Below are 144179 nucleotides of genomic sequence, written 5' to 3'. Positions count from 1 at the left end.
AGATCTGCCAAGCAAATGGAAAGCAAAAAAAAAAAAAGCAGGGGTTGCAATCCTAGTCTCTGATAAAACAGACTTTAAACCAACAAAGATCAAAAGAGACAAAGAAGGCCATTACATAATGGTAAAGGGATCAATTCAACAAGAAGAGCTAACTGTCCTAAATATATATGCACCCAATACAGGAGCATCCAGATTCATAAAGCAAGTCCTTAGAGACCTAGAAAGAGACTTAGACTCCCACACAATAATAATGGGAGACTTTAACAACCCCCTGTCAATTTTAGACAGATCAACGAGACAGAAGGTTAACAAGGATATCCAGGACTTGAACTCAGCTCTGCACCAAGCAGACCTAATAGACATCTACAGAACTCTCCACCCCAAATCAACAGAATCTACATTCTTCTCAGCACCACATCGCACTTATTCCAAAATTGACCACTTAGTTGGAAGTAAAGCACTCCTCAGCAAATGTAAAAGAACAGAAATTACAACAAACTGTCTCACAGACCACAGCGCAATCAAATTAGAACTCATGACTGAGAAACTCACTGAAAACCGCACAACTACATGGAAACCGAACAACCTGCTCCTGAATGACTACTGGGTAAATAACGAAATTAAGGCTGAAACAAAGATGTTCTTTGAAACCAACGAGAACAAAGACACAATGTACCAGAATCTCTGGGACACTTTTTTTTTTTTTTTGAGACGGAGTCTTGCTATTTCGCCCAGGCTGGAGTGCAGTGGCCCGATCTCAGCTCACTGCAAGCTCCGCCTCCCGGGTTCACGCCATTCTCCTGCCTCAGCCTCCTGAGTAGCTGGGACTACAGGCGCCCGCCACCACGCCCGGCTAATTTTTTGTATTTTTAGTAGAGGCGGGGTTTCACTGTGTTAGCCAGGATGGTCTCGATCTCCTGACCTCATGATCCGCCCGCCTCTGCCTCCCAAAGTGCTGGGATTACAGGCGTGAGCCACCGCGCCCGGCCTCTGGGACACTTTTAAAGCAGCATGTGAGGGAAATTTATAGCACTAAATGCCCACAAGAGAAAGCAGGGAAGTTCTAAAATCGACAGCCTAACATCACAATGAAAAGAACTAGAGAAGCAAGAGCAAACACATTCAAAAGCTAGCAGAAGACAAGAAATAACTAAGATCAGAGCCGAACTGAAGAAGATAGAGACAGAAAAAAAACCTTGAAAAAATCATTGAATCCAGGAGCTGGTTTTTTGAAAAGATTAACAAAATTGATAGACCGCTAGCAAGACTAATAAAGAAGAAAAGAGAGAAGAATCAAATAGATGCAATAAAAAATGATAAAGAGGATATCACCACCGATCCCACAGAAATACAAACTGCCATCAGAGAATACTATCAACACTTCTACACAAATAAACTAGAAAATCTAGAAGAAATGGATAAATTCCTGGATGCATACAACCTCCTAAGACTAAACCAGGAAGAAGTCGAATCCCTGAGTAGACCAATAACAGGCTCAGAAATTGAGGCAGTAATTAATAGCTTACCAACCGAAAAAAGTCCAGGACCAGACGGATTCACATCTGAATTCCACCAGAGGTACAAAGAGGAGCTGGTACCATTCCTTCTGAAACGATTCCAATCAATAGAAAAAGAGGCAATCCTCCATAACTCATTTTATGAGGCCAGCATCATCCTGATACCAAAGCCTGGCAGAGACACAACAAAAAAAGACCAATATCTCTGATGAACATCGGTGCGAAAATCTTCAATAAAATACTGGCAAACTGAATCCAGCAGCACATCAAAAAGCTTATCCACCAAGATCAAGTTGGCTTCACCCCTGGGATGCAAGGCTGGCTCAACATACACAAATGAATAAATGTAATCTATCACGTAAACAGAACCAAAGACAAAAAACACATGATTATCTCAATAGATGCAGAAAAGGCCTTTGACAAAATTCAACATCCCTTCATGCTAAAATCTCTCAATAAACTAGGTATTGATGAAATGTATCTCAAAATAATAAGAGCTATTTATGACAAACCCACAGCCAATATCATACTGAATGGGCAAAAACTGGAAGCATTCCCTTTGAAAACTGGCACAAGACAGGGATGTCCTCTCTCGCCACTCCTATTCAACATAGTGTTGGAAGTTCTTACCAGGGCAATCAGGCAAGAGAAAGAAATAAGGGGTATTCAATTAGGAAAAGAGGAAGTCAAATTGTCCCTGTTTGCAGATGACATGATTGTATATTTAGAAAACCCTATCATCTCAGCCCAAAATCTCTTTAAGCTGATAAGCAACTTCAGCAAAGTCTCAGGAGACAAAATCAATGTGCAAAAATCACAAGCATTTCTATACACCAATAACAGACAGAGAGCCAAATCATGAGTGAACTCCCATTCACAATTGGTACAAAGAGAAAAAAAGACCTAGGAATCCAACTTACAAGGGATGTGAAGGACCTCTTCAAGGAGAACAACAAACCACTGCTCAATGAAATAAAAGAGGACACAAACAAATGGAAGAACATTCCATGCTCATGGACAGGAAGAATCAATACTGTGAAAATGGCCGTACTGCCCAAGGTAATTTATAGATTCAATGCCATCCCCATCAAGCTACCAATGACTTTCTTCACAGAATTAGAAAAAAACTACTTTAAAGTTCATATGGAACCAAAAAAGAGCCCTCATTGCCAAGACAATCCCAAGCAAAAAGAACAAAGCTGGAGGCATCACGCTACCTGACTTCAAACTATACTACAAGGCTACAGTAACCAGAACAGCATGGTACTGGTACCAAAACAGAGATATAGACCAATGGAACAGAACAGAGGCCTCAGAAATAACACCACACATCTACAACCATCTGATCTTTGACAAACCTGAGAAAAACAAGAAATGGGGAAAGGATTCCCTATTTAATAAATGGTGCTGGGAAAACTGGCTAGCCATATGTAGAAAGCTGAAACTGGATCCCTTCCTTGTACCTTATACAAAAATTAATTCAAGGTGGATTAAAGGCTTAAATGTTAGATCTAAAACCATAAAAACCCTAGAAGAAAACCTAGGCAATACCATTCAGGACATAGACATGGGCAAGGACTTCATGACTAAAACACCAAAAGCAATGGCAACAAAAGCCGAAAGAGACAAATGGGATCTAATTAAACTAAAGAGCTTCTGCACAACAAAAGAAAATGCCATCAGAGTGAAAAGGCAACCTACAGAATGGGAGAAAATTTTTGCTATCTGCCCATCTGACAAAGGGCTAATGTCCAGAATCTACAAATAACTTAAACAAATTTACAAGAAAAAATCAAACAACCCCATCAAAAGGTGGGCAAAGGATATGAACAGACACTTCTCAAAAGAAGACATTTATGCAACCAACAGACACATGAAAAAATGCTCATCATCACTGGTCGTCAAAAAAATGCAAATCCAAACCACAGTGAGATTCCATCTCACACCAGTTAGAATGGCAATCATTAAAAAGTCAGGAAACAACAGGTGCTGGAGAGGATGTGGAGAATAGGAATGCTTTTACACTGTTGGTGGGAGTGTAAATTAGTTCTACTATTGTGGAAGACAGTGTGGTGATTCCTCAAGGATCTAGAACTAGAAATACCATTTGACCCAGCAATCCCATTACTGGGTATATACCCAAAGGATTATAAATCATGCTACTATAAGGACACATGCACACATATGTTTATTGTGGCACTATTCACAATAGCAAAGACTTGGAACCAACCCAAATGTCCATCAGTGATAGACTGGATTAAGAAAATGTGGCACAAATACACAATGGAATACTATGCAGCCATAAAAAAGGATGAGTTCATGTCCTTTGTAGGGACATGGATGAAGCTGGAAACCATCATTCTGAGCAAACTATCGCAAGGACAGAGCACCAAACACCGTATGTTCTCACTCATAGGTGGGAGTTGAACAATGAGAACACTTGGACACAAGACGGAGAACATCACACACTGGGGCCTGTCATGGGTTGGGGGGATGGGGGAGGGATAGCATTAGGAGAAATACCTAATGTAAATGACGAGTTAATGAGTGCAGCAAAACAACATGGCACATGTATACATGTGTAACCTGCACGTTGTGCACATGTGCCCTAGAACTTAAAATATAATAATAATAATAATAATAATAATAATAATAATTAAAGATTAATCCTGAGTTCTACCTCCCAGAGGTTCTGATGCAGTTGGGGTCTGCATGTGACCTGGACTTCAGTAGGATCTTTAAAAGCTGTTAAGATGATTGTCATATGCTGTGGGGATTGAGAATCACCACTCCCACAGTTGCCAATGCCTCCCATAGTTGGGATGCTGTTTTGAGGTTTGCAGCCACATTTAAGCTGCATCTGGGGAAACATCTGCTATTTGGTCTTTGCTATTTTCATGGTAGATATGGACAATGGTTCGCACGTAAACTTGAAAAGTATGTGCAGTTGTGGAATGGGGTGTCTAACATAATCCACATTCTTGGATTGGGTAAAAACAGCTTGTTTTATGGGAAAATAGAAATGGCCTTAGTTCAAATAAACATGCTTATTACAGTGAAGTCTGTCTTCTAAGAGTACCGCTTCCCACACGGAACGCAGGACACTTAGAAGTTGCGCACAAATGGGAGGGAGGAGGAGAAGGAAGACAATTAGAACGAAAGCATAAAGGAGATGCGATATTAAAAGAAGATAGATGTCAGAAATGTAATACCAGTTAAGAATGGGAAAGCTTTGAAACGTTAGTGTAAGGGTGAAGTGGCTATTATGATAGAATCAGCAGATTTTAAAACAGCAAGGATGAGTTCAAATGGCAGTTGGTGGGGGTGATGAGGTGCTGGTCATTCAATGTCTGGGGTCTGGGATCTGTCTCATGGAGATGACCCCTAGGGCCTGACTGGCTGAGCATTGCTGGTGAGTGTTTTTTTCCTTTCTCTACCTGGAGGGCATATGAAGGATGCATCTCAAATCCGTGAGTGTTGAACTGCTTATGTTTGTGGACAAATGGCCTCACTGGGACTGTAAGGATGTTTGTAGCATCACTGGGGACAACAGTGGCCTTAAAAGATCTTTGCCATAAATATTTTTTTAAAAGCCTCAATGTCGGAACTCTTCAAGTATGATCTTTTTGAGGCTTAATGGAATTTTCTTAAAGTTGGTGTGTGTTCATTAAAAAAAAAAATCAACTCTTGCTGATGCGAGGCATTTTCTACCTAAAATATATTTCTAAGCATGTCCTGGGAACTGTATTCTTCCTCAGTGTTAAAGATTTTCAATGAAAAAAATAACTGATATTAATGGTTTTCCTACTAGAATGTTTTTTAAATACGTAAAAGAAAAATATTTGGCTGGGCATTGTGGGTCACGCCTGTAATCTCAGCACTTTGGGAGGCCGAGGTAGGCGGATCACTTGAGGTTAGGAGTTTGAGACCAGCCTGGCCAACATGGTGAAACACTGTCTCTACTAAAATTAGAAAAACTAGACTGGCATGGTGGCGCGTGCCTGTAATCCCAGCTACTCAGGAGGCTGAGGCAGGAGAATCGCTTGAAACCGGGAGGCGGAGGTTGCAGTGAGCCGAGATTGTGCCACTGCACTCCAGCCTGTGTGACAAAGTGAAACTCCATCTCGAAAAGGAAAAGAAAAAGAAAAATGTGTGATAAGTGTTAAACACATTTACATGGTGCTTCTTAGATTTTAATAAACTGCCTGTAAGAATTGCCATACCAACCCTGAGCATACCTGTTACTCAAAAAGCGATCGGCTCTTACGGCAGTTAATTCATCTATGAGATTATTGTTCTACATCAACTTTTTTAATCCAAGTATTTGTCTTTCATTTTGGGCATTTTAACAGCTTTTTTAGATTATAATAGACATACACTAAACTACATTTATTTGAAGTATGCAGCTTGATGAGTTTTGGTGTATGAATGCCCTTGTGATAGTAATGCCATGATAAGAATAATGAACATATCAGTCACCCCTATATGTTTTCTTATGCCTATTTGTAATCTCTCTCTCTCTCAGTTCTCTTTGTTCCACTCTTTTTTTTTTTTTTTTTTTTTTTGAGACAGAATCTCTCTCTGTCGCCCAGGCTAGAGTGCAATGGCACAATCTCGGCTCGCTGCAACCTCCACCTCCCGGGTTCAAGCTATTCTCCTGCCTCAGCCTCTCAAGTAGCTGGGATTACAGGTGCCTGGCACCATGCCCGGCTAGTTTTTGTATTTTTAATAGAGACGGGGTTTCGTCTTGTTGGCCAGGCTAGTTTCAAACTCCTGACCTCAAGTGATCCGCCCACCTCAGCCTCCCAAAGTGCTGGGATTATAGGCATGAGCCACCATGCCCAGCCTGTTCCCATCTTCCTCCCCCTGCCAACACACGACCACTGATGCGGGTTCTGTCACTGTAGGTTAGTTTTCATTTTCCAGAATTTTATGCAGATGGAATCATACAGTGAGTACTCTTTTGGTGGGGTGGTTGGCTTCTTTCACTCGGCACAGTTATTTTGAGATTCATCCATTTTGTTGCATCTATTAGTTACTCATTCCTTTTTATTGCTGAGTAGTATTCCATTGTAGAGATACAGTACACTTTGTTTATCCACTCACCTGTCTGTGGACATTTTGGTTTCTAGTTTTGGGCTGTTAAGCTGGGATGAACGATGAACGTATGTGTATATGTGCAGCTTTGGGATGAGGTGTCTAACATGAGCCACATACTTGGGTTGGATGTACTAGTCTTTGTGTGGACATATGCTGTCTTTCCTTTTGGAAAACACTTCAAAGTAGCATGGCTGGGTCATACTTTTTAACGTTTTAAGAAACTACCAAACTGTCTTCCAAAGTAAATGTGCCATTTTCTATTCCAACCAGCAATGTATGAGAGTTCCAGTTGCTCCACATCTTTGGCAAAACTTGCAAATATAAAAGGAATTTTGTGTTTCGTGTTTATATGTATATAAATATATAATGTAGTATAAATATACATAGTATATAATTTTGTGTTACAGATTTGTTTGTATGTATATGTATATATACGGTAATGCGTCACTTAACAACAGGGATATATTCTGAGAAATGGATCACTAGGGGATTTCATCATTGTGCAAATATCATACAATGTACTTACACAAACTTAAATGGCATAACTTACTAGACACCTAGGCTGTAGCCTATTTTTCTAGGCTACAAACCTGTAGAGCATATTACTGTACTGAATATGGCAGGTAACTGTAACACAATGGTGTATTCGTGTATCTCAACATAGAAAAGGTACAGCAAAAATATGGCATAAAAGGTAAAAGATGAATAGGGCACTTCCCATGAATGGAGCTTGCAGGACTGGCAGTTGTCCTGGGTAAGTCAGTGAGTGAGTGGTGAGTAAATGTGAAGGTCTAGGACATCACTGCACACTACTGTAGACTTTAGAAACACTGTACAGTTGACTACATTTATAAAAAATATTTTTCTTTCTTCAATAACAAATTAACCTTAGCTTACTATAAATTTTCTACTCTATAAACGTTTTGATTCTTTTGCAATAGCAGCTTAAAACACATTGCATAGCTATACTAAATATTTTCTTTCTTTATATCCTTATCCTATAAGCTTTTTTCTATTTTTAAACTTAAAAAATGTTATGTTAACTTTGTAAACTCTTTATTAAAAACTAAGACACAAACGTATGCATTGGCCTAGGCCTACACAGGGTCAGGACCCTCAATATCACTGTCTTCCACTTCTGCATCTCGTCCCACTGGAAGGTCTTCAGGGGCCATAACACTCATGGAGCTGTCACCTCCTGGAATAACAATGCCTTCTTCTGGAATCCTCCTGAAAGACTTGCCTGAGGCTGTTTTACAGTTAACTTTTTTTTTTAATAAGTAGGAATGCAATCTAAAATAACCATAAAAAGTATAGTGTAGTAAATACATAAACCAGTAACATAATCATTTATTATCATTATCAAATATTATGTACCATACATAATTGTATGTGCTAGAATTTTATACGACTGGCCGTGGAGGTTTGTTGACACCAGCATCACCACAATTGTGTATTTTGTTGTGCTATGACCTCACTAGGTGGTAGGAATTTTTCAGCTCATTATAATCTTATGGGAACCCTGTTATATATGTGGTTCATTGTTGACCAAAATGTTATGGGGCACATGACCATATATATATTTGTATATACATGTGTACCTAACCATATATTAATATATGTGTGTATGAATATACCATTTAGGTACAAATACATGCTCTAGTCAATGCTTATTTACATTTCCTCTGAGAGCCTATATTTGAATTCAAGAAAGTGGAGTGTGTCTGGACCTGGTCCCACTGCAGGATTCTCGGTGCTCAAGGAGACATTGGAGGTGTGGAGACAACACTGTTTAGATGTTGGCTACCTCTGGGAGAGTGGGTCTGGGGAGAGGCGAAGGGGAACTTCCTTTTATACTCAGTGCATACTTAACAAAGGAAAAAGAAAAGTATCCTCTCCTCCTCTGACTTGGTCTCCCTTACTCTGTCTCAATGGGGAACAGGACCTTCTCCTGGCAGCTGCCTATGTTTTGGATGCCCAGTACAACAGAAATGTTCCATTTGAAACTCACGTCAGGCCATCAGGTAAGTAACATGTTAAACCATCATGTAGAACCACCTGTCCTTCAGCACTTGGTACTCTTGAATTTGAACCCAAACTGAAGGCATTGTTTACACAGATATTTTAAGAAGTATATAGGGTACAGCACATAGATTTGGATGTAATCCAATACTTTTTTTTTTTTGAGACAGGGTCTTGCTTTGTTGCCTGGGCTGGAGTTCAGTGGTGTGATCATGGCTCACTGCAGCCTTGAACTCCTGGGCTCAAGTGATCCTCCCACCAAGGCCTGGGATTAGATATGTGAGCCACCATGCCTGGCTGAATTTTTTTTTTTTTTTTTTTTTTTTTTGAGTTATAAGAGCATGGGCCTCACACGCAGGGAAGCATTCAATAAATAGATTAAGATCAGACAAATGAGTAAAGTGAGCAATACCCAGCATAGAAGCTAGGGCATTCAAGGGAAGAACTTGCCATTGTCTTTTCCTTTTATGTCATCCTCTTAGAGTTACCTCAAGTGAAAAGGCTTTTTTGTCCTGTCCATTGTTTTGTGATGCAATCCATATGTTTGCTGTTCTCATGGGAATTCAGCTTTTTCTCTATCACCCCCTACAGGTGCTCAGCCTGTTTATCACTAGGGCTCAGCATCAGGGCCTCCCAAGGCAGCCAATACCTCATCCCTGGATGTTGCTGAGCATGTTTGGGGTACTGTCCCCACCTGGGGAGAGACTGGCATGACCTTTTGCCAGATCTCTTCTGAGTCTATCATGTTAAGATGGGATGATGTACATTTTAAAATTGGGTTAGGCCACCATGCCACATCATGATAGGCCACTTTAACTGAGGGTTTAATCTGTGTCCGTCACTGTTCAAAGTCCTCTGCAAGTATTCTCTTATTACTATCACAACAACCCCATGGGAAGGTATAATCTTAGCTTGAGACTGTTAAGAAAATGTGCTTTGAGATATGATCATATGCTTGATTTTTTTGTGTTAGTGTTTGTAGTATATGATCATTAAATACTGCCTCCTGCTCCCTAGAATTTAAAGGAAACATGACTAAGCCTTAACTTTATTTTACCCAGCATTAGTTCTTTAAAGAGATGTTTGGGTGCTGTGTAGCTCCTGTTCGTTGTTTATAATCACTTTTGTCTTTTTCTTCTCCAGACGTTACTATTTTTATAACCACTAGACAACGCAGGTTGCCGCATACTTCTTTATTTGTGTAGACCTCGCTCTTGCCCTGTTTGAAGAGCGTGAGTTGCTTCCCCTGCCTTTCTTGGTAAGCATGCCATAGCAGATGGCTAGCCAGATTTGGTCATAGATGATTGGGCCTTGTGCCTCTTCTTTTTTTCCCCTCAAATTTCAACAAATATGAATTAGATGTTATTTATTTTTTTGCTGGGGGATTAGAGAAGTTCTGTCTACTCACCAAACACATGCTTCCTTCATAACGCATTTTAAGTGCAATGGGAGATTTTGGTCTTCTGTGCACACACCCACAAAATCAGAGATGGTTCAATGATGTTTTCAAAGCCAATTTACTTACTGCCAAGTAGATGATGTTCTCATATAGTGTAATATGCAACTTGTACATGCCACATTTTCAGCTTTTCTTCATAGTCATAAATTATTAGAGTATTTATTGGTGCTTAGGGGCTGATCACATTTGATTTTGAGTAATGTATCAAATTCACCAGCCAATCCAGAGAGGTCTAAATAGTAGACCAGTGCCCTGCCCATGTTGATTTCTGATTCGTCATTACTCTTACCTCTGCCTTAATAGCTATCATTTGCTCCCTGCTTGCTATCTGCTGGGTGATCTCAATGCTTTCTCTGTATTCTCCTTAAGCCTTACAGGGACTCAGTGAGATGTGCCTGCTGTTATTATACCCATTTTAACAGATAAGGAAGCTGAGCCTAGAAAGATTATATAACTTGTCCAAGGTTACTAGGCAACAAAGGCAGAACTAGGCTTCAAGCCTAAGCCTGATTTCAAAGCTTTTGCTTTTTAACAACCACACACACCCTTTTTTATTCTTCCTTATTTCATTTATCAATTGCACAAACATATTTACAAACCATCCTAAAACTCAAACACTTAAAACAAGGGTTGGGAAACCATGGCCTGTGGGACAAATTCAGCTGCTGCTTATTTTTGTACAGCCTATGAGCTAAGAATCGTGCTACAAATGGAATGTTTGTGTGTTCCCAAAATTCATATTTCGAAACCTAGCCCCAATGTGGAGGTATTTGGAGGTGATCAGATCATGAGGGCAGAGCCCATCTCATGAATGGGATTAGTCCCCTCATAAAAGACGCTTCAAGGAGCTCCCTTGCCCCTTCTGTCAAGTGAGAATGCCACAAAAAAATGGCTGTCTGTGAACCAGAAAGTGGGCCCTCATCAGACACCAAATTTGACAGTGCTTTGACCTTGGACTTCCCAGCCTCCAGAGCTGTGAGAAATAAATTTCTGTTGTTTATGAGCCACCCAGTCTATGGTATTCTGTTATAGCAGCCTGATCAGACTAAGACAAATAGTTTTTACATTTTAAAATGACTAGGAAAAAGGACACTGAAGATTAATATTTTGTGACACATGGAAGTGATATGAAATACAAATTTTGCTGTCTGCAAATAATGTTTTATGGGAACATAGCCACACTTATTCATTTATGTGTTGTCTTTGGCTGCTTTGGAGCTACATCAGCAGTTTAGTGGTTGTGACAGAGACTGTAAGACTTGCAAAGCTTCACATGTTTACTTTAACAGAAAGAGTTCACTAAACCCTAGCTTTAGAGAACAACAGCCTTTTATTATCTCCCATGACTCTGTGGGACATTGGCTCAGGTGGTGTGGCTGGGGTGGTAGATGTCTGGAAGCTCTTAGATCTCTGGAGGCTGGAACATCCAAGGTGGCTCTCTCACGTGGCTGGCAGGAGCTGCTGGCTGTAGCTGTGGCCCCGGCCCTCTTCTATGTAGCTGCTCCACGTGGCTTAGGCTTTTCCCAGTGGGTGGCTGGGTCCAGGAAGGAGCATCCCAGTGTGCTGCACCATCAAACCTCTGCTTGCATCACACTTGCTGATGTCCTGTTGTCCAATGCCAATCACATGCCAAAACCTGAGTCAACTTGGGAGGCCACTGCAAAGGGGGTGAAAACTGTAAGTATGGCTCACTGGGGCTGCCCAAGTGACATCCACCAACTGTCTTACAATAAAGATCCTGCAATTAATGAATTCTCTGGATAGAAGACTTTTATCCCAATAACAGTCAACAAAAACACAAAATCTGAAGAAACAGAGCTGTGCATTCACAAACCTGGACAGAGTGTTGTCTATCCCTCCTTAGCACTGGTCCACTCTGGCCAAGGTAGGAATCCCACAGAGTGGTCTTCTTAGCCATTTGCCTCTTTTCCTGAGTCCTCATCCCCTGTCTGTTGTTGGTCATGTATAACTTTGGGTTGGCTGCCTGAGTTTCAGAGTGTTCCTTCAGCCAGCCCTTGTACTGTAAATCTCCAAAGTCCAGTGTGTTCTGAGGGCTTTGGCCCCCATCCAGCATTACCACGCAAGTCTTGTTTTAAGCAAGGATGTCCTAAAATTGCCTAAGGCCCTTTTGCAAAGCTGGACTTGACATTGGGTCTCTATAGCTCTTCAAGAGTCAACAGATTGAGAGCTAGAACATTTGCAAGGGGCTGCAGCCCAGTCTGTGCACAGACCCATGAGGGCTGGAACTAGGGGGCAATGATACTGTCCCCTGCTGCTTTCAGGCCCACAGCCAGCCCCTTCCTCCTGTCTCTAGCTCTCAACTCAAGACTTTTCCCTCTTTTTAGCCTGTCCAGTTGTCCCTTTCTCCATCTCTTCCTATCTTCCACTGTCTCTCCCTATTGATGGAGGAACGTGCCCTTGTTAGGAAGTTGTTACTGCATCCCAACAGCCTCAGGCAAACCTTGGGCTGCAGTCATGGGCTTCAAGTCTAGCAGGTACAGGAGTCTGGAGTTGGCACCCGTAATCTACAGAGGGAGGCCCATCAGGACTTCGGTCTTGATCTCAGTGGGCTCCATCCTCGTCTCTAACCAGCCTCATATAGGCAGCAGGGCTGCAGTGGCAGTGATGTTTATGGAAGGACCCATTATTCCCAAACACATCTTTGGGGAATTACCTTACCGTTAGAGAAATGGGACTTCTAGGTGTCTGGAATTTGAACATGGGGAATTTGAGAGCATAGACGATCTCTGCCTCTGACCTCCCCCTTTTCTGGGGAAATGTGTTCTTGGTCCTCAGCCTGCTGGTGCAGCCCCTCCCAGGAATCCCTGCCAGTGTGGGTCATGCAGATTGTGACTGAGTGGCAGATTTCCCTTTCAGAGGAAGAAGCCATTCTAACCGGCAGAAAATGTTGCTGCAATTTTCAGTAAAATTAAGTGACATGGCAAATTCTCAGAGGGTGCCAGGCAGGAAAGGTAGGGTAGTGGCAGGGGACAGGGGGTGGTACTGGATAACTAAAGCTGAGCCTCCGCATGGCAAGCCCTCGTGCTCAGCCTCTGTTTTCTCCTTGCAGGCCACCTCAATAGCAGAAGTACTCTGCCTGACTGCATACTTTGGCAGACTGGTACATTTTGCAAAAGTCACTCCTCAAATGGTTTTCTGGAAGGATACAAAAGACATCTGCACCATGGTAACCATAGTGGTGAGTGTTCATTGTAGTACCTGTAAGAGTTTATGACCGAAGGCAGGAGCCATGAAGAAAAAAGACTCAATATATTTGCTTTTGATGAAACAACAACACTTCCATATGGTGAACGCCATAAGCACAACTGCAAGCAAACCACAAACTGAAGAACAAATAGGGCAAAATGTGGCAGTGCAGACATTTCAGCATATCAAGAGCACTTCCAAATTTCAGGAAAAAAAAGATATCTCAATAGATAATTTTGCTGAAGATAAGTGAAGGCAACTCATAAGGAAAAAATATGTAAAATGGCCAATAGGAAAGATGTTTAACGTCACTAATTAAAAATTATAGAATAAAACAACAATAAAATACCATGTGTTTGCCTATAAAACAATCTTAGCAAGATTGAAAACAAACTTTTTGTAATTTCAATTTTTAGTTTAGATTCAGGTGGTACATGTGCAGGTTTGTTACATGGCTATATTTCGTGATGGTGAGGTTTGGGGTACAACTGATCCCATCACTCAGGTAGTGAGCCTAGAATCCAGCAGGTAGTTTTTCAACCCTTCCCCTCCTCTGTCCCTTCCCCTCAGGAGTCCCCAGTGTCTACTGTTGCCATCTTTGTGTCCATGAGTACCCAGTGTTTAGCTCCTACTTATAAGGGACAACATGCAGTATTTGGTTTTCTGTTCTCTGTTAATTCACTTAGGATGATGGCCTCTGGCTGCATCCATATTACTGCAAAGGACATAATTTCATTCTTTTTAAATGACTGCATAGTATTCCATGGTGTATATGTACCACATTTTCTTTGCCTAACCCACCATTGATGAGCACCTAAGTTGCTTCCATGTCTTTGCCATAAAACAAATGTTCTTACACCCTACAGGAGAGAGGAATAAAACTGTCTTTCTGGAAGGCTCTTTGGCAGCTCCTTTCAAAAGCCTTGAAGGTGAATATATTTTAACCCTGGACTTCCATTCCTGGGAATTTATCTGTAGGAAAGAAGGATGCATTCAGAGATTTAGCCACAAAATTGGTGGTGGCTGACTGTTTATAATATTGAAAAATTGGAAACAACCTGATTTCCAGACAAAAATTATAAGACATATGTCTTAAGTAGAATGTGATATATTCATGCAGCCTCCTGTGCTGTCGTCTCACTCCTTTGCTCCATCTGTTATTTGAAAGGCCCTGGGAATGAGACCTGCCTTTTTAGCCTGGCCTGCAAAGCCACCTTCCATAGGTCCTTATCACTTTCTGCTGCTTCCCTTTGTCCCCACTCCCAGGACCCTCTGCTTCCCAACATGCCAGCCCAGTACTTCCTCAAGAGTCCTTTTATTCTGTCTTCTTGTCTAGCTCTTGACCTTCCTGAGTTTTTTTTAAAGCTCTGCTGTGCTGTAGGTTGCATCAGAGAGTGCCTCCTCCATGAAGCCCCTCAAATATCTGAACCCTTGGTGATCCACCTGTCCTCGCTGCCCTGGGACAGCCACACTGGTTTCCTCCAGTGCGGCAGTTGTGAACCAGCCTCATTTCTTAGCTGTTTCCCCCGCCTGTGGGCGGCAAGCCACTCCGGTGCCAAGGCAAGAGACTGAAGGCAAAAACTGTTCCAGTATAATAAAGAAAATATACGGAATAAGAATAGTTATACTAGAAATAGATTATAGATATGATTATATATGAATATCATTAATCATTAGTTTGTTAACATTACTCTTTATTCCAATATTATAATAATCTTTGTTCTACAATTATAACTTAGGAAAAACCAGGCCATACAGAGATAGGAGCTGAAGGGACACAGTGAGAAGTGACCGGAAGACAAGAGCGTGAGCCGTCTGTTACGCCTGGAAAAGGCCACTAGAGGGCTCCCTAGTCTAGCGGTAACGCCAGCACCTGGGAAGACGCCCCTTACGTAGCGGACCTCGGTCTAGCGGTAGCGTCAGTGCAAGTGGAAGGCACTGTGGAGTCTCCCTTTCCTTGGGGGAGTTAGAGAAGACTGCTGTACCACCTCTTGTGGAAGGCCTGACATCAGTCAGCCCCGCCCACAGCCATCTGGAGCCCGGAACGTCTCCCTGTGATGCTGTGCTTCAGCGGTCACGCTCCTGGTCCACTTTCATGTTCCACCCTGTACACCTGGCTCTGCCCTCTAGATAGCAGTAGCAGAATTAGTGACAGTACTAAAACTCTTTGAAATGCGTAGAAGAAATAATGGCATAAGCTGTCCTCTCTCTCCGCCTCGCTGCCAAACAGGGAGGGCCCCTTGTCCGGTGGACACGTGACTCACGTGACCTTATCAATCATTGGAGATGACTCACACTCCTTACCCTGCCCCTTTTGCCTTGTGTCCAGTAAATACCAGCACAGCCAGGTATTTGGGGCCGCTATAGGTCTCCGCATCTAGGTGGTAGTGGTCTCCGGGGCCCAGCTGTCTTTTCTTCTCTTTGTCTTGTGTCTTTATTTCTACGATCTCTCATCTCTGCACACGAGGAGAAAAATCCACAGACCGTGTAGGGCTGGACCCTACACCCCTCCCGTGCGGCGTGCCCTTTGAGGGGAAGGAGCTCACTAGATCCTCTGTGCCTTACCAACAAAGGGGCTAAATTCAAGTTTTTTTGATGATAATACATTGTTCTTTTCTACTTATATTTTTCTAAAATACACTAGGTTCTTCTTTTGGCCATCTTCACCTTAATCTCTTGCCCATAAACCTGACATTAATAAAGATTAATAGGGGTTGTCTGTATTCTAGCTATTCTCATCTCTGTTACTAGGCTACACCTCCTTTCTTTTACATGTCAAATTGAAGAGAAGGTCAATAGGGTGTAGTGTGGAAGGATGTCCCAGTGTGATTAATAGCAAGGGCTCAGCCCTCAGACTGTCTGGGTTCCAGTCCCAGCTCTGCCCTGGATAGCTGTGTGATCAGGGGCTACATGCTTACCCTCTCTGTGCCTCAAGCTCCTCCTCCAGGAATAGTGCCCACCTAATTGGTGTGATGAGTCTAAAATAATCTACAAGAGGTGCTTGTTATAGTACATGGAACACAGTAAAACGTCAAACATTAGTTATTGTTAATGTCATATTACAAAAGTGGTACTATGCTGTCTATGAAACGTGCTTTTTCACATAACATTGTACCTCTCCTGGGTTGGTGAACACCCATCCACTGTCCTTGGACAGTGTAATACTGACATCTCTGGCCTGTGTCTCTCACAGCTGACCTTGATCGATCTGATTATCTGTGGGTCCCTGGAAGCTATTAACATCCGCAGCATCAGATGGTCAAGGGCCTTAAGGCCGGTCTTCCTAATTAACTTCCCTGAAAGTCGTCAGGTAAGCATATGATTTAGGATACGTGATGGTTTGTTTTTGCAGAAAGTTAGCTGGTTTCTTGTAAATAAAATAACATTTTGTCTCCATAGATCTGAAGGGCTTTCCAAAGCCTCCAGAACACCCTGCCCAATATCCTCTACGTCTTCTATTGTTCATGTTCAGTGTGCTGATGTTCTGCCTGATGGCCTTGAAGCTTTTTGGGAATCGATGAGCACACTTCTCTGGAAGTTTCTGCCTGGGAATTCTTCCATATTTAGGTTGAGCCTGTTGGTGGCACAATCTGTCACCAAACACAATCTTCCGTGTTCGAACACTGCAGGAGTGCTCTTGAAAGGGGAAAAGTTTATCAGTGTATTAATTTATGTGTGTGGTTTTCACTTTATGTTTTTGGTTCCTCTTTAGTGGTCTGAAAACAGCAGAGGGATCGCCTTAGTTTGAAAACATTCTGGAGATAGCATTTGAGCTCTACGTGCTGGTCACTACAGCGAACAGCCCTGACATCATGTCCGCGCATCCTTGATCCGTGTTCATGAACATCTTTTACCATAACAGAATTCACGCTATTCAAAGCGGCTGTCTCCTGACTCTAGTAGGGCTGCGAGAGGACAAAGAGTGATTTTCTGTTTAGTCCTATTCACTGTAAAAGTTTTGAAGAATATAAAATTTTACACCACTAGTAGCCTATCCTCTCTACTTAACACTAAATTTAAATGAATTCTTTCAAAATGGAAAGGAACAGGAGACATCTCTTGAGATACAATTCTTAATATTTGAGCCCACTTTCTATTCTGGAATCTTCTTTGAGTCTTGAATTTAAAGACATAAGCCATCTTTGTAAAGGAATCATGTCTGGTTCTCCTAAGCATTGATGCAGTTTTTTGGCTACATCAAACAGGAAATAAATGTAAACATCACTAATTGTTGGGGTGATCAGACCCAACACCAGGTTGTGGGGGTGACAAAGTCCGGCGGAGTCAAAGGATTGAGAAAAGACAGTTTGAGAGACAGAAGTGGGACCAAGGGGCCATCACAATCATGGAGGCTGCAAAGGCCCCAAGCTCTGGGAGCCCAGTGCTGTTTATTGGTAATCCAACAAAGAAACAGGTGGTGAGAATGTGGAGGTCAAAAGGGCACGTTGCATTAAGCACATGATTTACACCTGTGATGGTTTAGCATTTGCTCTGCTACTTGAGATAATGGAGAGCATGTTCTTTTAACTCAAGATACAATTGATCCTGGGAAAGCAAGGAGAAAGGAGCCAGCAAGTCTAGACACATTCCAGAGCCATGAGTCCTGGATTCTATCCAAGCCACGAGGGGTTTTCTGCCCTGGGCTTAGATTATGGTGCATCAGGGTAGCCTTCCACCCTTTAGCACAGAGCTTGGTGTTCCAAAGGCCACAAGGGGTTTTAGACCCTGGACCCCAGACATGTTCCAAGACTCTTTTACCTTATGTCAGACTTGCAAGCCCTGCCTCAGCTTCTCCCAACACTCAGCTTTTTCCCAACAGTAATTGCCACCTTGCTTGCAAAATGCCAATTCTCCACACGTGTGGAAATTACTTAGGAGAAAAACCTCATGGTTTTTTCTAATGACTTCTTGTTACGGATTTACCTCATGCATAAGGGTAAAGTTATTAAGTGGTACTGCACAGAGTAGCTAGCTCTCCAGCTCTAGAGAGTGGGCAGAGCCTCACTGCAAATGTCAGTCCACATCTGCTCCAATAGTGACCTCAGAGAGGCAGGTTTTCTGTCGTCTTGTGATGTGTAGGTTCATCAGATCAACTTGTTCTTGGTTGTTGCTCACTCTTGGGCCTGGCCTTGGCCCTGACCCTGCTTATGTTCTCTTGGGTCTTTCCTCAGACCCCTGGCTGACAGCCTAGCCAGCACCCCTTGACGTCCCCTCCTGTAGGAAATTAAGTTTCCATTAAAGGTAGAGTGAGCACCTGTCACAACTTGCACTTCCATAGTTATCACTGGGTACCTTTCATGCATCATCCCTGGGTGGTTAGAATATGATCTGGCCCCAGCCAAGGCAGTTGGGTGTTCCACACAGCCCTGACTTTGCAGTGCACAGCCCTCTTCCCAGCCATGCTTCTTATTCTCTTTGTAATTCCTAGCAAGTCACTCTCCTTTCTAGGCCTCAATTTTCTCATTGTGAAGGGAGAAAACTGAATTGGGAGATCACTAAGGTCCTGCCACTGTGAAAATTGGTGCCTACTCTGTAAGGTACTAAGAATTTCAGAAGGGGAGGTGTGAAGCAAGCTGTTCGGCATTAGGGATGGTGATGGCTCTGAGGCCCCATCACACCCTATGGGGGAGAGCGAATGTTACAGGAGGCTTTCTGTGGTGCCTCGTGCACATGGACTGTGCATGTGGGATGTTGCCTAAGGTCAGCCTTATATGCATTGTGGAACTAGGGTATGGAAAACCATGAAACATGATTATTTTCTTCTAGCATGCCTGTCTATGACTTCAACTGGTGGTATTCTTTGTACTTTATAATCTACATTATCATTAATACCTACATCTTCAAGTCTGTCTTTCTGGCCATGGTGTACAGCAATTATAGGAAGCATTTTCACATATTGTGTGTGTGTGTGTGTTTTGTAGTGATGAATAGAACTTGTTATTTACCCAATTCTATTAATCTATCTCTATTATAATAGTAAATTAGCTACTATAATAGACAAAAGTATGGCTCTCAGTTAAATAAAAGAGATTTTTTAAAAATCTTGTTACGAAAGAAAAAAAATTTAAAAAAACCATATTGTGTTTATACCCTTAGATAACTTCCCTCCTCCCCGAGTCAATTTAAATCTTTATCCCACCTCAAAAACAGCCCAGATTGACCCCTGGGAACATCCAGGAAAGCAATGAAGAGAGGGGTGAAATGCTCTAGGCCAAGAACTCCCAGCCTGCATGCCTCAAAACCCTTGGAGGCTGCAGTTTTGGTCACATCCGTGAGTCTTTTTGAGAGCACGCTGCTCCTGATACTTGGACCGCTGCACTCCAGATGACCCCAGCCAACCCCATGCTTTATGACAATGGCAGTGGAGGAGGAGAACAGACCACTTGATTCTCCTGATGGAGATTTTCTCTTTTCTCCCCATCAAGTCTGGATTTTCATCTCCAGGGTAACAAGGTACAGGAAGAGCAATCAATTGCTGCTGCAGCCAGTAATAACCAACCCAAGCCAGTTTATGGAAGCCCACAGGAAGCTTCTTTGAGCAGTATAGGTAAATCAATGTAGACCCACAACAGTGTTTTCCCCACTGGACACCTGGTGATGCCACTTGGAGGGAAAACAGGTGGGCCCAGCCCGAACTCAAACACTGTCTGCCCTGAACCCTCAGCAATCCACACCTAAGTGGCTGAAGTCAGGGTACTTCATGCTGCTAATGTCAGGGGACTTCATGCTGCTCAGATCAGTGGCTCTCAAGTCGACCTCCACTCTGAACATGGCATTGGGAAGGGGTCTCTCTGCCAAATCGGCTCCTGCTGTATATTTGGGAGTCACACAGACACATCTACTACCTCTAGCGTCCCTCAAGAGTTTGCTGCTGCACAAATACAAAATCAAGTCGTCCTGGTTTCTCAGTGTCTTTCCTGATGCTGTTTTAGATGAGTAACGCCTGCTTGCTTTGCCTAGGTTCAGGGAACTGTGCTCCTAGGACTAGTGGCCACAACCTTGTCCTGCTGAAGGCCCGCAGGAAGCCCTTGGGACATGAGCACTTCCACTGTCTGGTGCTCTTGAACTGGTTATTTTAGGGAGATAGGGTGTGTCCAGCTATGGGCTGGTCTCTGTGGGGCTGTGACAATTCAAAGTGACAGTAAAGGGACTCAGTGTTAAAAGATTCTCTGTGCCAGGGGTGCCTGGTGGCAGAGGCTGAGATGGATGGGTCCCAACACATCAGCCCTGCCTTACCTGTGCTCTCTAGCTACGCCCTCATCCATCTGAAGCATGTGGGTTGAAGGGGGAGGCAAGTAAGGCTATCCATGCACAAGGCTGCCCCACCCTGTGGTCTGGCAGTAGTGCATGTCTCTTTATTTTTATTTCTTTTTAAGCTCTGGGATACATGTGCAGAATGTGCAGGTTTGTTACATAGGTATATATGTGCCATGGTGGTTTACTGCACCCATCAACCCGTCATCTAGGTTTTAAGCCCCGAATGCATAAGGTATTTCTCCTAATGCTATCCCTCCCCTTACCCCCACTCCCCGACAGGCCCCATTGTGGATGTTCCCCTCCCTACGTCCGTGTGTTCTCATTGTTCAACTCCCACTTATGAGTGAGAGCATGCAGTGATTGGTTTTCTGTTCCAGTGTTAGTTTGCTGAGAATGATGGTTTCCAGCTTCATCCATGTCCCTACAAAGGACATGAACTCATCCTTTTTTATGGCTGCATAGTATTCCATGGTGTATTTGTGCCACATTTTCTTAATCCAGTCTATCACTGATGGACATTTGGGTTGGTTCCAAGTCTTTGCTATTGTTAATAGTGCCGCAATAAACATACGTGTGCATGTGTCCTTATGGTAGCATGATTTATAATCCTTTGGGTATATACCCAGGAATGGGATTGCTGGGTCAAATGGTATTTCTAGTTCTAGATCCTTGAGGAATCGCCACACTGTCTTCCACAATGGTTGAACTAATTTACACTCCCGCCAACGTGTAAAAGCATTCCTATTTCTCCACATCCTCTCCAGCATCTGTTTCCTGCTGTAGACACTCGAGGGAATCTCCTGGTGTGTGGGTTGCAAAAACTGTGAGAAAAGCGTAGTATCTGGGCTGGATAGTACCGTCCGTCATGGCACAGTCCCTCGTGGCTTCCCTTGGCTAGGGGAGGGAGTTCCCCAGCCCCTTGCGCTTCCCTGGTGAGGTAGCGCCCCACCCTGCTTCTAATCACCCTCCGTGGGCTGCACCCACTGTCTAACCAGTCCCAGTGAGATGAACCGAGTACCTCAGTTGGAAATACAGAAATCACTCACCTTCTGCATTGGACTTGCTGGGAGCTGCAGACTGGAGCTGTTCCTATTCAGCCATCTTGCCAGATCCCCTTTATTTCTATTTCTATTTCTTTTTTTCTTGCCCACTCTCTTGTCTCCTTTATCTGGCACTCCACTTGCCACAAAAGAACCATGCCTTCTCCACACGATCCTAGTAGAAATATCTCTCAGTGTCTCACCTGCCCTTAACACATCGTCTTTTCAATATAAACATAGGAAAGAGAATCTCTTTCTCTTTCTGGGCTCCTGTACTCAAAGGCCCATGAATTCCACCATCTCCTTGAAACTAAGCAGAGCTGGGGCTAGGAGGAGACACAGTGCTGCAGTGCTAGTGGCATTGTTTAAAGCCCTGAGGTCCAGCTGAGTTGCAAGCCAGCTGATCCCTTGGGAAGTCTAGCTGTATGAATCAACAAATGTTCCATTTTTACTCTAAAGAAAAAAGTTGACAGAGGGAGAATGAAAGGAAACAGGCCCTTTATAACAATACAACCATCACTATGTAGAGACTACAATCCTCTAAAGAAGTCCTGCCTTAGGGGGCCCAGTCTAGGGACCTTTTGCCACTCATCAATCCAGAGGGAGCTCACTGAGTGACAGCTCTCCAGTGGGAGCAGGGTTGGGGGTGCTGACTGGGACCACAGTGGGGGCCTGGCAGCATGATGAAGCAAGAAAGCAAAGCTGGGCTCTAGTACCAAATCCACGTCCTAGGAAGGAAGTCCACTTCTGGGACTAATGGCAAAAGCTCAGACTAAGACGTAATACGTGTCTGTCCAGAGTTGACAGCAGACTCCAAACAAGTTATCAGAAATGTGGAAGTAGGAAAGTATAGTTGAAGATGATGAAGGATTAGGATGCTCCCCTACCCATAAATGCATCAAGACCCTGAAAGCAGCATCCAGGGAAGGGTACTTGGAAAGAATGGCAGCCACAATCTCTGCTTCCAGGGACCACAGCTCTGGGTTAGGAATTAGAACAGGATTCTGGGTCCATAAAGGTAAGCATCTAAGAGCAAGAAAGGGTTCCATGCTTTGGAGAAAGACCTGGGAATGAGAAAGGATGCAATATAGAAACAGCAAGTGGAGACCAAAGCAGGAGTCCAGTTCTGAATCTGGCACCATTGGGAGAAGAGTGACTTGACTCTGCAAGTGGGGTCCAGTTCAGATAAAGAATGAGGGTGGTTTACTCCAAGAGCAGAGACACTTTGGAAATCGCATGCCAGGACCACTCAGGTCGGGTTTAAAATATGAGTTTGTCCGGGTCAGCCTTGCTCCTTTTAGCTGGCTTAACATACCCCCTCTCTGGCCAGCACACCACTGAGCTGCCAGCCCGACTCTGTCAATGACATCACTCAGCAGAGCCTTCTTGACTTGCTCCCCAAATGCTCCTATGTCAGTTTAGTTCCCACCCCATTGCTGCTTCCTGGTTCCATCCCCTATCCTGAACAATTCAAGATTTGCTCTTTCCTCCATAAAGCCCTGGCCCCTTGGCTGCTTCCTTGACTTGGATCTTCTCTTCCATTTCTCTCTGCACCAAGTGTTTCCTGTGGTGACTAAACACACAGATGTGGGAGGTGTAATAATTAAAGAAAGAGGAAAGAAACACGAAGGGTGGCTTGATGGTTAACAAGGACAGGTTTATTTTAGAAAACAAACCTAGGAGGGGGTTTTGGCCAAGTTAGGTTAGAGCCCCGCTTTCTTACAGGCTAAGAGTTTTTAAGGATTCAGGGTGGGAGAGTTTACTAGAGGCTTGGACTGTTTTTGTGTCTCTTTGTTGTGCTTGTTTGGGAGGGAGAGTTGTGTGTTTTCATACACCTTTCTGCAACTGCAGGCAGACCCCCGAGTCTGCTTTTAGCTTCCCTATCTTAGTGGACCTGAAGGGAAAGGAATGTGCTTATTAAGGCCTACTGTTTTACTGGGGCCCATTGTATGACAGTGAAGTTTGGCAGTTACCCAAGAGAATTTCCCCCCACCTCCCTCTGTGCCCGAGCTGTTTTATCTGTGTTTTACCGTCTGCTCTTTCTGGCTGCTTGTAGTTAGAAGAGAAGTGATTCCCTTGAGATGCAGGAGGCTAGAAAGGGAGCTAGAACTTAAAGCGGTGGTGTTTGTCCAAGATGACAGTGTTCCTGCTCTGTCAGGGGGATCAATGGGCCCAGACTTAGCGAGGGGTGTTGGAAGGCAGAGAATGGGATGTAGCAGGGTCTGAAGAGTTCCTTCCACTATGCGGCCATTCTCCTGGCTTAGGGATTCCCGGGTACCGTTGGGAAGGGGAAACATTGAAGGAAGTAAGGTTTCTAAACTTGTCATCGGGATAGAACTAGGGAAATACTCTCTCCCGACTGATCTTTCTTGGTTATATAGGCTGCCCTACAAATATGTATACAGTTAAACACAAAGGATGCACAGGGAGTGGGTTCTGATAGCATATCTCTGATTTTTCCTAAGGAAGTGGTGCTCTTAGTAGTGAGTCTGAAGGAATAGTTTAGGTAGGATTATTTTCTGTGTTCCCTGCTGCCAAGGTGCTACCTGGAGGTTTTCTCTTTTGCTTGGAGACGTTTATTGCTGAGTTCTTCTCCACCCCACTCCCAGTTTTCCTCTTCCTCTTGCTTCTAATTCTGCATTTGCTCAAAAAGTTTAATAACTATTAAAATGTTTACTCCGCCCTGTTTTTCATACTTCCTCCTTTACCCACCTCTGCCTTCTCCCAAGCAAACCAACCAGTGTTAAAATAATAATAATAATCTTTCTTATCTTTCTCCTAATCACATGGAAATGTGAATTTTTGACCTTTGTTTTTACAGTGTTGGGATTATTTTTTCACTTCCGCCTCTCGCTTTTCACATGTAATTGAACAGAGGAGAAGTGCTTCCAAGTCATTGCTGTAAACCAGACTCAATTTTTTAATGTGTAAAATATTTTGGGGTAAGGGTGTTTCAGAACTTCACTGCTGCCTGCTTGTTTGAGCACACACTTTGTTTCCCGCATGGAGTCACTGCCCGGGGGTGGCAGAACACCTTTTGCACACCCCTCGCCTGCCATTGAGCTTCATTCCTTGGATTCTGTCCCTGGGAGAGGGCTGGCTGAGTTTGTTTTTGTTTGGTTTTGTAGATAGATATTGACATTACTTTCCAAAACAGCTGTAGCAATTGTCAATCCCAGCGGCAACATTTGGGAGTACAATTTTTTCCCAGATGGGACCATGAGCCTAGTTTTGCAGCACTTGGGTTGATGGGGCCTGATAAAAATGGGTTACACAAAAATGGCTCGTTCATTAGGATTTCACAGAAAACCCTAAAGGGCATCCAGAATGCCGTTTAAACCAACACATACCAGCATTACCTTGGGAATAAGGCATTAAGCACATTCTTGACCTGTTCGTAGCTGGGAGGATCACATTCATTCCACTCTCGTAAGCAGCTAAATAAACTCACTATACAGTTAAACTTTACCCTTAAACAACTCTTATCATAACTTATAGCAATTTTTTTTTTTTTTTTTTTAGAGACAAGGTCTCACTCTGACACCCAGGCTGGAGTGCAGTGGTGTGATCATAGCTCACTATAACCTCGACAGTGAGATCCTGAGCTCAAGTGATCGTCTCCCCTCAGCCTCCCAAAGTGATGGAATTATAGGCGTGAGCTACTGTACCCGGCCACTGTTGCTGTTTTGAAAGGGAGCCCTCCTCTCCCCTACCACATTCTATATTAAGAAATTCCAAATTAAATGAAGAGATAAAAAATTCAAGGTTAATAAGTTAGCAACTGTTCATGTAATGATAATAAAAATAAGAGTCAATGTTGTAAGAGGTGTATTAAACCGTATAAATTGTCCTGGCTGAAGTGTGGGGGGCGAGGGTACCCCATTGACTGATGTATATATAAAATAAAGTCAAAACTCTTGTTAATGTCTCAAAGACAACTACGAACAGAGTTAGGGTTCATCGGCTCACTGCCTCAAGGGAGCCAGCATGCTATGGGAAACACGTCTCCCTGAGAAAGCACTAGAAGGACTGATTGTAGGATTCGGGTTTGTGTTAGGTCATTATATGGGCCAGGGTGTGGGGGTTCCAAGAAGCAGGCATTTGTTGTGGATTGGGTCCTGTCAGGAAGCAGGTATAAATTTGTGAGTGGCCTTGTTTCATGAGAACATTCTGTGAAGTTGTTTATGTTCAACAAGACATGACTGCAGCCTAGTGACAGGCCAACTCTTGACTGTGAGGAGTTGCATTTCTCTTTCTCCCACTGAAGAAATTGAGTTCATAGAGGACAGATGATTTGACCAGCAGACCTGCGTCCCCCTCAACAGCTGGGTAACTCCCATTAGGTGTCCTGCCCTGTCAGACCCTCTTCACCCACCTTGAATGGTTGGTGTCAAGAAAACAACTGGCACTTAGAAATTAGTCCCTAGAGGTAAGGGAAATATGGCCAAACTGAAGAGTTATTTGGCACCTGTATTCATTTGCTAGGGCCACCATAAGAAATTACCCCAAACTGAGGGGCTTAAACAACAGAAATTTCTTTTTTCACAGCTCTGGAGGCTGAAGTCTGAGCTCAAGGTGTTGACAGGGTGGCCTCCTTCTGAGGGCCATAAAGTAAGAGTGTGTTCCAGGCCTCTCTCCTTGGCTTGCAGGTGGCCGTCTTCTCCTTGCCTCTCCACATTGTCTTCCCTCATACGTGCCTGTGTCCAAGTTTCCTTTTCCTGTAAGGACACTAGTCGTATTGAATTAGGGCCCACCCTAATCACCTCATTTTAACTTAATTACTTCTTTAAAGACTCCATCTCCAAAATAAGGTTACATCCTGAGGTACTGGGGTTAGGACTTCAATATATATGAATTTGAGGGGAGGGACAAAATTTAGCCCATCAGAGGATCTACCTCTGTGAAGATGGAGGCTTCCCTCCCACCAGGAGCGAAACTGCAAGAAAAGCTCATAGAAATACAACAGGTCATTATTGTCAAGCGCGTCCGTGTGAAGAGACCACCAAAACAGGCTTTGTGTGACCAAGAAGGCTGTTGGGTACTAGTGGGCTGAATCTGAAAAGAGAGTCAGAGAAGGGAGATAGGAGAGGGGCAGCTTTACGGGACTGGGGTAGGCAGTGGAAAGTTACCAGTTAGAGGTGGTTATCTATTGTTAGCAGGGGAGAGGGTTACAAGGTGCATGGTGGAGAGATCGTAAGACTCATCGTCCAGAAGAACAATGTCATAAGGTCGATTGATCAGTTGGGGCAGGGCAGGAACAAGTCATAATGGTAGAATGTCATAAGGTGGGTTAATTAGTTAAGGCGGGAACTGACTATTTCACTTCTTTGTGGTTTTTCGGCTGCTCCAGACTTCTTGGCTCCTGCGGGCCATCTGGACATATATGTGCAGGCCACAGGGGTTACAATGGCTGAGCTTTGGCTCAGAGGCCTGACAGTTATGCGTTCTGCAACTAATTCTTTTCTTTTTTGTTTTCGAATGCCATGAAAGTGCAGTGACCACACGAGAAACAAGATGGCACCCACGACTGGTGCATCTGGTAGTCATTCCAGCCTCGTCTCTGTTGGGCTTACAGGTAGGCCTGTTCTTTTTGTCATCCTTCTAAAAATGAGTCACAAGGAGGTTGTTCTTGGAAAGAACTAAAGAGGAATCACCAGTTAGTGACTGAAGCAGTTGAGGGTCAGTAGTTTGCAGTCCGCTAGAGTCACCCATTTATTTTCAGTGGTTTTTAAGTTTTCTTTTCAAAGTGACAGAGGACTATGCTAAGAACTTACTGCACGGTTACCTTGTTGGTTGCCTCCCCAGGACATACTCCCCATTTTACTTCCCAAAGCCCCTGATTTCCTTAGGTCATATGCCCATGTGATTCCGAGAAGCCTTTAGAGGAAGGCAAGAAACTTAACCAGTTTAGAGTGACACAGTGCATTTGAGACTGTGGAGAAAACAGATGAGACCAAGAACTGCTGTAACCGTTTTGCTACCATGAAGAAAATCGGCATAAGGGCAAAGTGAATAGAGATAGCAGAGTTGAGGGAACTGCAGACAAGGGGAGCTAGAGTCTCAATCAAACTGTACCTGAAACCCACCTACCTCTGGACTTTTCAGTTAAATGAACCATTAAATTCACTTTATTGTTTAAACTAGCTTGAGTTGAGTTTTTTGTTGACTGCAACTCAGAATATCTGGATAGATTTATTAGCCTCCCTGAAATGTTACCAGTGTTCTTCCAAGTATGTACCAATGACTATATCATGACATATTAATTAATGTCCAGGATGAGAGATACTGATGAAGATGTACCTTGAATTTTAGAAAAATGAAGGAGACTATCATGTGGGAATAAAGGAAGGAAAATAGATTTCTGTGGGATTTGAATTGATTTCAAATTTTCAATGTCATCAAAATCCTTACCAAGCCAACTGGGTCTAGGCAGGCATAGCATACGTTCAATAAACATAGTATATATTCAATGATATGGAAGCAACTAAAGAATGAGAAAATGCTGACAATGGCAGAAGCAGCTAGAATGCAAGTCTGCTTTGAAGCTTTTAAGTGACTACTATAGAAAATATTTAATGTGAATATAGAAAACAATCTCCACTGTTTCTTGGAGAGTTGATCTTCCTACCTCTTATTTCATTTGACCCCCAAATATGTGAACCAAATAACAAGTCCCTCCCACAATGCTGGTTGCAAAGTCCAAGTGGACACTGAGGTCCAAAGGTCAGACATGATCAGAAAGATAAACTGGTCAAGGGAAGTTAATGGTTCAAATTGATTATCCATCAAGAAGTCAAAATGGGCAATAGGTCCAAAAACAGAAGCCCAAGAAGTCAGAAAACCAGAAGCCCAAAGGCCTATCCAAAAGAGAAGCAGAAATAGAGAAACACTGCCCAGTGAACCAAGTATCCCAGGGAAACAGCCCTGTGCAGACTAATGCAGCACATGAATTGCAAAGAGCAACAAATGCAAAGACAATCTCATATTCAAAAGCGTCATGTCATGCACTAATATGCAAAAGGAAGGGGACTGCAAAGATTAACGAATGAAAGATGAAAATTTCAGAATACTAGCAGCAGCAGTAATTGCAACAGCAGCAGGCAAGGCAGAAAGTCCTGTCTAATAGAAAGGCAACTTACGTAAATGCTGACTGAGGCTGAGCAACCATTTTAAAGTAATGTACGTCATGTACGTCTGCTAACATTACTTCTGGATAAGACAACTCTCCGGCAGGGAAATTATAGACAGGAAGACACAAAAGACTGGGATTGAAATGAACCAAGGCTATTACAACGTTGCCTCTAGTTACCTGTGGCTAGAAGCTTTTGTCATTTCCTGGAGGAAGAGAAATCAGCAGTTAAACATGAAGCACATCTGTGTAGTAGATATGATAATTAACCATATGAATGCCCAAACTAAGCATCTGATAAACTAGTCTACAGGTAACTTACAGTCTCACTTCAGTTTTCCTCATTATAACTTTGCTTCCAAAAAGACAAGCTAAAGAATGTTATTTAGACTTTGATACACACACAAGAGGTATATTAAGTGCCCAGCTGTATAAACATCTGTGAGGGGCCGGGTGTGGTGGCTCATGCCTATAATTCCAGCACTTTGAGAAGCCAAGGTGAGAGGATTGCTCAAGCCCAGGAGTTCAAGACCAGCCTGGCCAACATAGGGAGACCCCATCTCTACAGATAATTTAAAAATTAGTGGGGTATGGTGGTACATGCTTGTGGTCCAAGCTACTTGGGAAGCTGAGGTAGGAGGATCACTTGAGCCTCAGAGGTCGAGGCTGCAATGAGCCATGATCAAGCTACTGCACTCCAGCCTGGGCCACAGAGCAAGAGTTCGTCTCAAAAAATAATAATAAAATAAACTTCCATCAGGACTATCCCTGAGATTGGATGTTTTTAAGTAACCAGGTCTGAGACTTGCTCACCTCTCTTTTCTCCAGATTAGTAAGTGTCCAGCTCTTTGAAGGGCCAGAAGCCAATACAAGCTGAGCAAGAATGATGATTACTTTCCAACTTGGTAAGAGGACAAGGTTGCTGTCCTGAGAATATGATTTTATAAAAGTAGAGATGCTGTTAAAGCTCATGAAATTGTAAGCTTATGTTCAAACATGCAGATCACCTCTGTGGTATAATAAAAAAAAATCTGCTGGTCATTTTCCTGGGTTCCTGGTTCAGAGCTTCAAAAACCCTTGGAATTTCCTGAGTGATAGGAGTGCCTTTGTTATGCTAATGAGGTGACCCCATCTGATGACTGGAGAAACACCATGATCCTTTGTCTCCCGCTGATTAGATAAACGACATGGATACAAGTGGGGTGGTTTTAAGGAGCGGGAAGTTTAATAGGCAAGAAAGAAGGAAAACACTCCCCCATAGAGAGACAGAGGGAGAGGGGCTCCTAACAGAGAGAAAAACCCCTGTGCGGCAGAAAGGTCATCAGTTATATTGGGAGGCTGGAGGAGGTGGTGTCTTATTTGCATAGGGCCCAGGGGATTGGTTTGACCAGGTGTATCATTTATGTAGCCCACGAAAAACCTGGTCCTCCTACCCTAGGCTTTTAACATGCAAATGCAGGTCGCCATGATGTCCTGCACAGGTGGTGTTATCTGTAGGTGGCCATGACACTGTTGTACCCACTAGCGAGTTAAGAAAACGCCACACTTTGAGACGAATTAAGAGTCCTTTATTAAGCCGGCGGCCAAAGAGACAGCTAATGCTCAAAATTCTCTCGGCCACGAGGAAGGGGCTCGATTAACTTTTATACCTAGGTTTAGGAAGGGGAGGGGGACTCAAATGTAATAATTTTACAGAAGTAAAAACATGCAAGAATCAAAAGAAGCAAAATGGTTACAGAGTGATAAACAACTTAAAAGACAAATGGTTACAAGAAGAGCAAGGGTACCAGGTGCAAGGTTCTAAATCTTTCATTATAATTAGATATAGGGTCTATGCCGGACACGAACTCAAGGTTTTATGTTGTTATCTCTCGGAGAAAAATCCTGGGAACTTCATACATTGTTGGTGTTAGTACCTTATCAGTTAACTGGGCTCCTTTGAAATGCTGAGGATCTGTTTACCCAGGCCAACTCCTTACGAAACGGGGTTGGGTGAGGAGCCCTTAGTGTCTTGTAAATTAAGGGGTCAGTTGGAGTTTGTCCGGCCTTCCTAGCTAGAGAGAGTCTTTATTTACATGAGAAGCAAGGCTAGGTGATTAAAGAGACAAGCAAGACAAAATTCAAAGTAACGAGTTAAAGTAAAAACAAGGTTAGGCATTTCAACACCTGGCACACATGGTGACAAAGAGAAGAGGGGAGGAATTGCCAATTGGATGGACCTAGTTTCTAATCGCTTCCATTTGCATATCAATGCTTGCCGGCCTGGCTTTCCAAGCTGCTTTTCTATTAGGAAAGAAACATTTTGGGAGTTGCTTTTATTAAAAGAAATTTCCACTGAGAACCCTCACCCTTTCTGCCTACCTAAAAATTATTTCTTAGTAAATCCTGTATTACCATGGTGGGGCCCCTAGACAGCTTCAGGATGGAAGCTGCTCAGCAGAAAGACCAAGCACCTGATAATAGTGTTGATTGAGGCTTTGAGCCCTGTGAGATCAGCTTGTTCTCCAGACCTCCAATATGCTGAAGATTGATTTCGATCAAGTAGCTAAGTATTTATTCAATCATGTTTATGTAATGAGACCTCAATAAAACCTCTGAACACCAAAGCTCAGTGGAGCTTTGTGGTTGGCGAACACATTGATGTGACAGCAGAGTGACATACCAAATTTCCCAGGGAGGGGGGCATGAAAGTTCCATGTCTAGGGCCCTCCCAGACCTCATCTTAGATGTATTCTTTATAATAAAATTATAATAATAAGCTTAGGGCTTTCCTGAGCTCTGTGAGCCATTCTAGTGAATTAGTGAACCTGAGGGGGTCATGGAAACTCCTAATTTAGTGGCCAGTTGGTCAGAAGCGCAGGTGGCCTGAGAACCCCTGAACTTGCAGCTGGCATCTGAAGTAAGAGTAGTCTTACTGGGGACTATGCTCTTAAACCTGCAGAGTCTGATGCTAACTATGGGCAGTTAGTGTCAGAATTGAATTGCAGTACATCCAGGTGGAGTGGAAACAGAACACATTGTATCAGAATCAAGAAAGGGATTGGCCAGTCACCTCTCAAGAGCGATGTGGTCAGCTGTCACTGCCTACATGCCCAAACCACCACCTTTAAGATAAATCTGGCCAGGGCCTAGTGGCAGGTGGCTCTCTTTCCTCAGAGCTCAACACTTCCCTGACATATGATTTGATTTTTTTTTGAGATGGAGTCTCAATCTGTCACCCAGGCTGGAGTGCAGTGGCGCGATCTCAGCTAACTGCAACTTCTGCCTCCCGGATTGAAGCGATTCTCCTGCCTCAGCTTCCTGAGTAGCTGGGATTACAGGCGCCCAACACCACACCCAGCTAATTTTTGTATTTTTAGTAGAGACGGGGTTTCACTGTGTTGGCCAGGCTGATCTCAAACTCCTGACCTTGTGACCCGTCCGCCTTGGCCTCCCAAAGTGCTGGGATTACAAGCATGAGCCACCGTGCCTGGCCACCTGACATATGATTTGAATGGTGATTCTTCCAGAGAAGCCAGAACTCCTCCCTTCTTTCCCAATAAAGGTGATTTGTTATGCTTAGAACTAAATGTGATTTAACTGTTGTAAGCATGTGTAAAATAAATTCCCAAATAAGAAAAAAATATATTTGTGGTCTAAGGGTGTTTTGGTTCTGAGGCCAGTTATGCAATCTAACAGTTGTCCATCCTGACAGGCCATCTCTCTACTGAAAGTGAGCACAGAGCAATTCTTTTATGGAGGAAACAAATGATAAAGTAAGATTCATCATCAGTTAGCAGAAGAGATAGAAAAGACTTCGGAAAACATATAAAGGAAAAAGCACAAAATATAGATTAACCGACATCTCCTGAACTCTACAAAACATTTTAAATATATCCGTTTTGGCAAACTTTCAAGATAAAAGCCTCTGTTTTTCAGGAATCCAAAGGAAAAATGGGGGGATCTGAAGAGACTATTCTCATCCATCCTATTTTGTGAGTAAGTCATAAGAGATCGAAAAGGTGACAGCAGCTGTGAAGAAGAAAGGAAAACCACCTTTGTCTTCAATGCCTGAAGGCAGAGGAAGGCTTGGGAAAGCTGTTGGTCTCTGGCATTGCCCACAGAGATCATCCCACTAAACTAGGATTTAGGAGCCTAATTGGAGGGGATTGAGACTACAGATTTAGAATAATGCCCTTAAAGAAGAAAGTGACATGTTGCGTGTGTGCTTTCAGTTCCAAGACTAAAGTTTGCTCCATCCAGTTTCCTAAGTATTAGGACAGTCTGCCCCAGAATCCAAGTCAGCACAACTTACACAGCAATGAAAAAATCCAAAGTTCAAGAACAGAAGCTAAGGAACTCTGTAGCTGACAAGAGGGAGGAAGTCTGAAGAAGTGCACAAAGTTAAGGTGGGCCAGTTTGGAGGAAATACAGGCAGCCATATATCAGTGCTCAGGATTCAAGGCTTAGCTTCTGAACAATCAAATTGCCTCCAATAGGAAAGGGAAAGAAATATGGCCTCTGGTCTCTATTACTGATATGGTTTGCATCTGTGTTCCCACCCAGATCTCATGTCAAATTGTAATCCCCAGTGTTGGAGGTGGGACCTGGTGGGAGGTGATTGGATCGTGGGGATGGATCCTTTGTGAATGGTTTAGCACCATCCCCTTGGTGCTGTTCTCATGATACAGTTCTTATGAGATCTGGTTGTTTGAAAGTGTGTAGCACCACCCCTCTCTCATTCTCTTCCTCCTGCTCCAGCCATGTAAGACATGCCTGCTGTCTCTTCAATTTCCACCGTGATTGTAAGTTTCCTGAGGGCCCCCCCCAGAAGCAGAAGCCACTCTGCTTCCTATACAGCCTGCAGAACCATGAGCCAATTAAACCTTTTCTTTATAAATTACCCAGTCTCACGTATTTCTTTATAGCAGTACGAGAATGGACTAATACAATTACCACACCTAGAATGGAATTAACATTTAGGGATCACTTGAGCCCTTCATATAAATACCAGGATGATGTGCTGAACTGCACAATCTATCAAAGATCACTGGGGAGGTTTCTTGAGGGAGTTGGGTTCCCATTCCCCTATCTCCCCTCCATCTTTCCTCCCAGTCTGCAGTGATACAGGGCAGACTCAGGGCTTTGGTTCCATAGGTACCCTCCAAAATTGCAACACACGCACACATGAAAAATGTCTAAGATGGAGCTATACATCTCCTTTTCTGCATGTCGACTTTATTCTTAATATTCTATAGTCTCCTAAATCACTCCTTTGTTTCCTGAAACTATTCTAATTATAAATCTCCAACCTTATATAATGTTTCAGGGCACTATGTGCTAGCCACACATCTAGTACTACTACTTTGAATGTCTCTAAATTTCCCAGGGAAAAGAAGAGATACAAGTATCTGTGATTATTTGCTTAGATCAAATCTGCAGAACCTAGAGAAAATCATTTTCCTTTGTGAAACACAGCGCTAACTTTGATATTATGTGGCAATCCAAGATATGTTAGGAATTAAGTGGAAAATCTTAGGAGGTTACTGGATAGTGGAAGACAAAGGACCATTAAGAAGACAAAGGGACAGGTTTCTTCATTCATTTCACAGATCAGGAAGCTGATACCCAGATTGAGAGTTTAGGTCATTTGCCCCACTTACTGCTTCTTAGGAAAATCAAGGTTGGATCTTAGATACACTGATGTGGCCTGATTTTCCTTCTCCATTAAGTTTGGAATTATGATGTTGGAATCACAAGACCTTGAAAGCCCATATACAAATGCAGATATTTTATCTATTGGCCTTCATAATAGAGAAATTTATCAGAGTCATTTTTAGATAGATGGACATTTAGTATTAAAATTATAAGTGGAATTGGAGTTGGAAAGGAAGACAGACTTAACAGCTGCACATTTCTGCATCAGATGCAAGAAAGGCATATATTTAGACATAGCTGGATCTGCTGCTCTGAGCCAGACCAAAGCACGCCTCTCCTCTCACACTCTGCGGTAGGTTTGAGGAGACAAGGCGACAGAAACACTAAAGCAAAAGTAAGAGGGAGGGACAAATTAGTGAAGCAAGAATTATCATTTAATAGACTTCCAGATATTCTATGACAACTGCTGCACTCTCAACTCAGGCCTGAGACAAAATGGCAGAGGAAGAAGATTAAAGAAGACAAGGGTGAGAACAGAGAAATCAGAGTGCTATCAGTGGCACGAGCTTCCAGTTGGTGAATTTTTTACAAATGAGCAACACATTTGCCAGCCCTTTGGTATTTTCTGCTTATATTGACATATATAAATTGCCAGTGTGTATTTCTTTGAGGTTTACAGATTTTCTTTATCAAAGTATCAAAATATTCAGAGGTTCTTCATTTATCCCTGGCATGTAGAGATAATGTGAAGCTCTTAGGAAAAAAAAAAATCGTTCTAGGCTTAGGAAGTGGAACCTGAAACTTCTTTCAATAAGCTTCTGAATCCTGTGAACCGTAGTTGTCTGTTCTTTTACGGGGCCTATTGTGTAGAAAAAAAAGGCCTGGTAACCCTCCCAACTCAACATACTAAAACCAAAGTAGCAGCCTTCCCAGCACCAATGGCCTGTTTCTATTAATTCTCCTAGGCTCTCAAATTATCTTGGATTCTTTTCTTTTTCCTATATATTAAGGACATCATTGTGTTCTGAGAATTGGCCTTCCATGTGATCTGATTCCCTCCTTCATCTTCCATTCTCTCTGCCTGCAACACCAGTTCGAAGTTTGCAAATTACTTTTCTCTGCCTTTTCTGCCCATCTCTCTCCCTGTCTCCAGTAAATCCTGAACACTACCAGGTTCAGGACTGAGACTCTTTAGATTTTTATGTTAATTAGCCTAATAGGGATATTAACATGAACGCATTGTGTAGGCAGATCACTTTAATTCTTCCTCTAAGAATAATGGCAGAGGGGGACTGCCATAAGTGAGAATAAAGGAAAGCCATTGAGTAAGCCAGGACATTATTCCTAGGAAAATGTCAGTTTCTAATCACTGCTGACAATGCTAGTATTTTATTTCTATTACTCCTGGATATACCTGCGGTGATTGGCATTGGAGTTTGACAAGGGGTTAGTGTGCCTTTTTTAAGGGCAGTGTAGAAGAGTATCTATAATACCTCACCCATAAACAAGTGTGGTGGGAGAGGAACCCCTAATAACAGAAATGAAGGAGGGTAGGCAGTCTCTATGGCTTTTAGAAAACAGGGTAGAGCTAAGTGTAACTATCATGAGGTCCTTATGATCACATGCTTATTTGCTTCCAAAAGACCATTACGAAAGTGATGAAGTACAAACTTCTCAGTCGCATTCAAGATTTAACATCAAAATAGCAAACCAGTCTTTCGAAAAAGAACCTCTAATGCTCATGAATCCTCAAGAGTGATTTCCTTCTAAAATCTTGATTTACACGTGGAATGACCTCCCCAAGGCTCTGCCAGACCCATATCCATCCCCCCTCCCTTCAAGGCCCAATTCAAGCCCCACCTTCCCTATGAAGCCTTGTCTGACCAACAGGTCTGCATGACCTCTTCCTCCTCTGAATACCCCTAGCACAGGGGTCCCCAATCCCAGGCCATGGGCTAGGACCTGTTCATGGCCTGTTAGGAAGTGGGCCGCACAGCAGAAGGTAATTGGCGGGTGACCGTCTGAGCTCAACTTTCTGTCAGATAAGCGGGGCATTCGATTCTCATAGGAGTGCAAACCCTATTGTGAACTGCCGCATGTGAGGGATCTAGGGTGCGAGCTCCTTGTGAGAATCTAATGCCTGATGATCTGAGATGGAACATTTTCATCCTGAAACCATCCCACCCACTGCCCACCCCAACCCCTTGCCCCCACCCCCACCCCACCATGAAAAATTGTCTTCCATGAAACCTGTCCCTGGTGTCAAATAGGCTGGGGACTGCTGGCCTAGCAGATACAGTCTGAACTCATTTGGCTCTTAATATACATATACACCACCTTTAAACAATTCTTTATTTCTGTGTCCTCATTTCCCAGACTAAATCACTAACTCCTTCAGGACAGGCTCTGTTTGAGTTAGACAACGTTATAATTTGCACCTAGCTCGTGATGGCTTCTCCATCAACATTTCCTGTTGATTACTGATTGAGCCACTATCAGAAGCAGATGAAAACTTGAGTTGATGGAACCAAAAGTGTCCTAGTTCCTGTGATGGTTAGCGGAATCCAGCGCTTATCTAAAGACCTCAGAGTTTATTACCCTTTGTGTAATAAACCCCACAAATTGGAGACTCAGGTACATTCAAAGCCATCAACACACTGGAAGAAATTTCCACACTCAGTGAGCGTCGGGATTTCCACAAGCTAAATTTTTGTTTAGGTTTTTTGTTTTTTGTTTTTCTTTTTTCTTTTTTCTCCCTCCCTCCCTCCCTCCCTCCCTCCCTCTCTCTCTCTCTCTCTGTCTCTCTTTCTTTCTTTCTTTCTTTCTTTTTTTGAGACAGAATCTCGCTCTGTTGCTCAGGCTGGAGTGAAGTGTTGCGATCGGCGCACTGCAACCTCTGCCTCCCGGGTTCAAGTGATTCTCCTGCCTCAGCCTCCTGAGTAGCTGGGATTATAGGCGCGTGCCACCACGCCCGGCTATTTTTTGTATTTTTAGTAGAGACGGGGTTTCACTATGTTGGTCAGGCTGGCCTCAAACTCCTGACCTCTTGATCCACCCGCCTCGGCCTCCCAAAGTGCTGGGATTACAGGCGTGAGCCACCGCGCATGTCTTTTTTCTTTTTTTGGGAGGGACTCCCTCTCTGTCGCGGGAGCGCAGTGGCACGATCTCAGCTCACTGTAACCTCTGCCTCCCTGGGTTCAAGCGATTCTCCTGCCTCAGCCTCCAGAATAGCTGGGATTACAGGCGCGCACCACCACACCTGGCTAATTTTTGTATTTTTTAGTAGAGACAGGACCTGGCTAATTTTTGTATTTTTAGTAGAGGCGGGGTTTCACTATGTTGGCCAGGCTGGCCTCCAACTCCTGGCCTCAGGTGATCTGTCCGCCTCGGCCTCCCAAAGTGCTGGAGTTACAGGCGTGAGCCACTGTGCCCAGCCTTATTTTTTTAGGTATTTAACTCAAGAGGCCAAGGAAGCAGAAACATCCACCCAACCTCCTTCTAGCGTGAACAGCTCTTTATTCTGTATTGTCAAGTGGCTCTTGAAACACTTTTGAGACGTGGAGTAAAAAGTTATTAAAGACCAGGGGGCAGAGAAGACTAGGCTAACTCTTTCCCAACCCACTCTTTTTTTTTTTTTTTTTTACTTTTTTTTATTTTTTATTGATCATTCTTGGGTGTTTCTCGCAGAGGGGGATTTGGCAGGGTTACAGGACAATAGTGGAGGGAAGGTCAGCAGATTAAACAACCAACTCACTCTTAAGAAACATCAGCGACAGAGGAGCCCCTGGAAGACAGCAACAAAGGCTCAGCTGAGGATGCTCCCCAGCATTCGAAGGCCACCTGGGCAGACCAGGAGAATGGAAGCTCTGAGGACAACAACTTTTCTGAAACCCAGAATGACAAAGATTCTGCAAGTGGCGGAGACGCTCCAGCTTCTGGAGCAGATATGGAAGAGCCCAAGTGTGCAGACGACCGTCAGCGTATGCCAACAAGTCCTCTCCCGGCACCTGCGGAAAAAGCAGTAGAGACAAACCCTGAAGAGGCAGAAGAAATAAAACCTAGCGAGCTCAAGGAGGATTAGGATGCTGAAGAGCCTGACCTGATCTGTTGTGGCCTTTGTATTTCATGGTGGAAATCTCTAAAGGCAAGTGAAGGAGCCCTGAGAACATCCTCCAGGGAACAGACACCCACCCTCTCCATAGCAGCCCCTGAGCCCACTGGGCTGAGCCCTCCATAGGCTGCTTTAATGAGGGAGGGGCTGAGGTGCCGGTCAGGCTACCACATGCAGGATTCCGAGGGCCATGCAGCGCGTTCCTGTCTGCAGTACCACTTACGCTCATTTGAGGGGATCCAGCCCTGCCCTCCATGTCCCCAGAAGACAACAGGGAGGGAGCTTCACCAGTTCAACATGAGCAGCCACCGGGGTTGATCATGAATCCCCCTGTTTCATGCCTCCTGGGAAAGGTGTGAGAAGGAGGGAGGCACCCCGAGGCTTCTTGCCACACAAGCAGCACCCGCAGCCCAGCATTGCACACCTGCGAGCACTCAGTAGGTCCTGGCATCAAGAAGGGGAAAGGCCAGGCTCCAAGACCCGCTGGGATGTGCCCAGTCCCACGGGCCCCCCAGCCTCCATGGAGCCCTCGGTGTCTGGGGTGGCCTCATGGCCCCATTTCTCAAGATGAGGTTGGAGGCTTCTGTGTGTAGAGAGCACTGGCTTGGGCATCAGTGGTTCTGTGTCTGTGTCAGACACCAACAAAGAAACCCTTGATATACATATTGTAGCAGGACGAGCCGAAGACAAAACTCCTGACACTGGATTAAAGAAGGAAGAAGTTTATTCGGCAGAGAGCGTTGGCAGACTCTCATCTTAAAAGCCGAGCTCCCCAAAAAAGAAATTCCTAGCCCTTTTAAGGGCTTACAACTTGAAGGGGTCCATGTGAAAGGGTTGTGATAGATGGAGCAAGCGTGGGGAACGTGACTGGGGGCTACATGCATCAGCTAACAGAACAAAAAGTTTTACAGTGCTTTCTCATACAATGTCTGGAACTTACAGATAACACAAGTAGTTTTGGTCAGGGGTTAACATTATTATTATTATTTTAACCACCAGGGCCGGGTGGTGGCGCCAAGGTCGTCTAGCTATTTATCTTACTTTTGTTTCTTTCTAACTTTTTGCTTTCTCACTTTTCTCCTGTCTTATAAACTAGGGAAAAGGGGAGGTGGTGGAGAAGAAGCTGGGAGGGACAACAGGAGAAGAAGTGGTGGTCTCATTCCATAGTATAAGCACATGTTTTCCAATAAGTCAACCTTAGCTTACTGTAACTTTTTCACTTTATAAACTTAGTATTTTAACTTTTCAAAAAACAAACAAACAAAAAACAAAAGAAACATCAGCGTATTACATATTTCCTCTTTAGACATCTGGACTCCTCTACAAAGAGGTGTCTATTTTTGATTTTATGGTGTCTAAGAACTTGGTCTCCCAGAGTGCCCTGTCCCCCAAAAGATGTTGAAAGCTGGCATTCTATAATCTACCCAAACTCTTCTGCTTTTATGTTAATTACAGCTGGCTGTAGAGAGAGTCCAGTCCCGTGAGCCCCATCTTCCGCTTGAAGCTGTTTGACAGGTCCCCTGTGTGGCTCAGGGCCCAGCCTTTCAGATCAGTTCAATAAACCCCAGGGGTCTACTCCAAGGACACTAACCCATCACTTTCCAGTGCCTCGTATAATTACGTAGCCGACCCTAGAACGCCCTCCCCGCCTCCACGTCCCCTCTACATGAAGTCGCTAAGCCAAAAACTCCTCAGGTTTTTCCACAGGCCGTCGTCACTCCCTCTTTGCCACGGCGTTTGAGATTCTGGGCTAAGACTATTGGTTTCAGCATCTGGGATGTTTTCTCACAGCCGAGGACGCTGAATAGAAAACTGCCAGAAAGCGGGAGGGGTCCCCGGCAGCAGGTCCCGTTTTTTCTCCCCACCTGCCTCCCGGGTGCTGCGGCTTACGCCACGACAGTCTCGACCCTGCACACGGATTTTTTTCCTCCGTTCCATGAACCAGACATAATGATTCTGGTTTACATATTTAAGCGAAGGGGAGAAGAAACGCGACTCTCAGGACCCAAGGGCTGAGGCAGGGTTTTTCTGTCTCAAAGACCTCCAGTTAAGACATTTTTCTCCTGCAAAGCCTTCCCTACAATGATGGCTTAATCGTGTAATTATGTAAACCAGTCACAACCCGGATAGCTAAAACAAAAAAACCAATTCCCTACGCCCGAGCCAAGCCTGCTCCCCCTCGCCGCGCCGCATCCCAAACACCCCGCGCTCCCTCAGCCAACCGCCAGGTTTCGGTTCAACCGAAAACCACGGGAAGTGGGAGGAGCTACTGGCTCAAGGGAGGGAGGCGGGACTTGATCTCCGAGCAACGGCCCCGGTGATTGGCCAACCTTCTGCCGCCGCCACCAATGGGCAGGCGCCCTGAAACGTTCGGCGAGCCGACTGCGGCTGCGCGGGGTATTCGAATCGGCGGCGGCTTCTAGTTTGCGGTTCAAGTTTGGCCGCTGCCGGCCAGCGTCCTCTGGCCATGGACACCCCGGAAAATGTCCTTCAGTAAGTGTCCGTCTGGTGGGGTGGGGAAGCCCAGGGGGCTGGGGCGCCTGGGGTTCGGGCCCGGCCCGCCCCAGACCTGCCTTCTTTTGCCCCCTTCGCCCCTTTCCTGGGTTTGGAATGTGTCCCACCCAGCAAGGCCGTGGGCTGCTTGAGAGCCGGGGAGGGCTCCGGCACCTTGGGTTCCGCTGAGGCCCGGCGCTTGTCCGCCCATCTGCGCCACGGTGGCCGTTTGGAGCAATCTGGATAATTCGTTAGGCCCTCAGAGCTCTCGTTTATTCTTTGTAAGGAATCCCCTCCTGACAGTTCAGCCTAACAAAAATCCCGAACCTTGTGTTTAGATTTTATGATACGTTTTCAAAGTCACGTATTTAACAATTCGACTACAGTAGGGAAGGAATTTAAAGTTGCTCTCCTATCCATAATCTCACTGCTATTTTTTAAAAGTCTTTGAATACAGGGTACTTTAAGAAAAAAAAAATTGAAAAAAAAATAACTTTGCTCATTATTGAGTGATGTGTGCCAACCTGCTAACATCACTAACTTTTTATTTAAAGTTCCCACGCCTTTGTTTTATGACTTAGATGATTTACCCAGACTGTTACTTAAAGGCATTTAAAACAATTAAGTCATAGGTTCAGGAAGTAAAACTGGTCCGTTTTATCAGTTTTTTGGGATCAGAAGACCGAGATTGTTAAATACAGTCAAAACAAAAATCCATTTGCTCTAAGACTTTTTCTGTAGCCTTCAACCTAGCCAGCAAATTATTTTCTTTCAGAAGTCCCCCGCCCCTTTTTTAAAGGGAAAGCAGATATTCCTGGTCCTATTTTGACTTACTAAAGATTAATTTGCTTTAATGAACTGGATGTTTTACTATTACAGTGTATTTAGGTCATTTTACTAGAGAAATGTGGTTGGTGTTAGAATATGAAATGTTTACCTTGGGCGAGCCTACTAGACATATTTTGGAAGAAAGGTTCTGAAATAGGGATTTGTCCCTCTGCTATAAGGCATGAGAGACATTCAAACTTCAGAATTATTATTTTTTTAGTTTTAAAAATAAGCAATGCGTTTATATGACTAAAAGAAGATTTAGAACAGTATTTACCGAGAACTCCTGTACCTGACTACTGTCCTACTCTGTCACATGTAACCGTTTTTCTAGTTTCTTTTTGGAAATATAAATATTTACATTATTATAATATATTAAATGTCTGCACGTTTGTATACATTTTTTTCCTTTACCACACATAAAATATAACAGTATATGCACTGCTCTTTTGCCTAACAATATCCCTGGAGACCTCTACCAGTACATAAAGTTCTTTCTTATTCTTTTTTTACAACTGTGTAATATTTCATGTACCCTAATTGATCTAAGCAGTCAACACAGGTTGTTGACAATCGAATGTTTCAAATAGCGGCACGGTGAAAAATCTTGTACATAACATTTTGCGGATACACATGTGTATGTGTCTTCTAGATCTGCAGAAGCGGTTTGTTGGATCAAAAGCAAATCAGTCCAGTTTTGGTAGATAATTCCCTTGGCAGGAATTGAGCACATGCCCACCTACAAGCAAGATGTGACAGGGAGCCTGTTTCTCATTGCTGCACCTACACAGTCTTTTCACATGTTTTTTAGTTTTGCCAATCTGATGAGTGAAAAATTGTTTCTCGGCGAAGTGAATTTCTGTTATGAGAGATTGAACATTTTTCATGTTTGTGAGCCATGTATGTTTTTCTGTGAAATAATTTATTATGCCCTTTGCTCATTAAAAAAAAAGGTTAATAATTTTTTTCTCAGCTTCTAAAAGCTCATTGTTTTTCCAGTTTATCATTTCTCTTTTGACTATTTTTTGGTTTTTTTGTTTGTTTTCGTTATTTGCCATGGAGAAGTTTTTATTTATATATAGTTGTCTTTATTTAGCTTTTCTTTTGTGGCTTCTGGATTTTGAGTCAAAAGAAACAGTGATTTCATTCATATACCGAGGTGATAGCTAGAAGTAAATATTGCTTTTTAGGCAGGACATGGTGGCTCATGCCTGTAATTCTAACACTTTGGGAGACCAAGGTGAGAGAGTCACTTGAGGCCAGGAGTTCAAGACCAGCCTGCGAAATACAGTGATACCTCATCTCGGCAAAAAATAAAAAATTAGCCAGACATGGTGGCATGTGCCTGTAGCCTCAGCTACTCAGGAGGCTGAGGCAGGAGGATCTCTTGAACACAAGAGTTCGAGGTTACAGTGAGCCATGATTGCACTGTTGCACTCCAGCATGGGCAACAGAGCAAGATTCCATCTCTAAAAAAATAAAAATAAAAATACATATTGCTTTTTACATCGTTTTTTTAAAAAAAAAAAATCTTATAGTGTCTCAGATAGAAAACCTAGGAGTCTTCCTGACTGGTTTCCCACTTCTATTCTCACCTCTACCTCCTTCACACAGAGGGACATTAAAATGCAAATTAGGTCTTGTCACCCCCATCTTTTCCTGCTCATCACACTTGAACCACACTGGCTTGCTTTCTGTTCTTGAAGTTCTCTCAGCCTTGACCATTTCCCCCTCAGATAGCTACATGGCTGTCTGGCACTGATCACATGTCACCGCCTCTGAGAAGCAGGACTTCCTTGACCACCCTATCTAAAAATAGTAACTCTTATCACATTCTCACCCTTTCTCCTATTATATTTTATTTTGTTTGTTCTTCTGAGTACTTAATGTAACCTGACATTACTTTGCATGTTTCTTTTTGTTTAGCCGTTCTAGCTCTCCCCAAGGGGAATTGTGCTTTGCCTGGCTGCTTTTTTTCAGTTGTGGTTGAGTATATGGAAGTGGGGGATGCAGAGTTCTCTGGGAGCTCTGTGGCTGATTTCTGAGCACTGTTATCATCTGCTCTTCCTCAGGGACTTTGTTACTTTGAAGCAATGAAAACAAACTGTGTCTGGGAACTCTACTTTGTGGTACTCTGGGCTGCCTCACACCCATTTACAAGCCCTCTTTGACTCTCGTTCCAGCCATGTCTCAGCCATGCTCCTGGGAAGCAAAGGCAGGGGTCTGAGTCACTGCCATGCCTAGATCCCACTGGAAGGGCAGGGGTCTGAGTCAGTGCCATGCCTGGATCCCACTGGAAGGGCAGAGGTCTGAGTCAGTGCCATGCCTGGATCCCGCTGGAAGGGCAGGGGTCTGAGTCAGTGCCATGCTTGGATCCTCTTGTTAGGAGGAGCAGCAAACTTCTGGACACTGCCCCTCATGGTGGTAGTGACATTGGGGTTCCGTGAGAGGAGAAGGAGACTCTTGGGGATAGAGCTGGGACTTATGGAAAAACACTGTCTGCTTCTGAGTTTTCTGACTATGTCTGAGCGAATGCTTCTTAAAATTTTAAATACTATTTGGATCGATATTTAAGATTTTCATTTTAATGCATATAAATGGTATATATAAAATGATTGATATTTAAGATTTTTGTTTTAATGCATATAAATGGTATATATAAAATGAAGTATATCTTTTGCTTGTAGAAATTATTCCTAATATCCCATGTGCATACCTTTCTCTCTTCTAGGATGCTTGAAGCCCACATGCAGAGCTACAAGGGCAATGACCCTCTTGGTGAATGGGAAAGGTCAGCATTTAGTTATTTTATTTCCCTTAAAAAAACTATACACTGCCCTGTGGAAAATTAACATTATCCATATTTTTCTAGATACATACAGTGGGTAGAAGAGAATTTTCCTGAGAATAAAGAATACTTGATAACTTTACTAGAACATTTAATGAAGGAATTTTTAGATAAGAAGAAATACCACAATGACCCAAGATTCATCAGTTATTGTTTAAAATTTGTAAGTATACTTAAGATGTATAATCAAATCTATAATCATGTTGTACTTTTGCTTTTTAAACTTAGATTGTAAGATCATTTTAGGCTTTTAATTCCTTGTTTCTAGTTCTGAAGATACAGAGAGGAAAATCTGTTCATTCTCTGATTCAACAGACTTCTGTGCCACTAGTGATTAAAAAGTATGTAGGGGCCGGGCGCAGTGGCTCACGCCTGTAATCCCAGCACTTTGGGAGGCCAAGGCAGGTGGATCACTTGAGTTCAGGAGTTCGAGACCAGCCTGGCCAACGTGGTAAAATCCTGTCTCTACTAAAAATACAAAAATTAACTGGGCATGGTGGAAGGCACCTGTAATCCCAGCTACTCGGGGGGGCTATGGCAGGAGAATTGCTCGAGCCTGGGAGGTGGAGGTTGCCGTGAGCCGAGATCAGATCATGTCACTGCACTCCAGCCTGGGTGACAGAGTGAGACTCTGTCCCCACCCCCCCCCGCCCCCAACCAAAAAAAAAGTATGTGCAGACTTCTCTCTACCAGCAACCAGTCAATCAACTCTGTAGTTGTGTCTCCAATTCAATTCCAGCACTACCTGAAAATAACTTCAGATTCCACAGGTTAAGGGTTCTGTTCCACAAGACTGCCTCTCACTTACAATGCCAGTTGCAAGCCACAGGTTGTTTTACCTGTGCTTCTGACTGACTGGCTACAAAGCAGAGTTCCCACAACCCTCTCCTTGGTCTGAGTTCGATCAGTTTGCTTGAGTGGCTCACAGAACTCAAGGAAACACCTATGGTTAATGTTTTATTATAAAGGATATTATTAAGAATACTGATGAACACCAGATGAAGAGATGTTTAGGGCAAGGTATTGGGGAAGGTGTGTGGAGCTTCCTTGCCCTTTCCAGGTGTGATGCCCTCCAGTAACCTCCATGTATTTAGCTCTCCAGAAGCTTGTCTAAGCTCTATCGTTTTGGGTTTTTATGGAGGTGCCTTACACAGACATGATTGATTAAATCATTGGCCATTGGTGATTGGCTTAAACTTCAGTCCCTCTTCCTTCCCTGGAGGTTCAGCAGTGGGGCTGAAAAGTCCAACCCTCTAAACCTGCCTTGGTTTTGCTGATGACCAGCTCCCATCCGAAGCTACCTAGGGGCTCCCAGCTTAGCTGGCTAACTCCTCACCAGACATAGACTAGCAGTTCCATTATTCTTATGTCTTTTTGTTTTGGGTTCGTGTAGGCTGAGTACAACAGTGACCTCCATCAATTTTTTGAGTTTCTGTACAACCATGGGATTGGAACCCTGTCATCCCCTCTGTACATTGCGTGGGCAGGGCATCTGGAAGCCCAAGGAGAGCTGCAGCGTGCCAGTGCTGTCCTTCAGAGAGGAATTCAAAACCAGGCTGAACCCAGAGAGTGCCTGCAACAACAATACAGGTAGTTACAAAGTCAAACTCTGTGATGATTCTGACTTTGAAAAGAAAGGTTTGCTGTTAAAAATTGTATCATTCGCAATTTGTACAGGGAAATCCTTCTAGTTTTGGACAATGTGGATAATACAGGATAGTGTAAAGAAAAAAACTGCTCAGAAATATTACTGTTAACAATAACTGGCACATTTCCCTCTAGTATCTTTTCCTGTACCTGTGTGGGTATCTTTGTGTTTATATATCTTAACAGCAAATCATATTCTATGTCTAGTTATACATACAAAGAAATACTTAAGAAATTATGAGCTTTTAAACTACTTCTATAGTAGTTGTGAAATCTGTCACAGTGTTGTGTCATAATCCACTCTCCAATTGGACATTGAAGTTGTTTACATTTTGATTTTTATAAACAGCACCATGATAAATACTTTTTTTTTTTGAGATGGAGTCTCACTCTGTCGCCCAGGCTGGAGTGCAATGGTGTAATCTCAGCTCACTGCAGCCTGCCACTTCTGGGCTCAAGAGATTCTCCTGCCTCAGCCTCTTGACTAGCTGGGACTACAGGGATGTGCCACCATGCCAAGCTAATTTTTGTATTTTTAGTAGAGACGAGGTTTCGCCATGTTGGCCAGACTGGTCTTGAACCCCTGACCTCAAGTGATCTTCCTGCCTCACTCGGCCTCCCAAAGTGCTGGGATTACAGGTGTGAGCCACTGTGCCTGGCCTGTGATGAATATATTTCTTAATAACATTGTTCACATTTTTAAAACTTTTTCTATGATTAAACATATCTCTCTTAGGGAATTGTGAAAATACAGAAAACGAAAGAAAACCTTTTGGCATTTTCCTTGGTGCTTTTTTCTCTTCTTGTTACAGGATTGCATGCATGCTTTATGTACATATACAGCTTTGAGTCAAGGTCTTTTTCCTTCATCATAAAAGTATTTTTTAGTATATTTCCTATTTTTACTTAGTTTCTTCTCATAGATTCTCAGAATTGAAACTATTGATTCAAAGAGTATATGAAGAGTTTTTACACTTGTGGTGCATGTAACCAAACTACCTACTTGAAGGTTATACCAATTGTTTACTCTTCCCCTCTCATTAGTAGAATTTGAGACCTATTATCTACTGCACCCCTTGCCAGCCTTTAATATACTCATCTTTTCAGTTTTTCTATAGTACTCATGCTTTTTTAAAATGTCATTGAGATTTTTCAAACACACATAAAAAAGAAAAAATTAGTTTAATAAACTTCCATTTATCTATCACCAACTTTTAATAATTAACATTTTGTGTTTCTCAATGCTGACGAATTTTAAAGCCGATCCATAACAGCAAAATATTTTTCCCCAAACCCTATTGTAAACATCTCTAAAATCTTATTTCTTACAGAGCCGTATTCGATAATCATACCTAAGAAAACTAACAATATTTATTTAATATCACGTAATTTTCAGTCTTTCCTCATCACGTAAAATGGCTTCATAACCATTGGTTTGTTTGACTTAAGAGCCAACAAGGGTTACCACTGGTTGCTTTATAGTGTGCACTTTGGCTCGCATCGCTCAGAAATGTCAGGCATGGGAATTGCACATTACTCGACAGGTAGAGTTGAAAATGAAATATGCCATGAAATGACATATTTGAGAACTTCTCACAGAGCATGAACAATGATGTCTGCCTTTTGAAGCAGTAATCTAAGTACTTTTGTACTTTCACTTCTTTCTTCCAAATATATTCATTATGTTCCAAATGTATAAAGAACCTAAAGTAGGAGGTCAAACATCCTGTGTTAGAACATTTGCAGACTTGACACGTGGAGAAGAGGGTGCATTTTTATATGAATTTGAGAAATACTAACATAAACTAGGCAAAAGGAGGAATTTTTGTAATACAGGTAATGTATTGGATATAAAAATATTTCCAGAATTTTATTTTTTAATTTCGAAGCAACTCTAAAATGCAACTGTATATTCTCTCTTGACGTCAGACTTTACTAGCTTATAATAAGTTGTCTATGGTATTTAGTTTTCACTCTAACAGCTATGTACTGTAAGTTTATAATCTACATTGATGCCTTTTCTGCTGTCATTTAGGTTATTTCAGACACGCCTCACTGAAACCCATTTGCCAGCTCAAGGTAAAATCAGGCTTTCTAAAATGCCTGTTGTTGTCCATTTAGTCTTGGATTTGTATTAGTATTTTCTTTAAAAAACAAACCTGGCTGGGCATGGTGGCTCACACCTGTAATCCCAGCACTTTGGGAGGCCAAGATGGGTGCATCACCTGAGGTCGGGAGTTCGAGACCAGCCTGGCCAACATGGTGAAACCCCATCTCTACTAAAATACAAAAATTAGCCAGGTGTGGTGGTGGGCATCTGTAGTCCTGGCTACTCGGGAGGCTGAGGCAGGAGAATTGCTTGAGCCCGGGAGGCAGAGGTTGCAGTGAGCTGAAATCATGCCACTTCATTCCAGCCCGGGCGACAGAGTGAGACTCCGTCTCCACAAAAAAAAAAAAAAAAAATCCAATTTTTAATGAAAACCAAATTGCACTCTCAGGTAACAGAGAAAGCATTCTGATCATCATAATGCCCACTAAATAGCCCCAAAGAGCAGAGGTTTTGTCTTAGCATTTTAAAAGCTCAAACCTGCAAAAAAAAATTGATAATTTCACTGTATTTCTAGGATTTTTTTTTAAATTCAAAATTGACCAAAATACTTAATCTGGACTCCATCTATTTTGAATGGAATCAAATGTGTTTAATGCAACTTTTAAAGAAATATAGCCATTTCTTTTTCTTAGAACTAAGTATCACATTTCAGCAATAAGCATTGCCTATCCTATCTGGTTGTTTAAAATTATTAGTTAGGTTTTACATTTCTTTTGGGTACTTCCTGGCATTTTGAATTGATCAGAAAATTGTATAATACTTATTTTAAAAACGTTTTAGTTGCAATTTCTGAGACAGTGTGAATGAGTTGATTTACTTCTTATGATTCCTACTGGAAGGATCAGGGGAATTTATTATGTGATAATTTTACTTATTATGGTTTTACCCTTAATTTCTCCGTATTTTATCCTCTTTTCCCTCATAGCTAGAACCTCAGAACCTCTGCATAATGTTCAGGTTTTAAATCAAATGATAACATCAAAATCAAATCCAGGAAATAACATGGCCTGCATTTCTAAGAATCAGGTAATAATGACATTTGTAGCTTGTGTGGAAACTGGGAATGGTATTGAATGGCCAGCCTGGCTGCCTTCTACATCCACTTTGACATCTCATTTCTTTGATCTTTCTCTCATGGCTCTAAGCTCCATGTCAGCCACCTGTTCCTGTGGCAACTTCCTGGGCCTGTTATTCTCCCACACAGCTCACCTCAAATACAATTTGTTGTCTAACCCAGAGGCCCTCACCACACAGCCTCCTGTCTTTACTCTCCCCACCAGCTTTTCCCTTACCAATGTCCTTTCCTCTGTTCTGCTGGCCTCTGCATAGGCTCTGGAAATCCCTACTGGGAATGCATCCACCTGGGGGCTCCTGAGCCTGGCTTTCAAAACTCAGAGCCTCAAAGATTGCTACCTGTTACCTCAAGTAACAGGGAGGTCTCATACTCCCAGGCAATGGGTCATACTCCCAGGCAATGGGACATGCTTCCAGTGTCTGATTCACTCTTTATGTTTTGTGTATCTCTTATGTTTCCAGGTTCACTCTTTAGCGCCAAACTATAGTGATTTTAGACTTCTTTTCAGTCTCTTCAAACTTGGGACCTGGCTACCTCTAGCCTCTCTCTCAGGAACTTCAAAAATACTATTTCAACAGATAGCAGATGCCATCAAGTGACATCTATCAGTTTTCTGCCACCAACCAATAAATGTAACTGCATCCTTCCCTGTGAGAAAAGGTGGCCTTCTATCTGTGCTTGTCCTTATCCTCATCAATATTTTTGCCCTATGGAGATCTCTTCTGCCTCCATGGTGTATCAACATGGGAAAATGCTCAAGTCTCTCTTCTTCCCTCAGCCTCATGTTTCCCAACTATGTTTCCCATGTTACCCTCCACAGTACAACTTTCTTTCAAAGTTCATCAAGGACCTCCTTGAAGCAAAAGCCAATGGAAACGCCTCTGTGCTTAGGGTATATGTACAGGTTTTATTAATGTAATACATTCTTAGAAGTAGAATATGCGTTCCTGACTTTGACAGGTAGTGCAGCTTGTCCCAATTTACATTTTACGTCCTACACATGCTTGCCAGCCTCCTGACCACCTATTGTCCTGTCTAAGCTCCAGACAGTAGAGATGGGTCTTGATTGCAGTCACATTTCCCAGACCTAGCTCAGAGTGTGACATGGAGGTGTCTGGCAAATATTTGTTTAGTGAATGAATTTGAGAACTCTTGAGGGCAGAGTAGTACCTGAGGAAAATTTTAATTAAAAAAAAAATTTAACACAGCAGTTGGGAATGTCAATCCCATAATGTTCAGACACTATACTCTAGCTACTAGACTACGAATTGAAGGGAAATCAACTATGGTTCTTCTCTACTGCTGAGTAGGACTTTATTAAAAACAAAACAACAACCAAAAAAACCTCTTTCTTTGATTAGATTAAGTTATAATAGTTATTGTAAGGTTGTTGATACAAACTTTTGATATTAATCATAATTTAAAATTACATAAATCTACTTGGGATTAAGGTCCCTCTTCCCCTCAAGCATTTTCATATTGTTTTGTGAAGTAATTTGGGTGAAGCTTTCTTCTCAGATAAGTGAATGCTCATGTTTGTTTTCTGTTTTTTAGGGTTCAGAGCTTTCTGGAGTGATATCTTCAGCTTGTGATAAAGAGTCAAATATGCAAGTATAATCAGTGCATTAATCTATTATTAGTTTCCTTTAAGTGCTCTTCGGTACATTGTTGTAAATAATGTATTTTCCCCCATTGTAGGGAACAAAGAGTGATCATGATTTCTAAATCAGAATATTCTGTGCACTCATCTTTGGCATCCAAAGTTGATGTTGAGCAGGTTGTTATGTATTGCAAGGAGAAGCTTATTCGTGGGGAATCAGAATTTTCCTTTGAAGAATTGAGAGCCCAGAAATACAATCAACGGAGAAAGCATGAGCAATGGGGTACTTGCAATCTTGTATTTTTAGTTATTCTTATGTCACATAAAAAAATCCTCATCTCTGAGTAATTACTTTTTTAAAGAGTAATTGACTATGTTGAAAGACTGCAAAAAAGTCTTCATCTCTTCCTATCAGAAGCCCAGAAATCATTATTAACCCATTTTGCGTTTGCCCCGAAAAAACTGCGCTGGCAGCAAGCTGCACTTTTTTTTTCTGAATTGGAAATTGCTTAACCACTAGTGTAGCAGCCAAGTTAGTCCAAGGACTAAATTGATGTCTTGGCAGCAAACTCATAGTTGAAAGAGTACTAAATTAGATATCCATACCAGTGTCATCTTAGCTTTAGTGAAATAAATATTTAAAAATTTTTCAGTATTATCTGTATATAGTAATTCTAAACCTCTAGGTCAGTTATTTGAACCTTTATTCCACTCGGGACTTTTATACTATCTAAGTTATTTGGGCTATAGCCATTCTGGGCCTTTCTTTTTTGTTCATTACTTTTCATACTCGGTTGACAACAGAGAAGACAAGTCAGTTAACACAGAGGACTCATTTTGTGCTGGGCATAGATGTGTTTTTCTTTCACATGCCATGACCAAAAGTCTTAAGCCAGACTCTTTGACTTGTCTGTGGCATGGCTCTGTTAACCAGTTGTTGGAAATGGGACTGACCACAGCATGCTTGAAGCCCTGATCATTTAGTGCACTTCACTTCTACTTAGAAAGTATCTAGAAATTTGTATCTTATAAAAACAAATACAAATTTATTTTAAAATGATTTGCACAATCATGATTGTTTACAAGAACAATCATGTATATGATGGCTACAAAAATCTTTACTATTATACTGTGCTATTATTATTATTTTTGATCAGCATGTAGATTTTTTTTTTTTTTTAGTAATTTACATGCCCTGAACATGTAGTAGCCAAGCTGTAGGCAGGTAAAAATTGAAAGGTAATACAAGATTCACTTCTAAAACCAAATATGAGAAAGACTAACAAAAAAATCGGCCCCCTAAAATATAACCCTTTCCTCATTTTGCATGTATTCCTATGATGACCTGGATTTAAATTTTGCATGCAAACCATTTCTATCTTTCCTAAAGTAAATGAAGACAGACATTATATGAAAAGGAAAGAAGCAAATGCTTTTGAAGAACAGCTATTAAAACAGAAAATGGATGAACTTCATAAGAAGTTGCATCAGGTGGTGGAGACATCCCATGAGGATCTGCCCGCTTCCCAGGAAAGGTCCGAGGTATGTTGTGCTCCTCATGACACATCCTGTGCCCAGCAGGATGAATGGCAGTTTGATTTGTTCCTTTCTATGTGCTGTTTTACAGTTAATTCTGATGTTAATTTAGCTAGTAACTTTCTGAAAGTCTAAAATAATTTGACACAGAAGTTCACAATGTAGAGTGAGAGTAGAAAGTTACAAAACAGAATGGTAGTATGTTTTACATGTTTGTGTGTATGTGTACATGTCTATATATTCATGTATTTATATATAGACCTTTTTCTGGTTTTTGTACAGTGACTATTGTGTAATGAAAATTGGAGTATAGTACTTTCAATAATTTATCATTTAGATATATTTTTTGTTTGCCATTATTTCATCTTGGAAAAGCAGAGAAGTGATGAGTGTGTTAGAGCCACATATATTTTCTTAAAATTAGTAGTGAATGAAGGAGATTGGAATTAAACTAATTTAAACTGTATAATGGTTGCTTAATCTTTCATATTATATGTTTATCTATGACATAGGATACGATGAAGATAAAATACTTTATTTTCTTACATATTTGGAAAGTATAAAAATATGTGACTAGATGGTTTTTTAAAATATCACATGAAAGGTGTGTATATATGTATATATGAAGGAGAGCATTCATTTGTATATATGTATGTATGTATGCGTACACACACACACACACAAACATTCTTTTTCTTTTTTTTTTAATTTTTAGACAGGGTCTTGCTCTGTCACCCATGCTAGAGTGCAGTGGTATGATAACTGTTCATTGTATCCTCCTTAGTAGCTGCAACCACAGGCATGTGCCACCACACCCACCTAATTTTTTATTTTATTTTTATAGAGATGGGGTCTCGCCATGTTGCCCAGCCTGGTGTCAAACTCCTGGGCTCAAGCGATCCTCTTGCCTCAGCCTCCCAAAGTGTTGTGATTACAGGTGTGAGCCACCACGTCTGGTCTGAATGTTCTCCTTTATTGCTAACTGCTGTAGTTTGTATTTTTCCAGACTTATTGTGTATGAAAACACATAAATATGAATACAATAGAACGTTCTACATAAATAAGACTTATTTTCTGCTTTTTCTACCTAACACCTCTGATAGATCTTTCACTGCTATTGCATAGATATCTAACTAATTCTACTTGCAGCATAGTCTTCTGTCATACCTTATAAAAGGGAGTGTATCATGTAGAAACTGTTAGAAATCATGCTACCTTTCAAGTGTATGTACCTAAAATGCTGTCAGTCTGCCCTCTATAAACTTAGGATTGTGCACTCACATTAATAGTGTGTAAAAGGACTTGTTTCTTTTACACATTTGGCTAACATTAACTATACTAAATCTTTTCAAGCACCTGATGTAGTTTCTTTAATTATAGGTAGATTTGGACATTTTTTGGATACATTTCGTGGCTGTTTAACTTCTTTCCTTTAAATTGACTGAATGGCTTTGTCCATTTTTCTATTGAGTCATTTCATTTTTTTTCTGATTTATTTGGATTTCTTTTTTTGTATAATTTATATTTTCCCTGGATAGTTGCAAGAAATTGTTAATAAATTGTTCTCCCTGGCTCCTTTCCTGTGGTATATCCCTGATTCCCATGTCGTTATCTCTCCTTAATGTCCTCATTTCAAAGGCACACTTTCTCCAGTAGCTTATTAAAAAAAAAAAAAAAAAAAAAAAAGCAACAGCAGCATGTTTGAGGGGTTAGTTTTTGAGGTCTCTTGCATGTCTAAAAGCATCTTTATTTTACCGTCACATTTGGTTGATAATTTGGTTGGGCACAGTGTTCTAGGAAGGAACTCACATTCCCTCAGAGTTTTTAAAGACACTCCTTCATTGTTTTTTGGCTTGCACTATTGGTGTGGAAAAACCCAGAGTCCTTCTGATTCTTGGTTCTTTGATGTGATGTTTGTTTTTCTCTAGAGGGGTGTAGAATCATTTTTCCCTGCTGTATTGTGACATAGTGATGTATCTGGTATTTATCTTTTCATCCATTATACTCAGTGCTTAAATGTTCTAGTTTTGCAATTCTGGGGAATTTTCTTGATATATATTTTTAGAGGTGGATATTTTTTCCTCATACTCTCTGTTAGGCTATCCTGGACTGGTCATTTAATTTTCTTAAATTTCACCATTTTCTATCTTTGTCCTTTTTTCCCCCAATTTTCTTTGAGATTGCCTTAATTTTTATGGTCATCTTATTAAATTCTTTTTTTTTTTTTTTTTTTTTTTTTTTTGAGATGGAGTCTTGCTGTCGCCCAGGCTGGAGGGCAGTGGCATGGTCTCAACTCACTGCAAGCTCCGCCTCCCGGGTTCATGCCATTCTCCTGCCTCAGCCTCCCGAGTAGCTGGGACTACAGGCGCCTGCCACCATGCCCGGCTAATTTTTTTTGTATTTTTAGTAGAGACAGGGTTTCACCATGTTACCAGGATGGTCTCGATCTCCTGACCTCGTGATCCGCCCACCTCAGCCCCCCAAAGTGCTGGGATTACAGGCTTGAGCCACAGTGCCCGGCCAGCATCTGCTTTTAAAGAGAATTTTACAATGTTACTATCTTCACCTCCACCTTCACTTCCATTCTGAGGTGTAGCTAGCATTGTAGATTTCTGAACTTGTCTAGCAATTAGGGACACACCGCTCCTAGCCTCCTTCAACAGCCATGTGAAGTGTTAGAATTCCTTCACTGTCGTGTTGGTGAGATTTTTGGAGTATATCAAGCCACTGTCTTTAACTAGAAGCCTCCCTTTTTCAAACTTACTTCTCTGTATGAATACCATCAGGATAAATTTTCCAAGTGGATTGTTGTCTGTAAATCATTTATTGATCTGCTCAGCCTTTCCCCATTGATTTAAAATATCTTTACTGTGTACTAAATTTTCATATATACAAGATCCAATTCTAAAATATCTATACCTTTGCTTTAGTCAGTAGATCTCTTCTTGATCATTTCATAGGTGTATTTACTACAACTTTCTTTTTTTTTGAGACGGAATCTCCCACTATCGCCCAGGCTGGAGTGCAGTGGTGCAATCTCTGCTCACTGCAACCTCCACTTCCTAGGTTCAAGTAATTCTCCTGCCTCAGCCTCCTGAGCAGCTGGGATTACAGGCGCCCGCCACCATGCCCAGCTAATTTTTTCTATTTTTAATAAAGATGAGGTTTCACTGTGTTGGCCAGGCTGATCGTGAACTCCTGATCTTGTGATCCACCTTCCTCGGCCTCCAACTTTCTTATGTGTTTTGGTGTCTGGTGGAGAAAATCTCTGGTATTGTTCAGAATATTTCTTCAGAATTGAATATTATGATGATTTTTAATCTTTACTAATTTGGTAGGTGAGAAAATGGTGTAGGTTATCATTTTTGCTGACAAACGAGGATGAGGTTTTTATATTTTTTTCCATTAGTCTGTAAAATAACTATTCTTGCCCTAGACATTTGGTAGTGTGTGTGTGTTTGTGTTTTGAGGCAGGGGCTCACTCTGTCATCTAGGCTGGAATGCAGTGGTGCAATCTCAGCTCACTGCAGCCTCCTCCTCCCAGGCTCAAGTGATCCTCCCACCTCAGCTTCCTGAGTAGCTGGGACTACAGACACATGCCTCCATGTCCAGCTAATTTCTTGTATTTTTTGTAGAGACAGGGTTTTGCCATGTTGCCTAGCCTGGTCTCAAACTCTTGAGCTCAAGCAAACCACCAGCCTCGGTCTCCCAAAGTTCTGGGATTGATTACAGGCTTGAGCCAACCCATGCCTGGCTGGTGTTTTTCTTAACAATTTATAAGCATACTTTTATATGGTGAGAAATTAACTCATCTAACTTTGTAACACTAAAGCATACAACTACAATCTTACACTGATGTGAGTAGCAAAGCAAAGATTTTAAATTTAGAGCTTATTGTGCTTCCTGTTGTGAGACAGGCTTTGGTGGCAGTTATTATTGCAATTTATATTTGTGTTTCCTATTCTTCAAAGTGAAAACGGCTATGAAAAGTATTTTATTTATTTATTTTTTTCCCTTTTTCAAGTCCTATCTCATATACCAATCTAAGGGTATTTTAATGGGAGGAAAACTGTAATGAGCTTTTGATAACACTGATTTGTCGACCTTTTCCCAAAATTAAGTAAAGAGAAATAAGATAATACTTAAATGCTGATACAACTATAGCGACTTGTTATTTCAGTGGTTAGAAATTATGAGCTGCTAATGGTGTCTGTGGTTCAGAAGCTACAAAGCATCCATTTTGTAGAGTGGTCTTTTTGTTGTTGACTGTACATTTCAGAATGCTTGAAGAAGGAGTATGGGGAAACTTCAAGGAAAAAGGAATCCATTGAAGACAGATGCCATGCTTTGAGAAGTTGTAATGCCTGATTAGTAGTATTCTGGACTTCATGGTTTTGTTTTTGTTGTTTGTTTTTTCAACATGAAAGGTTAATCCAGCACGTATGGGGCCAAGTGTAGGCTCCCAGCAGGAACTGAGAGCGCCATGTCTTCCAGTCACCTATCAGCAGACACCAGCGAACATGGAAAAGAACCCAAGAGAGGCACCTCCTGTTGTTCCTCCTTTGGCAAATGCTATTTCTGCAGCTTTGGTGTCCCCAGCCACCAGCCAGAGCATTGCTCCTCCTGTTCCTTTGAAAGCCCAGACAGTAACAGACTCCATGTTTGCAGTGGCCAGCAAAGATGCTGGGTAAGCTGAAGGTAGTCCTAGAGATGACAGTGATGTGAGTGGCACCTGTCACCTTCTTTACATGACCTGCATTATCAGGAACAGTATGTAAAAGATGAATGACGTCTGCCTTTTATTTTTAGATAGGTATGTTGTTGAAAAAGCAAGTGGCAAAACATTGCTCCCAATCCTTTAGGCTTACTTATTCCATGCTTCTTTTAGAGTATTTATTTTATTTTATACTTTAGTGAATTAAAAATTTTCAGTACCCTGAAAGTCAACAGTCACTTTGCAACTGAAGAATATACAGCTGTTAGGCTAAAATTCCCTTTGCTCACTGGCTTTGATTGAATACCTGCAGGGATCATAACTGTCTAGACAATTACTTGACATGTGTTCTCATATTCCTTCTGTCTTCCCATAGAGAGCAGTTTGGGATTAATACACATGATTCTGTCTCTCAAAATGTACCTCCGCACTGGAAGTTTTTACCCCAATTTTGAGGGATTTTTCCACATTTCAGAAATTATAGTTAATGTCATATCACTCGTTTAATTTACATTTTTACCTCCAGTCATTTTGGCTCTCTTTTAGCTCGTTTTTATAGGGATTTGTAAAATTAAAAATGCTTTGCATGTTTTACTTTATACCTTAACAGGGTTTATTAAGGGAACTCCAGCAATGTTAAATAGACATGTTAGATCCACTACCCCAAGTGCACTTAAAGTGTGATATAAATGGCTTGTGTATCATTTTTTTCTTTCTTGATAACCATTACTTTTAAACGCTAGAGGACATTGCACTGTGGCTGCTGGCTCATCACAGCAAAGGTATCCTGCACAGCTGAGGCGCACCAGTGCTTCTCCATGTCCTGACTCTGGTTAGCTGCCTGGAGCCGTGCTCAACAGTTTAACCTCTATAATGAATGGGATCATTTGAACAGTCATAGGACTCTACCACATATAGAGATGGTTCTTATCCCTGTAATCACTGTGTCACACAAATGTTTAGTACCTGGTCTTTTCTGTAAGAATTCTTTTCCTGAAATGAAACTCAAAGGAAAAAAAACATTTTATTTACTAACACTGTAGACCCTAAGTAGTTCCATCTGTATTTTAACAGGCTTGTAATTATTGACTGATTCTTTTTTCTTTCTACTATTATTTCTTGAGAGTTAGTTATAAATTCTAATAGGTCAAGTATTTTTTTGTTTTGTTTTGTTTTGTTTTGAGATGGAGTCTCGCTCTTGTTGCCCAGGCTGGAGTGCAATGGTGCGATCTTGGCTCACTGCAACCTTTGCCTCCTGGGTTCAAGTGATTCTCCTGCCTCAGCCTCCCAAGTAGCTGGGATTACAGGTGCCTGCCAGCACACCCCGCTAATGTTCTTTTGTATTTTTAGTAGAGAAGGGGTTTCACCATATTGGCCAGGCTGGTCTTGAACTTCTGACCTCAGGCGATCCTCCTGCCTCGGCCTCCCAAAGTGCTGGGATTACAGGCGTGAGCCACCACTGCACCCAGCCTAGATCAAGCATTTTATTCTCCAGTGTCTCAAGAGTTTTCTCTTCCAGATGTGTGAATAAGAGTACTCATGAATTCAAGCCACAGAGTGGAGCAGAGATCAAAGAAGGTAATGTTTAATTATAATGAATGTGTTTCTGTCCAGATTTCTCTGTATCACTCAGAGGTGTATTTTGTGGCTGTGGTTTATGAAGGCTTCAGGCCTTAATGAACCTGAGTGTTAGATATCCGATTCTTAGAGTATAGGTTATTTATCCCTGAACCATTTCAAATAAATGTAGAAATCCACTTGTTAGTCACATCTTCTTTAACATTCTTTGGAAATGTAATTTGTGAATACATTTCTAGTAAATTTCTCAGGAAATTAATTCAAAACCGAGTCATCTTTAGTATGTTAGGTAGGAATGGTTATCAAAAGTTTAATTAGGAGTGTTACACTGTTATTCGGTACTACTTTGTTAGAGGCATTTGCATAGGAGATAAGTCTTATAAATAATAAGATGCACAGGTTGGGCTTTCACTTCCCCGCTGTGTGACTGGGACATTTTTTTTCTGGACAGTTTGGTGAGGAGCAGGGCTGTTTGAAATAGCTGGAGGTTCATTAACTGAACCAAGACTTACTGAGCCTGCTGTGTAGGTGCCAGGCACTGTTATACATAGTTAGGGATGAAGTCATGAACAAAAAATCTCCACCCACACAGAGGGGGAAAGAAATGTACTACTGGAGTTGTGGGGTTGAAATTTCAGAGAAGGTGATATTTGGGTAAAGGGCTAAAGTTAGGGAGCTACCATGCCATTAGCTTGGGCAACCTTTCAGACAGAGGGAATATTAAGTGCTAAGCCCTCAAGCAGGAAAATCTCTGATATATTCTAAGCACAGCAAAGGGACCAATGTGGGGAGGTAAGCAGGGAGAGGAGGAAGGTGAGGCCTGATCAAACAGGACCCAGGCTGTGCAGGGCCTTGTATTCTATGCCTGACTGCAGTGGAATGAGATGGGAAGCCAATCTTAAGATTTACATTGTGACTATGAACTTGGGATACAGTGGCACTAAGGGTATAATTTATGACAAAGTTGCTAATCTGGTATAATCCAGACCAACCACTCAATCTCTTTGAGCCTTCATTTCCTTTTCTGTAAAAGGATAATTTTCACCTCATTTACTTCATAGGACTATTATAAAGATAAAAAATGAAATATATGAAAGCACAATAATACTGGAAATACTTAGTGATAATTTTTAACAACGACAAACTGTTTTAATTGTAACTTACTTAAATTGTATGTCTTTTAAGTTATTCTGATTTCCCTACTGATACCACATTTTGTCTCCATTTCTTTGCTAGGGTGTGAAACACATAAGGTTGCCAACGTAAGTTCTTTTCACACAACTCCAAACACATCACTGGGAATGGTTCAGGCAACACCATCCAAAGTGCAGCCATCACCCACCGTGCACACAAAAGAAGCATTAGGTAAAGTATTTTATCTGAGTGTGTAGCACCTGATGACAAGTTAATGAAAGCTCTTTTGCAACCTGTTTACAGTTATTCTTTTTGTTCTTTAAGGTTTCATCATGAATATGTTTCAGGCTCCTACACTTCCTGATATTTCTGATGACAAAGATGAATGGCAATCTCTAGATCAAAATGAAGATGCATTTGAAGCCCAGTTTCAAAGTAATAACTACTTAAAAGCTACTAAGTGCATAGCATTATAGGTGGTTATCACAGAAAATATCAAGAATTATTTAAGAGGTGACCCTGCCCTTGATTAGCTTGTCACATAAGGGCAGGGAATGCATGAAATAAAAATAAGACAGTTCTTGACAAGGTACTCAATGTGTGTGATAGATTTGCTTGATTAAAGGAAAAAAAAAAAAGAATAGTGCTAAAGAAGGACAAAACCCCCATGGATAAGAAGGGCTGAGTACTCAAGGTGTGACTTGAGCCTTCACTGGTAGAGGAATGGCTGGGGCAGAGTGTTAGAGGAGGCTGGCGGCTAGCCCACATTTGTCTAGAGTCAGGGGATTCATGCTAGAAGCCAGAGATCATGATAAAGATAAGTAGAAGCCAATTAGACTCAGGAGGACTTGAAATGTAAAGCTAAGAGCTTAATTCTTTCTTGAAGGAAATGGAAAACGAAACCCTGAGAGCGTTTATTGAGTGAGTCAGGTGACAATAGTAGTGATTTAGGAGAATGATTAACACCTTGCTGATATGTGGCAGGGACTCGTGACCTGGGACTTGAGTACAAAACCCTGTTACCATAGTTAAGTCACTTCATCTCACTATAGTGACTTACTGCCTAGTATTTGAAAAGCTGATATTAGTTCTTTTCTGTCAGCTGTTATTCCTTTTTCTTATTTGTAGTTGAAGTTTAACATAAAGGATGTTTTTTCCTAGTACAATAATTAGATGCTATTTTTTATTCTGTTGCAGAAAATGTAAGGTCATCTGGGGCTTGGGGAGTCAATAAGATCATCTCTTCTTTGTCATCTGCTTTTCATGTGTTTGAAGATGGAAACAAAGAAAATTATGGGTAAAAAAATACCATCTAGTTAATGGGATGCTGCAGAGTTTTCTCTGGGACCAGAGGTGGTGGGGTGGTGAGGAGAGAATGTGAACTGCCAATCACATGGTCAAATGAGCCTTTTGACCACACAACCAGGGGGGTGTTGCCAAAGTTCTCCAGATCTACAGTACTGCAGGAATTCATTTTTGGCTTCTAAAAGTTATGTGACAGAAATTTCTGTATTTCCCACCCTCACTTAAGTAATGATAGGTCTACTTTATAAGTCATGTTAATTTGATTACACTCAGTTTTGCTAGAACTGCTATAAAAGCAAGGAATATCTATATAAAGATTAACTCATTAAATAGGATAAGTAGAGAACTTTTCTAATGGTCAAGTGATAGCATTTATTTCCTTAGCATATTTTACTATTTATAATTTAGCAAATCTTTCCTTAGATTACCACAGCCTAAAAATAAACCCACAGGAGCCAGGACCTTTGGAGAACGCTCTGTCAGCAGACTTCCTTCAAAACCAAAGGTAAGCAAACCTGTTTTATCTATGAAATGGGTCCTACAACCCATCCGCTTTATTCTACCAAATGATTATGCCAGTCAGAGGTTATTGTGTATGTGAAACTATGCTGAAAAATATGAAACATAGGAAGAATATGTTTCTTTTAGGACATTATTTAATAATTATTCAAGAAGAAACAGGGTATGTGCATATTTTCCAAGTGTCCTACCAAAATTATTTGTTAATATTCATTACTGTGGTGGTTTCACATTTATCCACAAATTCTTTGAATTTTTTCCTCCAGTTTAATTCATCTCCTTTTGAGTGTGGCTAGATGTGGTGACTTGCTTCAGACAAAAAGCAAAGGGAAAGGGAAAATTAGATTACAGTAGGGAAACATGGCAGATTCTGCCTAATCAAGTGATTGGGTTAACCAGGAATAAGTCGTGTTGACAGCAGATATCCCCTAATATGATGTAATGAGAAGAACACTTCACCTCTGATATCCTTCCCAAAAATCTGTAACCCCAGTCTAATCATGAGAAAACATCAAATAAGCCCAAACTGTGTAGGGACATTCTACGGAGTTTCTGACTAGTGTTCAAAAGTGTCAGTACAAAAAAGACTAGGAAAGGCCAATAGACAATGACAGACTCAAGGAAGCTAAGAACACTTGACAACTAAAGGTGACATGGGATCCTGGATTGGATCCCTGAACAGAGGAGGCACATTAGTGGGAAAAAAAGGGTGAAATCCGAATACAGTTAATGGGAAATCCAAATACAGTTAGTGGGAAAAAAAAGGTGAAATCCAAACTACAGTTAATAGTACTATTTCATTTTTACAAATGTGCCACAGTTCTATAAGAAGTTGACATTAGAGGAAGCTTGGTGAGGAGGGTATGTGGAAATTCTGTGCTATCTTTGTAACTCTTCTGTAAATCACAACTTTTTCAAATTAAAAAATATATATATAATTTGAAAACAAAAATGTGGCTCTTGCTGTAATGTAACTCCACTGATTTTCCAGTTCTGAGGAAAAGAACTGAACCATGATATTGTGGGCCGTGTTAGCCAGGGGTTGACATCTGTTTCTTCTTTAATCCTCATTTCTTTGGATCTTAAAGTGTTATTGAATAAGGTTTCATGGATAAAAGAGGGAGATTGCTGCTTTTTTTTCATTTCATCTTCGGTTATAGGAGGAAGTGCCTCATGCTGAAGAGTTTTTGGATGACTCAACTGTATGGGGTATTCGCTGCAACAAAACCCTGGCACCCAGTCCTAAGAGCCCAGGAGACTTCACATCTGCTGCACAACTTGCGTCTACACCATTCCACAAGCTTCCAGCGGAGTCAGTGCACATTTTAGAAGATAAAGGTGTGTGTTACACTGTTTTAGTGTCTGTCTTCTGCCAGCTTTGATTCTTTCAGTTTTCTTCATGAAGTTTGATTCTTATAGTTTTCTTCATGAAAATTCCACATGGGAACTTTGAAAATCGTAAAGAGGAAACTTAAAATCTGTTCATTGTATTTTTGTTCATAGGTTTTTTTTTCCTTTGGCATATGGTCTTCCTAAAGTCTATGTATTTTTAAAATATAATAGCTTAGATTATAGGTAGAATGGGAGAAAATCTATAGAAGCATTTAAAGGAAATAAGGTCCAACCCTTTTGTATAGATAGAGCGTGTTTATTTTGTTTCATAGCAAACAAAACAGCCACTACAGACATTAAATTATTTGAATGCTAAAAATAATGAACATTTATATTTTCTAATTTAATAAGAGTAACAGCCAATTTTAGTCCTAGATGTGTGTCTACACACATATATGTCAACTTTATTAGACATAGCCAAGTACGATAGTCAGAAAGTCTTATTTTTCCTACTTTTAGTGATCTGACTTTAAGAAAGTAATGATAAAACTCACAAGTAGTCCTTATTTCTACCGTTTCAAATCTATCACCCTATATATTTAAAAATTCATCATATATCTGAATTGAATCCTAACATGTGACATTGTCATTGAGCACAGATAATTGTTAACTATTAAGTACCAACCTACAAACTAGACAGTCCTCTCGGTATCCACAGAGGATTGGTTCCAGGAACCCCTGCAGATACCAAAATCCAGGTGGATGCTCAAGTTCCATAGTTGACCCTGCAGAACTTGTGGATATGGAACCTGTGAATACAGAGGGCCGACTGTATACTAACTGTATCATTGCTCACGCTTTTAAAATATAGCAATTGTTTACCAAAGCAATAATAGAAGAGCTGCCAAAGAATTTCACTTCATTGGATGGAAGCATATTTTAATGTGGGTTCTGAGCCTATTATAGACCTAAACATTTTTGACCAAGGATTTCTTAGAGTGCTAATCCAATATAATACATTTCTTTTCTGAATCTTAAAGGAGAGGTCAGTTGAAACTTTGACAATTGCCAAGCACCATCACAAGCTTGCCTTTAATTAAAAAAAAAAAAAAAAAAAAAAAGATTAAAGCCTTTTCCATCCAGGAAAGGTAGTTTAATGAGTCTAAAGAATCCTTCAAAAAGTCAATATTGGCTATTCTTAAGAGTATTTGGCACTTTGGCTCTATAAACAAAAACTAATGTTCTAGTGCTAAAAAGTAGTAACACCTGTTCAGTGAAGGAGTATCTGATAAAATGTAATTCAATATACTTGGCTGTGTGCAGTATTATAATCACTTGGTAGAAGTTTATTCTGTATTTCTGTTCTTCCTAGTTTACCTATCTATAGATAGATTTTTTTTTAATTATAGAGAGTAATAAATATTGCCAGGTTGCTTTCTGATTTAAACACAAAATCGTTTCAATAAATTAAATGCTAATTTAGTTAATCAACTAATTGACTACAACATGTTAAAGTGAAAAACCCAAAATCTCTGCCCTCCAGAAGCATTGTAGCCTTTTACTCTCCATGTTCTTGTCTTCAGGTTCTCCTGAAGCTGGGTGTAGCCCTGCCATCCATACCAGTAACTTCCCATGGTCTGGTCATCCTGCCCACAATGGACTTAGCACTCTCTCAACCCCTTTTTTCTTGAAGGATTATAGGGATTAGATGTAGAGTTGAAATGCTCACATATATTAGTAGTAGATTTTATTTGTTTGTTTGTTTTTAAGAGATATGGTCTTGCTATGTTGCCCAGGCTGAGTGCAGTGCAGCCTCACACTCCTGGGCTCAAGTGATCCTCCTACCTCAGCCTCTTGAGTCGCTAGGGCTACAGGCTCCTACCACCACATCTAGTTAATTTTAAAAAGTTATTTTAGGGATAGGGTCTCACTATGTTGCTCAGCCTTGCCTCAAACTACTGGCCTCAAGTGATCCTCCCACCTCAGCCTCCCAAAGCACTGGGATATAGGCATGAGCCACTGTGCCTGGCCAGTAGTGGATTTTTTTAAAGTGATTTTTTCCTCCCATTTTTTGAATCTTATTATACATTTTACAATGGAACACTATTTTGAAATCATAATGCAAGTCAGTGTCAAAAGAAATCCTAGACTTTGTAACCATATCAAATGGTGTGTGTTGTGCACACATGTGCATCTAACATATCTTGTCTCTAATTTTTGAATCTTTCAGAAAATGTGGTAGCAAAACAGTGTACCCAGGGGACTTCGGATTCCTGTGAAGAAAACATGGTGGTGCCTTCAAGGGATGGAAAATTCAGGTATTGTGAGGGTTTATTTGGTTCTGCCATTCTCTTCATTTTCATTCTAACATTGTTTACCATTTTCATTCTAGCTTTGCCTTTTAGGCTGTAATAGAATACCTAATTTTAGCCTTAAAGGCCAATAAAGATTTTATGGACTAGTAGCTTTAAGTCAGAAGGTACTCTCCGTGAATATACATACAACAGTGAACCTAAGCACTTGATACATCAGGCCGGTGCTTGATGAGAAAACACCAGAGAAACCCAAATTGAAGGACATTCTCCAGAATACCTGGCCAGTACTCCTCAAAACTGTCAAGGTCTTGGGAAACTAAGAAAGACTAAGAAACTGTCACAGATGAAAGAAGAGTAAAGAGACATAGCAACTAAGTGCAACCTGGTACCCAGGACTAGATCCTGAAGCAGAAGTTCCTTAGTGAAAAGAGTGGTGAAATTGAATGATGTCTACAGTTTAGTTAATAGTAACAGAACAAATGTTGGTTTATTAGTTTTGACAAAGGTACCATTGTAATAGGAAAGGATAATCTTAGCAGAAATTGAGTGAGGAGTATACAGGAATTCTCTATTATCTTTGCAACATTTCTTTATACCTAAAATTATTACAAAGAAAGTATAGTTGAAAAAAGTTTACAACAGGAAAAATGTGACAAATGAAAATAGCAGTGTATGAAATTGCATGTATAAATTTATTTGTATAAAAATACATCAGTATGTTTAGGTAGATATTGATTGGGGGTGTATGTGGAGATATATGTGCAGTCAGTTCTCATTATTCACTATAATTCTATAGAGTCACCACAAACACTGAATTAGTGAATACCGAATATTCTTAAGGGGAATACAGACAGCATCCTGCAAGCCTCTAATAACAACATTTTGTTAAAAAACACCTTATTTATTATATATTGTCAATTCATTAACATTGAATTTATGTCCAGCAACACTGACTTACATCTAAATAAAGCTTATCTAATACACATATTTTCACAGATTTCTAGTGCTTAGGAACATTAGAAAGCACTTCAGCACTATACTTCGGGACCATTTTCAATACCCAAATCACCAAGAAAAAGCAAAAAGACACAAAAATTGTGACACTAAGTACAGCTCGAAAAGGATACTTGTTTGCAGTATGAGAGCTGGAACAGGAAGGCTGAGTGTCACCTTGTTCAACCTTAGCTCAGAACATGTATGTTAGGTGGCTCAATTTTTCATCACTCTGTGTTCTGTAAATGACTGAAAAATCACTATGAGTATTGATTTGAAGCTTACAAATAAATTTTAGCATGCAGGTAAATTCACAAATATGAAATCCATTAATAATAAGGATCAACTGTATACTGTGTGTGTGTGTGTGTGTGTGTGTATGGATGTATATGTATACATATACTTCCATGTACAGTCATGCAGTTGCTTAACAACTGGGATACTTTCTGAGAAATGTGTCTTTAGGCAGTTTCATTGTTACATGAACATCAGAGTGTATTTACATGAACTTAGATGGTTTGATTAGTTTACTACACACCTAGGCTATATGGTATAACCTGTGGCTCATAGGCTAAAAACATGTACAGCGTGTTACTGTATTGAATACTATAGGCAATGGCAACAGAGTGGTGTAAGAATTTGTGTATGTAAACATAGAGAAGATATAGTAAAAATACAGTGTAAAAGATAAAAAATGGTGTTCTGTATAGGGCACTTCCCATGAATGGAGCTTGCAGGACTGAAGTTGCTCTGGGTGGGTCAGTGAGTGAGTGAGTGGAGAGTGAACGTGAGGGCCTAGGACATTACTGTGCACTGCTGTAGACTTTAGAAACACTATAGTTAGGCTATACTAAACTTATAAGAAAAATTTTTCTTCAGTAATAAATTAGCCTTAGCTTACTTTGAGCTTTTTACTTTATAAACTTAAAAAGTTTTATCTTTTTGACTTTTGTAACAACACTTAGCTTAAAAAACAAACACGTTGTACAACTATACAAAAATATTTTTTCTTTATATCATTCTATAAGCATTAAAAAAAATTTTTTTTTCACTTTTTAAACTGTTTTGTTAAAAACGACCACACAAACATACACATTAGCTGAGGCCTACACACCCAGGGTCAGGATCATCAGACATCACTAGGAGACCGGAGGTTTTCGGCTCCATTATGATCCTATGGGGCCACTATTGCATATGCTGTTCTCTGAATTGTTGTTATGCAGCACATGACTATATATATGGAAGTGTACTGGAGTGTTGTATTGTGATTGACATTTTCTGTTTGTTTCAATGTTATAAAAGCAGCCATTTTTGGAATAAAGTTAAATATTCAGTCTTGATGATAGTAGTGTCGCATAGATGCAGCTTGGAGAAATAAACCCACTCCTGACATTTCTTACTAAAGAATATCCCATGTATTACCTCACCTATTTATCTAATATAACCATATCTTGATTTTATTATTTCTGTTCATATTGTACTAGCTGTATATTTTCATAGATTTGTTTGTCTAAAAATGCTTTAATCAACTTTTAGTCTGTGAGGCTATTGTGAAATGTCATTTCTAGAATGAGAAGGGAATTTCATGTGACTGAATCCAACAGATTTCTAATCATGCGGTGTTTTGGTTTCTTTATTCCTTTCACACGTCCAGTCCAATTCAAGAGAAAAGCCCAGAACAGGCCTTCTCGTCTCACATGTATTCAGCATCCTTACTTCATCTGAGCCAGCCTGCTGCAGGTGGGGTACTTACCTGTGAGGCAGAGTTGGGCGTTGAGGCTTGCAGACTCACAGACACTGACGCTGCCATTGCAGAAGATCCACCAGATGCTATTGCTGGGTTCCAAGCAGAATGGATGCAGATGAGTTCACTTGGGACTGTTGATGCTCCAAGTACGAACACTCACTCTTTGTTATGCCCTTGAATCAGGACAGGAGCATGGGGAAAGCTGTCCCATGAAAGAAACCCACAGTGGGACTTGAATGTCACTGAGTAGAACAGATGTCAGTGAGTTCAGACGAAACTTGCATAATGCATCACAATGGAGTAACAGTAGCATACTTGAAGGGCAAATCAATTTTAATTTTAGAAGGTATCAAAATAACTACTGTTGGAAGACGGAATTAGAATTTGACAGCCTACTACGTGCCAGGCATTTAATCTAATACTATTATATTTTACATTTTACAGAATAAACTGAGGCCCAAGGTTAAAGAGACACCCCCCCACCCATCCCCTTGTTACACATAAACAGTCTGGCATAGTGGTTAAGAGCACAGAGTCTGGAGATGGACTGACTATGTTCTAATCCTAGCTCCCTCACCTAAGTAGTCACGTGATCTTGACCAAGATCATTTCAATTTTCCATATCCCTCTTTTCTGTAGAGTTGAGCTGATGCTAGTACCTACCTTAGAGGCTTATTGTAAGAACCAAGTAAATTAATAAAGCACTGAGAACAGTGTTCTGCATGTGCTTAGCGCTGAGTGAGTGTTAACCATGTTAGATTAGTATTTGATAACTGCCACTAATATAATTTTTTGTAACATTCCAGGTTGGAGAGAAAGCTTTTTCTTACTTTTAGAAATTATTTCTCTTTTGTGGACCCAAAGTATATCTCATATAGGCAAATTGCACATAGGTAGTATAAGTTTTGTGGATATAAGTGGAAAAGAAATTAAATAATATGTGTCTATCTGAGCACATTAGAAGTAACTAATGTCCACATCTGCCCTTAAGACATGTATCCCTAATTGTGTTAAAGATAGAATCTAGCCGTTCCAGTTGAGTGGAGCAAATGCACCTAGAGTTGATTCCCTTTGTCACAACTAAATATTGATCCAAATTTGTAGATCTAAAATGGCAAATAATAAACTGTGCAGAGCTACCAATTTTGACTTTTAAAAATAGTTCTTTTTTATTTTGAATTAATGCTCTTAAAAGTATAAGGCTTTGAAAGCTTACTTAGTAAATATCTCTACTCACTTTGTCTATAATTTATTTGGTAAAGTTCTTGAGTACTCAATTCATGTTCCTTTTTTTTTTTCTCATTCCTTTAAGACTTCATTGTTGGGAACCCATGGGATGATAAGCTGATTTTCAAACTTTTATCTGGGCTTTCTAAACCAGTGAGTTCCTATCCAAATACTTTTGAATGGCAATGTAAACTTCCAGCCATCAAGCCCAAGACTGAATTTCAATTGGGTAAGAATTATTTGGATAATATAACTTTAAATTCTTGTTTCTCTATGAGAAGTTGATGGTAACTTGTGTGTGTGTGTGTGTGTGTGTGTGTGTGATTCTCCTATTTGCCCCCCAACCTCCAATAGGGAGTGTATCTGTAATACTAAACTGATCATTTTGTTAAGCCATGATTGTAGGATTGTGCTTGCTGTTGGGACTATAACTCCTATAACTCATAGAGGGCAATTTGCCAATATCTGTTAAAATTAAAAATGCATTTACTTTTAAAGCCAGCTATCCACTTTTAAGGATTTCCTATAGATATTATTATATACTTCTATAGTAAAATACTATAGTAACATTGGCAACAGAACAAGAAAGCTCACTCTGTACTGATAGGGAATGAGCTCCAAAACATACCATACTGTTAAATGAAAAGGGCAGAGCCGTATGTATTATATGCCACAATTAAAACAGTTAGCTGTAGGTGGGAGTGGGAAACAATGGTAGCAAGACTTCACAATATTCCCTTTTAAGTTTTTTAATGAATAGACTTTATTTTTAACAGAAGTTTTAAGCTTACAGAAAAATTCAGCATAAAGTACATATTCCTACCTCCCCATATATACACACACAGATTTTCCTGTTACTAACATCTTGCATGAGTGTGGTACATTTGTTAAAATTAAGCCAATGTTGATGCATTATTAATTGAAGTGCTAGTTTACATTAGGGTTCACTCTTTGGGTTGTATATCCTGTGGGGTTTGACGAATGTAGTACAGTGACATGTATCCATCATTACAGTACCATACAGAATCATTTCCTCACCCTAAAAATCCCCTGTGCCTCACCTATTCATCCCTTCCTCCTTGTCCCCCAACCCCTGGCAACGACTGATTGTTTTGCTGTCTGTGTAGTTTTGCCTTTTCCATAATGTCATATAGTTGGAGTCATATAGTATATAGCCTTTTCAACTGGCATCTTTTACTTAGCAATATGCATTTAAGGTTCCCTTGTGTCATTTCATGATTCGATAGCTTTTTTTTTTTTATTACTGAATAATGTTTAGTGCATGAATGTACCACACAGTTAAACCTTTCCACTCATGTAATGAAAGAGATCTTGGTTACTTCCAAGTTTTGGCAATTATGAATAAAGTTGCTGTAAACATCTGTGTGCAAGTTTTTGTGTGGACATAAGTTTTCAACTCATAATTTGGGTAAATACCAAGGAGTGTAATTGCAGGGTTATATGATGAGAGTATGTTTACTTTTGTAAGAAACTTCCAAAGTGGCTGTACCATTTAGCATTCCCACCAACAGTGAATGAGAGCTCCTGTTCCCCAGTCTTGCCCTCATTAGGTGGTTGTCAGCGTTTTGGGTTTTAGCCATTCTGATACGTGAACAGTGATATCTCAATCTTGTTTTAAGTTTCAATTACCTGAAGACATACAGTGTTGAATATTTTTTCATATGCTTATTTGCCATCAGTATATCTTCAGTGAGATGTCTATCCAGATCTTTTGTCCATTTTCTAATTGGTTGGTTGGTTTCTTATCATCGCCTTGTTCCTGATCTTAGGGGGAAAGCATCTACATAGTTTATTACCTGTAAGTATAAGTATGATTTTAGCTGTAGGTTTTTTGTAAATGTTCTTTGTCAAGTTAAGAAAGTATCTCTCTATTCCTAGTTTGCTGAGAGGGTTTTTTTTTTAAATCATAAGTGGGTGTTAGATTTTATTTATCATGCTTCTTTCAATATTTTCTGCATTTATTGATATGACTATATGATTCTTTGTTGATGTGATGGATTTCATTAATTGAAATTAATTAATTAAGTGTTGAACTAGCCTTGTATACCTGGGATAAATTGCACTTGGTTGTTATAGTGTATAATTCTTTTTACACATTGTTGGATTGGATTTACTAATATTTTGCTGAAGATGTTTGTATCCGTGTTCATGAGAGGTACTGGTCTATAGTATTCCTTTCCTGTAATATCTTTATCTGGTCTTGGTGTCAGGGAAATGCTGGCCCCTTAGAGCCCCTTAGGATGAGATAGGAAGTATTCCCTCTGCTTCTTTCATCTGCGAGAGATTGTTGAGAATGGATATAATTTGTTCCTCAAATGTTTGACAGAATTCACTAGTGAACCCATCTGAGCCTAGTGCTTCCTGTTTTGGAAGGTTATCAATTACTGATTCCATTTCTTTAACAGATATAGGACTGTTCAGATTCTCTATTTCTCTTTTGTGGGCTTTGGTAGATTGCGTCTTTCAAGGAATTTGTTCATTTCATCTCAATTCTCATTTGTGGATATGGTATTCCACTATTGATTTCTACTGTAATGTTTCTTTCTTTTATTCTGCTTACTTTAGTTTTAATTTGCTCTTTTTTCTAGTTTCTTAAGGTAGAATCTTATTGATTTTTAGATCTTCTTTTCTAATATATGTATTTAGTGCTACAAATTTTCCTTTACTGCGTCCCACAAATTTTGGTAAATTGTATTTCCATTTTCATTTGGTTCAAAATATTTTTAAATTTCTCTTGAGACTTCTTTGACCAATGTGGTATTCAGAAGTATGTTTAATCTCCAAGTATTTGGGGGACTTTACAACTACCTTTCATACTGTGTATGATTTCTGTTCTTTTAAATTTGGTAAAATGTTTTATGGCCCAGAATGTTGTCTATTTTGGTGAATATTCCATGTGAGCTTGAGAAGAATGTATATTCTGCTGTTATTCGATGAAGTATTCCATAAATGTCAATTAGATCCAATTGATTGATGCTACCATTCAGTTCAACCATGTTTTTACTGCTGATTTCCTGCCTGCTTTATCTGCCCCTTCCCGTCCCTCCCTGTCCCGCCCCTCCCCTCTCCTCCCCTTCTTTTCTTTCTTTGTTGAAATAGGGTATCACTCTGTCATCCAGACTGGGGTGCAGTGGCACAATCTTGGCTCACTGCAACCTCAAAATCCTGGATTCAAGCAATCCTTTGGCCCCAGCTTCCTGAGTAGTTAGGACTACAGTCATGCACCACAACATGCAGCTTTTTTTTTTTTTTGTAGAGATAGGGTTCTCGCTATGTTGCCCAGGTCTCGAACTTCTGACCTCAATCAGTCTTTCTGTCTTGGCCTCCCAAAGTGCTGGGATTACAGGTGTGAGCTACCACACCCAGTTGATATGTCCATTTCTGATGGAAGGGTGTCGAAGTCTCCAACTATAATAGTGAATTCATCTTTTTCTCCTTGTAGTTCTGTTAGTTTTCGGTAACTCTTGACTCACATATTTTGACACTCTCTTGTTAGGCTTATACACATTATGTCTTCTTGGAGAATTAATCCCTTTAACATTATATAATGCAGGCCAGGCACAGTTACTCACACCTGTAATCCAGCACTTTGGGAGCCAAGGCAATAGGATCAGCTGAGGCCAGGAGTTTGAGACAAGTCTGGACAATGCATTGAGGCCTTGTCTCTACAAATATTTTTTTAAAAAAATTAACTAGGCATGGCAACACGTGCCTGTAAGTCCCAGCTACTTGGGAGGCTGAGGCTGGAGGATCACTTATGCACAGGAGTTCAGATTAGCCAGGGAACATAGCAAGACCTTGTCTTACACACACACACACACACACACACACACACACACACGTAACGCCATTTTCTATGCTGATAATTGTTTTGCTCTGAAGTCTGCTCTGTCAGAAATGAATATAGCTATTATTACATTTTCTTTTATTAGTGTTAGCATGGTATGTCTTTTTCTATCCCTTTACTTTTTTTTTTTTTTTTTTTTAAGAAGGAGTCTCGCTCTATCACCCAGGCTGGAGTGTAATGCCATAGTACTGTGATCTTGGCTCACTGCAACCTCCGCCTCCCAGGTTCAAGTGATTTTCCTGTCTCAGCCTCCTGAGTAGCTGGGACTACAGGTGCACACCACCATGCCCAGCTAATTTTTGTATTTTTTTTGGAGACAGGGTTTCACCATATTGGTCAGGCTGGTCTCAAACTCCTGACCTCAGGTGATCCGCCTTCCTTGGCCTCCCAAAGTGCTGAGATTACAAGTGTGAGCCACCGCACCTGGGCTTATCCCTTTACTTTTCATCTGTCTTGGTATTTAAAGTATGTCTTTGTTTTGATTGGTATATTTAGACCACTGATATTTAAAGTGATTATTGATATAATTGGATTGTCACTATATTTGTTTTCTCCTCCTTGCCCTTGTTCTTTGTTTCTTTGTCTGCTATTCTCTTTCTTCCTTCTCTGATTTTGAGTTATTTCATAATTCCATTTTGTCTCCTCTCAGTGTATTAATTATACTTCTTTTAAAATTTTTTAAGTGGTTACCCTAGTGTTTGCAATATGTATCACAACTAGTCTTTTTTGCTTGTGTAAGAAAATTTTTATTCGTCACATTTGAAGGATAATTTTACTGGATACAGAATTCTAGATTGGTGGATTCCAAATTTCTAAGTACTTTAGATATTTCACTCCACTCTCTTCTTGCTTGCATGGTTTCTGAGAAGTCCTGTGTAATTCTTATCTTTGCTCCTCTATAGGTAAGATGGTTTTGTCTTGCTTCTTTCAATATTTTCTCTGTGTCTTTTTCTGCAGTTTGAATATGATATGCCTAGATGTTGATTTTTCAGTATTTATCCTGCTTGGTGCTCTCTAAGCTTCCTGGATCTGTGGTTTGGTGTCTATCATTAATTTTGGAAAATTCTCTGCTATTATTACTTCAATTTTTTTTTTTTTTTTTTTTGAGACGGGGTTTTGCTCTTTTTTGCCCAGGCTACAGCGCAGTGGCACAATCTTGGTGCACTGCAACCTCCGCCTCCAGGGTTTAAGCAATTCTACTGCCTCAGCTTCCCGAGTAGCTGGGACTACAGATGCCCACCACCATACCTGGCTAATTTTTTGTATTTTTTGTAGAGATGGGGTTTCATCATGTTGGCCTTGAACTCCTGACCTCAAGTGATCCGCCCATCATGGCCTCCCAAAGTGCTGGGATTACAGGTGTGAGCCACTGCACCCGGCCTCATATATTTTTGTCTGTTCCTTTCTCCCTTCTTCCTTCTGGTATTCCCATTCTACATCTATTATACATTTTGTAGTTGTCCCACATTCCTTAAATACTCTATTCTATCTATTTCTTTCTATTTTTTTTTTTTTTTTTTTTTGCATTTCAGTTTTGGAAGTTTTTATTGGCCTATCTTCAAGCTCACTGATTCTTTTCCCTGCCATGTATAGTCTATTGGTGAGTCAATCAAAGGCATTCTTTATTTCTGTTACAGTGGGTTTTTATTTCTAGCACCTTTTTTTGCTTCTCAGTTTCTCTCTGCCTGTATTACCCATTTCTTCTTGCACACTGTCTACTTTTTTCATTAGAACCCTTAGCATGTCAATTAGAATTAAAAAAAAAAAAATTCTAGTGTGGGCCTGGCATGGTAGCTCATTCCTATAATCCCACCACTTTGGGAGGCTGAGGTAGGATGATCACTTGAGCCCAGGAGTTTGAGGCTGTGGTGAGCTATGTTCATGCTACTGCACTCTAGCCTGGGTGACAGAGTGAGAACCTATCTCTAAAAACACAAACAACAAAATCCTAGTCTGATAATTCTAAAATCTGTGCCATATGTGTGTCTGTTTCTGATGCTTACTCTGGCTCTTCAGGCTGTGATTTTTGTCTTTTACTATGCCTTGTGAGTTTTTGTTAAGAGCCAGACCTAATATATGAGCTAAAAGGAAATGGGATTAAATAGACCTTTAGTGTGAGCTTTCATGCTTAATCTGCCTATGGGTTAGGCTGTGTTTACTGTTTGCTGTCACTACATAAGAGGCTATAATTGCCCTTTGTGTCCTTATTTTTGTTTCCCCTGTTGTCTTTGGGTTTCCCTACGGACTTTGTAAATAAGGTCTGAGATGTGCAGTTCTTTACATTATAACCCCCCCAGTACTGGTTCCAGCAGTGGTTTCTGTTCCTGGGCTTCTAGTTTGGCAAGCTGTGATTCTCTGTGTCCGCTTGTCTGTCTCTCTAATTTTGGAGGAAGCAGATTGTCCTTTGACCTCAGTTCTCTAATGGATCTCAGAAGCGTCGTTGATTTTCAGCCATTTGGCTTACTGTGAGGGTGGAGTGATGACTCCAAGCTCCTCATATGCTGGACCAGGAACCAGAAATCTACTACTTTACATCTGATTTTGAACATGTGAATTCTTGTTTTTAATTTAATTTAAAAATCTACTAGTACAGTCTAGGTGTGTTAGCTCACTCCTGTAATCCCAACACTTTGGGAGGCCAAGGCAGGAGGATCACTTGAAGCCAGGAATTTGAGACAAGCCTGGGCAACATGGTAAGACCCCATCTCTACAAAAAATTTAAGAATTAGCTGGGCATGGTGGTGCATGCCTGTGGTCCTGGCTTCTCAGGAGCCTGAGGTGGGAGGATCACTTGGGCCCAGGAGATCAAAGCTGGAGTGAGCTATTACCTTGCCACAGCAACCCAGACTGGGCAACAGCAAGACCCTGTCTCTAAAGAACAAACAAAAAACTACTACAACTTCACCTCTGTGGTCTTTCCCCCAAAATCCAATAACTCCAAAGTAACCACAAGAAATGTATCAAACAAACCCAATTTGAGGGCCATTGTACAACATACCTGACTAGTACTCTTTGGAACTGTCAAGGTCATCAAAAACAAGGAACATCTGAAAAACTGTCACAGCCCAGAAGTGGCTAAGTGGACATGATGACTAAACATAAAGTATCCTAGAACACAGGCAAAAACTAGTGAAAGTGAGTAAGATGTAGAGCTTAGTTAATAGGAGCATACTACTTTGGTTGATTGATTATTTGTGACAAATATACCATGGTTATGTAAGAGTTAACAACTGCAGACAGTGGATGCGAAGTATACAGAAAACTCTATGTCTTTGTAACTTCTTTGTAAATTGAAAACTATTTAAAATAAAAGGCATACATAAATTAAAATTTTCAATTATCTTCTAAGGTTCTAAGCTGGTCTATGTCCATCACCTTCTTGGAGAAGGAGCCTTTGCCCAGGTGTACGAAGCTACCCAGGGAGATCTGAATGATGCTAAAAATAAACAGAAATTTGTTTTAAAGGTAAATGACCTGAGTTGTCTTTTGTATGATATAGAAATGAATTTTAGAACTTGAGTTTGCCAATAGATTTTTTTTCTTTAAGATAGTGGTGTTTTTATTTATATCTATAGTTGGCAATTAAAAAGCAAAAACTACAAAAGATTTAGAATTTTTTTCCCACTAAAATTGTCTTGCAGCAAGCCCCACATTGCAGCAACAGTTCATAGCTCGTCATCACTGTCAACACCACATCTTTTATTGGGATAGAGGTTGCTTTATTGCTATCATTTTTCAGAATACGAGACTGGATATGAATTTCACATACCTGATTTGCAGGTCCAAAAGCCTGCCAACCCCTGGGAATTCTACATTGGGACCCAGTTGATGGAAAGACTAAAGCCATCTATGCAGCACATGTTTATGAAGTTCTATTCTGCCCACTTATTCCAGAATGGCAGTGTATTAGTAGGAGAGCTCTACAGCTATGGAACATTATTAGTAAGTATTCATTTTTATGATGAGCACATGAATTTAAAATGGATTTTTGGCTTGTACCTTGCATGTACTTTTGTGGTTGGGGCTTTTGTGGAGTGGTGGGCAGGGGCAAAGCTCTCAATTTGCAATTTTATTAATCTTGTGCAACTAACTCAGGATTCCGCTTTCCATTGTTCTTAGAATGCCATTAACCTCTATAAAAATACCCCTGAAAAAGTGATGCCTCAAGGTCTCGTCATCTCTTTTGCTATGAGAATGCTTTACATGATTGAGCAAGTGCATGACTGTGAAATCATTCATGGAGACATTAAACCAGACAATTTCATACTTGGAAACGGGCAAGTATTATGCTTTTAACAGGGTTCTTCTCTTCCTATTTCCATAGCAGCCTTTCATCATTTGTGCTCATGCAGCCTGGCTTTGTTTGTGTTTAATATAGATTTTTGGAACAGGATGATGAAGAAGATTTATCTGCTGGCTTGGCACTGATTGACCTGGGTCAGAGTATAGATATGAAACTTTTTCCAAAAGGAACTATATTCACAGCAAAGTGTGAAACATCTGGTTTTCAGTGTGTTGAGATGCTCAGCAACAAACCATGGAACTACCAGGTATAAAACTAAAGTGAGGGACTTGGAAATATTTTTCTGTGTTGCGCTTATCAGATTTTCAAAATGAATTTGGGGATCTAGGTAGTTTGAGGTGGTCTTTTGAGGAGCAGTTGAAGGAGAGATGAGCCTAAGGCCAACGTGGCAGGGATAGAATTCTATTCCTGAAGAATACTCTGCTTTCTTATTAGTCCATTATAGATCCTGTTATCAGGAAAGGGGAGCAGATATATTCTGTGAGTTTGATCATAGGGAAGAGTATTTAATGATTAGTGAACCCTTCAGAAAGGAAGTCATGCAGCAAAGAGACAGCTTGGTTTATTGAGATCAAGGTAGGCCAGCCCAATTTCCTAAATCAAGGATAACAGGGAGACCCGCATGCCCACTCCAGGCAGAGTTGAGCACATGTTGGATATACCTGGGATGCTCTCAGGCAGGATGGTGGGTTTGACTGTAATAGATGGTACAGCCAGATTCCTAACTGGCCAGATCAAGAAATGGATCATTATTATTCTAATGGAAGACTGCTGAATTTTCAACCAACTAGAATATTAGATGACCAGGGAGGAGAATGCTAATTGGGATAAATGAAAAGTTTTGAACCTGGGTTTAACAAAACCAACTGCCAAGTTCCCTGGTGAGAGCTATGTCTTTCCAGGAGCCCATGGTAAAAGGGGCAAAGATTTGGTGGGGGTGGGGAGGGGTCTTGTTTCTGGTATGTTGTCACTGCTAGTGAGGCCTTAGGAGATGGTCATCTTCTATCCTGTGGATGTGGATGGGGCTGGAGTGTTCTTTTCAATTATGAACATAACACAACAAGAGGCCATGGGGGTGAGTTAGAGAACTACAACCAGAGTCGCAGGGGAGTGAGCTGGGAGGACTTCCAAGCTGTCTATGTGGAAGAGGGCTTAGAGTGTTGTGTTTGTCCTCTGTGTGACAGAATGAAGGACTTGAGAGGGACATGGTAGCTCAGGAGGGCAGAGCTTTTCAATAGACTGGAAGCCTGTGGCAAAGCCTAGATATTCAGTAAGACATGTTAGTGGGGCGATTGAACATATGCCTTCCAAAATGTTTTAAAAGTAAAATCCTGTGAGTATTTAACTTGCTGCCTAAGTTAGACAGGCATCTTGATATAGTCATGTGTAAATTACTATTTAAGTCATATATACCTCTATCTTCTTCATAGATCGATTACTTTGGGGTTGCTGCAACAGTATATTGCATGCTCTTTGGCACTTACATGAAAGTGAAAAATGAAGGAGGAGAGTGTAAGCCTGAAGGTCTTTTTAGAAGGTGAGTATTAGCGTTGGTGCTATAGTGAAAAGAGAATAACTAAAGTAGAATGTTGGGTTCCATCTGGCAAAAAAAAAAAAAAAAAAGGATCTCTGCCACCACATGGAAATCCTATGCCTTGGGCAGTATGGTGACAGGACAGTCCTGGGCACTGGGCACAGGGAGCAAGCTGCATAGCTTTACCACTTCTCTCTCCCCACTGGGGTAGCTGATGTCCTCACTGAAAGCTCCTGGCCAAATAGTTGACATCCTGTACACACGCAAATGTTTCCACCCCTAATCACCTAATGTCACTGGACCTCAGGTTTTCACTTGTTTTTTCTTTTTTCTTTCTTTTTTTTTTTTTTTTTTTGGTCTATGGAAATACTGATCCTATTTTTGTCAGATATTTGTAAGAAGCGAAGGAAATAGTGTATGTGAAAGTGCTTCATAAATTATAAAGTAATATGAATAGCTCTCTCTCACAGGACAGTCCTAGCCCTGTGTTACTTGAGCTTCTCAAAGATTTTTTTTTATCTATAAATCACAGTGAAAATTCATGATTAGGCAAGAGCTCTTCCTGTCAACATGGATGGCTCTCCTAACACAATGTGTGAACAAACTGTTGGAATGTTTTGTTTCAGCTGAGTATTTGGTACCTGCATATTCATTATATCACTTCTACTTTCTTTTTTGAGGCATAAAAACATGCAGAAAAGTACATTCATCTTAAGTGTACAGCCTAATGGACTTTTACATATGTTTATATCTTCTTGAGAAAACGTAAGAGTAGGAACCTCATCTGTGAACCTCATCTCTCCCAGCCCCCACAAAAAAAAACAAAAATGGCAATAATTTTATGAAATGTCATATACTGTACATAAGTAAGGTTAGGTTCAGGCCCTGGAGGAAAGCTTATAACAACTGTTCTTTATTCTGCATAATGAGCCCTCATGTTTAGTAAATACTTTATTCCATCTTTGGCTCAAAATTGAAGGACCAGATAGGTTCATCTCTGACCACCAGTGTGAAGAAGAGCTGGAAGTTAACCCTCAGCAGGCCTGATGGCATTTCCTGCCTGGAGCACAATTCCTTTGCATTCTACTTTCTCTCCAACACCTTATCTCCATGTTCTGGAGTTTCTGCAGTTAATTTTAACAATTATAGTAGTTGGAACTCTTAACTCTGAGCTCTCTCCTGGGCAGTCCAGCCTGTCTACTTGGTCCTGGTGCATATGCAATTAGGCTTGACAGAAGCATTTGTCCAGATTATCCAATTCTGGCAGTATTGTATGTACGGCTAGCCAGAAGCAGATAGTTTGGGTTTTTATTTAAAGGGAGAGAGAGAAAATTTTTTGACTTGCAGTATTGCTAAAAGATTACTTATCTTATTTTTTGGAACAAGATGTATAAGACAGTTAATTGGGTCTTTAATCTCTCTCATGTATAATAGATATAGTGTTTCCATACTTGCTGCATTGTATTGTGTTTAGGTGAGAGTTGTTATACTAAACTGTCCAAGCCTGTGGAAGTCAGATGCAGGGGTGGGGTTATCCTGCATATTGAAGGCTACATTTTAGCCATTATTTATGCTTTGTCTTTTTCAGGCTTCCTCATTTGGATATGTGGAATGAATTTTTTCATGTTATGTTGAATATTCCAGATTGTCATCATCTTCCATCTTTGGATTTGTTAAGGCAAAAGCTGAAGAAAGTATTTCAACAACACTATACTAACAAGATTAGGGCCCTACGTAAAAGGCTAATTGTACTGCTCTTAGAATGTAAGCGTTCACGAAAATAAAATTTGGATATAGACAGTCCTTAAAAATCACACTGTAAATATGAATCTGCTCACTTTAAATCTGATTTTTTCATTTATTGTTTATGTAAATGTTTGTTAAAAATAAATCCCACAGAGTATTTCCATGTAACTTAGTTGTTATAAATATTTCAACAAAATATACAACCCCATAAGGTCCCTATGTAGCAGGCTGATTGGGCTGCTTCTGGGATGCAAGCATTTGTGAGAATAATTCAGACATGAGCATTCTCTAGAAGTCACTTTTTAAACACTGACCTGTTTAAGCCAAAAAAGGGCCAAGACAGCTATTTTCCAAATTTGAAGTTTGGTGTCTGTGTAAACACACACACACACATACACACATTTCCCTAACATTTCCAAGGGACTTCAAGTTTTTATGAATAAAGCTTGCCTGTCCTTTATTGTACCTGTTCTTCATTGCTCTCTACGAAATACAAATCCTAAGCCTGTTTATTTTTTAAAAGTACCAAAGGAAAATCTCCGATCTTAAAGTCTTTCTTATAAGCTATATAGATCATTAACTAACCATCTCTAAAATTATAGCAGACAACTTGGCATTTGTTGACTTTCAGAGCTGGAAGGGCCTTCTAGCCTGGACTGACCTTCCTTCCTCCATTCCTCCTTCCCTTGTTCCCTTAGCATTACAATGAAAACAAATCCCAGGTTATGCACAATTCAGGAGGACAGAGTGAATTGCTTCCTCCTACCATTATCAGCCATCGTGTTGCCCATTCCAGAGGCAATCACACCCCATTTTTTATGAATCTTTCCAAAAAGAATGTAATGCATATTTCTACGTACTGTATTTTTGAAGCAACTAGCATAATTCTGCTTTTTTTAACTTAATGTGTGGCAACAGAGAATATAACTACATATGGAATGACCTCATGCTTTTCAACAGTCGCGTATTAGTTGGTTATGTGATATATCTGTCATATAAATGCCTAGAAGTGAAATTGCTGGGTCAAAGGTGAGTGCGTTTAAATTTTTGTATTAATATCTGCAAATAGCCTCCCATGGGAGTTGTATCAGCCATCTATAAGCGTCTTTGTTCTCCATACTCTCATTAGGACAGATCAGGCTCTCTTTGACTTTTGCCAATCTGATTGATGAAAAAATATGTCTTTTTTTTAAAAATTATACTTTAAGTTCTAGGGTACATGTGCACAACGTGCAGGTTTGTTACATATGTATACATGTGCCATGTTGGTGTGCTGCACCTGTTAACTCGTCATTTACATTAGGTATATCTCCTAATGCTATCCCTCCCCCCTCCTCCCACCCCACGGCAGGCCCCAGTGTGTGGTATTTCCCACCCTGTGTCCAAGTGTTCTCATTGTTCAATTCCCACCTATGAGTGAGAACATGCGGTGTTTGGTTTTCTGTCCTTGCGATAGTTTGCTCAGAATGATGGTTTCCAGCTTCATCCATGTCCCTGCAAAGGACATGAACTCATCCCTTTTTATGGCTCCATAGTATTCCATGGTGTATATGTGCCACATTTTCTTAATCCAGTCTATCATTGATGGACATTTGGCTTGGTTCCAAGTCTTTGCTATTGTGAATAGTGCTGCAATAAACATACATGTGCATGTATCTTTATAGCAGCATGATTTATAATCCTTTGGGTATATACCCAGCAATGGGATGGCTGGGTCAAATGATATTTCTAGTTCTAGATCCTTGAGGAATCGCTACACTGTCTTCTGCAATGGTTGAACTAGTTTACAGTCCCACCAACAGTGTAAAAGTGTTCCTATTTCTTCACATCCTCTCCGGCACCTGTTGTTTCCTGACTTTTTAATGATTGCCATTCTAACTGGTGTGAGATGGTATCTCACTGTGGTTTTAATTTGCATTTCTCTGATGGACAGTGATGAGCATTTTTTCATGTGTCTGTTGGCTGCATAAATGTCTTCTTTTGAGAAGTGTCTGTTCATATCCTTCGCCCACTTTTTGATGGGGTTGTTTGATTTTTTTCTAGTAAATTTGTTTAAGTTCTTTGTAGATTCTAGATATTAGCCCTTTGTCAGATGAGTAGATTGCAAAATTTTTCTCCCATTCTGTAGGTTGCCTGTTTACTCTGATGGTAGTTTCTTTTGCTGTGCAGAAGCTCTTTAGTTTAATTAGATCCCATTTGTCAATTTTGGCTTTTGTTGCCATTGCTTTTGGCATTTTAGACATGAAGTCCTTGCCCATGCCTGTGTCCTGAATGGTATTGCCTAGGTTTTCTAGGGTTTTTATGGTTTTAGGTCTAACATTTAAATCTGTAATCCATCTTGAATTAATACTTGTATAAGGTGTAAGGAAGGGATCCAGTTTCAGCTTTCTACATATGGCTAGCCAGTTTTCCCAGCACCATTTATTAAATAGGGAATCCTTTCCTCATTTCTTGTTTTTGTCTTTATTGTCTTAATTTGCATTTCTGTCATGAATTAGGCCAAATATACTTTGTAAGAGCTATATGTGTTTTCCTTGCCTGTGAACTCTACCCTTTGTCCATTTCTCATTTGGATTGTTCTTTTTCTTGCCCGCAAAGCAGACAGTGATGCCCCGGATAGCACCCCAACCCACTCCCCACTGCGGGCAGTGCAGCCCCAGATAGTGCACCTACCCCACAGCCTTTCTACCACTCTGGCTGTGCTGCAGTCTCCGTCGTCGTCACCACCAACCGCAGCAAGGTGAGCCACGGTGCCACACCCAGCTAATTTTTGTATTTTTAGTGGAGACAGAGTTTCACTATGTTGACCAGGCTGGTCTCAAACTCCTGACTTTGTGATCCACCCACCTCAGCCTCCCAAAGTGCTGGGATTACAGGCATGAGCCACCACGCCCAGCTGAGAGATTTTTAAAAGAATCTTTGCTAAATATTCATAAAGGCTCTTTCTGGATGGTAACATTTAAGGTGAGTTTAAATTCATATTATTGTTTGAATTTCTATAATGTATGCATCATTTCTACAGAAATCTAGCAATGGCATTTTGCTACAAAGTGAAAAAACCTTGTTCAATGGGAAGGATGGGTGAAAATCAAAAGGTATTAGAAAAGGAATAAATGTAATTAGGGCTGCTCAGCAACAGAACACAGCAGTCTGCTTTACAAAGGTTGATCCACTGGCTTTGGAAGTATCCCGGCAGAAGAGGATGAAGGGCTGTCTCTGCAGAGATTTCACCCTGTGCCTCCAGCCCTGAGTCCATGCATCTGAAGCCATGACTGTGCTGCAGTTGGCTACTGTCCAGCAACATTTGGGAGGCGCTGGTCTCAAAATGTTTAAAAGGGAAAAACAGAATGAGAAGGGCAGAGACCAGATTATAGTTTTGTCAACTGGGACTAACATTGCAGTTTTAGCCAAATATTTGCCATCTTTGTAGTGGAAGACTTTGACATGTAAGTTCTAAATTATACTTTTATTTATAAATAACTGTAGCTTAATGAGATGGCTTCTGTTAGTATTTTAGGCCATCCATTGAAGGTTTACTGAATCCTTCCAAGGCATGTGAATCAGTGCTCCTCAGCAAAGCAGTGACAAGCCTGCTTTTCCCTGGTTTCCCCAACTGTGTAAAACCTTATTAAAGAATTCCTGAACAATATAAAGTTCCCTCAGCAAGACAGAACTTCCCAAGCTCTTGTCTCAGGAGAGAATGTGGATTATAGAAAGATTGTGGGTGTGAGTGGAGTGGGAAGTTATTGAAGTAATAAGATTTTCAGGCTGGGTGCAGTGGCTCATGCCTGTAATCCCAGCACTTTGGGAGGCTGAGGCTGGTGGATCACCTGAGGTCAGGAGTTTGAGACCACCCTGGCCAACATGGTGAAACCTCGTCTCTACTAAAAATACAAAAAGTAGTCAGGCATAGTGGCATGTGCCTGTAATCCAGCTACTGGGGAGGCTGAGGCAGGAGAATCCCTTGAACCAGGGAGGCAGAGGTTGCAGTGAGCCAAGATTGCGCTACTGCACTCCCGCCTGGGCGACATGACCAAACTCCTTCCCCTAGCTGCCAAAAAAAAAAAAAATTTTCTTTTAGGCAAGGAAACAAATCATAAAAACAAGATTGGGAAACAGAAGTATAATGCTGCAATTGGTAAACCTTGATGAAACAAAATTTTAAAATAAAGGATATTGAGATTTAGAACAAAGTTTACGATAAAAGTGTAAAAAATACATTATTTTTCAAAATACATAAATAACTCTTACAAATCATCAACAAAAAAGATAATTGATTAAAACATCATCAAAGTAAATGACTAGATATTTTTTCAAAGAATATAGACAAATGGCCAGTAACCACATGAAAAGATGCTCAACATCATTCCTGCACATTTTATGAATGACAGCTTTTAAACTAGCTAATGAACTCTGGTGGAAATGAGCGTGCCCATTTTTGGGTGCATCAACCTGGATTTGGGCTGCTGCTTGCCTGGCCCCGCAGTGTTTCCACTTTGCAAGAGAAAGAGGAAGCTGTATCTTGTGCCTGCAGGAAGGAAGAGTGGGGCCTCCACTGGCCTGCTGAAAGAAGACTGAATCAGACCAGATTTTTCATCCCCTCTTGTGGGATATCTCACAACTGTTTGCCTTTGGTGTTTGGCCTTCCAAACTGCATATCTGCATTCTGACATTTTGTGCCCTTTATTGCAGAAACAAGGAGCAGATCCTTTAAATCCACTTTCCTCACCCCTTTCCCAATACACACTACTCAGTAAGGCAGTCTGATATTCAATGCAGCTGTCCCCAGAGAGGGGCTGATCCGCTCTCTTGACTTTTTATTAAGTCATGGTCAGGGCAAAAGGGGTGAGAGATGGTGTAAATCTATTTTGAAAAATTTTGAAAATGCAGAATTTCACCTTGACCATTTCCCTGGGCTTAATGTATCTCTCCCTACAATAATCCCATGTCAGTTTGGCTGAAAGGTGACTTAAGGACTTTGGACTTATCTCTGTTTAAGTTGTATGTAAATGTTCTCCTCTGAAATGGCATCTGCTTCTCTTGCACCCTATCTTTGTGGACAGAAGTTCTTGGTTATTGTCGAGGATGACTGGAAGTTAAAATTTATCAAAGCTTAGGTACACATATGCTATATGGTGCCAATTGCAGTAGGGAGAAATGTAAAAAAAATTTTAAGGTGCAGTATTAAATCATAACTCCCTAAAATTAGCTCTAGTACATAATGTGCTACTGGAATAATTTTGTAGCCACTTGCTATTGCTATTGCAGTGAGCTCAAGTGTTATATCACTTAAAGTGCTGGTGATGCTAATCTCCAGATGGAACAATTTGTCTCTCCAGAAAACTGCATTTTGCAGTAAAAAGTGATCTCTCATGGTTCTCGTGTATTGTTCATTGTTACTAGCACAATAATGTGAACCTTGACACCATGGAAGCCATACAAAGGGCTACTAGTGATGCTGGAAGTACTACAAATATATTCTCTTTCTTAATGGCTTTCTTAATAACATTTCTTTTCTCTAGTTTACTAACAGTCTAGAATTCATAGAACATAAACATATGTGTTAATTGACTGTTTATGTTATAGGTAAGGTTTCTGGTCAACAGTCAGCTATCAGTAGTTACATTTTTGTGAAGTCTAAAATTATATGTGGATTATCAACTGTGGAGAGGTGTCAGTGTCCCCTAGTGCCTGCATTAAGGATCAACTGTACTAAAGGGAAAAACTAGAATAAACACTGTGAAACTGGATTAGAATTGAAAGTATTGGTGAGAACCCATGGTTTTCAACATATTTTAATAGAGAAATATAGGTGAATGTATGCATGCATGTATGCGTATTTATGTATACCCATGTATTGCCCTGCTCTGTTCACTGAGGAAGCCTGTGAGCAATGAAAACCCCTGCAGCCATACACTCATCTATCACAGTGAGCACCCAAAACCTTGGTTTTTAGATATTATTCTCTCCTCAAAAGAAATCAGGTTTTCTAAGAAAAATGGCTGATTCCAGGCCTGAAGCACAGAAAATATAAGCTTGGAGCATCTTGTACCAGAAAGTAAAGTGCTCAAGGAGTAATGGGGACAGGCCACAAAGATGTGAAGCCAGCTTGAAATGGCTGCCATTGGCCAAATCTGGGAGCACCTGAGCACCACAATCACAAGACTTCTCTTTTCCTATTTGTTTGTTGGTTTTGTTTTAATAATTTGTCCATGCAGAACAAATGAAAGAATACAAGAATCATCATCTAGAAATCATCATCATAATTATTTCCAGTAAGACTAATCAGTGAAATGCTACTCTAGTGGGTGAAATTCTGAGGAGTAGCCAGATATTTACAGAGCTTCAAAGTATCTTCACATGGATAGTAGGAAATACAAAGGGTAAATAATAACTTTACCATGGACAAACCTGGCAGATTCTCCTTGACTAAATAATCAAAGTCAACACTGGCCAGTAATGGAACCAAGTGAAAGCATATGCCTCCAGACATGCTGCACTGGGAAGAACTCAGCCTCACTTGTGCAACATTCCTGCCCGAATGGCATAACCTAAATCTAAGTATGAGGAAACATCGTATGAACCCAAATTGAGACAAAATCTACAAAATAACTGGCCTACACTTTTCAAAAACATAAATGCCATGAAAATCAAAGACTAAGGAACTGTGTCAGATTAAAAAAGACTAAAGAAACAGGACAATTGAACACAACACACCATGGATTGTGAAAATCCACCCACTTGGATGTTCTTTGACTACAAAAGATATTATGGGGACAGTTGGCATCTCTGAATAAGGTCTGTAGATGATTAGATATTAACATTAGCCAAATTTGGCCGGGCACAGTGGCTCATGCCTGTAATCCCAGCACTTTGGGAGGCCAAGGTGGGCAGATCACGAGGTCAGGAGATCAAGACCATCATGGCTAACACGGTGAAACCCCGTCTCTACTAAAAATACAAAATATTAGCTGGGCATGGTGGCGGGTGCCTGTAGTCCCAGCTACTTGGGAGGCTGAGGCAGGAGAATGGCGTGAACCCGGGAGGCGGAGCTTGCAGTGAGCCGAGATCGCGCCACTGCACTCCAGCCTGGGTGATAGAGCAAGACTCCATCTCAGAAAAAAAAAAAAAAATTCCTTGTTTTTAGGAAAAACACACTAAAATACTAGAAGTAAAGAGGAATTGGATCCCCAACTTACAAACAGTTCAGGAAAAAAGTCTGTTATATATCTACGTTTATATTTATCTAGAAAGAGAAGAGAAAGAATAAAGCAAATGTATGTGGTCAAATCTTAGCATTTGGTAAACTGTATCCAAGAATTCTTTGTATTACTTTTTTTTTCTGTAAGTCTGGAATTATAAATTAAAACATATCTAAAAAGAAAAATCAATTTTAAAAAATATTAAATTATAAACTTTGAAATGAAACATGAATCCATATTGATACAAATAAACAAATTGAAAGTTCAATGAGGAACAAATATATTTACAAAGTCTCAAATCTCCTCCCCACAAACTACTAACTACAAGGTGAAAAAGTAACATAACAGGAGAAACCCAGAAAATACCACTATTGGTGATCAAGGCTAACGTCACCAGTAATATGACAAAATTTTAGGTCACATGATAGGATGCAATGAGATCACAAGATACTCATTAAAAACATATGATCTAAGTAATCATAAAGAAACATCAGAGAAACCCAACTGAGGAAGCTTCTACATTACTGGACTTTATTCTTCAAAAGATTCAAGGTCATGAAGGCTAAGAAAAGACTGAGGATCTGTTCTAAAGAACCTAAGAGACGTGACAACTAAATGCAATCCATGGTTCTGAATGGGATTCTTTTGCTATAAAGGACATTATAGACAAGTAATACGACTTGAAAAGAATCTGAGGATAACATGATAGAATGTATACATGTTACTTTCTGATTATGAAAGTTGGATTGTAGCTATATAGAATGCCCTGACTTGTAGAAACACTCGCTAAAGTAATCAGGGGTGATGGGGTAATGTCAGCAATTTATTCTCAAGTGGCTGCAAGGGAAAAAGTTGTTTGTATGAAAACTTGGAACTTTTCTCTAATTGTTTTTTTGTTTCTTTGTTTTTGTTTTTGTTTTGAGATGGAGTTTCACTCTTGTCCAGGCTCGAGAGCAATGTTATAATCTCAGCTCACTGCAACCTCTGTCTGCCAGGTTAAAGCGATTCTCCTGCCTCAGCCTCCCAAGTAGCTGGGATTACAGGCATGAGCCACCGCGCCCAGCTAATTTTTTGTATTTAGTAGAGATGGGGTTTCACCATGTTGGTCAGGCTGGTCTCGAACTCCTGACCTCAGGTGATCCACCCCACCCTCAGCCTCCCAAAGTGCTGGGATTATAGGCATGAGGCACCACGCCCAGAACTTTTCTCTAATTTTAAGACTTTCTAAAAAGTTAATCAAAAATTAAAAAACAGAAATGGTGAACAGCCTTAGGCAAACCTTATTTTTCCATTCAACATTCTATATAATTCAGTGTTGAAAATTAAAATTATATAAGTTTTAATAGAATGTAATAATTGTAATACATCTAATATTGACAATGGCCACGATACCAGTGTATCAAAATGATGTCTGTCTATATCTAAATCTAAATCCATATATATAGTGGTAAAAAGTGTAAAGTACAAGTAAGTCATCAATTCACTAAAGTATTAATGACAACTTTGTTGTTTAATTGTTTAAACAGCTGAAATTTGGGCAGTTTGAGTATGTAAAACTGAAAAATTCTGGTTTTCATTTGCAAGATTCACTTAAAGAGGCCAAGAAACATCATTTAAAACACTGTATCAGTTGTCATCAGACATATAAGATACAAAAATATTTTAATAAACATCTTTGCAGTCACACATTTAATGAGAAACAAAATATCATGTGAACAGTCTAGTAATACAATTTTATTATCTTTCAGAATTTTTTTTGTCAGCACGTATTCTTTTTGTTTTGTTTTGTTTTTGAGATGGAGTCACTCTGTTGCTCAGGCTGGAGTGCAGTAGCGCGATCTTGGCTCACTGAAACCTCCGCCTCCTGGGTTCAAGCAGTTCTACCACCTCAGCCTCCTGAATAGCTGAGACTACAGGCATGTGCTACCATGCCCGGCTAATTTTTGTATTTTCAGTAGAGATGGCGTTTCACCATACTGGCCAGGCTAGTCTTGAACTCCTGACCTCAAATGATCCGCCCGCCTCGGCCTCCCAAAGTGCTAAGAATACAGGCATGAGCCATTGCACCCAGCCAGCACATATTCTTGTTATGTTTTTAAAACTAGTTATTAAATTAGATTTTACTCATTAGTAGATTCTAGTGCAGAAGCTATAGAGCAGCAGTCCCCAGCCTTTTTGGCACCAGGCACCAGTTACGTGGAAGATAATTTTTCCACAGATGGGGGTTTGGGGGATGGTTTCAGGATGATGATTCAAGCACATTACATCTATTGTGCACTTTATTTCTATTATTACTACATTGTAATACATAATGAAATAATTACACAACTCATGATAATGTAGAATCAATGGGAGTCCTGAGCTTGTTTTTCTGCAACTAGATGGTCCCATCATGAAGAGATAGGAGACAATGACATATCATCAGGCATTAGAGTCTCATAAGGAGCATGTGACCTAGATCCCTTGAACGTGCAGTTCACAATAGGATTTTCACTCCTATGAGAATCTAATGCCTTTGCTGATCTGACAGGAGGCAGAGCTCAGGTGATAATGTGAGCAATGGGGAGTGGCTGGAAATACAGATGAAGCTTCACTCGCTTGCCTGCCATTCACCTCCGGCTGTGCAGCCTGGTTCCTAACAGATCATGGACCTGTCCATGGTTTGCGGGCTGGGGACCCCTGCAAGGATCCAGATTTAAATTCAGAAGAAGCTAGAATGAAAAAGAATTATATTCTTTATCTAAATGATTTCACAGTTAATTAAGAGAAAATAAAAGTTGAAAAGTTTATCAGTGTTAATAAGAATGAAAAATATGTACAATATGCAATTAGTATTAAATATAATTTGCCCATAGTTGCACACTGAATTCAGTATCATGGTGGTTAAGTATCAGAGCTTCTGGTTTTCTCACTCTTCATTCATGTATTCAGCAACCATGTGCTAAGGTACTAGGACAAGCACTGAAATTACAAGATAAAGATGATACGGTCCACCCCTGAACAACTGTATGCTATAATCTGAAAAAACAAACAGGCAATTCCCATATAGAGTCATACGTACAATGACAGGCATAAGACAGCACTTATTGGAAGACACAGAAGGGATACTAGCCCAGGTTTGTGTCAATATTATAGGCTTTTTGGTGGAGGTGATTCATAGGTTGATATCTGAAGGAGAAGGAAAACACATGTAGGATAGAGGGAAGAAGTAAATGCAAAGAGCTGGAGGTGAAGATGATCACTGTGGAGCTCCATGTAGTCTAGTTTGGCTGGATGCTAGAACAAAGGTGCAGAGTATGGTAAGTGGCAAAAGATAAGGCTGAATAACTTGACAAGAACCACACTGATGTGGGAGTTTTGATTCCTTGCTAAGGAATTTGCAACTTTTCCCAGGGGCAAAAGTAAACCAACGACAAAGTCAATGACTGGAGATTTAAAATGTCACTGGTCAAGTGACTGCTTGTGACCTGTAATGGCTTAACTAATTATTATCACATGAGTGTGGGGTCTGTTTGCCTTAAATCACTACCTTAACCTTGAGAAGTTGATGAAGCCTTTGTTTTCTGAGAACAGTTTCAGTGTGCAGGCTGACAGTTCCATAGGGATGGCAAAAGAAAAGTGTAGGGCCAGAAAAAAAGGGATACACAGACTTCTTGTGATTTTTTTTAAAGCTATGGAACATGATGAATTAACAAGGCATAAGTATGAATTCACTATGAATGTTTATGTTTTCACATCTTTCACTAGATGTAAGAAAAAATATTTAATATAGTATTTATTAACCAAGCAATGGAGAGGAATACCATTCACTACTTAGAGTTTATTTCAGAAATCAATGATTTGAATTTAATTCATAAATTTTGGCAACATACCTTCATCTACTTCTGTAGTTCCATTTTCTTGTAACACCTGCTGCAGCTGAAATAAATATTATGTTTCAGTCAAACAAAGGCTATTATCATGTAAACCCATTGTTAAGGCAAGGAGCATCTGTACTGTAGATTGATCATCCCTAATCTAAAAATCTGAAATCCAAAATGCTCTATAATCTGAAACTTTTTGAGCACGGACATGACACCACAACTGCAACATTCCACACCTGACCTCATGTGACAGGTTCCGGTGAAAACAGTAAAAACTTTGTTACCTGCAAAAAATTACTGTAAAACATTGTAGAGAATTACCTTCAGGCTATGTGCATAAGGTATATATGAAACATAAATGAATTTCATGTTTAGACTCAGGTACCATCCCCAAGATATTTCATTAGGTATATACAAATATTCCAAAATCTGAAAAAAATCTACTTTTGGTCCCAAGCATTTTGGACAAGGGGTATTTAACCCGTCCTACTGGAAAAATTAAATTCCTTTTCAGTATGACAGAAATTAAGAGATTGGCTTACCAAACTTGAACACTGCAGGATTTTCTCAAGCCGCTCAATTTGGTCATCTTGCTTTTTAATAGTTTTTCTTATCACGGCATTTTCTACTTCAAGTCTAAAATGTGCATTTTAAAATAACTACTCTCACACATATTTTTTTTAAAATCATATAAATTCTAAACAAACTTCTGAAGGTATAATTACACAAATTCTTAGTGATCACAAAAGTAGATGATTGGGCTACTGTGTCATTTTTCTACCTGTGTTTTCTTGATAATATGCAAAATTTAGGAATAATGTAGAAAAATGATTTCAATATAGCTTACAAATGAAACTTTTCCTTGGCTTCACAAAGACATACTTATTATCATAGCTGATACAGTTCTCATACTACAGGGCTCTTTTGCTTTATAAATACTCAACTTATTTTGTGTGCTGCTTCACATTGTATTTTTCTGCATGGCCTTCCGTCTCCATAGTACATCTTATAGTTGCTGTAAGTTGATCCTGTATTCCTTGAAACTAAAACAAAGAATTAAAAAAAAAACCATTTACATTTGGAAATGACCTAAATGTCCATCAGTAGATGAATGAATCAACAAAATATATATAAAATATTTATAGACTATCACAATCTTTTTTTATTTAAAAAAGGTCATAATCTAGGAGAAATCATCCCATTACCTGTTTTTTGTAATTAATTTTAGTGGGACACTGCTACACCCCTTCAATCTGCATATTGTTCACGGCTACTTTTGTGCTATAACTGCAGGGCTGAGTTATTGCAAAAAGGATCTTATGGCTCACAAAGCCTTAAATAATACTATCTGGCCCTTTACAGAAAGTTCACAGACCCCTGCTCTAGGACTAAAACACAACATTCTTCTTGCTTTTGAATTACATTTTATCAGATAAATACTCAAAGTTACAAACTGGTAAAATGAGGAAAGAGAAAGGATTACCTCATGGTAAGCATTTATATTTTTGAATTCCAAACATTACCACATCAACTATAATTTTATTTTTTGTATGTATGCATTTAGTTGTAGCAAAGCAACTTGCACATTTTTAATATTTAAAACTAAACATCATCTCTCCTTTCTAGGGAAACAACAAGAAAATTTAAAAATAAGCAAGAACAAAATTAAAATAGACAAAGTCAGTTCCAAATAAGATCCTACAGGATCTTACTGACTCTCCCATTGAGTAGTAGGACTCAAATCATCATTAGGAGAGAAGTAATTTAAAAGCGTCATCTTAAACTGCAAGGATGTCCATTAAACATGCCAAAGGAGGCCAGGCATGGTGGCTCATGCCTGTGATCCCAGCACTTTGGGAGGTCGAGGTGGATGGATCACAAGGTCAGGAGTTCAAGACCAGCCTGACCAACATGGAGAAACCCTGTCTCTACTAAAAAAAAATACAAAAAAATTAGCCGGGCGTGGTGGCAGGCGCTTGGGAAGGCTGAGGCAGGAGAATCGCTTGAACCCAGGAGGCTGAGGTTGCGGTAAGCTGAGATCACGCCATTGCACTCCAGCCCGGGCAACAAGAGCAAAACTCCATCTCAAAAAAAAAAAAAAAAAAAAAAAAAAGCCAAAGGAGAAGCCCTGTTGTCTAAATGCCCACTTCACCCACCCAAACATCTCAAACCCATCCTTTGCTGACCTTCTATAACCCCCTTTTTAGTTTAGTTTTTTTATAAACAAGAGAAAATAGATACATGTTGGCAAATGCTAACTGTCCGTATTCATATAGAGACAGAGTGCGCTCTCTGAGCCCAATACAAAGAGACAGTAAGGATTTTCATCAAAATAAAAATGTATTCAGTAGAATGGCCTTTCTGTACAAGTTAACCTGTAATCTATGAAATAAGTATACACAGGTTCTTTATTCATTCAGAAAAGTAGAGATTAAAAATAAGATAATTTTCTGAAACATTCCATTAGACATTATTCTCTGAATTGATCTGGCTTGCCTCGCCATGGCAATAGAGAAATCACTAAAAATAGACTGTTTAACAGGAAAAACTCTCTTGGAACTTCTGTGAGAAATGATGCATAATTCTCAACTTTCCTAAGGTTAACTATTTAAGAAAAAAATATATGTATAAAAAATGGCAGAATGAAAGCCAGAGATTAAGATATAGGTGCATTATAAAGCTAATAAAATTTTAATAAAATTAATAATAATGAAAATACAGAAGAAAGCCATCCACTAAAATTAGTACCCCAAAACACTTTATATTAGTTAACCAGCTACAGATTAACTGTTGTTGACATGCGAAGTTTCATACATACTCGACTTCTCATCTGGCCTAATTTCTTCCTTGAATCCTGCATCTCACTTTCTAATGGATGCAGTGACGCGATGAAGCATCCAGTAAAGCTTCTGATGTTGATTCTTTGGGACATCACCCAGTTTTTGTTGAAGTTGTCTCACAACTACCTGATGTTATTTTTGTTACTGATTTTACAAATCACCTTATTATTAAGTCATTAATAATATTTAACTCTGAAGTATACACTTTGAAAAATATCACCACACAGACCGATTCACCTTCTTTTCCTCATGTATACACATCCCTGTTCATTACTGAATCCAGTTAAGGATACAGAAGGTGTTATCTTCCTGCCAAACTGATATTTACTCACACAACATATTCAGCCCACTAGTCATTCCTCCCCTGATGAACTTGCAATGCTTAAAAACCTTCTGAAGTCTCAAAAAGAAATGAGTATGTGGGTGAGACTGATGGTAGGAAATTACACATTGTGGAATGATTTCCCTCTTTTTTTATTAGAAACTCAGATCAACCTCAGAGTTCCTCACATTAAATCATCTGCTTAAATCCTTCCAATAGATGTCTATCTCAGAAGAAAAGTAAAATACCAGTGGCTTTAGATGCTCTGAGTAACCTGCCCTCCACCTCCCGCCCTGACTCAGCTGCTATATCTCTCCTCCCTACTCACTCCATTCCTACTCTACGTGAATCCTGTCACTCCTCATTAGTCTGAAATCCTCCTTGGTCTGAAAATGGGGATCCAGTGTCAAACGAATAAATCACAGATAGCTATGCCTCTCTTTGTCCTGGACAAAGTTATATCCAAATGATAGTAATTGAGCCTTGAAATAAAAATTATGAAAAATCTTTAATTTAAAAAACTGAAAGTAAATTATAAATGTCAGTGGGAAGATTAAATCAAACATGGTTTGGCTAAAATTTGCCGCATTTTCCCCATATTATAAGTAAAATTAGATGCCTTTAAAGAACGGAATGATCATATCTACACATAATTTGAGATTGAAATAGTTTCAGATTTAAGTCTAATAGTTTCAGATTTAAGTCAAATTGACATGAAGAAAAACAAAATTGTACCAACTAAGATATATTTAAAGCTACTGAAGAAAAATAATTATGAAATAGGGAATACAGGTCATCTGGGAAATCTGAAATTAACTGTCAAAGTACCCCACTTAATTGAATCAATTTCAAAATACCATATTAGGTATGAGCATTTCCATATATCTGATTTATCATGGTCTTAAAATGTGGCAATATAAATATATTAGAATTGTTATTTCAGCAGCATAAGACTACATTATTAATATTCATCTATATTAACATTTTATAACTTAAAATTTCATAAGTGACACACTGACTTTAATCAGAGGAAAGCATCTCTCGGTTCTAACTTTGACTTGCTGGAAACAACGAATGTTTCTAAGCTGATATAGCAGATATATTTATCATATGTATCCTTTTTTATATTCAACTAGATTCAACATTTCGCTGTACCAAATATTACTTTAAATTTTACTTCAGGAAGTTTGAAAATACTTATTTTTTTTTATACTTATGTCTCTGCTTTCTCTTTTTCATACTGACATTTTCTTTCAAATGATTACATTCATTGATCAACTTCTTATTGTCTTCTAGCAAAAGATGGTGCCCTCTGCACTCAGCTTGAAGGTTTTGTACTCTAGCATCACATTTGGCTTGAATATTAATTGTTTTCTTCTTGACTGTCAGCTTTGTTGCGAGCATCATCCAGTTGCTGCTGAAACAACATATTTTGTCTTTGTAGTTGACATAATAATCTTTGCTGCTTTTCTATGTGTTTTTTATTTGATCTCGGTCATTTTTGTACATTTTTTCAATGTTCTTCATTTGACACTGTATTTGATTTAGGTCTCTTTGTACGTGTTCAAAAACCAAAGCCTTTTCTTTCAGAGCCTCTCTTGTGTAATGGAGCTCAGTTTCGAGGCCCCTGGACTTACTCTCAGCTTTAGAAAGTTGCTGAAAAAGAATCAGAAGATGAGAATTCAAATTTTCCTGTAAATGACACCATTTATCTACTGTCCTCTGAAAAGCAAGCTCTTGGTCTTTCTGATGAGTGACTTTGGTTTTTTTTGTGTCTATTTCCAGCCTGAGCCTGGCAATTTCATCTTGCATCTAGTGTTTTTCATGCAGCAGGTCTTCTTTTCCATGAGTACCAGAAATCTAAGTAAAACAAAGAAAACGGCCGGGCCCGGTGGCTCACGCCTGTAATCCCAGCACTTTGGGAGGCCGAGGCAGGTGGATCACGAGGTCAGGAGATCGAGACCATCCTGGCTAACACGGTGAAACCCCGTCTCTACTAAAAATACAAAAAATTTAGCCAGGCGTGGTGGTGAGTGCCTGTAGTCCCAGCTACTCGGGAGGCTGAGGCAGGGGAATGGCGTGAACCCGGGAGGCGGAGGTTGCAGTGAGCTGAGATAGCGCCACTGCATCCAGCCTGGGCGACAGAGCAAGACTCCGTCTCAAAACAAAACAAAACAAAACAAAATAACAAAAAAAAAAAAAAAAACAAAGAAAACTTGTAACTAGTACCCAATAGTATAACGTATTATGATTGCTTCTGAAATTAAATAATAACCTGTACATTTATACAATGAGAGGGTTGCCATAACTGGATATCTAACTGGGGAAAAAAAAAAGGTTGAGTCAAAACCTCAAACCTCATAAAGCATAAATTTCCCAAAGTTTAAAAATGTATCTGAAGACAGTGAATCCATGAAAGCAAAAAAAAAAAACCATTAGATAATTTTTTTTAAATCTCAGAATTAAGAAAGACTTCTACTGAATTACAACAAACCCCAAGGCATAAAGAATTAATAACTACATTAAAAAATTAGGTTTACACTCTAACATCTAACCTATACCTCTCCCTATAGTATGTTAAATTGTCCATAATTTCTATTGCTTAAAATTGTAATCCAATGTTTGATGTTACCTTATTAGTTCAAATGAATTTCATTTGATTAACTAATATCAACACTTGTATATAACTCTCATAAATTATTCCCACCACTTCTTTCCTCTTTATTTAGCACTAGTTATGTCTTGGACTGCTCTCCAATGGTTCTTCTTCCCAATTTCAGTGTAGGGAAGTCTATAATCTTAGAACTCAGATCATGGCCAAGGACCAGCAGCATCAGGGTCACCCGAGAACTTATTACAAATAAAGAATCTCAGGCATGCTGAATCAGAACATGCAGCTTCAATGCAGCCAAAATCAAATCATCTTTTGTGCAAATATTCTAAATGCATCAGAAGTGAGTTCACTTATACTTAGAGTCATAATTCAAAAAATCATTTTCTTTATACTCATGAAGGCTCCTGATATTCCTACAGTTCCTGGATTCACCCTCTTGCTGTCTCTTTATCCACTTTTGCAAAAACATACATGTCAAAGAAATAATGTGTAACCAGATTCCCATGAAAATAAACAAAATCTCTAACCAGAGACTTATTTTCTTATTAATAACCAACCAAATATATATATATGTACATATATATATAGGTCATGATTGCCAAGATTATTGGCAGTTACCCTTTTAGTACTCAAGAAATGCATTCTTTGATTCCTTGTTCCTAAAAGCTAGTTTGATATGATATACCATAGAGTTATCTCAGGTCCTTTTATGAAATAACTACCTCAGCAAACACAGCTTTCCTAAAGGAAAAAAAAAAAACTTTTTCTAGATTAAGCTGCATCCCAATATGCTAACTGACATGAATGAAACACATATCATTGATGTGCAAAACTTCTAGGGAGAAGAAATGAGACACTGTGGGTCACCCTCATCCTTCTAACTTCTGCTTTCCATTAAGTGATTCCCCACAAGTCTCCTCATCAGAAATCTCCAAATTACCTAGCTAGCTGCTTTCTTTGTTTACACCTGCCCAATTTGACATACACTCTTTTTCATTCATAAATCTAATATCCATATTGGTGGACTTCATTCTTCGCCCTCCACTGTATTGTGACATCTGTACAATCCCATTCTGACCCATGTGAAGATAAGGTTTTGCTTCATTAAAACGTTAAATGTGTCAGACACTTGACTAACGTGTACAAATTCCTTCTTCACAAAAGTAGCCCCATGGTCTCCTCTCTCCCATAGACACTGTTTCCCAGCTGTTCTTCACTCACATCAGTTTGAGTATCTATCGTCTCTCATTTTGTCTCTATGCTTTCGCCTCATATTATGAGTTATTATCATAGGCTCAGCAGCCTATCTTACCTATTTTCCTCTCCAGGCGACATTACTGAGCAATGAATTAGAATCTTCCAGGATATGAACACTTTTATATACACAAGACTTTGCAGAGCTATTTTATGTTTACGCATAACACCACTATGTCTATGCCTTCCAGAGAAATGGGCTCTGAAATATTACTGAACATAACCTATTTAAAAACTTCTTTAGCTACTATGACACCGTCTCTCCTCGACGCACCAGCATCTTCAGAAATAATTGTGAAGACTTGAAAACACGTCAATCATTGACCTGAAAAATGAAGCGTTGACATAATTTTTTGCAAGTATAAATAAGACAAGCTGAGATCCTTACTAGATTCAAGAAGAGCAGAGTGCCATGAGACAGGAAATAAATATGGAGCAGAAATATTTTCATTTGTAATGAAAATTCTATTTACAGTTTTCAGAAGATAAAAAAATACACACACACACACACACACACACACACAAACCCACATTCACACAGAAAAACCAGAGCAATATGGCTTTATAGGGTGTTCCTTCATCAAGGGTCTATTTGCCATTTGACATCCAGGAGCCCTCTATAGGGATCAACAAAGGGGTTCTAAATTGTGACCTGAGTAGTTTAGAGTTTAACATTCATGAAGGGGAGCCGAGAGGACAAGTAATACTTTGACCATTGGCCATTTCCACTCCTTACTGTCATTCTCTGAAAAGCACACGCTGGGGTTTCTGAGTCATGACATGTCAAAAAGACATGCTTTAAGGGGGAAACAGTTGCAGTCAACATAGCCATGGAAGAGATACAGCTATGCTTGCTATGATTTCCAATACTTCTGTTTCATTTCTAATATAGTACAGATCAATAAAAGCAACCACGTAAGCACATCCATGTTGGTATATCATCATATTTATGTCCATATGGTATCAGCATGAAGAGACCTTAATTAAATATGCTGCAGTCATCACATGGCATATCATGAGACCATACAATACATCAAGAAATACCTCAATAGGTCAATGTGGATAGATCTGAAATATATATCACGGATTTTACAAAGACCAAGTTGCAGTCATTATGTGCACTGTCTAAACTTTTCTACAAGACTTTAATACACAAAATCAGGATCCATCTGTTATCTATGAATGTGCACATACGTTGTAAGAGGTTTTTAATGTGCACTGGGGTGATTTCTTTTTTTTTTAATTTAATTCCAGCTCTTGGTTACATGTCGTAAGTTTTAGTAGTATAGAAACCCTAAGACCATAACAGCTCAGAATCACTGTCTTAAAAGGCTATGTCTACCAGAGTCAGGAAAGCATGACTACTTATTTTCTCATTTTTAAAAATCAGAGGTACCCCACACACACTCCCAAATAACACTGCACGCAAGCTCTTTGGTTTAATTAGATACTATTTGTCAATTTTGGCTTTTGTTGCCATTGCTTTTGGTGTTTTAGTCATGAAGTTTTTGCCCATGCCTATGTCCTGAATGGCATTGCCTAGGTTTACTTCTAGGGTTTTTATGGTTTTAGGTCTTACAGTTAAGTCTTTAATCCATCTTGAGTTAATTTTTGTATAAGGTGTAAGGAAGGGGTCCAGTTTCAGTTTTCCACATAAGGCTAGCCAGTTTTCCCAACACCATTTATTAAATAGGGAATCCTTTCCCCATTGCTTGTTTTTGTCAGGTTTCTCAAAGATCAGATGGTTGTAGATGTATGACATTATTTCTGAGGCCTCTGTTCTGTTCCATTGGTCTATATATCTGTTTTGGTACCAGTACCATGCTATTTTGGTTACTGTAGCCTTGTAGTATAGTTTGAAGTCAGGTAGTGTGATGCCTCCAGCTTTTTTTTTTTTTTTTTGCTTAGGATTGTCTTGGCTATATGGGCTATTTTTTGGTTCCATATGAAAGTTAAAGTAATTTTTTCTAATTCTGTGAAGTTAATGGTAGCTTGATGGGGATAGCATTCAATCTATAAATTACTTTGGGCAGTATGGCCATTTTCACAATATTGATTCTTTCTATCCACGAGCATGCAATGTTTTTCTATTTGTTTGTGTCCTTTCTTATTTCCTTGAGCAGTGGTTTGTAGTTCTCCTTGAAGAGGTCCTTCACATCCCTTGTGAGTTGTATTCCTAGTTTATTCTCTTTGTAGTAATTGTGAATGGGAGTTCACTCATGATTTGGCTCTCTGTTTGCCTGTTATTGGTGTATAGAAATGCTTGTGATTTTTGCACATTGATTTTGTATCCTGAGACTTTGCTGAAGTTGCTTATCAGCTTAAGGAGACTTGGGGCTGAGACAATGCAGTTTTCTAAATATACAATCATGTCATCTGCAGAGACAATTTGACTTCCTCTCTTCCTGTTTGAATACCTTTTATTTCTTTCTCTTGCCTGATTGCCCTGGCCAGAACTTCCAATACTGTGATCAGAGTGAACAGGCAGATGACAGAGTGGAAGAAAATTTTTGCAATCTCTCCATCTGACAAAGGGCTAATATCTACAATCTACAAGGAACTTAAACAAATTTACAAGAAAAGAACAAACAACCTCATCAAAAAGTGGGTGAAGGATATGAACAGACACTGCGCAAAAGAAGACATTTATGCAGCCAACAAACTTATGAAAAAAAGCTCATCATCACTGGTCATTAGAGAAATGTAAATCAAAACCACAATGAGATACCATCTCACGTCAGTTAGAATGGCAATCACTAAAAAGTCAGGAAACAACAGATGCTGGAGAGGATGTGGAGAAATAAGAATGCTTTTCCACTGTTGGTGGGAGTGTCAATTAGTTCAACCATTGTGGAAGACAGTGTGGTGATTCCTCAAGGATCTAGAACCAGAAATACCATTTGACCCAGCAAGCCCATTACTGGGCATATACCCACACTATATGTATAAAAACACACAACACACACACACACATACACACACACACACACACACACACGTATGTGTATGCATATATACACAGTGGCTTGTTCCTATAATCTCATATATATACATATATATGTGTGTATATATGTGTGTGTGTATATATATATACATATATTTATGAGACTCCAGTCTGGGCAACATAACAAGACTCTTATGTTTATTTAAAAAAAAAAGATCATGCAGGCTGGGCGCGGTGGCTCACGCCTGTAATCACAGCACTTTGGGAGGCTGAGGCGGGTGGATCACTTGAGGTCAGGAGTTCAAGACCAGCCTGGCCAACGTGGTAAAACCCCGTCTCTACAAAAATACAAAAAAAATTAGCCAAGCGAGGTGGCACTCATGTGTAATCCCAGCTACTCAGGAGGCTGAGACAGGAGAATCGCTTGAACCCAGGAGGCGGAGGTTGCAGTGAGCCGAGATCGTGCCATTGTACTCCAGCCTGGGCGACAGAATGAGACTTCATCTCAAAAAAAAAAAAACATGCATACTTTTGTACATGCTTTAGACCTTGTAGGAAAAAAAAGTGTAAGACTTTGATGCTTTATTACAGAGACTCTCGTGATTTTTTACAAAGCAGTTCTTTAGAAACATACTTGGAGGCTATACTAAAATTATTAATTATACTATTTGTAGGCAACTAATGAATTAAGAAATCTTATTTCCCGTCTTATGTGCTTAACATATACTTATCAAAGGCAAAGAAGAATAGAATTTATCAAAATTTGATACCTTACAAGTGAACCTCAGTATAAAATAGTCATAATCCTAACAGAATCATATTAGACTGACAGAAAATGGCATCATTAGCAGAATCAATATAATGAGCAGACAGTGTCAAAGAACATGATTTCTGGACAAATGAACCAGGAGCAGCTAGAACAGAGTATACAGTAGTCTCCCTTATCTGCTGTATGTGTAGAAAACACATATTCAACATGATGTTCCTCTTGTCTCACACCACAACAATCATCAACACAGAAGATTTCTGTGACCAAATGTGTATTTTTCCCCAGCAACAAGCAAACAATCAATTCTGAGGCAGACACCAAATGGGTGCCCTCTAATTCTGACACTATCTACTTGGGGATTGTGTCAGATCCCACAGGTTGAGGGCTCAGTACCACAAGGCTATTCCCCCACAGCAGTTACAAGTCTGGGCCTCCAGAACTTCTAATCAACTTCCAGTTGGACTTCAAGTTGGGTTTCCCAGGACCCCCTCTTTGGTTTGATTAACTTACTAGAGTGGCTCAGAGAACTCATGGAAACACATTTACCAGTTTCTTATAAAGAATATTAAAGGATATAGATAAAGAGATGCATAGTGCAAGATATGGGGGGAAAGTAACACGCTTCCATGTCCTCCCAGGGCACTCACCCTCTGGGAACATCCATGTATTCTCCATACGCCTCCATGTATTGGAGAGCTTCCAGGTAGCTGAACACAGCTATCTGGATGCTCTCCAAATCCAATCCTTTTGGGATTTTGTGAAAACTTCATTACATAGGCACCACTGATTAATTGAACATTCAGCCCTTCTCACATCCCAGGAGGTGAGGGGTGGGACTGGAAGTCCCAACCCTCTAATCACACCCTGATCTCTCTGATCATGGGCCACACCCTGAAGCTATCTGCAAGCTGCCAGCCATGAGTCAATCATTAGCATACAAATGACACCATGTTGGAAATTCTGAGGCTTTTAGGAGTTGTATGACAGAAAATGGGGTTGAAGACCAAATATATATTTCATAATATGACATCGGTGGTTTTATTGACTGCAGATTCAGTTACCCATGGTCAACCATAGTCCAAAAATAAAATTCCAGATGTATATACATCATAAGTTTTAAATTGCATACGATTTTGAGTAGTGTGACAAAATTTGAGCCATTGAGCCATTACATCCCAGTCTGCCCAAGATGTGAATCATCCCTTTGTTAAGTGCGTACACATTATATATGCTATCTGCTCATTAGTCATTGACATAATCTGTTCCTAACATCCAACCAACAATATCATCATGGCTCATGGATCCAAGATCACCTGAAGCAGATGATCTTCTTTCTGACATATAGCCAAATAGAAGGTTAATAGTAGCCTAAGACTATGTGGCAATGCCTACTGCATTTGCCTCACTTATCACATAGCCATTTTATCATCTCACATCAGTGCAGAATGTAGGGTGACTATAATACATGATATTTTGTGAGATCACATTCACATAACTTTTATTACAGTATATTGTTACCTTGATCTACTTTACCTTTAGCTATTGTTACTGTGCCCAATTTATGCATTAAATTTTATTATAGATAGGTATGTATAATGTATAGGAAAAATTATTGTACACATAGAGTTCAGCACTATTCATGTTTTCAGGCATTCACTAAGGGTCTTGAAATGTATCCCCCATGTATAAGAGGAAATTACTGTACTTATTTTGTTGAAACACAACAGTTTCTCCACCTCTTCAGTTTAAAATGTTTACTTTAGGATAAAGCACTCTAATTCAAAAAATCTAGGTCTATGAAAACTGTACTCTATTCTATGGCAAAATACAGGGTACAGACCAGGGTCAAGGATTCCTGCAAAGACTTTTCAGCTGCCAGTGCAGAAGAGCCTAAGAGAGATCAGTGTCCTTACTCTCACTAATCCTCTCCTAGGGAAGATTCTGGTAAGTTTGCTTAGTTCTAGCTATTCATTCACCCTATGTAGGGCACAAACAATGCTGAAATTCAGCTTTCATTTTAGCTTCTATAAAAAAACACACACAGAAAAGATCACTCTCTTAAAAGCTTATCTAATCTGAGTCTTATCTGCTTGTCAGAGAGAAGCTTATAAAGAAACACTGGAGAGGTATGGTAAGTTGCCAGGGAGTACTTACTACCTAATATAAAAAATATACATAAAAGAACCATAAACTCACTGGAGCTACCAAGATGTGCCAACAGTTGTCCCACCACCTACTGGGAAAACAACAACAACAAACCTACGTCACTTTACGTAAACAAAATAGTATGACTCTCTTGGCATTTTTCATGATGGAGAACCTAGTTATAAGTGAGCCATGTTATAATAATATAGACTGTTTTCAAACTGATCCCTCAAAGAAAGAAGGTGAATAAGAAACATATTTGTATGCCTATAGTATTCACTAGCTGGTCTTATTTCCAACTGCAAGGTAAATAGGAAAGACTTTCTGACTCCAGTTTTATAAAGTACAACCTCTTGAGATTGTCCCTTTCCACTGCTAGTCTATCTGGACCCATCTCACAGAGAAGGATGATCCAGTTAGTGCTGTGCAGTACACAGCATGAAGTCATTTTCCTCAACCCTCCCCATTATGTGGCAAATGTCTATATAAATTAGGCTTTTTCAACATGTAAAGCATATGCCATTAAATCCTACATAAATAAGCAACTAAAAGCAAAAAAGCACAATGGATAGCTTAATTGAATACATTCAATTATCTTGGAAATTTATGTTTTATAATATTGAAAAAGATATCCACAGTAATGTCCTCAATATATGACTATGCTGGACATATCAAAACTATGGAGACGGCAGAAATATTAGTAGTTGTCAGGGGTTCGTTGGGAGGGAGAAATAAAAAAAGAGAGAGAGAGGAATTTCAGGGTAGTGAAAGTATTCTAAGATGCTACAATGGCGGGTACATTTATTATACATTTGTCCAACCTTATAGAATGTACAATACCAAGAGTGAACTTAAATATAAACTATGAACTTTGGGTGATTATTATGATGCATCAATGTGAGATTCTCAGTTGTAACAAATGTACCACTCAGGTGGGAGATATTGATAATGGGGGGAGCTATGCATGTGTGGGGGGATGGGGTATATGAAAAATCTCTTTAGGTTCTTTTCAATATTGCTGAGAATATAAAACTGCTCTTAAAGTTATTAATTTTTTAAAGATTGTCACTGAATCGTCTATTACCATATATTATAGCAAGATGTACTCAATTTGGAACACAACATGAATATTCTTCTCTCCAGAATTATAGTATATAAAAGTACATAAAGCAAATAACTTCACTGTATTAATAGGCAAGAAAATAAGTGACAAATGATTGATTTTTTAAATTTCATAATTTTAAACAGAAATTTAACAAAATATAAAACAAAACTGAACCATCTATATAATTAAAATGAAACAAATTTTTATTTTAATTTTAAATCAGAAATCATTACTTATTTTATTTAACCATTTTACTGAGAGGTTAATTGAATAAGAACAGATTATAATTACCTAATATTGCCATAGTAACTTCCGTATAGAAACCTGTTAAATATTCACTAAAATTCCAAAATTTCGCAGCACAGAAACGTAATATTTCATATTAAGTTGCAACTGACGCAAATGAAATAAGCACCATGCTATGTTATATTGCCATGTTATTCACTATTAAATAGAATTTTTAAGACAATACCTAAAATTAAGTTGGGGCTGTAAATGCTGTGAAGAAAATAATTCATATAACAGTCATAAGACTGTCATTCTTAGAAAGGCCTACATGCAAAACTGGCCCTTCGCTGGTGTTTGGAAATTTGCATTTTAAGTTTGTCACCATTTCCTGAGAAAAGTAGCTCACTGTACCTAAACTGTTTGCATAAACAATGTGGTTGACTCTGAACAGCTGATTTTCTTCTGGAAGTGTGGAATTTTTGTACATGTGTGAGAGAGAATGCCTATGTAACTAGCTTCCATAAAAACCTTGGATACTGTGTAAGTCTCTAGTCAGACTCATACTGGTAGACAATACTGCCCATGTGCTGTCAAAATTCAAAGCTACAGGAATTCAGCGCATCCTGGTAACTCCACAGGGGAGGGCTCCTGAAAGCTTGTGCCTGGCTTCCCCAAGACTTGCCACATGCCCCTTTGCCCTGAGCCAGTTTTACTTTGTATTCTTTCACTGTAACAAATCAAAGCCCAGAGGAGGACTGTTTGCTGAGTCCTTCCAAGTGAATCACCAAACATAGAGGTTGTCTTGGGAAACCCTGACATAACGGCATTATATGAAATTAGTTTTCTTTAAGGTGATGTGACCTGTGACTACAATCAGAAGGCTGTTTATAGAATACCTTTCCCTAATCTGCTTTCCTTAAGTTGCCTTTGAGATTCCTGTATTTCCGCATGAATAAATCCATAAAGGAATAGAAACAATGATGCCAAAAAATAATGAAAAACAAGCAGCAATCCTATTATAACCAGAAAAAACTGAGAATATGGATGATTAAAAACATATCCCATAGTATGAAAGCTTCTAGAAGAGAAACAAAAAGATCACAGTCAATTGTCTTCAACTCAGCAAGGTTTCTTTTATAATTGGGGATCAGGCCAGGTGCAATGACACGCACCTGTAGTCCCAACTACTCCAACGGCTGAGGCAGGAAGATTGCTTGAGATCAAAAGTTCGAGGCTGCAGTGGAGATTGTGCCTGTGAATAACCATTGCACTCCAGCCTGGGAAACAGAGTGAGACCCTGTCTCTAAAATGTGTTAGTAGGCTGGGGGCGGTGGCTCATGCCTGTAATCCAAACACTTTGGGAGCCTGGGGCGGGTGGATCACAAGGTCAGGAGATGGAGACCATCCTGGCTAACATGGTGAAACCCCGTCTCTACCAAAAATACAAAAATTAGCCTGGCTTGGTGGCGCATGCCTGTAGTCTCAGCTACTTGGGAGGTTGAGGCAGGAGAATTGATTGAACCCGGGAGGCGGAGGTTGCAGTGAGCCGAGATGACACCACTGCACTCCAGCCTGGGCGACAGAGCAAGACTCAGTCTCAAAAAAAAAAAAAAAAAAAAAATAGTAAAAACATACATAAAATAATTTGCATCTTTCAGGTCACTGTGATAATTATAGAAATATATGTAGCCATTGGATAGAGTATAATACTGTACTACCAATCATAGAGCTCATTTAACTTGTTTCTAATCTTTTTTCTTAACTTCTTATAAAACTAAAAATATCTATTAAAACTAAAAGTCATCTGTTAAAGGCAGTTCTTCACAGAACAGGTCAAAAAGTCAAAAACTGCATTTAAAATGTAGGATGAGTTATCCACTTCTCCTCCCAAACAGTGGGTTTTTATTATTAAGGGCCAATAGGACTTTAAACTCATTTTGGGGAAGAAAGGAAGTTATGGACCAGCACGATACCTCGTGACTGTAATTCCAGCACTTTGGGAGGCTGAGGCAGGAGGATCACTTGAAGCCAAAAGTTTGAGACTGGCCTGGCAAACAGAGAGAGACCCTTGTCTCTAAAAAATAAAAAAGTCAGCTGCGTGTGGTGGTATATGCTTGTAGCAGTCTCAGCGACTTAGGAGGTTGAGGTAGGAGGATCACTTGAACTCAGAAGTTTGAGGCTGCAGTGAGCTATGATCACACTATTGCACTCCAGCCTGGGGAACAGCAAAAGACTCAATTTCAAGAAAAAAAAATCCAAGAAAGTTTTATATAGATGGCTAAAAGCGTGGTAATTCAACTGACCAAATATTACCAATATTTGAAGAAACATAATATCAGAAAAGTGTTTTACATTAAAACTATGTCAAGTTTGAAAATTTAAAAGACACCTTAAGTGTCTTAACTTAATTTGAAAATTTAAAAGAAACTTAAAATCTTAAAGGGCCATCATCACTTACACTGTCATTGTACTAAAGATATAAAGAAGTTTAGCATTAAAGATTAATAGAATATCAGATATACTTTAGAATAGGTAGCTAATTCTCTTAAAAGAAAATCATATATAGTTGTCAAAAATACCTGTTAAAAATGTGTTCTAATAATATTTTCTTTAGGGATGAAATTCAAAAGAAAACAGTAAAAGCACAGATATTAGAAGAGGTCATGAAAAGGGAATTGCACTAAAACAAAGTGTCCCAGAACACAGAGACTTGGTATACTTAGCATATCACCTTATATTTTTCTCCATGACATTATATAAAAGATGTCAGCTTCTCCAAACTGCTCGTCTGTAGACTACTTCTGATTGAAACTTGAAACTCATGAAATGCGGCTGTGTTATGATTCCATGTTGGAGGGAGTCGGAATGTATGTGCTTTGGACAAGCTGGTTCCAGTTACTGCTGCCAGATTTTTGTTTCAGAATGCATCCAGAAGAACTTATCAGGGATTTCAGTACAAACTAAGTATTTCCACAAGGAGCAGATAAGAAGACCACAGTTTTTCTCACACATTATCCTTAGGTTTTGACAATTCTGTAAAAGTGTGGGCACATGTACTCAGAAGTCAAGACCATTTTCCCTGACCCTGTGCACGTAGCTTCTGCAGTTACAAAAGAGTTACGCAGGATCTTGGTAGATTTGTTCCTCCATATTTGGACACCAGACATACCAATCACATCAATAGCCCACATTACACCTCAAAAATGGTTCTTTTGAAAAGGGTACCGCCAAAGAGCTTTTGAAAGTTAAATCTAATCGGCTTTTTAGTAATCTTGTTAGAATTGATGCTCCCTCCTTAAAATTCTCACATTTTTTATTTTTGCAACATCACTTCCTCTGACTCCTCTCCTACTTTTCTCCAGCCACTGCTCATTCTCCTTTACCAACTTTTTTTTTCCTGGGGGTGGGGGGTGGAAATGTTGACATTCCCAGGGTTTTGTCACTGGATGGCTTCTCATTCTATATCTGCATCATGGACAGCTCATTGAGATCGATGACTTTGCCTAATAGTTGTAATAACATCTTTCTACGTCTGGATCTCCAACCTCAGAGTTGGAGGGAAGGGAAGTTATTCTTCCCTGTTGACCAGCTGTACTCCTCCATTCACTGAACACATCCTACTCCTTTCTCGTGTGCAGTATAAAGGCCAGTACACAACCTGGAAACCTATGAATGATCCAGGATTTCTCTCTCCCCACTAATGTTTTACATTCAATGTTCACTAAATCGTATTAACTGTACCTCTTTTCTGCTTCTGTTTTATATACCTACTGCCACCAAATAAATATGTTTATATTTCCTAGATCAACACAGCCTCTTCACTGATGGCTTTCATGGGAAAAAAATTCCCTACCAACTATTATTGTTTTTTTATAAATAAAAAATTAAGCAAAATAAACAAAGAAAGCATAAGGGCAAGAAAAAGACCAACATTTTAAAATGAGTAAATGGAGCTTATTTACTTTATTTATTTTACCATGGATGGGTGAATACCTCACACTATATTGATAGCAGTTCAAGGATTGAACTACAAGGAAACCACAGCTTTACTGCAAAAGCTTCCTTTCTCTAGCTTACTTTCTTGTACTCAGAATACAATATATAATACATATAACATACCAAATATGTATTTTCAACTGCATGGGGATTGGCAGCACTAAATCCCATGTTGTTCAAGGGTTAACGGTAGTTATTGTTCATTTTCTAACTGCAAAGAATTTATTTTACAAATTAAATAGAAGTTCTAATTATATAAAAAGTCTAATTCATTATAATGTGACTATAAAGAAAACATCCAACACAATAATTTAAAAATTTGTTTTCTTATTTACACAAAAAGATCATCTAGAATATTAGGAACCATAATTAAATAATAATTTTGTCAAACAATATTATTTGAGATTATAAATTACATACAATTAACTTTTTAAATAATTACAAAATCTAGACTACTAAGAAAGTATTTTTCAAATGCATGCAATTTAAACAGTGATTTTTTAAACTGCTTTTTTGTAATCAAAACATCCTTATTCTTTTTCATCTATGGTAGTACCACCAAGAGTAATTCACTATCAGATATCTACCTGGATTGCTATTTATAGAAAGCTCTTTAGATTTCTTTTCTTCTTTGTATTCAGAAAATAGTATGATAATGCTATGCAAAAAATAAATGAAATTAATATTTTAATACTATTATCAAAAACACTTACCAAATATACTAAATTATTATAGTATTTTAAACAATATCAAGATGTTAAATATCCTATACACTTCTCTTCTGTAAGCTCTACAAACTTCTTAGTACCCTTCTAATTAAATAATAAAAACAGGTGAAGTAGTCATGAAGTGAAGGCAGTATAGCTCAGCAAACTATTTCACATCAGCTTGACATAATGGAAAGTCACCTTCCTGGCTCTTACTGGTAGGTCCTGGCTCTATAGCCAACAGGTATTTGCTCTTAAACAAGTTGCTTCTCTTAGGCACAATGTCTTCTTCTAGATTTTACTGCCTTCTTTCACTAGGTTGTTATATAGGTTTAATGAAGTAGCATTTTTAACATTCACAGAGAAATAGTAAAGCAGTGGAATTTGTTCTTGAACAAATTGCCGAAACTATTTTGAAATCCCAAATCAAACCCAATGTGTATTTTTTCATAGGTTCTAATATTCAAATACTTCAGTTTAAGAAAAATGTTGTTAAGTCCGAATTTTGCTTATCGTTGTATTATTTGTGGCTTATAATTCAGGGCATCTCAACTATTTCATAATTTGTAAATAAATTTATTTATGAATACATTATTTCATTAAAATAGGTAACACGATTGTTCGCTATTATTCAGCTCATCAAATTCCAAGGGCAGAAAACTAACAGATTGCAAGATCTGGCTTGGGCTACCACTGTTACTTCTCTGCAGACTCTAACTGAACCAGCAGATGTTTGCTAGAATGATGGTTAATCTCCATCAGTGATGTTATCTCCAACTGACATGGAACACAAAACCCAACTTTCATTTTTTTTAAGTTCCATGAAGTAGATGAAAGTTGACATTTTCTCATTTCCAAGATACATACTAACAAAATATTTACACAACACCCGATGTGTTACCTATCTCCATTCTCAGTTTATAGATCACCTTACACAAACATTTCTGTAGTGAAAAATCACAATTCTAATATAACGTGCCACCCATTCTGTTTTGATTCAAACTATGACTTAGCTAGCCAGCAGTCAAGTGACCTTCCCGAGACTGCAAAATATGAAATGCTTCACCATGCTAATTTTCTCTGTATTGTTCCAATTTTAGTATTTGTGCTGCCAAAGCAAGCACAAAGCCTTACTTTTACATATAACTGCTGATAAGTCATGGATGAGGGTTAGCTCTGTTAAATCTAACTAACCAACTTGAGACTCAGATAATTCTAATGAATGGCTTCCTGTGAGGTAGAATTTGAAAATATTTTAAAAATTTGAGATAGTGATGCAAGCAGCTTGAGAGATCTTCATTATTATAGAAAACAAGATCACTTGAGGGGCCAACCACAAGTTGATGCCTCCTACTCTAAGGAAGGATGGCATAGAAGCTTCCACTACCTGAGAAAAGCTCTTACACTGTTTATTTAAAAAGTCTCAGGGTACAGATCTGGTAGCAATAAAAAAAAAAAACTGTGATCTCTTTCTACAACGTTATTTGAATATCTCTGATGGTTTAGAACTATCCCAACTAATATTTGCTCTAAAGAGAAAACAAACAAACAAACAAACAAACAAAAAAAGGGACCCCAAAAATAACTCACCATGAAGGTCTAGAAGCCCAGGTTAAAATGTGGGCTCTACAGCAGGTTTTGAGTGTGGGTGAAAGTGTCAATTTGTTCAGTATGTATGTTGATAAAGTTAGAATATCCAGCTAACAGAGCAAGGTTCTGGTGTTTTGGAAACAATGGCTGAGCATATAAGAATGTGCATGTGAACTAAAAAAAAATAGTTGTAACTTTGAAGCCTTTTTTATGGATCAACATGAAGACTGAGGGATCTCAAACAGAAAGGGCATCCTGGTGGCAAAGGTTAATAATGACCAGACTGCAAGAGTACTTTCAATGGCAAGAAAGCAGCAACAGAATCAATGAAAACAAAGCAATGATTAGAATGTCCTTTCCCCTTCTCCTTCTGACTTGTATACACTGATTGTCTTCTTTGGACTTAGGGAACCCCTTAGGTTCTTGAAAAATTCAAGGATCAGGCTATAGTAGATGGTCCCCAGTACACAGCACAAGATTTTTTGATAAACTGGACATTTTAAGACCCAAATAACTAATTAGAAAAATCAAAGATGTGAAACTACTTTATCCTATGCATAGGGGTTATACTTGAAATAAAATGTACAACATTGGAATCCCTAAGGAGAAAAGCCCTAAAAGTTTCAATATCAAGAATCCTGCACCTACTGCTACTTTATCTAGTCTTTTGCTTGATTTCTGGCTGACGAAGTTGCAGAACTCCTGAAAACTTAAAAATTTGAAAACTTGCCACTTGAAAACTACCTGAACCAAACTATGGAATCTCACCCGATATATAAGATGCAATTGTTACAATTATTTTAAATTTCAATTTAGTGTTCACTAGCCTTTTTATGTAAAGACTTATATTTTATTGTTAGCCTCAATTGCATAATCTTCTGCAGTCTTTCCATATGCATCTCGAGAAAACACATCAATATTGTGCTGCAGAAGACGAACGACTATATCTTTTTCTCCAAGATTAACAGCAAGTATGAGGGCTGATCTAAAACAACAGAGAGGTAATTAAAAACTTTAATGACATTTTAAAAGCTAAGTTTATATACTTTATCAAATATGTTGCCTGTCCATGTAGAATTAACCCAATTACATGTGCTAATAAACAAGCATCTTGGGTGCTCAAAGGTTTATCTTTGTAAATTACCACAAAGGTTAAAAGCAAGGAACAAAAAGGAAGCCTCTTGTCGCACTGTGGTATGACATAAAGTTGCTAACTTAAAGTCCTTTGATGGGCAAGAAACTATGCTCAGGCCACCTATCTAGAGTAGGCAAATTTAAGTGAAGAATTATTCATTTCTTCCCTAGTCTGATATCATATATTATAATGCAAAATCAGCTAAGGGGTCAGATAAGAGCTATCTACAGGCTTAAACCAATATTAATAGGAATGCTAATGGTAGTAGTCGTAGCTTCAGTTAATGATGCTGATAAGCATGTGCTAGGCGTTTAATTAAACACACACACATATATATATATATGGAGAATAAAATATCCTTCAAGGGTGGTGTGTAACATATTTTATATATATACACACATAAACATATATAAGCACATACTTGTATGCTCAGCCATTGTTTCCAAAACATCAGCACCTTGCTCTGTTAGCTGGACATTCTAACATTATATACATATAATGTTACTGACACACAACCACACTTGAAGGATATATTATTACCCTCCTTTTCACAGAAGAAAACATACTTGGTGATAAGTAATGTTACCAAGGTCACACATCTAGCAAGTGGGAAAGCTAGGGATTCAACCCAGTCCTGTGTGACCCTAAAGCTTGTCTTCATTAAAGTAAAGTTTTATCCATTTAAAGCTATCTTTTCTCCTTCTCCCCATATCAATTAAAAACAACATCAAAACACAGTAGAAATTTAAAACATGAAACCCCTTTAGCTAATATAAGATCAGACAATCAAAAGCATCACATTATTACAATACAAATAACACCACATCATATTACAAATTACAAACATCTATCAATATACAGAGCTTTCTATATATAGAAGCCTTTTATGTGTATAACGTCTATATAGAGAGACAAATCCTGCTATACACTGTTCTTTATGTTACTCGGTCCAAATAATTGTTTTTCTACCTAAGTGATGAGCTGTGTTGATATTTCTCACCATATCCCAATAATTAAAAGTTAGTCTTCTTATTAATGTAACATTTCTGACTTGAGTGACTGCTACCACTCTTAAATGACACTCAGGTTTAAAAACAACACAACAAGAACTAAGGTCTGTAACCTGCTAAAATAATCAATTGCATTTACATTTGCATTTTTCTTTAATAAAACTTCCACCATTTTCAGTTTTCTTTGACTCACAGCAAGTAAAAGTGGTTGTCGTTCATACTGTAAAACAACAGCAACAATTTATAATCACAAAATTACATATTTATCAACTGAACTGAAAACCTTATGTAAGTAAGATCCTGTGAGCTTAAATATATACAACTGAAAGGACATAAGAGGTAGTCCCTTTCTTTTCACTCCTCGGTGCTTTTCTATTTCTGCTCCTTCCCCTGGAAACAACCTCCTCTGCCTCACAACAAGAACTCTGGTCATCCCCAAAACTCACCTCAAACATTTCCCAGTTCCAAGAATCTTTGCTTCTGTCACAGCATTTAGCATGGCGTGTTTCAAGGGTTTTATTGTTTCCCACCTGAACCAAGAGCTTCCTGAGGGCAGCAGCTGTATTTTTTTCTCTATGTCCTCAAACTCTAAGACACAGTAATAAATGTTTCAGGTATTTTTGTTAATGATCTAAATTATTATCTATAGAGCGGTGTTTCTTAAACTATTAAGAAACAGTTCAACCAGAAGTTGAACATTATACCCCAAAAGAAAGACTCCATGATCACCCATGTTTGAAAAATGTTACAAAACTGTGCATTAGGTGTCTAGTATGTGAGAAATCTTTTGAACTTCACCTAATCCTTATTTGTAAATACTTATTATGGAGAATATTAACATTTGAGAAATGAGAGTTTCAGGGATACAGTTGTGAGAGCTTACCAGTAAAGGTGGAGGTTTCCTCTGGGTGATACACACTTGCCTCATTCTCTTCTATCGATGGTGTCAGAATCTCAGATGACAATGTCAGGTGCTCCTGATCCAAATGGATCAGGAGCACCTGACATTGTCATCTGAGATTCTGACACGATTGACAGTTCATTTGAAGCCTATCTCTTTTTAATTCAGAGGGCCGGGCTCTGAATTAATAGAGATAGGCTTCAAATGAACTTTCACTGCTTATTATTAAATAGTCCATGGGTTTTATCTAGTAATATTTTTATCTTCGCTGTCAGAAAGCTCTGTATGAAATGTTATTCTCAATTATAATCTTAGGACCCTGGTGCAAATGTTGATGCAATTATAATCTTAGGACCCTGGTACATAACTCCTTTAAAAATTTATTTGTATTCTAGTTTACATATTGTTACTTAAAATTTCTTTTATTTTAGGTAAAATACAAATCAGAAATAAAAATACAATGGCTTATCAATTAATGCTCTAATAATGACCTGTATGAATTATTTATAGCATAATGAAAGCCACTAAATTACTTGCTTCTTTTTTTCTTTTTGAGACAGAGTCTTGCTCTGTCGCCCAGGCTGGAGTGCAGTGGCGCAATCTCTGCTCACTGCAACCTCTGCCTCCCGGGTTCAAGTGATTCTCCTGCTTCAGCCTCCTGAGTAGCTGGGACTACAGGCACGTGCCACCATGCCCGGCTAATTTTTTGTATTTTTACTAGAGACGGGGTTTCACAGTGTTAGTCAGGATGGATGGTCTCGATCTCCTGACCTCGTGATCTGCCTGCCTCGGCCTCTCAAAGTGCTGGGATTACAGGCGTGAGCCACCACGCCCAGCCAATTACTTGCATTTTTAGGAGACAATGCTGAAGAGAAAGATATAATGTTGTCTGCAATATGCATAACCTATACAACTATACCATGATTCACCTCAAAAAGCTTACATGCATTCTAATGGGAAGATGATTATGGTATATATAAATAAAAATAGTTTATAAAACCCCACCATTTAAATTCAAAATTCAACCCCATTACTAAGGGATTTATATAAAATATGGACTCTATACTTAAATAAATATAAAATGTCTTGAAAACCTTGAAATATTTACTAAAATATACTATAAAACAGGGCTTGTAAAGTCATCCCTACAGAGGCAAGAGAGATGACCTGAGGAAGTGAAGTACCTAAGTAGGCACAGTAGCAAAATGGAGACCACATGTCTCATAGAAAGGGGCAAACTCTGCACAGCATCCTAAACGTGAGATAGGCTCAAGGCACACGAGATCGGATTCTTCAAGAGAAGCCTGGAATCCAGATCTATGCGTGAGTCTCCTAAACCTTACATGTTGACACAATTTATAGAGGCAACTAAACACCTCTGTGGGCCACATTTAGACTATAGACCTTGTATTTTTATATTTGCTATGGATATGTCTCCAAGCGGTTGTGTTTAAAGCAAGTATTTTCATGTAAAATACTTCCTTTCTTTAGTTTCAGATTTTTTTTTCCCAAAATATGCCCAAGAACGCAAAAAAATTATTGAGTCATAGTACCCACTTTAAGTGCTTTTACAACATTCATTCATTTATAATTTATGTTTAATTTTCCCAGATTGTTAAGAACCACCGGATAGATAAGTATAATATAAATTCCTCTATCTCAAAAACTTAAGAAATCTCTAGAAGAGTTGGATGATAGGTGCTGAAACCTCGTTTCCCATCTTATTGATAAGAAGGTAAAATTCAAATCCTGAACAGATCTTTCCATCAGAACGTGTCCTTCGGTTTCACAATCACAGAAAAACATACATGGCTCACAAACATGAAAAATGTTCAATCTCTCATAACAGAAATTCACTTCGCCGAGAAACAATTTTTCACTCATCAGATTGGCAAAACTAAAAAACATGTGAAAAGACTGTGTAGGTGCAGCAATGAGAAACAGGCTCCCTGTCACATCTTGCTTGTAGGTGGGCATGTGCTCAATTCCTGCCAAGGGAATTATCTACCAAAACTGGACTGATTTGCTTTTGATCCAACAAACCGCTTCTGCAGATCTAGAAGACACATACACATGTGTATCCGCAAAATGTTATGTACAAGATTTTTCACCGTGCCGCTATTTGAAACATTCGATTGTCAACAACCTGTGTTGACTGCTTAGATCAATTAGGGTACATGAAATATTACACAGTTGTAAAAAAAGAATAAGAAAGAACTTTATGTACTGGTAGAGGTCTCCAGGGATATTGTTAGGCAAAAGAGCAGTGCATATACTGTTATATTTTATGTGTGGTAAAGGAAAAAAATGTATACAAACGTGCAGACATTTAATATATTATAATAATGTAAATATTTATATTTCCAAAAAGAAACTAGAAAAACGGTTACATGTGACAGAGTAGGACAGTAGTCAGGTACAGGAGTTCTCGGTAAATACTGTTCTAAATCTTCTTTTAGTCATATAAACGCATTGCTTATTTTTAAAACTAAAAAAATAATAATTCTGAAGTTTGAATGTCTCTCATGCCTTATAGCAGAGGGACAAATCCCTATTTCAGAACCTTTCTTCCAAAATATGTCTAGTAGGCTCGCCCAAGGTAAACATTTCATATTCTAACACCAACCACATTTCTCTAGTAAAATGACCTAAATACACTGTAATAGTAAAACATCCAGTTCATTAAAGCAAATTAATCTTTAGTAAGTCAAAATAGGACCAGGAATATCTGCTTTCCCTTTAAAAAAGGGGCGGGGGACTTCTGAAAGAAAATAATTTGCTGGCTAGGTTGAAGGCTACAGAAAAAGTCTTAGAGCAAATGGATTTTTGTTTTGACTGTATTTAACAATCTCGGTCTTCTGATCCCAAAAAACTGATAAAACGGACCAGTTTTACTTCCTGAACCTATGACTTAATTGTTTTAAATGCCTTTAAGTAACAGTCTGGGTAAATCATCTAAGTCATAAAACAAAGGCGTGGGAACTTTAAATAAAAAGTTAGTGATGTTAGCAGGTTGGCACACATCACTCAATAATGAGCAAAGTTATTTTTTTTTCAATTTTTTTTTTCTTAAAGTACCCTGTATTCAAAGACTTTTAAAAAATAGCAGTGAGATTATGGATAGGAGAGCAACTTTAAATTCCTTCCCTACTGTAGTCGAATTGTTAAATACGTGACTTTGAAAACGTATCATAAAATCTAAACACAAGGTTCGGGATTTTTGTTAGGCTGAACTGTCAGGAGGGGATTCCTTACAAAGAATAAACGAGAGCTCTGAGGGCCTAACGAATTATCCAGATTGCTCCAAACGGCCACCGTGGCGCAGATGGGCGGACAAGCGCCGGGCCTCAGCGGAACCCAAGGTGCCGGAGCCCTCCCCGGCTCTCAAGCAGCCCACGGCCTTGCTGGGTGGGACACATTCCAAACCCAGGAAAGGGGCGAAGGGGGCAAAAGAAGGCAGGTCTGGGGCGGGCCGGGCCCGAACCCCAGGCGCCCCAGCCCCCTGGGCTTCCCCACCCCACCAGACGGACACTTACTGAAGGACATTTTCCGGGGTGTCCATGGCCAGAGGACGCTGGCCGGCAGCGGCCAAACTTGAACCGCAAACTAGAAGCCGCCGCCGATTCGAATACCCCGCGCAGCCGCAGTCGGCTCGCCGAACGTTTCAGGGCGCCTGCCCATTGGTGGCGGCGGCAGAAGGTTGGCCAATCACCGGGGCCGTTGCTCGGAGATCAAGTCCCGCCTCCCTCCCTTGAGCCAGTAGCTCCTCCCACTTCCCGTGGTTTTCGGTTGAACCGAAACCTGGCGGTTGGCTGAGGGAGCGCGGGGTGTTTGGGATGCGGCGCGGCGAGGGGGAGCAGGCTTGGCTCGGGCGTAGGGAATTGGTTTTTTTGTTTTAGCTATCCGGGTTGTGACTGGTTTACATAATTACACGATTAAGCCATCATTGTAGGGAAGGCTTTGCAGGAGAAAAATGTCTTAACTGGAGGTCTTTGAGACAGAAAAACCCTGCCTCAGCCCTTGGGTCCTGAGAGTCGCGTTTCTTCTCCCCTTCGCTTAAATATGTAAACCAGAATCATTATGTCTGGTTCATGGAACGGAGGAAAAAAATCCGTGTGCAGGGTCGAGACTGTCGTGGCGTAAGCCGCAGCACCCGGGAGGCAGGTGGGGAGAAAAAACGGGACCTGCTGCCGGGGACCCCTCCCGCTTTCTGGCAGTTTTCTATTCAGCGTCCTCGGCTGTGAGAAAACATCCCAGATGCTGAAACCAATAGTCTTAGCCCAGAATCTCAAACGCCGTGGCAAAGAGGGAGTGACGACGGCCTGTGGAAAAACCTGAGGAGTTTTTGGCTTAGCGACTTCATGTAGAGGGGACGTGGAGGCGGGGAGGGCGTTCTAGGGTCGGCTACGTAATTATACGAGGCACTGGAAAGTGATGGGTTAGTGTCCTTGGAGTAGACCCCTGGGGTTTATTGAACTGATCTGAAAGGCTGGGCCCTGAGCCACACAGGGGACCTGTCAAACAGCTTCAAGCGGAAGATGGGGCTCACGGGACTGGACTCTCTCTACAGCCAGCTGTAATTAACATAAAAGCAGAAGAGTTTGGGTAGATTATAGAATGCCAGCTTTCAACATCTTTTGGGGGACAGGGCACTCTGGGAGACCAAGTTCTTAGACACCATAAAATCAAAAATAGACACCTCTTTGTAGAGGAGTCCAGATGTCTAAAGAGGAAATATGTAATACGCTGATGTTTCTTTTGTTTTTTGTTTGTTTGTTTTTTGAAAAGTTAAAATACTAAGTTTATAAAGTGAAAAAGTTACAGTAAGCTAAGGTTGACTTATTGGAAAACATGTGCTTATACTATGGAATGAGACCACCACTTCTTCTCCTGTTGTCCCTCCCAGCTTCTTCTCCACCACCTCCCCTTTTCCCTAGTTTATAAGACAGGAGAAAAGTGAGAAAGCAAAAAGTTAGAAAGAAACAAAAGTAAGATAAATAGCTAGACGACCTTGGCGCCACCACCCGGCCCTGGTGGTTAAAATAATAATAATAATGTTAACCCCTGACCAAAACTACTTGTGTTATCTGTAAGTTCCAGACATTGTATGAGAAAGCACTGTAAAACTTTTTGTTCTGTTAGCTGATGCATGTAGCCCCCAGTCACGTTCCCCACGCTTGCTCCATCTATCACAACCCTTTCACATGGACCCCTTCAAGTTGTAAGCCCTTAAAAGGGCTAGGAATTTCTTTTTTGGGGAGCTCGGCTTTTAAGATGAGAGTCTGCCAACGCTCTCTGCCGAATAAACTTCTTCCTTCTTTAATCCAGTGTCAGGAGTTTTGTCTTCGGCTCGTCCTGCTACAATATGTATATCAAGGGTTTCTTTGTTGGTGTCTGACACAGACACAGAACCACTGATGCCCAAGCCAGTGCTCTCTACACACAGAAGCCTCCAACCTCATCTTGAGAAATGGGGCCATGAGGCCACCCCAGACACCGAGGGCTCCATGGAGGCTGGGGGGCCCGTGGGACTGGGCACATCCCAGCGGGTCTTGGAGCCTGGCCTTTCCCCTTCTTGATGCCAGGACCTACTGAGTGCTCGCAGGTGTGCAATGCTGGGCTGCGGGTGCTGCTTGTGTGGCAAGAAGCCTCGGGGTGCCTCCCTCCTTCTCACACCTTTCCCAGGAGGCATGAAACAGGGGGATTCATGATCAACCCCGGTGGCTGCTCATGTTGAACTGGTGAAGCTCCCTCCCTGTTGTCTTCTGGGGACATGGAGGGCAGGGCTGGATCCCCTCAAATGAGCGTAAGTGGTACTGCAGACAGGAACGCGCTGCATGGCCCTCGGAATCCTGCATGTGGTAGCCTGACCGGCACCTCAGCCCCTCCCTCATTAAAGCAGCCTATGGAGGGCTCAGCCCAGTGGGCTCAGGGGCTGCTATGGAGAGGGTGGGTGTCTGTTCCCTGGAGGATGTTCTCAGGGCTCCTTCACTTGCCTTTAGAGATTTCCACCATGAAATACAAAGGCCACAACAGATCAGGTCAGGCTCTTCAGCATCCTAATCCTCCTTGAGCTCGCTAGGTTTTATTTCTTCTGCCTCTTCAGGGTTTGTCTCTACTGCTTTTTCCGCAGGTGCCGGGAGAGGACTTGTTGGCATACGCTGACGGTCGTCTGCACACTTGGGCTCTTCCATATCTGCTCCAGAAGCTGGAGCGTCTCCGCCACTTGCAGAATCTTTGTCATTCTGGGTTTCAGAAAAGTTGTTGTCCTCAGAGCTTCCATTCTCCTGGTCTGCCCAGGTGGCCTTCGAATGCTGGGGAGCATCCTCAGCTGAGCCTTTGTTGCTGTCTTCCAGGGGCTCCTCTGTCGCTGATGTTTCTTAAGAGTGAGTTGGTTGTTTAATCTGCTGACCTTCCCTCCACTATTGTCCTGTAACCCTGCCAAATCCCCCTCTGCGAGAAACACCCAAGAATGATCAATAAAAAATAAAAAAAAGTAAAAAAAAAAAAAAAAAAGAGTGGGTTGGGAAAGAGTTAGCCTAGTCTTCTCTGCCCCCTGGTCTTTAATAACTTTTTACTCCACGTCTCAAAAGTGTTTCAAGAGCCACTTGACAATACAGAATAAAGAGCTGTTCACGCTAGAAGGAGGTTGGGTGGATGTTTCTGCTTCCTTGGCCTCTTGAGTTAAATACCTAAAAAAATAAGGCTGGGCACAGTGGCTCACGCCTGTAACTCCAGCACTTTGGGAGGCCGAGGCGGACAGATCACCTGAGGCCAGGAGTTGGAGGCCAGCCTGGCCAACATAGTGAAACCCCGCCTCTACTAAAAATACAAAAATTAGCCAGGTCCTGTCTCTACTAAAAAATACAAAAATTAGCCAGGTGTGGTGGTGCGCGCCTGTAATCCCAGCTATTCTGGAGGCTGAGGCAGGAGAATCGCTTGAACCCAGGGAGGCAGAGGTTACAGTGAGCTGAGATCGTGCCACTGCGCTCCCGCGACAGAGAGGGAGTCCCTCCCAAAAAAAGAAAAAAGACATGCGCGGTGGCTCACGCCTGTAATCCCAGCACTTTGGGAGGCCGAGGCGGGTGGATCAAGAGGTCAGGAGTTTGAGGCCAGCCTGACCAACATAGTGAAACCCCGTCTCTACTAAAAATACAAAAAATAGCCGGGCGTGGTGGCACGCGCCTATAATCCCAGCTACTCAGGAGGCTGAGGCAGGAGAATCACTTGAACCCGGGAGGCAGAGGTTGCAGTGCGCCGATCGCAACACTTCACTCCAGCCTGAGCAACAGAGCGAGATTCTGTCTCAAAAAAAGAAAGAAAGAAAGAAAGAAAGAGAGACAGAGAGAGAGAGAGAGAGGGAGGGAGGGAGGGAGGGAGGGAGGGAGGGAGAAAAAAGAAAAAAGAAAAACAAAAAACAAAAAACCTAAACAAAAATTTAGCTTGTGGAAATCCCGACGCTCACTGAGTGTGGAAATTTCTTCCAGTGTGTTGATGGCTTTGAATGTACCTGAGTCTCCAATTTGTGGGGTTTATTACACAAAGGGTAATAAACTCTGAGGTCTTTAGATAAGCGCTGGATTCCGCTAACCATCACAGGAACTAGGACACTTTTGGTTCCATCAACTCAAGTTTTCATCTGCTTCTGATAGTGGCTCAATCAGTAATCAACAGGAAATGTTGATGGAGAAGCCATCACGAGCTAGGTGCAAATTATAACGTTGTCTAACTCAAACAGAGCCTGTCCTGAAGGAGTTAGTGATTTAGTCTGGGAAATGAGGACACAGAAATAAAGAATTGTTTAAAGGTGGTGTATATGTATATTAAGAGCCAAATGAGTTCAGACTGTATCTGCTAGGCCAGCAGTCCCCAGCCTATTTGACACCAGGGACAGGTTTCATGGAAGACAATTTTTCATGGTGGGGTGGGGGTGGGGGCAAGGGGTTGGGGTGGGCAGTGGGTGGGATGGTTTCAGGATGAAAATGTTCCATCTCAGATCATCAGGCATTAGATTCTCACAAGGAGCTCGCACCCTAGATCCCTCACATGCGGCAGTTCACAATAGGGTTTGCACTCCTATGAGAATCGAATGCCCCGCTTATCTGACAGAAAGTTGAGCTCAGACGGTCACCCGCCAATTACCTTCTGCTGTGCGGCCCACTTCCTAACAGGCCATGAACAGGTCCTAGCCCATGGCCTGGGATTGGGGACCCCTGTGCTAGGGGTATTCAGAGGAGGAAGAGGTCATGCAGACCTGTTGGTCAGACAAGGCTTCATAGGGAAGGTGGGGCTTGAATTGGGCCTTGAAGGGAGGGGGGATGGATATGGGTCTGGCAGAGCCTTGGGGAGGTCATTCCACGTGTAAATCAAGATTTTAGAAGGAAATCACTCTTGAGGATTCATGAGCATTAGAGGTTCTTTTTCGAAAGACTGGTTTGCTATTTTGATGTTAAATCTTGAATGCGACTGAGAAGTTTGTACTTCATCACTTTCGTAATGGTCTTTTGGAAGCAAATAAGCATGTGATCATAAGGACCTCATGATAGTTACACTTAGCTCTACCCTGTTTTCTAAAAGCCATAGAGACTGCCTACCCTCCTTCATTTCTGTTATTAGGGGTTCCTCTCCCACCACACTTGTTTATGGGTGAGGTATTATAGATACTCTTCTACACTGCCCTTAAAAAAGGCACACTAACCCCTTGTCAAACTCCAATGCCAATCACCGCAGGTATATCCAGGAGTAATAGAAATAAAATACTAGCATTGTCAGCAGTGATTAGAAACTGACATTTTCCTAGGAATAATGTCCTGGCTTACTCAATGGCTTTCCTTTATTCTCACTTATGGCAGTCCCCCTCTGCCATTATTCTTAGAGGAAGAATTAAAGTGATCTGCCTACACAATGCGTTCATGTTAATATCCCTATTAGGCTAATTAACATAAAAATCTAAAGAGTCTCAGTCCTGAACCTGGTAGTGTTCAGGATTTACTGGAGACAGGGAGAGAGATGGGCAGAAAAGGCAGAGAAAAGTAATTTGCAAACTTCGAACTGGTGTTGCAGGCAGAGAGAATGGAAGATGAAGGAGGGAATCAGATCACATGGAAGGCCAATTCTCAGAACACAATGATGTCCTTAATATATAGGAAAAAGAAAAGAATCCAAGATAATTTGAGAGCCTAGGAGAATTAATAGAAACAGGCCATTGGTGCTGGGAAGGCTGCTACTTTGGTTTTAGTATGTTGAGTTGGGAGGGTTACCAGGCCTTTTTTTTCTACACAATAGGCCCCGTAAAAGAACAGACAACTACGGTTCACAGGATTCAGAAGCTTATTGAAAGAAGTTTCAGGTTCCACTTCCTAAGCCTAGAACGATTTTTTTTTTTTCCTAAGAGCTTCACATTATCTCTACATGCCAGGGATAAATGAAGAACCTCTGAATATTTTGATACTTTGATAAAGAAAATCTGTAAACCTCAAAGAAATACACACTGGCAATTTATATATGTCAATATAAGCAGAAAATACCAAAGGGCTGGCAAATGTGTTGCTCATTTGTAAAAAATTCACCAACTGGAAGCTCGTGCCACTGATAGCACTCTGATTTCTCTGTTCTCACCCTTGTCTTCTTTAATCTTCTTCCTCTGCCATTTTGTCTCAGGCCTGAGTTGAGAGTGCAGCAGTTGTCATAGAATATCTGGAAGTCTATTAAATGATAATTCTTGCTTCACTAATTTGTCCCTCCCTCTTACTTTTGCTTTAGTGTTTCTGTCGCCTTGTCTCCTCAAACCTACCGCAGAGTGTGAGAGGAGAGGCGTGCTTTGGTCTGGCTCAGAGCAGCAGATCCAGCTATGTCTAAATATATGCCTTTCTTGCATCTGATGCAGAAATGTGCAGCTGTTAAGTCTGTCTTCCTTTCCAACTCCAATTCCACTTATAATTTTAATACTAAATGTCCATCTATCTAAAAATGACTCTGATAAATTTCTCTATTATGAAGGCCAATAGATAAAATATCTGCATTTGTATATGGGCTTTCAAGGTCTTGTGATTCCAACATCATAATTCCAAACTTAATGGAGAAGGAAAATCAGGCCACATCAGTGTATCTAAGATCCAACCTTGATTTTCCTAAGAAGCAGTAAGTGGGGCAAATGACCTAAACTCTCAATCTGGGTATCAGCTTCCTGATCTGTGAAATGAATGAAGAAACCTGTCCCTTTGTCTTCTTAATGGTCCTTTGTCTTCCACTATCCAGTAACCTCCTAAGATTTTCCACTTAATTCCTAACATATCTTGGATTGCCACATAATATCAAAGTTAGCGCTGTGTTTCACAAAGGAAAATGATTTTCTCTAGGTTCTGCAGATTTGATCTAAGCAAATAATCACAGATACTTGTATCTCTTCTTTTCCCTGGGAAATTTAGAGACATTCAAAGTAGTAGTACTAGATGTGTGGCTAGCACATAGTGCCCTGAAACATTATATAAGGTTGGAGATTTATAATTAGAATAGTTTCAGGAAACAAAGGAGTGATTTAGGAGACTATAGAATATTAAGAATAAAGTCGACATGCAGAAAAGGAGATGTATAGCTCCATCTTAGACATTTTTCATGTGTGCGTGTGTTGCAATTTTGGAGGGTACCTATGGAACCAAAGCCCTGAGTCTGCCCTGTATCACTGCAGACTGGGAGGAAAGATGGAGGGGAGATAGGGGAATGGGAACCCAACTCCCTCAAGAAACCTCCCCAGTGATCTTTGATAGATTGTGCAGTTCAGCACATCATCCTGGTATTTATATGAAGGGCTCAAGTGATCCCTAAATGTTAATTCCATTCTAGGTGTGGTAATTGTATTAGTCCATTCTCGTACTGCTATAAAGAAATACGTGAGACTGGGTAATTTATAAAGAAAAGGTTTAATTGGCTCATGGTTCTGCAGGCTGTATAGGAAGCAGAGTGGCTTCTGCTTCTGGGGGGGGCCCTCAGGAAACTTACAATCACGGTGGAAATTGAAGAGACAGCAGGCATGTCTTACATGGCTGGAGCAGGAGGAAGAGAATGAGAGAGGGGTGGTGCTACACACTTTCAAACAACCAGATCTCATAAGAACTGTATCATGAGAACAGCACCAAGGGGATGGTGCTAAACCATTCACAAAGGATCCATCCCCACGATCCAATCACCTCCCACCAGGTCCCACCTCCAACACTGGGGATTACAATTTGACATGAGATCTGGGTGGGAACACAGATGCAAACCATATCAGTAATAGAGACCAGAGGCCATATTTCTTTCCCTTTCCTATTGGAGGCAATTTGATTGTTCAGAAGCTAAGCCTTGAATCCTGAGCACTGATATATGGCTGCCTGTATTTCCTCCAAACTGGCCCACCTTAACTTTGTGCACTTCTTCAGACTTCCTCCCTCTTGTCAGCTACAGAGTTCCTTAGCTTCTGTTCTTGAACTTTGGATTTTTTCATTGCTGTGTAAGTTGTGCTGACTTGGATTCTGGGGCAGACTGTCCTAATACTTAGGAAACTGGATGGAGCAAACTTTAGTCTTGGAACTGAAAGCACACACGCAACATGTCACTTTCTTCTTTAAGGGCATTATTCTAAATCTGTAGTCTCAATCCCCTCCAATTAGGCTCCTAAATCCTAGTTTAGTGGGATGATCTCTGTGGGCAATGCCAGAGACCAACAGCTTTCCCAAGCCTTCCTCTGCCTTCAGGCATTGAAGACAAAGGTGGTTTTCCTTTCTTCTTCACAGCTGCTGTCACCTTTTCGATCTCTTATGACTTACTCACAAAATAGGATGGATGAGAATAGTCTCTTCAGATCCCCCCATTTTTCCTTTGGATTCCTGAAAAACAGAGGCTTTTATCTTGAAAGTTTGCCAAAACGGATATATTTAAAATGTTTTGTAGAGTTCAGGAGATGTCGGTTAATCTATATTTTGTGCTTTTTCCTTTATATGTTTTCCGAAGTCTTTTCTATCTCTTCTGCTAACTGATGATGAATCTTACTTTATCATTTGTTTCCTCCATAAAAGAATTGCTCTGTGCTCACTTTCAGTAGAGAGATGGCCTGTCAGGATGGACAACTGTTAGATTGCATAACTGGCCTCAGAACCAAAACACCCTTAGACCACAAATATATTTTTTTCTTATTTGGGAATTTATTTTACACATGCTTACAACAGTTAAATCACATTTAGTTCTAAGCATAACAAATCACCTTTATTGGGAAAGAAGGGAGGAGTTCTGGCTTCTCTGGAAGAATCACCATTCAAATCATATGTCAGGTGGCCAGGCACGGTGGCTCATGCTTGTAATCCCAGCACTTTGGGAGGCCAAGGCGGACGGGTCACAAGGTCAGGAGTTTGAGATCAGCCTGGCCAACACAGTGAAACCCCGTCTCTACTAAAAATACAAAAATTAGCTGGGTGTGGTGTTGGGCGCCTGTAATCCCAGCTACTCAGGAAGCTGAGGCAGGAGAATCGCTTCAATCCGGGAGGCAGAAGTTGCAGTTAGCTGAGATCGCGCCACTGCACTCCAGCCTGGGTGACAGATTGAGACTCCATCTCAAAAAAAAATCAAATCATATGTCAGGGAAGTGTTGAGCTCTGAGGAAAGAGAGCCACCTGCCACTAGGCCCTGGCCAGATTTATCTTAAAGGTGGTGGTTTGGGCATGTAGGCAGTGACAGCTGACCACATCGCTCTTGAGAGGTGACTGGCCAATCCCTTTCTTGATTCTGATACAATGTGTTCTGTTTCCACTCCACCTGGATGTACTGCAATTCAATTCTGACACTAACTGCCCATAGTTAGCATCAGACTCTGCAGGTTTAAGAGCATAGTCCCCAGTAAGACTACTCTTACTTCAGATGCCAGCTGCAAGTTCAGGGGTTCTCAGGCCACCTGCGCTTCTGACCAACTGGCCACTAAATTAGGAGTTTCCATGACCCCCTCAGGTTCACTAATTCACTAGAATGGCTCACAGAGCTCAGGAAAGCCCTAAGCTTATTATTATAATTTTATTATAAAGAATACATCTAAGATGAGGTCTGGGAGGGCCCTAGACATGGAACTTTCATGCCCCCCTCCCTGGGAAATTTGGTATGTCACTCTGCTGTCACATCAATGTGTTCGCCAACCACAAAGCTCCACTGAGCTTTGGTGTTCAGAGGTTTTATTGAGGTCTCATTACATAAACATGATTGAATAAATACTTAGCTACTTGATCGAAATCAATCTTCAGCATATTGGAGGTCTGGAGAACAAGCTGATCTCACAGGGCTCAAAGCCTCAATCAACACTATTATCAGGTGCTTGGTCTTTCTGCTGAGCAGCTTCCATCCTGAAGCTGTCTAGGGGCCCCACCATGGTAATACAGGATTTACTAAGAAATAATTTTTAGGTAGGCAGAAAGGGTGAGGGTTCTCAGTGGAAATTTCTTTTAATAAAAGCAACTCCCAAAACGTTTCTTTCCTAATAGAAAAGCAGCTTGGAAAGCCAGGCCGGCAAGCATTGATATGCAAATGGAAGCGATTAGAAACTAGGTCCATCCAATTGGCAATTCCTCCCCTCTTCTCTTTGTCACCATGTGTGCCAGGTGTTGAAATGCCTAACCTTGTTTTTACTTTAACTCGTTACTTTGAATTTTGTCTTGCTTGTCTCTTTAATCACCTAGCCTTGCTTCTCATGTAAATAAAGACTCTCTCTAGCTAGGAAGGCCGGACAAACTCCAACTGACCCCTTAATTTACAAGACACTAAGGGCTCCTCACCCAACCCCGTTTCGTAAGGAGTTGGCCTGGGTAAACAGATCCTCAGCATTTCAAAGGAGCCCAGTTAACTGATAAGGTACTAACACCAACAATGTATGAAGTTCCCAGGATTTTTCTCCGAGAGATAACAACATAAAACCTTGAGTTCGTGTCCGGCATAGACCCTATATCTAATTATAATGAAAGATTTAGAACCTTGCACCTGGTACCCTTGCTCTTCTTGTAACCATTTGTCTTTTAAGTTGTTTATCACTCTGTAACCATTTTGCTTCTTTTGATTCTTGCATGTTTTTACTTCTGTAAAATTATTACATTTGAGTCCCCCTCCCCTTCCTAAACCTAGGTATAAAAGTTAATCGAGCCCCTTCCTCGTGGCCGAGAGAATTTTGAGCATTAGCTGTCTCTTTGGCCGCCGGCTTAATAAAGGACTCTTAATTCGTCTCAAAGTGTGGCGTTTTCTTAACTCGCTAGTGGGTACAACAGTGTCATGGCCACCTACAGATAACACCACCTGTGCAGGACATCATGGCGACCTGCATTTGCATGTTAAAAGCCTAGGGTAGGAGGACCAGGTTTTTCGTGGGCTACATAAATGATACACCTGGTCAAACCAATCCCCTGGGCCCTATGCAAATAAGACACCACCTCCTCCAGCCTCCCAATATAACTGATGACCTTTCTGCCGCACAGGGGTTTTTCTCTCTGTTAGGAGCCCCTCTCCCTCTGTCTCTCTATGGGGGAGTGTTTTCCTTCTTTCTTGCCTATTAAACTTCCCGCTCCTTAAAACCACCCCACTTGTATCCATGTCGTTTATCTAATCAGCGGGAGACAAAGGATCATGGTGTTTCTCCAGTCATCAGATGGGGTCACCTCATTAGCATAACAAAGGCACTCCTATCACTCAGGAAATTCCAAGGGTTTTTGAAGCTCTGAACCAGGAACCCAGGAAAATGACCAGCAGATTTTTTTTTATTATACCACAGAGGTGATCTGCATGTTTGAACATAAGCTTACAATTTCATGAGCTTTAACAGCATCTCTACTTTTATAAAATCATATTCTCAGGACAGCAACCTTGTCCTCTTACCAAGTTGGAAAGTAATCATCATTCTTGCTCAGCTTGTATTGGCTTCTGGCCCTTCAAAGAGCTGGACACTTACTAATCTGGAGAAAAGAGAGGTGAGCAAGTCTCAGACCTGGTTACTTAAAAACATCCAATCTCAGGGATAGTCCTGATGGAAGTTTATTTTATTATTATTTTTTGAGACGAACTCTTGCTCTGTGGCCCAGGCTGGAGTGCAGTAGCTTGATCATGGCTCATTGCAGCCTCGACCTCTGAGGCTCAAGTGATCCTCCTACCTCAGCTTCCCAAGTAGCTTGGACCACAAGCATGTACCACCATACCCCACTAATTTTTAAATTATCTGTAGAGATGGGGTCTCCCTATGTTGGCCAGGCTGGTCTTGAACTCCTGGGCTTGAGCAATCCTCTCACCTTGGCTTCTCAAAGTGCTGGAATTATAGGCATGAGCCACCACACCCGGCCCCTCACAGATGTTTATACAGCTGGGCACTTAATATACCTCTTGTGTGTGTATCAAAGTCTAAATAACATTCTTTAGCTTGTCTTTTTGGAAGCAAAGTTATAATGAGGAAAACTGAAGTGAGACTGTAAGTTACCTGTAGACTAGTTTATCAGATGCTTAGTTTGGGCATTCATATGGTTAATTATCATATCTACTACACAGATGTGCTTCATGTTTAACTGCTGATTTCTCTTCCTCCAGGAAATGACAAAAGCTTCTAGCCACAGGTAACTAGAGGCAACGTTGTAATAGCCTTGGTTCATTTCAATCCCAGTCTTTTGTGTCTTCCTGTCTATAATTTCCCTGCCGGAGAGTTGTCTTATCCAGAAGTAATGTTAGCAGACGTACATGACGTACATTACTTTAAAATGGTTGCTCAGCCTCAGTCAGCATTTACGTAAGTTGCCTTTCTATTAGACAGGACTTTCTGCCTTGCCTGCTGCTGTTGCAATTACTGCTGCTGCTAGTATTCTGAAATTTTCATCTTTCATTCGTTAATCTTTGCAGTCCCCTTCCTTTTGCATATTAGTGCATGACATGACGCTTTTGAATATGAGATTGTCTTTGCATTTGTTGCTCTTTGCAATTCATGTGCTGCATTAGTCTGCACAGGGCTGTTTCCCTGGGATACTTGGTTCACTGGGCAGTGTTTCTCTATTTCTGCTTCTCTTTTGGATAGGCCTTTGGGCTTCTGGTTTTCTGACTTCTTGGGCTTCTGTTTTTGGACCTATTGCCCATTTTGACTTCTTGATGGATAATCAATTTGAACCATTAACTTCCCTTGACCAGTTTATCTTTCTGATCATGTCTGACCTTTGGACCTCAGTGTCCACTTGGACTTTGCAACCAGCATTGTGGGAGGGACTTGTTATTTGGTTCACATATTTGGGGGTCAAATGAAATAAGAGGTAGGAAGATCAACTCTCCAAGAAACAGTGGAGATTGTTTTCTATATTCACATTAAATATTTTCTATAGTAGTCACTTAAAAGCTTCAAAGCAGACTTGCATTCTAGCTGCTTCTGCCATTGTCAGCATTTTCTCATTCTTTAGTTGCTTCCATATCATTGAATATATACTATGTTTATTGAACGTATGCTATGCCTGCCTAGACCCAGTTGGCTTGGTAAGGATTTTGATGACATTGAAAATTTGAAATCAATTCAAATCCCACAGAAATCTATTTTCCTTCCTTTATTCCCACATGATAGTCTCCTTCATTTTTCTAAAATTCAAGGTACATCTTCATCAGTATCTCTCATCCTGGACATTAATTAATATGTCATGATATAGTCATTGGTACATACTTGGAAGAACACTGGTAACATTTCAGGGAGGCTAATAAATCTATCCAGATATTCTGAGTTGCAGTCAACAAAAAACTCAACTCAAGCTAGTTTAAACAATAAAGTGAATTTAATGGTTCATTTAACTGAAAAGTCCAGAGGTAGGTGGGTTTCAGGTACAGTTTGATTGAGACTCTAGCTCCTCTTGTCTGCAGTTCCCTCAACTCTGCTATCTCTATTCACTTTGCCCTTATGCCGATTTTCTTCATGGTAGCAAAACGGTTACAGCAGTTCTTGGTCTCATCTGTTTTCTCCACAGTCTCAAATGCACTGTGTCACTCTAAACTGGTTAAGTTTCTTGCCTTCCTCTAAAGGCTTCTCGGAATCACATGGGCATATGACCTAAGGAAATCAGGGGCTTTGGGAAGTAAAATGGGGAGTATGTCCTGGGGAGGCAACCAACAAGGTAACCGTGCAGTAAGTTCTTAGCATAGTCTTCTGTCACTTTGAAAAGAAAACTTAAAAACCACTGAAAATAAATGGGTGACTCTAGCGGACTGCAAACTACTGACCCTCAACTGCTTCAGTCACTAACTGGTGATTCCTCTTTAGTTCTTTCCAAGAACAACCTCCTTGTGACTCATTTTTAGAAGGATGACAAAAAGAACAGGCCTACCTGTAAGCCCAACAGAGACGAGGCTGGAATGACTACCAGATGCACCAGTCGTGGGTGCCATCTTGTTTCTCGTGTGGTCACTGCACTTTCATGGCATTCGAAAACAAAAAAGAAAAGAATTAGTTGCAGAACGCATAATTGTCAGGCCTCTGAGCCAAAGCTCAGCCATTGTAACCCCTGTGGCCTGCACATATATGTCCAGATGGCCCGCAGGAGCCAAGAAGTCTGGAGCAGCCGAAAAACCACAAAGAAGTGAAATAGTCAGTTCCTGCCTTAACTAATTAACCCACCTTATGACATTCTACCATTATGACTTGCTCCTGCCCTGCCCCAACTGATCAATCGACCTTATGACATTGTTCTTCTGGACGATGAGTCTTACGATCTCTCCACCATGCACCTTGTAACCCTCTCCCCTGCTAACAATAGATAACCACCTCTAACTGGTAACTTTCCACTGCCTACCCCAGTCCCGTAAAGCTGCCCCTCTCCTATCTCCCTTCTCTGACTCTCTTTTCAGATTCAGCCCACTAGTACCCAACAGCCTTCTTGGTCACACAAAGCCTGTTTTGGTGGTCTCTTCACACGGACGCGCTTGACAATAATGACCTGTTGTATTTCTATGAGCTTTTCTTGCAGTTTCGCTCCTGGTGGGAGGGAAGCCTCCATCTTCACAGAGGTAGATCCTCTGATGGGCTAAATTTTGTCCCTCCCCTCAAATTCATATATATTGAAGTCCTAACCCCAGTACCTCAGGATGTAACCTTATTTTGGAGATGGAGTCTTTAAAGAAGTAACTAAGTTAAAATGAGGTGATTAGGGTGGGCCCTAATTCAATACGACTAGTGTCCTTACAGGAAAAGGAAACTTGGACACAGGCACGTATGAGGGAAGACAATGTGGAGAGGCAAGGAGAAGACGGCCACCTGCAAGCCAAGGAGAGAGGCCTGGAACACACTCTTACTTTATGGCCCTCAGAAGGAGGCCACCCTGTCAACACCTTGAGCTCAGACTTCAGCCTCCAGAGCTGTGAAAAAAGAAATTTCTGTTGTTTAAGCCCCTCAGTTTGGGGTAATTTCTTATGGTGGCCCTAGCAAATGAATACAGGTGCCAAATAACTCTTCAGTTTGGCCATATTTCCCTTACCTCTAGGGACTAATTTCTAAGTGCCAGTTGTTTTCTTGACACCAACCATTCAAGGTGGGTGAAGAGGGTCTGACAGGGCAGGACACCTAATGGGAGTTACCCAGCTGTTGAGGGGGACGCAGGTCTGCTGGTCAAATCATCTGTCCTCTATGAACTCAATTTCTTCAGTGGGAGAAAGAGAAATGCAACTCCTCACAGTCAAGAGTTGGCCTGTCACTAGGCTGCAGTCATGTCTTGTTGAACATAAACAACTTCACAGAATGTTCTCATGAAACAAGGCCACTCACAAATTTATACCTGCTTCCTGACAGGACCCAATCCACAACAAATGCCTGCTTCTTGGAACCCCCACACCCTGGCCCATATAATGACCTAACACAAACCCGAATCCTACAATCAGTCCTTCTAGTGCTTTCTCAGGGAGACGTGTTTCCCATAGCATGCTGGCTCCCTTGAGGCAGTGAGCCGATGAACCCTAACTCTGTTCGTAGTTGTCTTTGAGACATTAACAAGAGTTTTGACTTTATTTTATATATACATCAGTCAATGGGGTACCCTCGCCCCCCACACTTCAGCCAGGACAATTTATACGGTTTAATACACCTCTTACAACATTGACTCTTATTTTTATTATCATTACATGAACAGTTGCTAACTTATTAACCTTGAATTTTTTATCTCTTCATTTAATTTGGAATTTCTTAATATAGAATGTGGTAGGGGAGAGGAGGGCTCCCTTTCAAAACAGCAACAGTGGCCGGGTACAGTAGCTCACGCCTATAATTCCATCACTTTGGGAGGCTGAGGGGAGACGATCACTTGAGCTCAGGATCTCACTGTCGAGGTTATAGTGAGCTATGATCACACCACTGCACTCCAGCCTGGGTGTCAGAGTGAGACCTTGTCTCTAAAAAAAAAAAAAAAAAAATTGCTATAAGTTATGATAAGAGTTGTTTAAGGGTAAAGTTTAACTGTATAGTGAGTTTATTTAGCTGCTTACGAGAGTGGAATGAATGTGATCCTCCCAGTTACGAACAGGTCAAGAATGTGCTTAATGCCTTATTCCCAAGGTAATGCTGGTATGTGTTGGTTTAAACGGCATTCTGGATGCCCTTTAGGGTTTTCTGTGAAATCCTAATGAACGAGCCATTTTTGTGTAACCCATTTTTATCAGGCCCCATCAACCCAAGTGCTGCAAAACTAGGCTCATGGTCCCATCTGGGAAAAAATTGTACTCCCAAATGTTGCCGCTGGGATTGACAATTGCTACAGCTGTTTTGGAAAGTAATGTCAATATCTATCTACAAAACCAAACAAAAACAAACTCAGCCAGCCCTCTCCCAGGGACAGAATCCAAGGAATGAAGCTCAATGGCAGGCGAGGGGTGTGCAAAAGGTGTTCTGCCACCCCCGGGCAGTGACTCCATGCGGGAAACAAAGTGTGTGCTCAAACAAGCAGGCAGCAGTGAAGTTCTGAAACACCCTTACCCCAAAATATTTTACACATTAAAAAATTGAGTCTGGTTTACAGCAATGACTTGGAAGCACTTCTCCTCTGTTCAATTACATGTGAAAAGCGAGAGGCGGAAGTGAAAAAATAATCCCAACACTGTAAAAACAAAGGTCAAAAATTCACATTTCCATGTGATTAGGAGAAAGATAAGAAAGATTATTATTATTATTTTAACACTGGTTGGTTTGCTTGGGAGAAGGCAGAGGTGGGTAAAGGAGGAAGTATGAAAAACAGGGCGGAGTAAACATTTTAATAGTTATTAAACTTTTTGAGCAAATGCAGAATTAGAAGCAAGAGGAAGAGGAAAACTGGGAGTGGGGTGGAGAAGAACTCAGCAATAAACGTCTCCAAGCAAAAGAGAAAACCTCCAGGTAGCACCTTGGCAGCAGGGAACACAGAAAATAATCCTACCTAAACTATTCCTTCAGACTCACTACTAAGAGCACCACTTCCTTAGGAAAAATCAGAGATATGCTATCAGAACCCACTCCCTGTGCATCCTTTGTGTTTAACTGTATACATATTTGTAGGGCAGCCTATATAACCAAGAAAGATCAGTCGGGAGAGAGTATTTCCCTAGTTCTATCCCGATGACAAGTTTAGAAACCTTACTTCCTTCAATGTTTCCCCTTCCCAACGGTACCCGGGAATCCCTAAGCCAGGAGAATGGCCGCATAGTGGAAGGAACTCTTCAGACCCTGCTACATCCCATTCTCTGCCTTCCAACACCCCTCGCTAAGTCTGGGCCCATTGATCCCCCTGACAGAGCAGGAACACTGTCATCTTGGACAAACACCACCGCTTTAAGTTCTAGCTCCCTTTCTAGCCTCCTGCATCTCAAGGGAATCACTTCTCTTCTAACTACAAGCAGCCGGAAAGAGCAGACGGTAAAACACAGATAAAACAGCTCGGGCACAGAGGGAGGTGGGGGGAAATTCTCTTGGGTAACTGCCAAACTTCACTGTCATACAATGGGCCCCAGTAAAACAGTAGGCCTTAATAAGCACATTCCTTTCCCTTCAGGTCCACTAAGATAGGGAAGCTAAAAGCAGACTCGGGGGTCTGCCTGCAGTTGCAGAAAGGTGTATGAAAACACACAACTCTCCCTCCCAAACAAGCACAACAAAGAGACACAAAAACAGTCCAAGCCTCTAGTAAACTCTCCCACCCTGAATCCTTAAAAACTCTTAGCCTGTAAGAAAGCGGGGCTCTAACCTAACTTGGCCAAAACCCCCTCCTAGGTTTGTTTTCTAAAATAAACCTGTCCTTGTTAACCATCAAGCCACCCTTCGTGTTTCTTTCCTCTTTCTTTAATTATTACACCTCCCACATCTGTGTGTTTAGTCACCACAGGAAACACTTGGTGCAGAGAGAAATGGAAGAGAAGATCCAAGTCAAGGAAGCAGCCAAGGGGCCAGGGCTTTATGGAGGAAAGAGCAAATCTTGAATTGTTCAGGATAGGGGATGGAACCAGGAAGCAGCAATGGGGTGGGAACTAAACTGACATAGGAGCATTTGGGGAGCAAGTCAAGAAGGCTCTGCTGAGTGATGTCATTGACAGAGTCGGGCTGGCAGCTCAGTGGTGTGCTGGCCAGAGAGGGGGTATGTTAAGCCAGCTAAAAGGAGCAAGGCTGACCCGGACAAACTCATATTTTAAACCCGACCTGAGTGGTCCTGGCATGCGATTTCCAAAGTGTCTCTGCTCTTGGAGTAAACCACCCTCATTCTTTATCTGAACTGGACCCCACTTGCAGAGTCAAGTCACTCTTCTCCCAATGGTGCCAGATTCAGAACTGGACTCCTGCTTTGGTCTCCACTTGCTGTTTCTATATTGCATCCTTTCTCATTCCCAGGTCTTTCTCCAAAGCATGGAACCCTTTCTTGCTCTTAGATGCTTACCTTTATGGACCCAGAATCCTGTTCTAATTCCTAACCCAGAGCTGTGGTCCCTGGAAGCAGAGATTGTGGCTGCCATTCTTTCCAAGTACCCTTCCCTGGATGCTGCTTTCAGGGTCTTGATGCATTTATGGGTAGGGGAGCATCCTAATCCTTCATCATCTTCAACTATACTTTCCTACTTCCACATTTCTGATAACTTGTTTGGAGTCTGCTGTCAACTCTGGACAGACACGTATTACGTCTTAGTCTGAGCTTTTGCCATTAGTCCCAGAAGTGGACTTCCTTCCTAGGACGTGGATTTGGTACTAGAGCCCAGCTTTGCTTTCTTGCTTCATCATGCTGCCAGGCCCCCACTGTGGTCCCAGTCAGCACCCCCAACCCTGCTCCCACTGGAGAGCTGTCACTCAGTGAGCTCCCTCTGGATTGATGAGTGGCAAAAGGTCCCTAGACTGGGCCCCCTAAGGCAGGACTTCTTTAGAGGATTGTAGTCTCTACATAGTGATGGTTGTATTGTTATAAAGGGCCTGTTTCCTTTCATTCTCCCTCTGTCAACTTTTTTCTTTAGAGTAAAAATGGAACATTTGTTGATTCATACAGCTAGACTTCCCAAGGGATCAGCTGGCTTGCAACTCAGCTGGACCTCAGGGCTTTAAACAATGCCACTAGCACTGCAGCACTGTGTCTCCTCCTAGCCCCAGCTCTGCTTAGTTTCAAGGAGATGGTGGAATTCATGGGCCTTTGAGTACAGGAGCCCAGAAAGAGAAAGAGATTCTCTTTCCTATGTTTATATTGAAAAGACGATGTGTTAAGGGCAGGTGAGACACTGAGAGATATTTCTACTAGGATCGTGTGGAGAAGGCATGGTTCTTTTGTGGCAAGTGGAGTGCCAGATAAAGGAGACAAGAGAGTGGGCAAGAAAAAAAGAAATAGAAATAGAAATAAAGGGGATCTGGCAAGATGGCTGAATAGGAACAGCTCCAGTCTGCAGCTCCCAGCAAGTCCAATGCAGAAGGTGAGTGATTTCTGTATTTCCAACTGAGGTACTCGGTTCATCTCACTGGGACTGGTTAGACAGTGGGTGCAGCCCACGGAGGGTGATTAGAAGCAGGGTGGGGCGCTACCTCACCAGGGAAGCGCAAGGGGCTGGGGAACTCCCTCCCCTAGCCAAGGGAAGCCACGAGGGACTGTGCCATGACGGACGGTACTATCCAGCCCAGATACTACGCTTTTCTCACAGTTTTTGCAACCCACACACCAGGAGATTCCCTCGAGTGTCTACAGCAGGAAACAGATGCTGGAGAGGATGTGGAGAAATAGGAATGCTTTTACACGTTGGCGGGAGTGTAAATTAGTTCAACCATTGTGGAAGACAGTGTGGCGATTCCTCAAGGATCTAGAACTAGAAATACCATTTGGCCCAGCAATCCCATTCCTGGGTATATACCCAAAGGATTATAAATCATGCTACCATAAGGACACATGCACACGTATGTTTATTGTGGCACTATTAACAATAGCAAAGACTTGGAACCAACCCAAATGTCCATCAGTGATAGACTGGATTAAGAAAATGTGGCACAAATACACCATGGAATACTATGCAGCCATAAAAAAGGATGAGTTCATGTCCTTTGTAGGGACATGGATGAAGCTGGAAACCATCATTCTCAGCAAACTAACACTGGAACAGAAAACCAATCACTGCATGCTCTCACTCATAAGTGGGAGTTGAACAATGAGAACACACGGACGTAGGGAGGGGAACATCCACACTGGGGCCTGTCGGGGAGTGGGCGTAAGGGGAGGGATAGCATTAGGAGAAATACCTTATGCATTCAGGGCTTAAAACCTAGATGACGGGTTGATGGGTGCAGTAAACCACCATGGCACATATATACCTATGTAACAAACCTGCACATTCTGCACATGTATCCCAGAGCTTAAAAAGAAATAAAAATAGACATGCACTATTGCCAGACCACAGGGTGGGGCAGACTTGTGCATGGATAGCCTTACTTGCCTCCCCCTTCAACCCACATGCTTCAGATGGATGAGGGCGTAGCTAGAGAGCACAGGTAAGGCAGGGTTGATGTGTTGGGACCCATCCATCTCAGCCTCTGCCACCAGGCACCCCTGGCACAGAGAATCTTTTAACACTGAGTCCCTTTACTGTCACTTTGAATTGTCACAGCCCCACAGAGACCAGCCCATAGCTGGACACACCCTATCTCCCTAAAATAACCAGTTCAAGAGCACCAGACAGTGGAAGTGCTCATGTCCCAAGGGCTTCCTGCGGGCCTTCAGCAGGACAAGGTTGTGGCCACTAGTCCTAGGAGCACAGTTCCCTGAACCTAGGCAAAGCAAGCAGGCGTTACTCATCTAAAACAGCATCAGGAAAGACACTGAGAAACCAGGACGACTTGATTTTGTATTTGTGCAGCAGCAAACTCTTGAGGGACGCTAGAGGTAGTAGATGTGTCTGTGTGACTCCCAAATATACAGCAGGAGCCGATTTGGCAGAGAGACCCCTTCCCAATGCCATGTTCAGAGTGGAGGTCGACTTGAGAGCCACTGATCTGAGCAGCATGAAGTCCCCTGACATTAGCAGCATGAAGTACCCTGACTTCAGCCACTTAGGTGTGGATTGCTGAGGGTTCAGGGCAGACAGTGTTTGAGTTCGGGCTGGGCCCACCTGTTTTCCCTCCAAGTGGCATCACCAGGTGTCCAGTGGGGAAAACACTGTTGTGGGTCTACATTGATTTACCTATACTGCTCAAAGAAGCTTCCTGTGGGCTTCCATAAACTGGCTTGGGTTGGTTATTACTGGCTGCAGCAGCAATTGATTGCTCTTCCTGTACCTTGTTACCCTGGAGATGAAAATCCAGACTTGATGGGGAGAAAAGAGAAAATCTCCATCAGGAGAATCAAGTGGTCTGTTCTCCTCCTCCACTGCCATTGTCATAAAGCATGGGGTTGGCTGGGGTCATCTGGAGTGCAGCGGTCCAAGTATCAGGAGCAACGTGCTCTCAAAAAGACTCACGGATGTGACCAAAACTGCAGCCTCCAAGGGTTTTGAGGCATGCAGGCTGGGAGTTCTTGGCCTAGAGCATTTCACCCCTCTCTTCATTGCTTTCCTGGATGTTCCCAGGGGTCAATCTGGGCTGTTTTTGAGGTGGGATAAAGATTTAAATTGACTCGGGGAGGAGGGAAGTTATCTAAGGGTATAAACACAATATGGTTTTTTAAAATTTTTTTTCTTTTGTAACAAGATTTTTAAAAAATCTCTTTTATTTAACTGAGAGCCATACTTTTGTCTATTATAGTAGCTAATTTACTATTATAATAGAGATAGATTAATAGAATTGGGTAAATAACAAGTTCTATTCATCACTACAAAACACACACACACACACAATATGTGAAAATGCTTCCTATAATTGCTGTACACCATGGCCAGAAAGACAGACTTGAAGATGTAGGTATTAATGATAATGTAGATTATAAAGTACAAAGAATACCACCAGTTGAAGTCATAGACAGGCATGCTAGAAGAAAATAATCATGTTTCATGGTTTTCCATACCCTAGTTCCACAATGCATATAAGGCTGACCTTAGGCAACATCCCACATGCACAGTCCATGTGCACGAGGCACCACAGAAAGCCTCCTGTAACATTCGCTCTCCCCCATAGGGTGTGATGGGGCCTCAGAGCCATCACCATCCCTAATGCCGAACAGCTTGCTTCACACCTCCCCTTCTGAAATTCTTAGTACCTTACAGAGTAGGCACCAATTTTCACAGTGGCAGGACCTTAGTGATCTCCCAATTCAGTTTTCTCCCTTCACAATGAGAAAATTGAGGCCTAGAAAGGAGAGTGACTTGCTAGGAATTACAAAGAGAATGAGAAGCATGGCTGGGAAGAGGGCTGTGCACTGCAAAGTCAGGGCTGTGTGGAACACCCAACTGCCTTGGCTGGGGCCAGATCATATTCTAACCACCCAGGGATGATGCATGAAAGGTACCCAGTGGTAACTATGGAAGTGCAAGTTGTGACAGGTGCTCACTCTACCTTTAATGGAAACTTAATTTCCTACAGGAGGGGACGTCAAGGGGTGCTGGCTAGGCTGTCAGCCAGGGGTCTGAGGAAAGACCCAAGAGAACATAAGCAGGGCCAGGGCCAAGGCCAGGCCCAAGAGTGAGCAACAACCAAGAACAAGTTGATCTGATGAACCTACACATCACAAGACGACAGAAAACCTGCCTCTCTGAGGTCACTATTGGAGCAGATGTGGACTGACGTTTGCAGTGAGGCTCTGCCCACTCTCTAGAGCTGGAGAGCTAGCTACTCTGTGCAGTACCACTTAATAACTTTACCCTTATGCATGAGGTAAATCCATAACAAGAAGTCATTAGAAAAAACCATGAGGTTTTTCTCCTAAGTAATTTCCACACGTGTGGAGAATTGGCATTTTGCAAGCAAGGTGGCAATTACTGTTGGGAAAAAGCTGAGTGTTGGGAGAAGCTGAGGCAGGGCTTGCAAGTCTGACATAAGGTAAAAGAGTCTTGGAACATGTCTGGGGTCCAGGGTCTAAAACCCCTTGTGGCCTTTGGAACACCAAGCTCTGTGCTAAAGGGTGGAAGGCTACCCTGATGCACCATAATCTAAGCCCAGGGCAGAAAACCCCTCGTGGCTTGGATAGAATCCAGGACTCATGGCTCTGGAATGTGTCTAGACTTGCTGGCTCCTTTCTCCTTGCTTTCCCAGGATCAATTGTATCTTGAGTTAAAAGAACATGCTCTCCATTATCTCAAGTAGCAGAGCAAATGCTAAACCATCACAGGTGTAAATCATGTGCTTAATGCAACGCGCCCTTTTGACCTCCACATTCTCACCACCTGTTTCTTTGTTGGATTACCAATAAATAGCACTGGGCTCCCAGAGCTTGGGGCCTTTGCAGCCTCCATGATTGCGATGGCCCCTTGGTCCCACTTCTGTCTCTCAAACTGTCTTTTCTCAATCCTTTGACTCCGCCGGACTTTGTCACCCCCACAACCTGGTGTTGGGTCTGATCACCCCAACAATTAGTGATGTTTACATTTATTTCCTGTTTGATGTAGCCAAAAAACTGCATCAATGCTTAGGAGAACCAGACATGATTCCTTTACAAAGATGGCTTATGTCTTTAAATTCAAGACTCAAAGAAGATTCCAGAATAGAAAGTGGGCTCAAATATTAAGAATTGTATCTCAAGAGATGTCTCCTGTTCCTTTCCATTTTGAAAGAATTCATTTAAATTTAGTGTTAAGTAGAGAGGATAGGCTACTAGTGGTGTAAAATTTTATATTCTTCAAAACTTTTACAGTGAATAGGACTAAACAGAAAATCACTCTTTGTCCTCTCACAGCCCTACTAGAGTCAGGAGACAGCCGCTTTGAATAGCGTGAATTCTGTTATGGTAAAAGATGTTCATGAACACGGATCAAGGATGCGCGGACATGATGTCAGGGCTGTTCGCTGTAGTGACCAGCACGTAGAGCTCAAATGCTATCTCCAGAATGTTTTCAAACTAAGGCGATCCCTCTGCTGTTTTCAGACCACTAAAGAGGAACCAAAAACATAAAGTGAAAACCACACACATAAATTAATACACTGATAAACTTTTCCCCTTTCAAGAGCACTCCTGCAGTGTTTGAACACGGAAGATTGTGTTTGGTGACAGATTGTGCCACCAACAGGCTCAACCTAAATATGGAAGAATTCCCAGGCAGAAACTTCCAGAGAAGTGTGCTCATCGATTCCCAAAAAGCTTCAAGGCCATCAGGCAGAACATCAGCACACTGAACATGAACAATAGAAGACGTAGAGGATATTGGGCAGGGTGTTCTGGAGGCTTTGGAAAGCCCTTCAGATCTATGGAGACAAAATGTTATTTTATTTACAAGAAACCAGCTAACTTTCTGCAAAAACAAACCATCACGTATCCTAAATCATATGCTTACCTGACGACTTTCAGGGAAGTTAATTAGGAAGACCGGCCTTAAGGCCCTTGACCATCTGATGCTGCGGATGTTAATAGCTTCCAGGGACCCACAGATAATCAGATCGATCAAGGTCAGCTGTGAGAGACACAGGCCAGAGATGTCAGTATTACACTGTCCAAGGACAGTGGATGGGTGTTCACCAACCCAGGAGAGGTACAATGTTATGTGAAAAAGCACGTTTCATAGACAGCATAGTACCACTTTTGTAATATGACATTAACAATAACTAATGTTTGACGTTTTACTGTGTTCCATGTACTATAACAAGCACCTCTTGTAGATTATTTTAGACTCATCACACCAATTAGGTGGGCACTATTCCTGGAGGAGGAGCTTGAGGCACAGAGAGGGTAAGCATGTAGCCCCTGATCACACAGCTATCCAGGGCAGAGCTGGGACTGGAACCCAGACAGTCTGAGGGCTGAGCCCTTGCTATTAATCACACTGGGACATCCTTCCACACTACACCCTATTGACCTTCTCTTCAATTTGACATGTAAAAGAAAGGAGGTGTAGCCTAGTAACAGAGATGAGAATAGCTAGAATACAGACAACCCCTATTAATCTTTATTAATGTCAGGTTTATGGGCAAGAGATTAAGGTGAAGATGGCCAAAAGAAGAACCTAGTGTATTTTAGAAAAATATAAGTAGAAAAGAACAATGTATTATCATCAAAAAAACTTGAA

General features: G+C 40.6%; 1 protein-coding gene, 1 long non-coding RNA gene and 1 pseudogene across 3 annotated transcripts in view; 2 read left to right on the top strand and 1 right to left on the bottom strand.

The window, feature by feature from the left end:
* LOC115932858 (uncharacterized) overlaps window positions 1–13827 on the top strand; it is a 21745-nt gene extending 7918 nt beyond the window's left edge. The window contains exons 2-4 of the long non-coding RNA XR_004068978.3: window positions 8560–8641; window positions 9783–9897; window positions 13169–13827. This is a non-coding gene — a long non-coding RNA (uncharacterized lncRNA). The remainder of the gene's footprint in view (window positions 1–8559; window positions 8642–9782; window positions 9898–13168) is intronic.
* A 24205-nt stretch (window positions 13828–38032) lies between these two features.
* Window positions 38033–81396, top strand: BUB1 (BUB1 mitotic checkpoint serine/threonine kinase). 2 transcript variants are annotated; one of them, XM_004031598.5, is made up of 25 exons: window positions 38033–40972; window positions 44532–44591; window positions 44673–44811; window positions 46042–46238; window positions 48331–48374; window positions 49331–49431; window positions 51035–51087; window positions 51179–51363; window positions 52471–52622; window positions 57044–57303; window positions 58850–58908; window positions 60145–60273; window positions 60367–60477; window positions 61240–61339; window positions 61771–61852; window positions 63027–63204; window positions 65429–65516; window positions 68161–68399; window positions 69566–69709; window positions 76698–76813; window positions 77129–77290; window positions 77468–77625; window positions 77727–77898; window positions 79082–79188; window positions 80774–81396. In XM_004031598.5, the coding sequence occupies exons 1-25, from the start codon at window positions 40947–40949 to the stop codon at window positions 80967–80969; spliced, it is 3258 nt and encodes a 1085-aa protein (XP_004031646.2). In that variant the 5' UTR covers window positions 38033–40946; the 3' UTR covers window positions 80970–81396. The 2 variants fall into 2 exon arrangements, with proteins under 2 accessions (XP_004031646.2, XP_055234285.1); XM_055378310.2 differs by lacking the exon at window positions 38033–40972 and adding an exon at window positions 43761–44107.
* A 13269-nt stretch (window positions 81397–94665) lies between these two features.
* Window positions 94666–97480, bottom strand: LOC115930132 (ankyrin repeat domain-containing protein 36B-like; annotated as a pseudogene).
* Between the last annotated feature and the right edge of the window lie 46699 nt (window positions 97481–144179).

Source organism: Gorilla gorilla, chromosome 12 (genome assembly GCF_029281585.2).
Source record: "Gorilla gorilla gorilla isolate KB3781 chromosome 12, NHGRI_mGorGor1-v2.1_pri, whole genome shotgun sequence".
In the NCBI taxonomy this organism is placed as follows: Eukaryota; Metazoa; Chordata; class Mammalia; order Primates; family Hominidae; genus Gorilla; species Gorilla gorilla.
Note: the sequence above shows the minus strand (reverse complement) of the source record. Positions and strands in the feature narration are given on the sequence as shown.

What these genes read in the sequence shown, in the direction of transcription:
- BUB1 (XM_055378310.2), top strand. Translation starts at nt 44,037, where the DNA reads ATGCCTAGATCCCACTGGAAGGGCAGGGGTCTGAGTCAGTGCCATGCC. An exon ending in GCACACAAAAGAAGCATTAG is followed by an intron (nt 60,274 to 60,366) that starts GTAAAGTATTTT and finishes TTGTTCTTTAAG; the next exon opens with GTTTCATCATGAATATGTTT. An exon ending in GACTTCCTTCAAAACCAAAG is followed by an intron (nt 61,853 to 63,026) that starts GTAAGCAAACCT and finishes CTTCGGTTATAG; the next exon opens with GAGGAAGTGCCTCATGCTGA.